The sequence below is a fragment of the Scophthalmus maximus genome, chromosome 2 (assembly GCF_022379125.1).
Source record: "Scophthalmus maximus strain ysfricsl-2021 chromosome 2, ASM2237912v1, whole genome shotgun sequence".
NCBI classification, from domain to species: Eukaryota; Metazoa; Chordata; class Actinopteri; order Pleuronectiformes; family Scophthalmidae; genus Scophthalmus; species Scophthalmus maximus.
Genome location: NC_061516.1, coordinates 30,524,844 through 30,669,022, shown reverse-complemented (window position 1 = coordinate 30,669,022; position 144,179 = coordinate 30,524,844). Strand labels below are relative to the sequence as shown.

The 144,179-nt window shown below is 41.6% G+C and overlaps 1 protein-coding gene across 4 annotated transcripts; it reads left to right on the top strand.

Annotated features, from left to right (window-relative positions):
- The first annotated feature begins 80,951 nt into the window (after positions 1–80,951).
- On the top strand, positions 80,952–141,049 carry arhgef39 (Rho guanine nucleotide exchange factor (GEF) 39). 4 transcript variants are annotated; one of them, XM_035626258.2, is made up of 12 exons: positions 80,952–81,050; positions 82,233–82,413; positions 84,681–84,775; positions 92,354–92,474; positions 94,118–94,236; positions 107,759–107,829; positions 115,407–115,535; positions 124,264–124,493; positions 131,738–131,826; positions 137,129–137,276; positions 138,342–138,436; positions 139,453–141,049. In XM_035626258.2, the coding sequence occupies exons 2-12, from the start codon at positions 82,279–82,281 to the stop codon at positions 139,487–139,489; spliced, it is 1,269 nt and encodes a 422-aa protein (XP_035482151.2). In that variant the 5' UTR covers positions 80,952–81,050; positions 82,233–82,278; the 3' UTR covers positions 139,490–141,049. The 4 variants fall into 4 exon arrangements, 3 of the variants coding, with proteins under 3 accessions (XP_035482151.2, XP_035482150.2, XP_035482152.2); XM_035626257.2 differs by having other exon boundaries at positions 139,450–141,049; XR_004790225.2 differs by lacking the exons at positions 138,342–138,436; positions 139,453–141,049 and adding an exon at positions 134,265–134,455 and having other exon boundaries at positions 137,129–137,267.
- The last annotated feature ends 3,130 nt before the right edge of the window (positions 141,050–144,179 follow it).

Sequence of the window (144,179 nt, the reverse complement as noted above, 5' to 3'; positions counted from 1 at the left end):
ATCTGACAGGCAGGACGAGGCAGTGATACTCCTCCATTTTAAGATGCTCCGGCAGGGATCTGAGTGTGGTGTGGAGTTCAGCATCAGCTCATATCACTGTAACATAGACAGTGTATTTTTTGGATGATTCTGTTCATTCTATTACAGCTTTGAAAGCTTGAATGACAAAATATCAGAAATGCATTTGTCTTTTAATTACACAGCATGTTAAAATGCACGTCAGAGCTGACAATGCTCATTAACTGTCATAGATTTGGCCCCTTTACACAAGGTTCCCAACAGGGATGGACTGAGACTAAAAAGCGGCCCTGCACTTTTCCCCCCAAAAGGCCCCACCACCTCTAACTGTGCAGATTGACAGGCAGCAGCATAAGAATTGGCAAATTACACTGTTGGTTTTGATGTTCGGTATGATATGAGTTTGTGACCAGTTCTTGAGCAATTTAAAAAGGGACAAATGGGTGTGAATTTGGATGTTGGCTGGGATAAATGACACAATGAAAATAATTGCAATACTTAATTTTGTCTTCATAGTGTTGTTCAGGGTGCGAGTTGTGAAAAAATCTAACAGGGAAGATGACTCCCATGTGTCAGGGTGTGGCACTGAACTCAAAACCTTCTGAACAAAAAACAGATGCGCTAGCAATGATGCTAAACACAAACGCTCTTGTTCTGGTTGCTATCACGGCTTCTAACGTGTCGGCGAGTGAGGTTTTCACTGCGCAGAACAGAACTCGACTGGTAGCCCACCGCATAAAGCAAACAAAACATGCAAAGAATTAAATTGCCCTTCCAAATACCAACCAGATGGCCACTTCGCCCCCTGGTTCCCAACCTGTGAACCCTCATAACAAATCAGGATCGAATCACATTCACCATTACAGGTTATGACCTTAGTGTGGAGAAGAGCTGCGAGCGGGTAAACCGGAGCGAAGAGTGATATTTTCATTCTCAGATCCATCCATTTATAGAATGTTCAGAAGCTTCAAGAAGTGAATTAGTAAACTCAACAAAGTCCGATAGAAGACAGATCATAAAAACTAGAAAAAAAGAATTGTCAGATATGTCTTATCCTGAATTATCTCTTCAACAATGTCATAACCATCAGATCATAGGGTTAGGGTTTAGAATTATGTAAAATACAGTACCACACTAAACTTTTCCAGGATTTCCACTACACTTTCTGATAACTGTGATTTGACCACAGACCACACAGTTCCACAGTTGCATCAACGTAACAAGCCAGTTGTATTGCATGTCACAACAGTGGGAGGTGTAACACAATAGCTTGTATGAATGTGGCTTCAGTCATTTCCAGACAGATGTGATGATATATTTAGAAATTGGCTAACTCCTATTGTTTCATGGCCGGTAGGTTGGTGTGTGATGAATGCTTCAGATAAGGGTACATTTCAACGTACGGTGATATGAGTATCTCACAGAAAGTATGGATGCTTGGATATTAACTGTGACTGTGAGTCCTTTGTTATGAGATTAAAATGAATCATGGAATGTAGAGTAGGTTGCATGTCATTGTTCTACGTACATCATGACCTATGTGACCTACAAATATAAGTGTGTGATAATTTGGCACCTGGGGTTCATATTTGGTTGAAAGAAGAGCTGTTTGAATAAGGTTATAGCAAAACAATGCACTAATGATTTGTGTTGGTATCAGATCATCGTGCCAGACGTGATCACGAGACGTGAGCCTCAATTCCAGAAACTCTGCACTGATGACCCTTTGCACAGCAGTTCCATCTATGGTCAGCATTGTGTGGTCAGCACTTGTCTCTCTGAAGTCAGTGACAACCGTCTTTGTTTTCCCTCCATTCATGGCAAGGTCTGCTTGTCTTAACACCACATTGCTAGTAGGTCCACCTCTTCTATGTAAGTTGTTTCATTGTTGCTGATGAGGCTCACCACTGTGTTATCTTGTGGTCTACCAGTGAGAAATGCCAGTTAAATGGACTGTATTTATGTAGCACTTTTCTTATTGACCACTTAAAGCACTTTACAGCAAAAGTCACATTCACCTATTCGCATATTTTCTCATTCATACACATTCATAAACTGCCATCATTTGCAATGACCGTGCTGAAGGCTGAGCTAAATTCAGTGAATAGCATGCCAAGCATATGATGATGATAAGTGCGAGAGCTATAGGGCAGTAGTCATTCAGACAGCACACATTCTTCTTCATAGGCACTGGGACGGTTGTTGACTTGAGGCATGTGGAGATGTTGAATATGACTGGAAGGACATTTCCTAGCTGCCCAGCACTAGCACTGATCTCACGACTCAGGATGCTGTCTGGTCCATCTGCTTTCGAATGGTTGACCCGAACTTCCGAATGCAGTCACATTCAGGTCCTGGTCCACGGGGGGATCGATATTCCTAGCATTGTTCACCCAGTCAAATCATGCATCTGTAGGTGAGGTGTCAATGTTGCAAGTCTCTGATGGGGCTTTATAGTCCATTATGCTCTGGAAGCCCTTCGATAAGCACACAAGTGTGTCCCTGCTGTCAGCAAAATAGCTGCAAATTCGGTTTTGCTTCTGTGATGCCTCCTGCCCAGATCTGAATGCAGCATCTCGGATCCTGAGCAACATCTGAACCTCCACTGTCCTTCCCTATGGTTTGCCCTGGAGGTGCTTGTTTTACCGACGGTAACATCATCAACACACTCAATGATATAGGCTGTCACAGTTTCTGCATATCGCTCCAGGTCAATTAGATGCTGCCTCTTTGAACAAGTCAGAGTAAGTGCTTTTAAAGCAGTTCTACAGGACTGAGTGGGCCCCTCTGGCCAGACTTTAATCTATTTCTGGAGTAGTTTATAACATTTTTGGAATGGTAAATGGACTGTATTTATATAGCACTTTTCTAGTCTTATCGACCACTCAAAGCGCTTTATTAGTGCACACGTTCATACAGCTATGCTGTATGCAGCACTTTTCAATATTCCACACCTTTCATTATCTGCTGCCACAGCCATCAGGGGCAATTTATGGTTAAGTGTCTTGTCTCAAGGGCACTTCGGCAAGCAGATTGTAGGACCTGGAGATCGAACTAGGGACCTTGCGGCTTGTGGACGACCCATCTTGTGTTTCATAGCATGAATTCCACCAATAGGCAGCATTGTTTGGACACAACCACAGAATGTATGCACATTTTCTTATTAATATAAATGCAGTCCCATGCCACAAGGCTTACTTACTTAATACTCTTACCTACGTATCTCATCAATGATATCCTTCCAGCTTGACCAGCTTGACACTGCACAGAATGTTGCTATAGTAGCCATGCGTCAATGAAAGTCAGCTAGGTAGTCTCTGTTAAGCCATAGTCAAGATCAAAGAGTCCTATTTGGATTAGCCTTTTTAAGTCTTGCCCGAATACCTCTGCGAGTTCCACTCTGCTAGGTCATCCCACACACCTTTCATTGCTTCCCCCTCCGGATCGGGGTAATGTAGCATACCCAGACTTCATTGATAACAGTTATGTGTTACTTTAATAATAATTAAGTCCCAACTATTCCTTCAATGCTAAGCTCTGCGGTTGAATCCAAAAGGTGAAGGGGCCATGATCAGTCATCAATAGATACCTCAGCTTAGAAACAAGAATATAAGCAAAATACAGCCTCTTTCCTAACAACCCAATCAAACGCCCTTGTGACAAGAGCCTGATTTATAATCAGTTCAAACGTCAGAATGTTTGAGTCCGTAGAAACACAGTCACGGTCAGTGAGCAGGGTTACTGCTGGTGCTGACCAACTCCCCCGACAACACAATTGTTTTCCCCTGTTCAGCTGCCTCTAAGTTCACCAATCACCCAGACTTACACACACACACACACACACCAATATTTCTCCCCATCCTGCACACCCCTCCCCCACTCACTGTGTTATTCCTGATTAACCGTAAACGAGCAAATATTTTCCCAGTGTTCGCCAGGTTAGATCCCCATTTAATTAAACTGGCTCATTATGTCGCTCTCTGATTAGTGGAGGAGAATCAATTATTCAATTCACAAACATGGGCCGCAGGAGCTGGAGGTGCACAACGAGCAGCTCATTTAATTCCAAGGACACTAATTAGCTACAAAGCAAGCAGTGACTTTCCTTCTGTTTTTTTCCCCTCCCCTGCCTTCTTTTCCAATTATCGCACATGCAGGACACTTAAAGTTCGCATAGCGGAAGAGGAGGAATCACGGGCCCGGACGGTGGGTGGTGTTTTAAGGAGGTGTTTTGGGAACGGGGATGGGAGAGGGGTGTGGTGGGTCAATCTTTACCTTATTTAGCCGGATTCTCGTCTAGTTAGTGAGGTCAAGAGGGGGAAGCTAGCATGGGGAGCTTATTTGCTGATATGTAGATCACAGAGCTCGAGCATTCAGGAAACGACCCTGGGGATTTGCAGATGTGTTGAGCCGGGGCCGCTTACTTTTGTTCTCTGCAATCAAACAGCGGGCAATTATCTGAATTATTGACAGCAGATTTCTCATTTCAACTGCAAATTAAGGCTATCAATAAAGCTTTCTGATGCAAAAGTGACTAATTAACCAACAGAGTGGAGCTCTGAAGCCTTGATATGAAGAAAAAAAACTCCAGTCGGCTGCATGTTGTGGAAACACAAGGGAGCTAATTAGTTTAATTATCAAAACAGCTAATTAAAATTACACAGTTGCCTAATTAGTTCTGTGCTTCTTGCTGTCTCCTCTCCCTCTCCTTTTTTCTTAGTTGCCCTCTCACTCTTTAATTGACAGGTTGAAGTTAAATATAAAATAGGAGGAAAGAGAGCAGAGTGTGCGTGTGTGTGTGTGTGTGTGTGTGTGTGTTTGTAAGTGTGTGTGAAGTGTGTCTTTCTGTAGTTGCTTGGACAAAAGGCGGTTCGTTGTGAGGACATTTTGGCCGGTTCTCACAACTTCAAAGGGGCTGTTTGATGGTTAAGACGCGGTTTGAAGGTTGAGGTTTGACTGAGGTTTAGGTACGGGTGAAGGTCGGGGTTAGGCATGTAGAGACGATGGTTGAATTAAGGGCAGGGGTCGAAGGAATACGTTATATCAATGAGCGTTCTTACAACCAACGGAAGACAAGTCGGCTGTGTGTGTGTGTGTGTGTGTGTTTTTGAAGGAAGGAAGCAGGAGCGCACAAACACCTCCTGCTGAATATGTCCTCCTGTGGCAGAATAACTAACAGCAGAATAGATGACAGTTGTCCCTTTGGTGAGATAGTCCAAATTCTCCCCTCATTAATCCGTCAACAGGATCGGGCGACCGGAGGGGCCGGGTGAAGAGGGGAGATCGGGGCTGACAAATGTGGGGTCAAAGCTAACAGTGGGCCCTCCGTCTCCAACAAGTTTGTTCTATGCTTCTTTCAAACTGCATATATAAAAACACGGCCTGCATGGCTTAGCAAACGGAATGAACTGTAAACGGGTGATGTTGGACTGATCCGTCACCATTTCTAAAGGATACGTCTTGTGCTATTCTATATTTGAAATCCCAAAAGAAGAAAACCAACACTAAACGGATCCTGTAAACAAATATTGTGTGTATTTCCAAAGCCTGGTTTACTGTATGTTATTCCTCTGTGCCAAAGCATCTGCTTCTGGGTGTTGGAATCAATATGGCAACGGAGCTGACTAATATATCTGTAACTTTAATCGTTTTTTGTGGAGTAAATCTGTGCTGTCATTGTTCCTCAACATTTAATTCTGTTAAGCCCACAACAATGTGATACTCTGTGAATCGCATTTACTTGAGTATATCCATTGTATACTGTTTTATAATTCCACTCCACTCAATGTATTTGACAGTTTTAATAACTAGATACTTTTCAGATTAAAATAGTAGAAAGTGAGATTTCCATATCTCTCCCTTTTTTAAACAGATTATAAAGCAGGTCTAGATTTTGTATTAACCCTGTGGAAGTATCAAAACACTCAATCCACGGAGAAATGGACACAGTCTGTGTTTAGAAACTGTCTTCAAAAGAGCTGTCACGACTTCAGAAAAACAAACCGAAGTGAAAATGAATCTGATTTCATTTGACTTTTTTATACTTTGCTCTCATTAATCATTTCACAACCCCTCAGATTCATCTTGTGACTCCCTGGAGGGGCCCTGACCCCTATGTTGGTAACCACTGGAGAAGTTGCTTTCATTTGTAATTGGCTGAATCTCTGCTCAACTGTATAGTTTGGAAAGCAAAAGAGAAGCAGCATGGCATTTATTTGGTTTCAAAACTCGCACACGTACAAACCACACCCAGGCGTGTAATACATGAGAGCAGATCAACACCATGAGCATAATACTGAAGCTGAGTTTTGAGACTTTGGAGGCGGGATCAGTGACTGACGCTCCCCTCCGTTGATTGGTCAGTTGTCTCCAAGTTGCTACACCCATCAAGCACAATTTGTCGTCTTGATTTAGCTCAAGCTTTTTAGTTATGGAATGCATTATGGGACAATACTATTGATCAACACCACACTAAATACTAATTTCAGAAGTGGCTTTTTTCTCTTTTTCTGTGTGATCCCACCTCATGCGCTTCAAAGGACTGTGTACAGTATGCAGTGAGAACAGGGAGAGGCTGTTGTTTAAGTCCAGCACTGCTAAAACAATTACAGCAACATCTGCCCAAGGCTGTACACTGGAGCAATGTCAGAGCCATTTATAAGTTGACAATATATTTCACTGGAACAAAACCAAACCCTCCCAACTCAAGTCCATTACGGCTGTTGCATGCCATGCGGGGAAATATGCCATATATTCTGTCTATAACAAAAAGCACAGACTAGGACAAATTATATCCTTTCACTATGTGAATAATACTACTATTTTTTATGACATTGGAACACGGGCAGCATGTACTGTTTATCCAGTCTGTAGTCTACGTTATGCATTTAAGCAAGTTCATATATAAAGAATAAGTAATCATTCTATGTTAATACAGGAGAAAATTACAAATTTCATGCTTAGCAGGTTGACGACAAATGTGCCAACTGTGCAGGGTCCTGCTCCCATACCTGACATGTAGCCCAATGTAAACATTGTGTGTAATCCTGAAAACATTACATTTTAATATCATTTTCATATGTTTTTATTAATTTATGGATACTGAAATTGGAAAAGGAGAACAAATACAATGAAAAAGAAATAAAGGCACAGCATCTAAACCAACATGATTTTTTTTCTACCCTAATTAGCCACCATGACATTTTTACTGTGAACGCCTCTCACCCCACAATTCATCATCATTCCAGAACTGACAATGCAACCGGACTGACAGAAATAGAGAGTCACGTTGGATGTGTGGACAGATTACCTCAACATTAGTTTAATATTTTTGTCAGTTTGCCTTGCATCAACAACAGCTGCGAGCAGGCTGAGCGAGTGCGTGGCACAACTGAACGGGACTGTACAATCACGCAAAACTTCAATCATCAGACCAGGCATCTTGCAAGTCCTGCGTAAATATAGGTTTTGAAGTGACTATGACTGTGGAAGTCGGGTCCAGATTGACTATTATTTTAGTAATTTAGTGGTAATTGTGTAACTTGTTGGTTCTAATATCAAAATAGACAGGTGTGGGTTTGCAAAATTGGACCCGTGCAGGATTCTGCCGACCATGTACGAAAACAAAGGGTAGTGCTACCCAGGACACCACTTGTTTGAGTCCTCGCAGCACCAAACTGGAGACAGACACAGTTAACAACAAGCCAGTGAACAAAGTGGAGCATTTAGCAACTAAAGGGACTGATATTTTCCTCAGGAGGTGGTGAAAACCAAAAACTGAGCTTAAAGTAGTGGACTCAAAATGTTTGTACCTAGATCTAATCAAATCTTAACACAGCACCAGTGGTTTTTCAATTTTGCACTTATCAAAACACCTTTTCGGAAGAAACATTCAATCTGAACAACCACATATAATTTGTACTAATGAGTCTGTCCTCAATGCATATATGGCAACATAGAATGTAGAAAAGAGAAAGAAGAGCAACGCACAGAAGGACAGAAGCAATTAGAGACCAGACATTAATGTGTGCACCATGGTCGTCTTTCACGATATGATGTTCCTCTATGAAAGACCTTTATATTCTGTCTTGAGTGCAGTAATTAGTGCACAGAAGCCCGTTCAAAGCTAACAAGCAGGGTTACACGTGTCCATGGTGATTATCACCGTAATAAGCTGGGTGATGATCTCAGCATGACAAACACCATTTCACCTTTGATTGTTTTTGTGCAAGCTCCTCATCTCGTTTCCGCTGATACTCACAGTTATTGTTGTGACAGTGTCCAACACAACAAGTTCAGCGATGCTTGTGACTCGTTATCCAGGTTACTTTCGACACTGGTGGTCAAAGGCTGACGGGTACATCATGACCGACTCGATCAGGATGCAAACGTTCAAGTCTGCGTCATCTTTCCCTCAAAGCTCTGCCTGTCAAGACTAAAACGCAACCCTCTAAATGTTCAAACCAAAATTGGGGCCGGCAGTGTTTCAAAAAGTCTCGGTCTTAGGGGCTAAAACAAGTCAGAGGTGGAGCTAATGCCAGACGTAAAGTGATGCATTTTAGAATTAAAACATATTAGTGTGGAAGTCGTCTGAGATGTTAAGTGGCTCAATCTGTGATTCAAGACTGAAATATTGTAAATGCCAGTAAACTTCAGGGCGTCTCAAGGTCTGCACCTTCTCGCTCTTGTCGTCGCGGCTGTCCAACGAGGTCTCCTAGCCCCTAAAGAGAACTGGACCGACCGGAACAACCCGCGAGTGAGGTCTGCGAGTGTTGCTTGATTGCGTGATCTGCCAACAGCAGCAGATTATCTGTCAGATGCGATGCGTTCATCCCCTCCAGCTAGAGGTGCTCAACAGCAGCCCCCCAGCATGCAAATGGTCCGTGGCCAAGCAGGGCCGACCTGGAGCCCTTTTTTGGGGAGGGGTATTTTTAGCCACACTAATCAGGGAGCTTATTATTTCTTGGGTTCACAGGAACTTTGAACTGCAGACTCTCCTGGCCTAAAAGATTCATGAAGGGGAGTCTGTCGGGGGACCTCCTCCGGGCTTGAGAGGTCAGAGATTGGTGTTATCCCTTCGGCAACCACAGAAAAAACAAATTGCATGCGTTAAGGGTGTACTGCTTGTACATTTATTGTATGTGTTTAATGTAGCGTGCTGTGGTTGTAACTGATTTATAACTGTTGGGAGGCCTATTGACATATACAGGCACGTGGGATACATAGCATTTCCAATCTGTTCCAAAGAAGTGTACGTAACCAGGCTAATAATGTTGCACAGGAAAAAAAAACAGTGCTTCCAGTGTAATTGGTCATGCTAACAAGCATCCAAAAGTAATCGTTTTAAATATTAACGCCAGAGCCCTGCTGTAATTCTCTCAGTTCGTTAAAATGTTTTCCTCTTTGGAACTGAGGAACCTACTTGGACACCGACTTTACTGTTATCAAACTCTCCCATTTTCAGCCGCCGTTCTCTGTGTGCGTTCCTATGGATGCACTTGTAAATCCCCGGACCTTATTAGATTGTGAGTGAATATGACGGCCCTCACAAAAGAGGGGCCTTTTGTATATAAAATGCAATCTAGCCGGGGCCTGCTGGTGAGGGAAGCATGTAGATTACAGGGTGAATTGCCTGCAAACGGCTGTTCGATTTGAATTGTCAATGTGGCTCCTCCATTTAACTCATTCAGAGACCATTTCGGTTCAGATAGAGCAAAGACAGATTCCATCAGGTCCTTATCTGTTACAAGTTGCATTGCTTGCAACTGGATTCAATGGGGCAGCGATAAAGGTGTTATTTTTTAAACATTAGGATACCTGTTTTTTTCTGCACTGGTCAGCAGTGGGTTATATGAGTATGAGAAAAGCATATAAAACATGCCCAGCTTCCTCCCTGTCCCCGCTGTCCAATACCATGAATGGTGTATTATTCCTATCATTTTTCTGACTTTCTGCAGGAAAAAGTAATTTTATCTTGTAAAGGGATGTATTTTCTTTCCCTGCCCCCCTCCCCTGTCCCCCGAGTGGTATATATTGTTCTGGGATAAAGAAGTCTTCCTGCTGCATTGATACATCATTGCAGCCAACCACAATCACTGTCTGCAGACCGTCAGCAAGAGACCAATTTGGGCCACATACACTTTGACCATGACATTTAAGAAAAATTAATCCCACTCTAAGCCGGGGAGAATTAACTCCGCCGCAAAAGACTATCATCAAACCTCTACAGAGGGCCAGCGGCGCGTGGGGTCTTATAATTCTACGATTCTCTTGTGTTGATCAATAGGAGGGGAAAAGTGTTTGACAGCTTTTGTGTGAGTCGGCCGATTCTTTTGTCGTGTAAACCGGATGACGCCAGCAGAAGCAGATATGCCTTCAAATTTGAATCGGATGACAGACTGTGTTCTGAGTGACCGAGAAGTTCTGAGTAACCACTAAGGGGAGTTGTCAATCACACACACTGACATGGCTGTTGATGAAGTGAGCTCCAGGTACTGTAGTGGAGAACCACGCGGCCCGCAAACGGCGTCGAAGGCTTCAGGAGCGAGCATCCCGACGGCTGAAGGGAAGCTTTCGTCAATGCGGTGAGGAACAAAAACCTTGTCTCTTGAAAAACAACTCACATGGAGCCAAAGTTTCCAGCATGATAAAGCGTCACTCGAACTATACATTAGTTATTAGCAGACAGAAGGAAATAAAGACGCTCAGAAACATCAGATTTTACTCACACACAAGCGCACAGACAACATCATCGGTCGTGTCTCAGCTTTAAAGCTCTCCAGTCAGGAGGAGACTCAGCATCACAGCCTCATGCACGTCTCACAAAACAAGAAAGACTTTCTGATGATTTTTCCCTCTCCCTCCCAAAATTGCATAGTACCGCTGCTATCAATGTTTTGCATTTGTTTCCAGACTCTGAATAAAACCGGTGCAACCTGCTTTGTGCTAAGTTCCTTTGATTCTGTGAGACGCCTTGCGTGCGCCGTTTTGCGGCGGAAACAGAATGAGCCGCGGACTCCATCTTATTTACATTTTCCCTTTTCTTTTTGCAACCCATTCCGCTCCAGCGAGGCAGCGCAGAGAAGGCGGCGAGAGGCAGACGGACGAGGGAAAGAAAGAGCGCGCTCCGATGCCAAGGTGCCCGGGCCTCCTCTTAAGCCCTAAATGCTCTGACGGCGGGGGGAGAAGAGAAGGTGATAATGAGAGCGGAGCTGCTTTCCAAGACGGCCTCATTGTCTTAATTGTTCAGACCGGCGAACGGAGGGAGGGAAAAAAAGAAATGGAGTCTGTTTTTTTCTCAGAAAGAAAAGAAAGGGAGGGGAGAAAAAAAAAACCTGGCTTTTCCCCCTGCAATGTGTTGGAGCAATTATATACAAACCCTGTAATTATGCATATCTTTTGGAAACATGGAAAAGCTGCATGGAAACGAGGCTGGCCCCCCCCCCCCCCCCCCCCACGGCTGCGCATTGTCTGATACTTGGGGGAGTTTTGGCAAAGCAATGTGCAGATTTAAGACACATTTTGCCGTACGCGTCTGTTCGTGAAATGTGTCCGCGTGCAGCCGCAGAAATGACGACAAACACCACCTTCTCCTGACTGTATCAGTGCAGCCCCCCTCCCCCCACCTCCACAGATCCAGTCCTCTCTCCTTCCTCACTCGCCTCTGCGTGTGCTGGGTCCCACCCTTAATTAAGTCTGCTGGGATTTAAAGTGTTGAATCTTGTTTAAGGGCCGTCTCAGCACATTTAAAAGGACGATGAGAGTGTGCATGGTAATCAGGACATCCACAGCCGTTTGGGTTGGAGTGTCGGCCACTGAGAGCACGGTTTCAGACGCGATTCCGGCACAGTTGCTTTTATTTTTCTGCATATATTCTGCGGCGGGGGGAGGGTGGGACTACTCCCGTCGCACTGCCGTGCGCGTGCATCCTTTCTACGAAACCGAAGGCTCCTACAGCTCGCAATTACCACAAGTTAATCTTATCACAGCAAAATTCAATTACTTTTATCACGGGCTCTGTCACAGGCTACAGATGCAGCCGGGGTACAGGCCCGACTCTGCGGGGGCCATTGTGCGCCTCCATGTGTGTTTCTGTGCCAATAATTGAACCGTGCTTTAACCCACGGAACGCTGGCGTCCCAGGCAGCAACAATGCGACGCGTCACAGCTCTATGAGGGACCGACGATGGCAGCATCACTGCGGTTCACCTCGAGCCGAGCACCTGTTACCGTGTCTCCGTTCTGGGCTCACGCTGACATTTGAAAATGGACATTTTTCCTGCATTGATAACAGGTCAGCGGCGCGGCAGCGAGCCAGGAGTGTGATGAAGGCTATTTAAATGCTTGCAAAGTGGAGAGATTAAAATCTAATAAGTGCAGCTTTTCCTCCTCCCTTTTTTTTCTGCCTGTCTTATCTGGATTTGTTTCCCAGGACCCTCGCTGCAGTGGATTCTGGGTAACCCCACCCCCCAACACACCAAGTACCCCTGGACGGATTTTTCTTTTTCTTTTGAAGGAAGCAGGATAATTGTGTAATTATCTGGGTGAAACGGGAAGTCTAATGTGTTAAAGTGGGATTTTTTTTTTAAGCCGCTGTACGCTGGTGAAAAGTGGAGGCGGCAGGGCAGGACTGTGCCGCGAGTGAGGCTTCACCTCCTGCTAACAGAATGTATAAATAAATAGACACAGCCTGGTACATCCTGCTTTGCTTTCCTTTCTTTTTTGTGTGTGTGCGTTTCCTGTTTGCAGCTCCAGCTCGATCAGCTGATTGACAAGCACCTGAGCTGGCCTGTTGGCTGAGTCCATACGGGCAGCTCCTTTGTTCAGCTCCTCTCCCCGCCCTGCTGCTGCTGCTGCAGCATCTTCCCTTTTCATTCATTTAGGCTACGTCCACACCGCTACTCTTTTAGGTTTAAATTGCATCACCGTCGCTACGGTTACGCCTGCCGTCCACACTTGGAGCGCCTTAAACGGAGGAGTTTGGAAACACTGCTGGCCCAGTTTTAGTTTGAACACGCCGGGGGAGCGCTGCAGTATGGACGGGCAGAAACAGAGACATTTGGAAACGATGGCGCAGTCACCCGCATTCGCTTCCTGGTTGGTTCTTATCGGTCATGACTCGACTACCAGCGGTGAAGGCAAAATTCTGTCAACAGTTAGTGTCAGCAACAGTTCCACCATGACACTGGTCCGAGAAAATAAATCCCTGCTTTTTCCTCTCTCTCTCTCTCTCTCTCTCTCTCTCTCACACACACACACACTTATCGATTCTTAACTTTACATGATGAAACACTAATGAATACCTCATCATGAATATTATATTATGTTATTCTTTAACCCCCCCCCCCCCCCCCGCGCAAAAAAAACAACAACAACAACAAAAACACTGGACCTTTAAAAAATGTACATTTAAATATTATTTACACTTTAAACTTGCATTTCACACTTGGGAGTTAATACAGTGTAGTCAAGTGACGTCCGTGTTCAGAGACCGCGGTCTCGCAGCTCATCTTTATATTCCTATGGACACTAATGCTTCAGCAACAGTTGACAAAGTTTAAGTACTTGAAGTATAAGCTGTAGTCCTAGAACTAATAGTTTGGAAATTATGCATTGTAGAATTATTACAATGGAGTATTAGTGTCATGAACTATTAAGTTAGAGTGGACTCTTTAGTTTATTTATTTTATTATTCCCCTTAGTTTCTTGATCCCTTGTTGTTGTTTCCTGTTTTATTCTGAAGTCCTTTTCCTTGTGTTGCTCACTTCCTGTCCCGTGTCTTGTTTCTGGTGTCTTTGTATTTCCTGTGTCTCCTGCCCCTGTGATTGTCTGCACCTGTTCCTAATGTGTCTCACCTGTGGTCAATAGGCCCCGCCCACCTTGTGTCTATTTAGTCTCTGTTCTTCCCTTGGTCCTGGTTGGTTCGTCTGTTATTCTCCCGGTCTGTTCCTGTGATTTCCCCCCTGGCTGTGTTTTAGGACTGACTACATTTTGCTACATGTTGTGGACACTCTGAGTTGGTTTTCGTTTTACGTTGAAAATTTGTAGATTTGTTTTGTTTTATTATTAAATATTCTCTCCACCACCTCTGCATCTGGGTCCAGTTCCTGCTCAACCTTGACCACATTGAGAGAAAAAAAAATGGAGACTTTGAGAATAAAGTCGTACATTTATGAGAATAAAGTCGTACATTTATGAGAATAAAGTCATACATTTGGTCTCTGTGTTATTTTCGTGGAGAAATGTCAGAAGAGCAGTCATGTGCGTTAAAATGAGGAACGTTTAGAAACTTTATGAAGCTGAACTTCAATCTAGGTCAACGAGCAGTTTAATAAACGCTCACTTTTATTTTTGTGTCCTTAAAACTCGTAAGTTATAGTGTAGGCTGGTCATTGAACATCAAAAAAAATCACTATAGTTTGTTTTTTCATTCCTTTTAGTGTAATAGCAGTAATATAAGTGTATCTATTGCTTTAGTAGAAGAACACAAGAAAAAGTATCATAGTAAAGGGGTGGTGTTTTTTAAGGACTCCTAGGTGGCGAGGTAAAAATACTGTAGTTTTGGCGACAACAAGACTCTTTCTGAAAAATCTGATTTTGAAATTCACAAAATCCACGGTGAAGTACCTTTTCCGTTGAGCGGAGCTGAATTGGTGTTCGGTTCCTCCCTGAAAAAATGTCCAACTGTTTCTGCACATGTGGCAAAAACACATGATGACAGCAGACCAGATGCAGAGTGTTGAATTTAAAATTGAGTGATTTAAAAAGAGTGATGACAGACCAGCGGGCGAGAGCGGCTGAGTTAAAGAGGTTAAATCAGACTGAATCTAATTACATAAAGGAAGCAGACTCGCTTACTGCACGTGTTCCATGTGGTCATAGATCAAAATGTATGATTCAATAACGGTCTCTTGTCTTAAAAAGTCTATTGTTTGCAGGGCCTCACCATGTACACAGAAGGTTATGGTACGACCATTTGTTAAAACTGGCGAGGCCACCTGCCTGCGCGCGGAGCAGTTCATCACTCCCCATTGGAGCAGTGGTTGATGGTGAAAGAATAAAATGAACCTGAAAAGTTGTGGTCTTTACTTGGACACTTGAATAAAGCTTTATCTTAGATTATTTTATCGTTGGTAGAAGCTGGGACATACTCCACAAAAACATAAAATACACTGATGAACAGGGGATTTAATGGTGATATGATAAGATTACTTAAAATATGACAAAATATGAAAACTAAAATGATGCCCTTCTAACCTGCATGTTCTGGCACTAACTTATTTGTTGATTACATATATATATATAAGTACATATATAATCTATATCAGTAATTACTTGTTAGGTGCTACAAACTGACGTGATGGATCAACACAGCTTGGAAAACAACAATATATTAGAACTAATGTCATTTATATATTTATATTCATAATATTATAAAATAAATAAATAAATATATATATATATATATATATATATATATATATACAAATAATTCTTTATTCGCTCGAGTGGAAATATTTGATCTCGAGCTAAATTTTTGCGTGATGAATTGGAAGCCGGTTAGCGTTGAGATCCTCCCGACGTCCTTACGTATAAGAAATGGAGGATGAAACTATTGTTACTGTGTGTGGGCACCCTTAGCTTTTTGACACGGGTTGATATTTAGCTGTTGATATTCAGCCCCAGTTAACACAACCACTTTATGTGGCTTTTTTTTACATTCGACAGTTCATGTTTTCCGTGTGTGTGTGTGTTTCTTGGAGAAAGTGGAAGAAACAACGGGTAAATATTCCGATAAATATACAAGCACAAATGATCATGCGACCAAACTCAAGTTACTCGCGCAACCAAACTTGAAAAAAACCTTTACATGTGATCATGACTATGTGATCAGATTACAAATTTAATGTAACACGATTAGCCCAGATTACATTTGAATGTATAATTAGATCATGGTGGCAATGTCAAGGATTACGTGATTAAATTTTTTGGAATTATCGTTAAACCTTTTTTACAGAGATATGAATAAATAAAAAGTGCATTTCACATACAAGGTCTCTAAGGTTCAGCTCTTCCCATCCCATAGATGTTCAGTCAGATTAAGGGGCATGCTCATCGCAGGCCACTTCAGGACGGCCCGATGTTTTCTTCATCCATTCTGCTTTAAGATGAATGCTATGGGTCATGCTCCTGTTGGGAGGAGCCGTGACCTGTGACTGAGACAGAGCTCCCTGTGCTCTCTGTGCACTATGTTTCCAGGATGGTTTGATAATGCACTGATTTCATCTCGCCCTGCACAGATTCCAGGCACCCTCGGCCAAACGAAGCAAAGCAACCCCATGAAATAACTGAGCCACGTTGCAGCATCAAGCTTCATTTTTCTTCTCGGACCATAGAGCTGATGTGACTTGGCAAAAAAGCTCAACCGCTGTTTCATCTGTCCACAGGACATTCTCCCAGAGGCAGTGTGGCTTGTAAACTTTTTTTTTGCTTCTCCTACAAAAGGATGGTTTTCCTGGGTCTTCTTCCACAGAACCCACTTTCATCCACGAAGCGAGACCAGACACTGTTGTGCCTTGATGCTGGAGGTCTAATTGTAACTCTTTTAAAGTTTCTTCCTGGTTCTTTTTTACAGCATTTAAAATATCATTCTTCTCAGTCAGCTGTCAATTTTCTCCAGCCCTATGCCTCAGGGTCGTTGGCTGATGTTAGCAAATGTGGGGCAGTATGGTGCAGTGGCTTACGGCAAGAAGGTTCAGGGTTCGAACATGCCAGCTGACCTTGCCATTTCCACGCCTGCGTGGGTTTTCTCTGGCAGCGCCAACTCTGTCGAAAGAGGAAGATGTCCGACGGTGAAATGCCCATTTGTGTGCCTGTGATAGGCTGGCAGCTTCTCACCCTGCCTCTGGCCCAATGTAAAGAAAGACTTGTTGCTTTACCTTGACCATGCTTGGCAGTGAATCTCCCCATACATCTTTTTTTTTTCTTACCCATGCTCATCACTATGTTGCGCACAACTATATCAAACAGTACAATGATGACTTTTCCCCTTTTAAAAAGGCTGGAAACACCTGTGATACCAATTCAAGACTGTAGACTGCTTCAATTATCAATCCTACTTATTGCCACTTCTAAGGGAGTACCGATTATTTGGTCCAGGCCATCTTTATGAGATCGTTGTTGAATAAAACAGAATTCTTGCTCTTTCGACAGCCTCTCTGTTTTATCCTATGGCAAACCAAAGGCGTGCAGATATGCACAACACAGGACCTTTTCATTTCAACACTTTAAAGGAAAAATGGAACATTGTTTCAGTGAGGTGTGAGGGTATCAACACTTGACACCGACCATGTCTGTCAAAATAGCCAAACGGTGGCAGCCTGGGGGCCAGTCTGTTTAAGACTGTATTCCAGCTAAGTAGTCTTAATCATTATGAGGAAAAGGGGGGTGGGCTGGTGGGGTGGGGATACGAAAATCAATGGAAAGCCGTGGAGGTATTCCCCCCCCCAAAAAATAACACATTGCATTGACCCTAATCCAAATCCACTCAGAAACCAGGCAATTTCTCACTGTCAGTCTCCAGACCCCAGCTCTTGTCGTGGCTGCAAGCAGGTGGTAAACACTCACATGTGAAGGGAGGGGGGTTGGGCAGCAGTAGGGGGGGAGAGAAAATGAAAATTCAAGGAAAGGGAACATAAGATATGTTGTCTGCTTTCAGCGGCTGTTAGAAAATAAATTGCTTTTGAAAGTAGAAATGTTTACCTCAATTGAGGACCGTTTTATGGCCTTGACAGGAAATTATTTCACAGCTTCTCCGGCAGTTGCTCTTTCCAGTGGTTATGTTTCCTTAACCCCACTGAATAACTTGGCCTTAACATCCAGCCACAGTATAAACAGCCTACTTTGCCCACGTTTTGGAGGCCTCTCTCAATATAGTCCCCCAACTAATTTCTCCCCTCTATTGAGCAGCTGGAAGAACAGAATAGAAGGGGCGGGGGGGGGGGCATGGTACATTATTGTTCCAGTAGCTCCGGGATAAGCTCCAGTATCTGACTGGCACTGGAGTGAATTTGTAGGAAAACAATGAGAAGATCAGATATGGAAGAACACAGCAAGTGGCACAGAGACAACATCAGTGAAACAGCTAATGGAAAACCAAAGGTGTTGCCTTCCGGACTATTTCTTGTATCTTTTTTTTTTATTACCACTGTATGTACAGATACAACAATTGATTGGAACATCGAACATGACAAATCATTTTCTTTGCACATTTTTAATTGCTGGATTATTGCTTCTATCATGATTGTGTGGTCTGGAGGTGGGAGGCGACGGAACATCCCAGAGTCAGAGCAGCTGAACAGAGAATGCCCCTAGCACAACAATTACAGCACTGGTCATTTGGTGGCTCATATTGGATTATATGTTTAGTTCTCGTGGTTGTGCAAATCTATCGTTGTATGTCAGCAGAAAAGAAATTAATATGATTCTCTTATAATGCTGCAGAACTTCTCAGAGAAGAGGTTGGTGTGGATTTTGTTGTGTTTTTGACTTTTACCGGAGGATTTACATCTCATACATACATCATCATACATAAACACACCTATCAATCTCCCTGCCTCATCCATGGTCTGCAATCTGGGTCATGAAAACTATAAACCTGAACAACTTGAAAGCTTTGACCACAGTTTTTTTCGGTAGCTAAACGACAGTGGGCACAACTGTAGCCACGTGCAAAACTCTGACCACAGTCTGTACAGCAGCAGTTCATGTGGACCGTACTCTAGTTCGTTTTCCATTGCTTGAACAAAGTTTTCAAAAGTCTACACAGTTCTCCCATGGCTTCAACCACAACCTGCACAACAATGTGGATTTACAGCACTTTCAACCACACATTCAAAACAGAATGAATTTCAGCCTGGTGCATTTCAAACACTGCTGATTGCAATTTTAGCTGAAAGTCTAAGGTGTCTTGACTTGTTAGTGAACACAATACAGCACCAGTCAAAACTTTTGACTGGTGCTGTATATATATATATAGGGAAACCTTTAGAAAGATTTTTTTGGAAATGGACCAATGAAGACAGGTTGGTGGAAGGAGGAGAGTGGCAGGGAGAGTGTAGATGTGTGGAGGAATACCTTGAAGAAGACAAAGAGCTGTAGTTTCTGATGAAATAAGGGCTACACTTATAGACCATGTTGTGGATCATGGTCTCTCATTGAGAGAGGCAGGGTTGAGGCTGCAACCCAATCTGCAAAGATCTACAGTTGCATCTGTAATGCCAATTTTCCACACAACAAACAGTACATCTGACATGATGTTGATGTTATTAAAAACTTTCAACTTCTCGTGTCTCTGATCTGCAATTGAGTCCTAAACCTGAGTGAAACGTAACAAGCAGAGGAGGTGCTCTCAGAGAAGACGTCAAGCGATTCTTGCCGATCTAGAGGGACGTCCTTACTTTGATGACATTTGGTCACTTGATCCACCGTCAGGAAGCACACATGATATTTTAAACTGATAAATCTCAATCTACAATCAATAATCCAAAAGGATGAACTGAAAACATGTTTTTAGAAATGTTTGCAGAGTTGTTAAAAAGCTTTTACACAAGTATTCAGACCCTTTGCTATGGTCAGGTACCTCCTCACCCGGGACAGGGACAACACCTTTTATACACAACAACCACCTGAATCATTCAACGGAGACAACACTGGGGCAGCTTTGGGACAAGTCTCTGTCCCTGAGTGGCTCAGCCAAAGCCCAGACCTAAAGCTGACCGAACATCTGCTGACAGAGCTGAAGATGACAGTTCATAGACACTTCCCATCCAAACTGACAGAGCTTGCCAGGATCTGACAGGAGGAACAGGATAAACTGCCCAAATCCAGGTGTGCAGAGCTTGTCGAGACTTTCCCGAGAAGACATGAGGCCTTAATTGCTGCCAACCAGAGCTTCTGCAAAGTACTGCGTTATAGGGTCTGAATACTTTTCTAAATGAGAGATTTTAGTTTCAGATTTTGATAAATTTATGAAAAAATGCTTTCACTCGTCATCGTGGGATTCATTGCCCAAGTTGTGAAATCTATCCATTTACAACTAAATCTAAAACACAATTCTGGCAAAAGTGAAAGATTCACCTGGAGTGTGCATTTAATCTGCATTGGGGTTTTTATTTGACATGTTATGTTTCTATTTTTATTTAACACAAACACACATATTACAGCACAGTGCATTTCCAGCAGTAGACTTTTTATTTTTTCTTTCCAAATATGCACAACACGTGGCAATATATGCCAGGCATCTGTCTTTTACTGGCACTTTGTGTACATCTGTGGTTGGGTTCATTTAGCGAGACATTTTCCAAGGAAGTACAAAGAAGGAATGGAATTATGACATCCAAAAGAGAGCACAGAATTTTTACATTTGCATGTTTTTCTGTATTCCTTGGCAAATAGGTTTTCTGTTGTGTTGTGAATCATTAGCTTACGAGGCGGGGAAAACTCCTTTCTCTTTTCATGGTGGCTTTAACAGCGAAGCTGGAACCTTTTCTCACAGCTTGATGTTTCGTACGAGTGAGGATGCTGAGAGTCTGGAGCACCTCTCCAGTCCCACACACAGACAAACAAAGGGGTAATGGCAGCTCCCAGAGAGCTTCAAGACTGCAAACCTCTTTCAGCCCTCACCAGTGGAATGGGAACAAAGGCAAATATGAAGGTGACACGGAGATGTTAGGGCCAATTAGGCTGAATGTTTTCACTGCAGCACTTACAGTGTATATAACAAAGAGGTGCCTGTAGCTAAAAGCCACGCACAGATACATAGGTGCCTTGCTCAGTTCGGATGAAGGCCTGCAAATCTTCAGTTGCACAGACTATCTGCAGTCTGGAACAACGCTACGACAAATGAGGTCAGAGCTTAATTTAATTGCTGGCTTGACGAGTTGAATCCTACAGTGCAGGTACAGAAGAGAGTGCTGAGCAGCTCCTTTGTTATGCCTCAGCGACTGCCAAAGCTGGAAGCATTATATACTCTGTGCCATACAAATAGCACAGCTAGATTTTGATCCAGAAATTGGATCCAATTTTCAAATTTCAACCAAAAATAGAAAGTGGACATGTCTGTATGTTTCATAGTTCTAGGGTTATTGGTCACAGTACAATTTACAGTCCATTGCGTGTGTCGTCTGATAGTTTGGCAACAGTGATATTGGTTGTCGTATGTGTGTATCTATGGAGCCTGCCAGCCCACAAACGATCACCATGTCATTTGTTTGTGAGATGAAGTAAAAGTATGAACTTGAATATGAAAAATAATATGTCTCCTTTAAATAGGCAAGGCCAAAAAGCAATAAATATGGACACAACCTGTAAATTGAAAGAAGCAGAAATATGAACATCATTTGTGGAGTGCTTACAGGGCATTATGGCATCCCTATGATCAGTTTATGGTTTTCAGTGCGTTCTAAAATGCATTTGACCATACAAAAAATCTTAATGCACGATTAATGTAATGTACGTTTACTGAGCAGAAATTAAAGATTAATGAAAGACTAAAGATTAAAAGAAATCTTCTCTGCGAGAGGATCCAAAAAAAGGGTCGAACTGTCAGATGCTTTATACACCTGTACGTCCTCCACAACCTCCTCCCTGTATGGATTTGTGGTTCTTTTGCTAAACTTTTGAGAAACAACACCCATCATTCCCACGGCCACACGAGGATGTGAAATTGGATTGTTCTCTATAGAAATGTATTGCATCTCACAATTTAGGATTATCTCAATGGCCCTTAGAAAAAGCAGTGCACTTACAGGGATGTCACCATTTTCCTGGAGTGCACTTGTCCATCAGTGTTCATCACTGCAGCAAGGTCAGAAGTAAAACCACAGGGGGTCATTAAAAACAAGATTCCCAGGGCTCCCTTGCGGCTCTTTGACGATCTCTTTTCATGTGAGCAGCCTTTTGAGTTAGATATGTTTCCCACCTCTGTTTGGTTGTACAGTTTTTTTCAACCACACTCAACCAAGTTAGTGCTTAAAGATCCCCTCCAGTCACGTTTTAAAGTTTATCAAAATAATCGTCCATGCCTAATATTTTGTTCAACATTGCTTACCCTAAAAAAAGTTGGAAACCATCCACTCTCTCTACCTCATTGAGGAATTTTGAGACTATGAATATTCATCCAAATAACAAAGGCCACGCCCACCACAGGTGCTCGCGCTAGGTTGACCGGAGGAGGAAGAATGTGCGCAACAAGATGGCTAGCGGCAACATTGGCGAGATTCAGCCATAAAACTTTCACAAACTGCTAATGCTAACACTAACTGTCTGCTGACACACCTGCCGTCCTCTCGTGGATGCGCTGCCTCTGCTGCACTGGAAGTTTCTGGTTTCTTCGCCGAACATTTGCATATTCGACAGCAATGGGTTTTCTGTATTTGTGACGTACCAAATCAAGCGTGCCAGGAAGCGTTTGAATTTCAAATTGCAGAGAAGTGCACAGAAATCTCTTCCTCCTTCACAGGAATGTGAAAACACCAGATACAAGTCGCTATAGTCAATGTCAGACATTTTAGAGGACAGAAACAGAAGAAAAACACTCTTTTGAGTGGAGGGGGACTTTAAACATGAACAAATGATTGTGATGTTCAGCTGAAACGTGATAATTGTCCCAATGTGTGGTTGCAAGTTATCTCCTTCTGTGCTTCCATTTTCCCGATGCGCTCTCATTCAACATCGCTCACCTCACACGGCTTCGGGGTTTGCGGCAAATTGAAGCAGTAGTAGTAAACCTGTTGGATGAAAGCCAGAACAACTCAGACTAGACAACCTGTACAAGCACAAGCTCAAAATTCCTTGGCGACTGCAAGGTCTTTTTCTCAGAATCTGAAAATATTTGCCTTAAGATGAAATAATATAAATCAATATGATTGCTGGAACCCTCAGTCGTTGATTTGATCCCACCAAGGTTTTAGAATAGATCCCTCCCTGGTAGTTATTGATACAGTAGCTGATGAGTCAGATGTGTCTTTTTTCAAGACTTTGAGTTATTCTTTCATTGTGAGTGGCTCTATAAACAAACCTGACAAGATTTTATATGATCACATTATACATTTTGATTCAAAACTTCACCACCAAGTTTTATCAGGCATACTATATCATGGTAATTTCAGCCGCTCAGGAAAAGCAGCAATAATCATGATTGAATAGTGACGATGACTGTCATAAAGCTATGGTTGTCTGATCAAGTTAGTTCACCAAGACTAACGACGGCAACAACACAGAAGAATTGACGATGACTAATTAGCAAATCCATAATGTTTCCCTCCTCTTAAGCATCTCCCTTGAGGCTGTTTTGAATCATTATGCAAATGATGTTGTCAAATGTCAATTAACGTGAGCAGAGATCCTGTGATTTATTATTTTGAAGAGTTGTGTTGCAGGAGGGAAACTTTCTTCTCCAAGTCATTAAAACTGTGTGGGAGACAAAAGGTGGCGGGAAGAATATGGAGAAGCAGTTAACTTGCGTTTATTGGGTGCAGACAGAAAAAAAAACAGCCAGAGAAGACAATACAATGCAATATAAGCCAGTTTCCATGTGATGATGGTTAAGTTACATGAATTGGGCTTAAAAAATGTGGGAGTAACTGTTTTTTAACAGAATGGGAAAGGGTATAAAAGAAACAACTACCAACAGGAGATATTAGGAAGTAGTTTGTTCATGAAAATGTAACCCAGGTTAGTTTGAGCAGTTTAGGATATTACTGATGTTCCTTGAACGCATCACCTGAAAAGTAGCGGGGTTGCACGCAGAGCACCCAGCTGTAAACTCCGATGAGAGTTTTTTCCTTCCAGATATTCTGGAATATTTATTTGTTTTAACTGTTTATTTTTATTTGCACTTTTTTTCCCTCCTGAAACCTCAGGTTATTTTCCTCTATGAACACATTGCTCATTTCATTTATATGTATTTTATTTAAGCTATACATCTGTCAAACTATTATGTTATTAGAATTTGCATTAGGGAAATGCAAAGATTTTCATATATTTAAACTATTTTTTTTATCTTTATAAGTCCGTGGTCGTGTGTGCTTTGTGTGGGCTGGAGGTCTTACTGCTCCTTATGGAGCCAGCTACAACCAATCTCCTTATCAAACTTAGTGAAGAGGGAAGACTAACCCATTCAACAGCTATTAGACGGTTCAAAAAGGTACAGAGGTAGGGAAGAGATAGGACTGTGAGTACCTTTAGGTTGAGTTCAAGACCAGTCCAGCTTCTTGACTTGTTGGCCGTACACCGGTGGCGGTGGCTGTGGCACTGTGCCAAGCGCTGATGCAGGTTGGTGGTGTTGCCCCATGAAGTACCAACGGTAGCACGGCATTTTCTGCACAACACCTGACGCTGCGCAGCATCCTCCTTTTTAAAACCAAAGAACTTCCACACAACCGACGTGCTGCTCCTCTCCGACACTAAAGTCTCCGCTGTATCATTTTCCGACTGTTCTGTCGAGCATGAGAACATAAGTTAGTGCAGCGTGACTGCTGTTTTTTCCTTACACCGGGTGCTCCGCTCGCTCGCGCATCACGTGACCCGTGTAATCGCGCCCCTTGCGATCAGAAAATTGTGTTTTATCATATTGCGATATTATCGCAAATGCGATTAATCGTTCAGCCCTACCAGCTGTATGGACAATACCAACTCCCTATCTATCTCTCTATCTCGGTTTCTATATCCACTGCTGTCTTTATTCAAAAGCACACCCTGTTTCCAGGAGACATTTACAGCTTGATCAATGGTACAGATAGATACAGTGTTTTACCCATGACGGTCTGTGTCCCAATTGATAAATTCCAATGCCCATCAATCCCAGTCATCCTGCCTCGCAATATGACATAAACAGATCTGGTTGGTTTGTCGACCAACCACAAAGAGGCCTCTTGAAAAACAAGGGTCTCCGTTTGTTGGATATGCAAATGCAAACTGGACCAGTAGCAAGACTCTGGTTAAGAGTAGTTTGAGTTTTCAACTTTCAGGCCCCCATGAATTCAGCGGAGACATGTAGGTATACAGTGGAGGTATAATAACACTGTTCATTACCCTGGGCTTCATTAAACAGAGTTTATCAAATCAGGGAAGTGTTTCTTCTGCTCTTGTTTGACTTATAAACAAAAATATACCAACGCATATGCATGTTGCATCATGACAGCAAGAGAAATAAAAAATATATTTGAGACAATAATGTGATAAAAATGCTAAATACTGAGAATCATAAACAGTTATTTCCAGGGTCCAATTTACCGGGGGGGGCGGGGATGCTTGGGATTTCCCCCTTCTGGTCTTCATATCACTTTGTGGGGGGTATCCCCTCAGTGATCAATGCTACTTCACCAATAGACCATGCAAAAGACCCTAAAATAGAAATGTTCAAACTAAGTAGAGCGCTGTAACGTGAACAGTCTATACTGCGATAAAACGTTAAAATCCGACATGGGCCACCCAGTCAGCGCTCGCGTTCGTGAGACAATAGTTGATTTACCTAACGAGGCCCCTGGTTCCATCAGCCTTGATAACTGCACGGCTTTTCAGAATGTCACCAAGCGCGGATATTTGAAAGGGGGATTTATTCCTTATATGTTTTGTTGTGTATGTGTAATGATGGCCCAGCCAGTCGAGTGCGTGCACCCTGATAATATCAACTATTAACTAAACTGCAGCAGCAAAATCCCCCATACTCTAAAGGCAGCCATGAACGGTATCCACAGGCTGACACGCTAACAAGCACTGGGTCTGCTGTCGGACTCTGGCGCGTGAAAGAATCATGTGAACTTTGAAGCTCCCAAGCAGTCTCTTCAGAATTCTTCAGTGTACAGGCAGCAGTTAGCAGCAGCCGAGTCCGCTCAATGGCATGGGTTTGTACAGATTTGAGTACTGAACAATCAGCCACATAAAAGCTTTGTCACAGTTTGGTAAAAAAGTTGAGTAGATGATAGACTTTGTCTAGTACCAGTTGCAAAACTTTGATCCTTCATCTTTGGCCAACCGGCAGAATTTAAAAAATATTTCAGAGATAGCCTTTCCCCTAACCAAACAGTGCTAGCTCCTTTGGAATTAGCCTTCTGTTAACTATCCAAAGTTGTGATGTGTTAACGGCTATGAAACAGATTCAAGTTCGGAACTTGCATACGTTGATTTGTTACCTCAACATTTCACGTGAAAAAATATAAAAACATTTAGTTTTGTGGCAGCACAATGTAATATTCACATCACCAATGTTCCCATCACACGAGACCTTGAGCTAATTTCGTGAAGAATTATAAAAACACCCATGTGTTGCAGTCTCCTATTGACCTTTCTACGGTGCTTCACAGGTTCAGGAATGACCAAACAACAGCTGAAGAGCTGGGGGAGAGAACCAAAGCACCCATTGTTCATGTTAAAAAACACTTACAACAAGCAACAGCTCCAATTAAAATACACGATGAAATCTTTGTTCTCTCCATTGTTGTGGACCTGAAAAGTACCCTGCGAACAAAACAAGTGCAGACTTTCAATAGCAAGGGTGAAGTGGCTTTTCAGAAGCAGCACAATTACCCAATAAATCAACCTATAACAGACAATACAGGGTGTCAATTAGCTTGTGTAATTGAATAATTACTGGCCAGGGAACTCGGGCACAGTCGCTGCAGAAGCCGTTCTCCAAATGTCAAAAAGCAATTGAAATAAATTACACATCTCTCAAATCACTCCAGCAATTAGGACGGCCATAACAGTTGTCCCTGTTTACCTGCTGTGGTTTCTGCATATAAGTACAACACACACATACACACACACACACAACCTAAAATGCGGTGTCCAGCATAGTTTCCAAAAGTTCTTGTTCAGGCACCCGCTTTTTCGAAACACGTAGGTGTAATGATTCTCCAAATCCCTGAGTCGGTTCTGACTAGAAAACAACTGTTTTTAACAATGTTCACTGCTAAATTGAATGTGCCAAGGGGCGTCTGCAATCTTAGGATTATTGTTCATCTTGAGCTAATTAAACATATTACTTATTTGACTTTATTTAAACATTTACTGCGGGTGTGATCACTCGATCGTGATTGGACCAAAGAAGTCACATGACACATGACTCCACCGTCAAACTGTGGCACTTGTATCGTGCTTCCGTGGCGATTTCAGAATCAGTACACCCCCTACAGCACATACATGTGTTAAAAGGCTTGTTACAGTAGGGGAATTGTTTCTTAAGATTCTTTACCAAACTTGGCAAAAGATCATATTAGGGTATGCCATTTTATTCTGTGAAGGACACCATGCAAAGAAAAGGCAGAGAGGTGATTGCTGTGATCACAGAAGGACCGTCTCTCACAAAGATGGCTGTCGCTTCTCCACACGGTTTTCATGGACTCCCATGCATCTCGTGCCTTCCGCCATTGTCCAGCCTGCACTGGAACCTCACCTTATTGGCCACGATCAACCTGATGGTTACCTAGAAAACATCTTGAATGGGTAATACTCACCGTCTCCTTAGCTAAAAAAACATAACTTTTCCTGATGTTAGACCAGTTCTGTCAGGACCACTATAGTCAAAATTATTTCATTTTAATAATTGCAATTGGTAACATTTGGTAGGATTGCTCTGTTCTGGGTCCTCCCTGCCCTTCCGGGTGCATCTGAGAAAAGCCTGAGGTAGGGAGAGCACACCTCCCTACCATTCCATGAGCCATCGATGACAACGCTTGGCACTGTTTAAGTCAGATACAGTATGAAAAAAGGAGATGCTGGGGTGGAGGCGGCTTGCAGTAAAAGCAATAAGAGAATAAGCAGCTTAAATAGTGTACGCAATATGAGCGTAGAAGAGGAACAGCTGAGCAGTCAGCTGATGTCGGCTGGCGTAGAGATCTCTACAGTCAGCTAATGTGCTGCACAGTGGCTGACCTTGACTTTGCGCCCTGCCTGAACTAACACTATACAAAATTTAGTTTACTACTTATGTCGTAAACTTGTTTTTCAGCGAAATTGAAATCTGCACTTTTTTGCCACAGCAGAGTGATCTAGAAACATAACGTTTGACATATCATCACCTTATAATGTTTATTCAGAGTAATGTTTGTGCCCCACTTATGAACCAAATCCCAGCATTCACTCACCTTTTATTGGTTTTCTGCTTTGGGAACTCCAAAAGCTCCCAGAGAAAACCGCCAACGCTTTACCTATGAAATGCTCCATTATGTTCAACACTTGTCTGACTCTTGTCCGTCTGCTGTTTTGTGCAGAGCTGGTAGTGAACAATAGGATGAGTTTATTAGAGCCTTTTATTAGTTAGAACAGCTGCCCGGGAAACATTAGTGATGCCTGTTGATTTTAAATGCAAGAAGAAACTTCAAAACTCTGTGAAAAGGTTTTATAAGTGTATCCAAATACATTATTCGGATAAACACCTGAATTCTTGTTCTAATAGTCCCCCCACCTCCCACTCTGACCGGTGAAAAATTTAAATAACTGTGAATCACCCCGGAGTCATAATTGAGACAAATTTCAACACAAACATCAACTTTTTACAAAATCTTCTTCATCTTTCACCCCGGAGTCATAATTGAGACAAATTTCAACACAAACATCAACTTTTTACAAAATCTTCTTCAATCTTTCTTCAGAAATCATATTAAAAATTTGCTTCTCATAACTTCATCAGATTCTCTTCTTTTTTTCTTCAGTATCACAGAAATCCCGGCGGTTGCTGTTAAAAAAAAAAGTGCAGGACCGCCAGAAGCTGGAGCAACATGACTTTTCATGTGTCCAGAGGTTAGAGGCCACCTCATTAAGGAAGCATAAAGGCTAAGGGAGCCTTTTCATTTTAGTCAATGGCTTTATCATTTTATTTAACAGACAACCAAAATGTATTTTCATCTGGACCAATTTCAATTGTATTTTGAATTTCCTTTCAACAGATAAATGTTACAGGGCCATTTTCATTTTTCATCTTTCAAAGTTCATCTTGAAGTATGTGTGACATACTTCAAGATGAACTTTACATTCATCTTAGCTCAATTGTACACACAACTTTCAAGAAAATCTTGAAATGCATGAAATGACCAATGCATTGACTTTAATTTTTTTGTTTTTTTCTAGAATGCAATTTATTGCAAAGCTTCTGTCGTAAGACCCACCCACTCCCCGTATAATCCAAATGTGACAGAAACCAATGCAGATGGCAGCTCCGCGGAGCAGATGGGACCTGCAGATCAATGGGCTTGTGAGCGATTTGATCCATTGATAACAGAAAAAATCTTGACTTTGCAGCTTTCATATTTGAGGGATTGTCATAAAATGTTTTTATCAAAAAAAAGAAACATACATTTGTATTTCACTTAAAAAAATTACTGGTGATTTCCTATAGAGCTTACAGTCTTTTCTAATGGACGTTTGCTCAGTTGTCATGGAGATGATTCAGTCTCATTTTGGCATCATTACCAGAACATGGAGTATCCCTAGTGTTGTGAAATACTCAACCCCAGTCACAAATACAGTGTACAGTTTAATTTTTTTAAGGATCAGTTTAAAAAAAACCTGTGAGAAAATGAAATACATTCACGAAAAAGACTAGTGTTGTTATACATTGATGGATTGTTCTACTCTTTAAATGAGTCTTTAACCATCACCAGACCTAACGTGCCGCGATCTCTGCTCAGATGCATTATCTACATAAACTGAGTTCAGTCTGTTTAGTGGCAGTGGCTCCTCTGCCTGCGTCGGGCCCTGAGGTATGTGGAATCGGACGCGGCTCTGTTAGATCCCGCCTGAGTTGATGAGTCTTTTCTCCTTTAATTTCCCATCAAAGTGTCGGTAAGATCACTCATTTCCCAAATTAAACATCATTCACCGCTAACTTATTCAAGAGATTCCAATTAGCCGAGGAGTGGTTCTTCATTATTGTGTTCCCTGCACCCCCCCCCCCCCCCCCCCCGCCCCCCAGTCCTATTCAAATACTTTTAAAAAAAAGGCTATAAAGGAGGAGAGCTTCCCCTCCCACCCTTCATCCTAACCCTTCTTTATCCGGTGCATGTGTGCTGCTGCTCTATCAAGTGGTATAAATCTTTAATTTTGGAGATCAGAATTAATGGCCGAAACCGCCTCAGATCTGGGCTCAGCTCCCTGCTTTCATCCTCTCGGCTGGAGGAACTCTGCGAGGAGTGGCTGGGGGGGGGGGGGGGGGGTTGCTACCGGATCGTTTGCTCCCATAAGTACACAAAATTAGCTGCTTATCAGTTGATCTCCATACATGATCCTAAGGCAATCTTCTCCGTGTGTCCAAGGCCAATGCCTTCGCCAGAGCTATCCCCTGCGTATCCTCGCCTGGCTCAGCCAGGAGGTGACGGGCGGAGGGGAGGTCTAATTAAATCGCCGCTTTCAAAAACAATAAGGCCTCGATTTCCTCCTCTTACTAAACTTCCCCTGTCGCCGGCAGACGCCGAGCGTCAGTCCTTTTTTTTTGCCTTGCGTCTCTGCGGCGTGGAGGAAATTGAATTGTCATTAATCTCTTTTAGCCTCCCGTGTTGCCCGATGCCCTGTTTTATCAAAATTCAGTGAGCTAAAATAAACAGGGAGGCTGACAGAGAAAGAACAGGGGGTGGAGGGGAGGAGAAGCGCCAGGCGGAGAGCGAATCGGTGAGCACTGCAAGGCTGCTTTTGTTCTGATGTATCCCCTCGTTTGATAACTCGGCTTTCTCCTAATCAATCAAGTGCCAGACACCATCATTTTGCTGCTCCGTTTTTTGACTTCTTGTTTTTTTTTGGGGGGGGGGGTTTGCCCAATATGAGCATCAGTTATTCTCCAGGCTGTTTCATAATGTTGCTGTTGCCCTGTATTTCTCCACATTAATGAGTGCAGGCTGTGGAATTAGGCCGGGCTCTGCCTGTTAATGGGGCCTGTGAAAGCTGGAGAGTGACTGCTGCTCTCGTTAGCCGAGCCGGCTGCTATTGATTGCGGCGGGCCACTGGGGGCTCCCTACCTGCGGTTGACTTTGTACTTCTGCAGGAGTTGTAAGGGTCTGCTGAACAACAGGGACCACGCTCATCTCAAACAAGGTCTATGAAAAGCCTATCAATTAGGCTTTGAAGGTCAAGCAAACCCACCAGCCCCCCCCTCCCAACCCCTCTCCTCCCGTGCTCTAGGTCTCAGTCTCCCCACTCTTGCCTGGTTCTTGAGCTGGCGGTATCTTCTCCGCTCGCTCTCCAAAATACATCTGAAGACTCCATTCAATTAAATATCTCTCAGCTCCAGCTGCTCCCTAAGTGAAAGGTCAACTAAGTCCAGGAGGCTAAAAGAGAAAGGCTTGGCTTCTTCACCCCCCCCCCCCCCCCCCCCAACAACCCACAACAAAGCTTCCCCCAAGCAAGCGCTCTCCTTCTTAATGATACCCACTGGTCAATCCCTAACTAGCAGTGACAGTTAGCCCCAGAAGCACCACTGTGGACCAGACCCAATCGATCAGGTAAAAAAAACCAAAAACATATAATGATAACCGGCAGACATAATGTCAAGCCCTTGCACTGTCCCAATTGGTTGACATTCAGGTAGATAGTGGGGAGAGAGCCGGCCAGACATCAAACGCGAGGTGCAGCAGTGAGCCGTCTCGCTCTCCTGTGCCCACCGAGGTGGGTTAACCCTCTCGCACCAACTCTAATTATCCACACTGCGGCCTTGGGGAGTCCCGGAGGGACAGGCCCGCGAGGCCGCCGCCGCGCACGCTCAATAACCATCAACACAAACACCACCTAATAGAGTCAAATTGGGCCTCATTACTTAAGCTTAAGTGCAGCCATGTAGAAAGTGGAGCTAATTGTGTCTGTGGAACCCAGGGATGCCACAACGGTCCAGTTTCCAGGGGCAGCTGATGCTAAAGTGGACAAAGAAAAGACTTCTTTTTTTTAAAATCCTGCAGCGGATGTTTTTGCCCTTTTATTCTCAAATTTTATTTTCATTAATTTTTTTAATCCGCCTACTGTTGTTTGGTTTTGTTTGGGACACGGAAACTACTTGGGCGAGGTTAGAGGATGAGTTTGAATCTGGGTTAAAGCTGCAATAACTGATTTCTGGCCACTCAGAGGCAGCAGAAACCAGTTGTGGATACAACATATGTCATATCACCAAGTTGATGTACATCCAGTAGTTTTGCAACACTAGGATTCACTTGCAGCAGTCCAATATCATCTCTCTTTTAGCTCTGTCTCTGGTCTTCACTTTGATCCCGACCGGCTCCTGAGGGTTCCAGGATCGGGCCCTCGACTGCTCGTGCGTAGCTGTCCATCAGCAGTTGCTGAGCAGGAAGTGGAAAGTGAGTAGTCGGAGCCTTTGTCTCTGAACACAGCTGCATTGTGCAGTTGAAAATGTCACTACGAAAGCGACTCCGGTGGGTCAGACAGCTGATCAGGCTGAAAGTCACTCAAGAGCTTTTTGAAGCGGAGTGGATCTCCACGTTCTGCAGGTTCGCCGATGTGAAATCATCTATTTAGCCCTCATTTGTTTGCCCCAAAAAGAGCTGAACAACACATCGGCGAGTCTCGGCATTGCAGTGGACGACATGTTCCGTCAGGTTCACACACACACACACACACACACACACTGCAGTTTCTTTAGACTCAATACCAAATTGTATTAAATCCGATTTAATCTTGATTTACAGTTTAAGCAACATGCAGCCTACTGATGAATTATGAACAATCAGTCAATGTGATGCTGTTTTTTCATTTTCTCTTGACTTTCAAGATGACTTTCAATACTTCAAGATGCGAAGAGGGGCATCTTCTGAATCACTTCTTAAAATGAACTTTCATCCGATACATTGTAACTCTGTCTGTATCCTTGGTGAAACTTCTCAATGTTTCATGTTGTTACATTATGAGCTGTTCATTTATTTCTTATTGTAATCTCAATCATTTAGCATTTTCACAGTTTACTGTTGGTTTTACTGTCACACGCGCCGTAACTCTGTTTAGAAAAGTGCGACATAAATCTAGTTATTATTATTGCCTTGCAATTTCTGTGACATAAAGATGAAATAGTTCCTACTGCGTTCACTTTTCAGAGTTGTAAAATCCAGTCTGTGTGTGTTACAAACCATTGAACAGACACATGAATCTGTTCCTCCAAGTGGACTTCCTGGATCACATTTTCTTTGTCTCACTGGTCCCATAAACAACACGACTCCACCATCTCAAGCCCTGCACTGGTTTCACTCAGGGCTGTCACGTGTAATCACTGGAGGGGACACAGCTCAAGAGTACATTTCTTACATACAAACTGCTTAAAAGAAAGTAGGCAGTAAGACAGAAATTAGATAAAATGCTTTTGCAATACATTTGCTCTAATGCCACTCAACATAACCACTAAGGATCTGTCTGGTTTAAATACTGGTGCCATGTTTTAGGGTTTTATCAAACATCTTAAGCAAATTCCCCTGGTTCCCTTCTCAGCTTCAAGTCGCGGCCGTCCATTTTGGGATATGAACCGGACAGACGGCCTGACTCCAGTGGCAGATTAGAAAGTGCTGGGCTTGGCCGCCCCCAAACCCCCATCAATAGGCTGTGGAGTGGCAGCCAAGCAGCGGTAAGACAGGATGGCTGTCGCTGCACCACTGATTAGAACAGCAGACTGCAGGAGGATACAGCGAGACACCAAGAGACTGGCAGGATCCCTTACACACTCCCCTTTGTCTTCCCCCTGATTTCTCCACCGCCCTCCCTTCCCCAAATGAAAAAGCGCAGACTAAAGGCGATCACATTTCCCATATTATCAATACTATCTGCTCTGTCGCCCTGCTGCGATCCTGTCGCCCCTGCTCTTGTAACCTTGTTCTACAGTCTCTGTCCTTCCCCACTACTGCCCTGCTCTTACCGGATACACTGGCGACACACTGCTAGGAGTCAACTTTTGATGAATCAGCACGAGAACTTCTCGTTATAATCAAAATTAACATTCATGGCCACAGTGGATACTCCACTCTGATTGGCTTGCGGATCTAGCGGATCAGATAATCATTTGATGTGGCATGTGTTTTAAACATAAGCCTCCTTCAGACACTACATTTGAAGGCCGATTGCTTCACAGCGGCACAACTCAGCTGTCCCCTTTGAAGTTATCCTTCCAACACGGCGGACAAATGTAGGATCCAACAGGTTGATCTTTCCAACCTGTCCCGGGATTCACTGCGCGCTGGTGACGAACCTTCAAACCATGGGCAGATGCAGCTCTGTTTTTATGCAACAGCTGTAAGGGCGGAGGACGCTGGTGACGGCAATTAGGAAATCCACCATAGACCAGACCGTTACATTTTGGTTCGGCAGTCGCAGTCCAGGAGATGGTCCCTGACTTTGGGCACAGCTACGGACTGTGTATAAAAATGGACGACAGTTCTCAACTTCCTGTTGTAGGAAAAATAATGGCAAAATATCTCAGATTCAAGCGTCATTTTCAGCCAGAGTCCATGCAGGAGTGATCATGGAGTGGAGCCACAGTATCGATGGTCTCACAGATACACGCTCTCGACCAATCACGATTCAGCCGCAGCTGTCAATCATGATGTTTCACCCTCTTTTTATAGCATCAAAGAACTAATTAAACCAAACTCATCAGAAACATGAACACTTGAACATAGATCAGTGTGAGAAGTACTAACTGACACTACCATGACAGAAATCATCTTAAAGAAAAAATTTGTGTGTACTTAAACATATTAGTTTAGTCCATGTCCCATCTGCTAACATGAAAGAGGTTACTTTAATTAGAGAATCCTCTAATTGAAGCTTTATATAAATGTTGTATTCTGCCCCTCCTCCAAAAAAAAACAGAATTCCAAAAAGTAGCTAACAACTCTGTATAACACAAGTCTCTGTTTTGCACAGAAAAAATGTTGGACTACACCGTCCCTATCAGATGAAATAAATTTCTAATTCAAAGTCTTTAAATGAGCAGCATAATCCACAATAACCTGTGTAAATGAGATAACTGCTCTATTTGTCATGGATTATCCCAGTGATTCTCAAGCTATTGGTCTGAAAATCACACAGTATTTATTCATTTCACATTGGAATGCAGTTCACTTTTCTTTTCTTTTTTTATCAACATTCAGAGTAGTTCTTTTTTAAACTAATTTCTCCCAATTCTAATTGTGTAAAATGTCATTTTTTTTCAAAGGATGAGTGGCATTTTTCTTCTCTGGAGGGAGATTACAACGGTTATGGAAAAGTACTCAGAAAGAAATTTTCATAACCTGGGAACTGAAACTTGGTTGTATTGATTTCTTTATAACTGATGAATAAAGTAAATGATTTGTCAATTGTTAAAACAAACATATACATAACAAATTCAAAGAAAAGCAATATTAGAGTGTGATGTAGGTGATACATTGAAATCTTAATCTGTTCTCCAACCCGTTCCTCCAGGATCCCTCAGGTGTTGGTTGTATTTGTAAAGAGCTTAGCTGAAATGAAAACAAATGCAATACAATTTGTGATCGATTTCTCTTTTTTATAATGTTTAAAAGTAGCCATTGAGCTGGAACAACTTGGGACTAACCCACCTTTCGATATAATGTGAAGCCGAGTAAGGAGCGTCACTGGAAAGAACAGTCACTGTCGATGAGCTTATTAACAACATTTAAGTGCAGCATTCAAATACAATATAATTAATACAATGTTCAATATATTATGCTTTCAATAATCAGTGTAGGAAAGAGTTAAATAGAGTTAGAGCAACCATTCCAAAGCTTTTTACATCACCCTCTAATAAGTTCTTTGGATTTGTATGGATTTGGGATCATTCTACCCGCCATGTCAAAGAAAACAAATGTAGTTGAACACTTGAACACTTTGATTTCTCATCATATTCATGTCTCCACAGTTCCATAAGCAGAGCCTTCACGTCAATATCACATGTTCTCAATGTATTGCCCTGGACAATGATTACCTATTGACCCCTCCCCTTATGGGAATGCTTTATATGATAGATGGTCTGGTCGCATATTCAAATATCCTGTAAGCATCTCATTTCAGTAAACACTAAATCCATAACTGGATTTGGATTTCTACAGCCCTGGGAAAAGCGGGAACATCATAATATGACTGTCTCATATGACACTTTACTGCTGTAGTAGTAGACTTGTTCTGGACAGACTTGGTAAATGCTGTTATTGAATGACAGCTGTGCAGACCAATTTTCTGGAAATACGAAAGCCATCTCATTGATATAATATTTCTACAGATTTCGGGACAGCAAATACAACATGCACTGGTTGTCATGTGATGTAGATTCTTTTGTAGATCAATTCCAATTCAGGAAAAGGCCTTATAAAGTAGTGGTTCCAGAAAATCTCGTAGTACATTTAAGCTAAACTGTTCTAGGACTAAAACTCTTCATTGACACTGGTCGATTCAGTTCCTTCCCCTCTGTGAGCAGTTCACCTAGGTTCAAATGTTTCCTGAGTGGCTGAAATGGTTCATTTGTTCAGGTAGTGCCCTGCATCCATTTCTACAGACACGGCACTCGGTCATTCATTTCCTTTGGCTCCTTAGTGATCCTTTTTTTTTGTTCAAAGTTCTACTTGCTTGCTTTGATTGAACTCAATGGGATTACAACACAGTTAATCACTCTTGGGTTTATCCACTTATTACCACGTGAACTCCCTCCTGGCTCCCATTGTTTGGAGGACTTCCATAAAGATTACCTGCTCTTGCTGCAGAATTGCACTATTGTCTCCTCTGAAGAGTATTCTCCCAATGAAATGTGAATGGGGCCAGAGGGATTGTGTAGTATACAATAAAACTAAGTGCACTCCTGAGCAATATTAAAAAAAGTGTTATATATTTCAAAATTGCCCCATTTTACAATCACTGTGGTATATTCAAGTTGAAGTGGAGTTAAGTTGATGTTAATTTAACAGGTTAGATTACACTGAAAACACTACAACAAAAGTTGGCATACTTGTGATAACTCAAACAAAATTAAATTCACTGCAAAAGTGAAGCGTAATGGTTGATCTGGGCCGCACATCTTTCTGTCAAATGAAATCAAGAAACTTTGAGAGGAATTTCCAACATGACAGAGACGTACAGAGGAGTTTGTAAAGAAGAAAAAAGCAAAACCTATGTCTTGACCTCATTTGTCTTCTAACCCAGATCCCATAGAATACCCTTGGAGTATTCTAAATGTGTGCAAGATTGTTATAATCCATTGACAGAAGGGTTGATTCTGCCATCCAAAATAAAGGTGAGCATGTACTGTGGAGAAAACATCTCTCAGCTTCTCAGCCTTGACATACAACTTACTCTCCAGGAGACATTAGATTACATGTATGTGTTGCTCATGTTCAGTGGGGGACAGGAATAATCACCAGGATGTCATTCAGATAGGTTGATCATGTCTCAGTGGAAGGTGTTGATCAGAGCCTGGAATGCAGTGAGAGTGTTAATCAAACCGAAGGGCATTGCCAAGTACTTGTGCCCCATGAAAATTTTTAAAACATGACTTCCACCAATGTGGTGTGCGATGCACAGATCCCGTTTGATGAAGACAGTGGCACCATGGAGAAGGAAAAAACACAAAGTTTTGGAAGACCTCTCCCTACGGCAGTCACAGAGACAGTTGTTCAAGGGGAGGGGAGATTTGCTGGTTGACGCTACTTTAAGGATGAAACTAAGTCATCCTTGTTATCATTCATGGAGCTCTGTAATACGCTGTGGAGTCTTGTTATTCCGCCTTCTTTCCACAGCAAGAGTCTGACACTCAATGGCTAACTAAGCAACAGTGCAGGAACCCTGGTGGAGAGGGAGAGGAGATGACTGGCTGGATCATTCCCTTGGATGGGGCGTGCAAACACTTTTGGATCTCCTGGGTGAAGTCAGCAAAGGTGAAGCAGATAGCCAATCGTCTCTCCCACACGGTGGAGCCCCAGGCAAGAGTGGCTCCTTTCAGCGAGCTGATCAGGACAACGACAAAAAGCTCACAGTGGGAAGAGGGGGAGCTAGAGGCTGGGCTAGGAGCTACTGGAGGAACTTTGAGATGTAAAAAGTCTCAAACAATACTGATGTTTGCAGAAAAATCTTTTAGACAACCCATGTTCTACTTGAGAGATTGGTCAAGTTGTCCAATAATGTCAACATGGAGTGTCTCTGTGCCTGCTGGTAGTGTCTGTGTTTCACTGGTCAGCTCGTTAGTCGTCCAGGGTGTACCCCACCTCTCGGCCATTACCCAGGTGCAAAGATAATGGATGGATGGATAAATCGTACTGTCTCCAACTTGTAATTACCTTGAACTTACTAGGTATAAGATTTAAATATAAGATTTAAATATTTGATGAAATAACCAGGGCAAATCCATTACATTTGGCACCTTTTTTTGAGTGTCATTACATTTGCAAATAAGCATTATGTGGTGGCTCGAATCCAATTCAAGGCACTGGTACTCGCCTGCCATGCTTCTAATGGTTCAGGCCCTTCCTTCATCCAGAAAATGGTCAAATTTTACACCCCAGCCCGTCCACTCCGCTCTGCTACCGCCAAATGGCTTGCTACTCCCTCATTGCGAGGGGCAGGCAACCACCGCTCATCTAAATCCCGTCTGTTTTATGTCCTAGTTCCTCATGGGGGAACAAGCTCCCCATTGTCATCAAGACAGCAGAATCTTTTCAATGCTTTTGTCGCAGACTGAAAACTCACCTGTTCAGACCCTTACTCCCTGAATTTTTTATATTAAGCACACAAAAAAATTGTACTTAATTACAAATAGCACTTGAAGTGTTTTTTGCCTATTTCATTAATGTTTATGTACTTGCTGCTGATCATCATCCTCCGACATCTGGACACCTACGGAGGAACCCTCTCCAAGATCCTGATTGTTGATTTCAGCCCCGCCTTCAACACAGTAATCTTGGTTCTTCTACATGACAAGCTCTCTCCCAGCTGCATGTGCCCGACCCCACCTGCAGATGGATCACCATCTTCCTGTCTGACAGGAAGCAGCACGTGAAGCTGGGGAAGCACCTCTCAAACTCTCTAACAGTCACCACTAGCTCCCCTCAAGGCTGCTTGCTTTCTCAACTTCTCTTCTCCCTGTATACCAACAGCTGCACCTCCAGTCATCAGTCCGTCAAGCTTGTGAAGTTTGCGGACGACACAACCCTCATTGGGCTCATCTCAGGTGGAGATAAGACCGCCTACAGGTGGGAGATTGACCATCTGGTGACTTGGTGCAGTCTGAACATCCTGGAGCTCTTAAGACAGTGGAGATGGTTGTAGATTTCAGAAGGAACGCAGCCCCACCCTCCCCCATCACCCTCTGTGACTCTCCAGTTGACACAGTGCAGTCCATCCACTTCCTGGGAATCATCACTTCCCAGGACCTCAAGTGGGAGCACAACATCAGCAGCCTCACCAAGAACGCACAGCAAAGGATGTACTTCCTCCGACAGCTGAAGAAATTCAACCTGCCAAAGGCGATGATGGTCAGCTTCTACACTGTCATCATCGAGTCCATCCTCACCTCCTCCATCACCATCTGGTACGCTGCTGCTACTGCAAAGGACAAAAGCAGACTGCAGCGTATCATCTGCTGTGCCGAGAAGGTGATTGGCTGCAACCTGCCGTCCCTCCAGGACCTGCATGCCTCAAGGACTCTCAAGCATGCAGGAAAAATCATAGCAGACCCCTCCCACCCCGGACACAAACTTTTTGAAATGCTTCCCTCTGGCAAGGGGTTGAGGTCTGTCAAGACCAAAACCTCCTGTCACACAGACAGTTTCTTCCCCTCTGCCGTCAGCCTCATCAACAAGACCCGGGACCTCCACTGACACCTCCCTTCCTTCCCCATGGACATTACACGTTATATTAACTTAATCCACCACACTCACAATTAACCATCTGTGACCCAGATATTTATTGTAAATTTATTGTAAATAGTGTGAATTTTTATTTCATTTCATTTTATCTTATTTTATTCTTTTCTATATTCTTTTCCTAATTCTGTGTATATATGTTGACTGCTACATGCACCTTAATAACACCCCCAAAAAATCCTTGTATGTAACCTGTTACCTACCTGGCAATAAAACTGATTCTGATTCGGACTTATTAATTCAGGCACTTCTGAGTAATATCGTCATGGTTGAATGCACTTATTGGAAGTCGCTTTGGACAAAAGCTACTGCTAAATTAATGTCAAGTAATGTAATGTTATATCAGATTTGAACGGACAGGCCCACCCCACCCCAATCCAAAAAAGTGAACGTTACATGCTAGCAATGTATTGTGTGAGAGGAGTGCCGGTGGTGCATAATGTCTCAGCTTTCTGAATCAAATTCTGGCTTCCAAAAATGAAGAGAGGAGAGAGATTAGGAGAGAGAAAAGAAAGAGTGTGTCACCAAATTTTTTCACAAAGAATTTAGACTGTTAGCTTTTTCCAAACTGAAATCAACTGCTTTTGCTCCTCTAAAATGAGTTACCTAAAATGAGGAGAAAACATTTTTCTACTCTTTAATCCCACATTTGATCAATGCAGTTGCCTGCAAATTAATCATACTAAATCAGTCAATTTCCCTGCCTGGTGCCAGACCCGACAGATGCAGCTTCAGGCTCGGCAGCAGTCTCCCCATCCCCTTACCGATGGACCAGCCCAACTCTCAACAACTGAAGGATTGTGTTGAACGACATGTCAGTGGGCATAATTTCAGGGGTCCATGGGAATTTCCAATTTTTTAAATTAAAAAAGGCTTATTGCAACCCTAAAATGATAAAGCCGTGTAGATAATGGATGCATGGATGGATGGATTATTTAGGAAAAAAGAAAAGCTATTAAGTCATTTTCAATGATGCAAATACTCTTTTTTTTTTTCTCCAAATAATGATTATTACATGAAAAAAAAACTGGTGGAACTAATACAGCCATTCATTTTATAGTTGTTGTGTAAATTTAGTTCAAATAATCTGCTTCTGACTGTATTCTTGTTTCTTTTATTACCCTATATAGACGATAATATTAATTAATTTTAAATTAAGAGATTTAGGTTTATAAGTTATTTATTAATGTTTAGATGTATTTACACTAACACATTAATACATGGCTGTTAGCACATTTCATATAGAGGCTATTCAATAAAAATATTGAATTACCACTGTATGAAGAATGTTGCATGTATGTGTTCAAAGTGTTATACTTTCAGGGTCAGCTTGGGCTGTCTTTGGGCACCAATCCGACACTGTATCTTTTAATGGGGCCAAAAACCCTGGCAGTGCCCCTGAGTAACAGTAAAGGATGGATTGGAATGGAATTAATTGGGTAGTATATAGCGTAGTAGTCATTTCCACTTTTTTTGATAGCAGCAACAGGTTCAATTGCAAGGGCACACAGATAAAGGTAAGGCACAGCAACGCTGTCTTGTTCCCTTAGTTAGAAAGAAAGCATCAGAATATCGATTATTTCTGTGGTCTGTGGTCATCTGAGATTTGTATAGCATTTCAATCCATAGTCCAAAACAAATGGGCGCAAAGTTATAACATTCCCAGACAGACATAAGATATCTCCACTCTACTCTGTCAAACTTTGCTTTGTCAGCGTCGAGAGGGACTATAACTGTACGAGACAGGCAGTCCTGGGTTTGAAACAAAATACGGAAATATCTTCTCCGATCATAAGAGGGTGAGTAAACCATGAGCAAAGCCTGATTGATCGTACTTTTTCAAATCTCACTGCCAAACGCTTTGCTCGGAATTTGTCAAAAAAACAACACAATCACTTAATAAATGGCATTTGCCCTTTTTTCAAGTCGCAAATGCATTGATAGCAGACATTAATACCTTCAAGGTAATATTCTCGTCTAATCCATGCATTTGTTTAAAGGTAGAACAGGTAAATAAACATCCTAAATAAGAATTGCAAAAAGATTGATCTGGTTGGAAAACTGGTCTATATATAAATCAGTGTAAAATGCCTCATAACATTAATCTGGATTGGGTCAACTGTATTTTGTTATTTTTATCCATTTTTATCCACAGTATGTATCTTCAACGGTTTGCTGGCATGTCCATAAAATGTTATGTGAAAACTAAATTGTAGGATGCTACCCATTAACATGGGTATTATTGGATAGAATACATGATTACATACAATATGTTAAAACATGTATCAAAGCAGCTCACATCACATATGTGCTGTTGTGCGATCATCTGATACCAGCCCTCCCACTCAGTAATTGAGCTTGTAATGTCATTATACAAACAAACCTTAAAGGTAATGAGATCAGGGTCTAATGAAATGGCACCACTGTCAAATCCGTCAACATAATTTGCTATGTTCTGCCAATTTTAGGATTCATGCATGAAAACAATATGTATAAAAGGCCTTGCCCCCCCCATGTTATCAGTAAATTCATCAATAAAATAGGGAAGGAGTGAAAAGCAGAGGGACAGCGAGAGGGAAGAGTAGAGTTCAAACTACTTCTTGTCAGTCACTTATTCAGTCTTCCCTACACAGAAGGAAGATGTCAACACTGAACAACTTTTCTTATGTATACTGTACCTGAAGGTCTTAGGGTTAGGAGTTGTTTTGTTTGGATGGTTTTAAATCTCCGCTCAAAAGCATAACCAAATGATCAAAGGCTGCTAATTAGCTTTTGCTAGAAACCCTGTATTACATCATCCGTCGCACCATTAATCTGGAGTCTCAGTCTCTTTTTCTGTCAGTAAGTCTACTTACCTGTGAAGCTGCATCCATGTCATCCATGCACGTCAGCTTTATTTTTCTGTCTTCCTGCATTTTTTTTTTTTTTTTTTAATGGATGTCGTTATTTTTTTGGCTCTGGCACAGGAATACAATATTCACCATTCTTAATCCTGCCTACAAAACCCTGATTGTCTCTCCAACTGGGGGTGAAACAGCTTTTGCTAATTACTGAGCCTATTTAAATGACTCTACGACTCCTAGTAGATGTGGGCTGTGATCCAAAGGTCTGGCACTCTGTCTCAGAAAACAAATTTACAGACTACAGCAATTACATTTTTCTCTGAAACTGTGCTTTTATGAGCCCTGATCATGTGACTGGGGGAATCATGGTCTACTCATATGACACATACCTGAAATATCCTGCAGGTTCAATCCAAGCCAGACAAACCTTGTTGTGTGCAATTTCCCCTCAAAAGGTAATGTCAAAAATATATCAAAAAGGAATCATTAACATCTCTTGAATATGGCGCAAACCCCGCTGCTGACTGGTTGTAGGTGATGCGACTTGGATCCAACACCCACAGCCCTGCTGGGTGCTTTGCACCCATCCGCAGCATTTCACACGTAGACTTGTGAGAAGGTCAAGCAGCTATTGTTGGTAATTAACCCCAGTGTCGACACAAGGAAACATTGCCCACAGAGCTGCACCTCAGAGGGCCATTCACCCTTAAACTTGTACTCATGACCCACAGCCAACAATCAACATCACCGCCACACTCATACACACATATACCTTGGCGGACGGGGAAAAGGTCAGACGTAGCACTCCCCCAAACCTTTGGTGGAAGGTTTGCTTCGCCACTGGGAGAGCGGCGTGTTGAGGGACTGTCAGAACTATGAGGGCTCTGCCAGCGAAGAGGTGTGCAACCTTTAGTGTCCTGGCATTGAGGAGCAGCGCCGCTCTCACCTTAACATTACTTTAAAGGCCATGTGTACTATTTACACTTTACATTTACCCTTTAGTTTGCTGTCTCCCCAGCTGGAGGTGTGACCACCATATTTATGAGCACACAAGTCCATATATAACAGATGAGGGCACCTACAGCTACTGAGGCGTGAGGCATCCTCAAGTACAAAAACACTTCACCTTAATCATTCCCTTATGTTTTAATGTTACCGTACACTGCCACTGCGGGAGGCAACATTTCACTCACTCACGTGATCGGGGTCTGATCGGTCGACATCTCTGTGACGATCGCATTTTGAGACGTGGCTTTGGTTGAAAGGCATCCTGGGAAACACTGTCAATCTGAACTGAAAGACAAAGTATGTAGTACATAAACGGAGGAAATGATATTTACATTTAATGTCAAAATGTACTGACTGTCTCAGACAGATGATCTTTTAAAGTATGACTTAAGACTGTGACTGTTGTATATGAAAGTTGACTATAAATTATGATCATAAAAAGATATATAAATGAGGGTTGAGGCCCTCGCACTGAAATTGGTCGCAATATATAATAATATAATTCTACTATAGCGGGCGCTTGAATATCAAGAAAGCAGTCAAGAAAGTTGTGAAGTTGTGAGAACACAGACGCTTGGCAACAGCAACATGGACACTATTATTAACGTTACCATCAGCGTCTAGAAGACTCGGATGCTAACAGGTTAGAAAAGCCAGCAGTCCGGTAACATAATGCAGGAAATGCAAATGCAACTTGAGATAATTAGGGGAAAAGAGGAGACCATTGGGAGTATCAGCATTTTCCTCAGACGTATCATACAATAAGAAAGAAAAAATGTAAATCTAAAATAACAATATATTAATATGTTATCCAATGAAAAATCAACGTTTCATAACCCTCGCCATTTCTGAAAACATCAGCAAGCATGTCATAACTTGTGAACTTGTAGCTTTCTGACAATTGTGTGTGTGAGGTCATGAATGCCACAAACGGGAAATATAAGGAGCCTTCTGGTGAACCCCATTTAAAGGCAGCAAAGGACTTGGCAGGTATCTGGGAGCAGCGTTCCAGTTGCAATTTCGGAGGTCGTAATGCAGAGTTCCGAGATTATAACGGAACGATACACCCGCCTTCTGAGTTCTGACTTCCGAGGTGTTATGGAATGCAGGGAGAGCTTTATGCAGGAGCAGACAGGCGAACAGGTACCTGCAGAACAAACCAGGGTGTGGGCGTAGCATTGGCAACACTAATGGGAGTAGAGTAGAGGGGATGATGGTAGATAAATCATAGGTGAGCAGGAGAGTTGATGGGAGCGCGTATCCAGAACCAAAGGCCAACAGAACATACGTACAGGGGACAAACAAGAGGGAAAGGGGAACACAGGAGCATGAACAGGGAGGAGAGGAAGGTGGAAAAGCTTCTTCCTGACAAGCACATGCATCTTGAACAGTCACCTGCCAACAGCCTACATTGATTTCTTTTAACCCTAAAACTGAACCTCGTGCTTTTACTGGCCTAAATCTGTCCAAACCTTTACCAAGGTGGTCATTTTGCAAGGCACTGGAAAAGAATACATGTTCTGTTGTTGTTCAAGTTAGAGGACGTAGTAGCTTCTGGCAACCTTGTCTCCTATGACGTTTATATACTACTGATATGGTTTTGCCACGGTGTTTTTCAGGAAAGACAAGGAAAGTCTCTTCCTGAACTGTGTTCACTGGTATCAGTTCCTCGTCCTCCAGAAGTGTGTGTGTGTGTGTGGTTGTAGGTGCGGCAGTCGGTGCGCGATCGGCTTTCCCTGGGTTTCTTGCCAGTTGCCTCGAATCAGCTCGTTACCTGCTGTTCAAAAGCTGAGACTCTTTGCTCGTCGCCAGATTGTTGGTATTACACCAGGCCAGATTTTGGGCTTTTGTGATTTTTGCCTCGACGCTCGTTCCGTTTTCTTTGTCTTTGCCGACCAGGTCTTCCTGGAACCTTGCCTTATAGCTTTTGACTGTCGCCAGCTGTGGAACCTGCCTCGCCCCTGCTCACCTGCCACCAGTTGAACTCCTTTTGTGGAAGATTTATTAAAAACTCTAAAACTATTCTGATGGTCCGTGGTCTGCATACTGTGTCTCAAATGAACAAACCACTACAGTGTCGCTGGAAATTCAACACGAATGCGACTTATTCTGGACCGTTTTCTACAAACGTATTTAATGCTGCGTTCCATTAAACCTCAGAACTCGGACCCCGGAAGTCAGGGTGGTGATTTTTTCCGACCTCCCAAAGTCGCAGTTGAACTGGAACGCAGCACTACATGTCATAGCAAACTTGGCATCTTACACAGAGGTCTGGTCCCCCTAATGTTACTATATTTAACTCATTCATAGTTGACATAAAAACATCGGTTCTTCGTTGGAGGTGATTATACATATATGACCACACAGTTATGCACAATATATCCAATTTCTGTGAATAAGTTCTTCTAAATATTACACACTGTAGCTTTAAAGGGGCATTAAGCAATTTTGGAGATAGACTGTTTGTTGTTGATGTTTTAGCTGCACTGGCCGGGGGTTGATCCCGCAGCCTAGGGTATTGGGGAGCCAGACGCACGAACCATGAGGCCAAAACCCCTGAATTGTAGCATCTGTTGCTAGCACGTGTCCTAAGGTGTCAGGGAGTGATGTTTACAAAGTGCACACACAGTGTTGTGGGGTGTGATCCGCAGCATTTTTTTATTGTTTTATTTATTTCATAGTTTAGTTAATTTAGTTGATTTTACAGTATATTGGATTAGAATCGCTTACGGCCCCTTTAGTTAAGGATGTTTGCTTTCTTGATAAAAAATGTTATCCAGGTTGCATTCTTTCAACTATAAACATAATTGCTTTCATTTCATTGAAATAGTGATAACTCCATTTCATCCCCAAATTATTCTGCCCGCTCACCGTTTATGTTTGATCCTGAACGAATAGTGAAGCATGTTTCACTGCAGCTTCCACAGACTGACACCTCTGAAGCTGCCGCGTGAAGTCGTGTCCCATCCCAGTGGGCCACACTGCCCGGCCACTACACGGGTTTTGGTTGAGGGCCAATATCAGCGCAGTGATAAATGGCTCCGGCGCTGGTTTGCAAATGCCCGGCTGGTGGCTCATTTGGAAGAGGAGATGCATACAAAGTTCATTCCCATCTGCCTCCAGCAGCGTTGAGAGTCAACGCTGGTGCCACGAACACTCATCCGTGATATTTTTCAGTCATCTCTGAGACACATCATCCTGTGGGGAGTCTCATAATTAGGAGTGTTTTGCATGATTTAATCAATCAACAGAGGGGAAAAAAGGAAAGAAATATCCACAAGGTATTAATTAATGTTCTCCACCATTTTCTGTTGCCACATCCACAATTCGCTCAAGTGGGACACATTTACAGGCATAGTCTCTCCCTCCACAATGAAACATGAATGAGCATCCAGGGTGGTCTTGGCTTCTAACTATGCCCTGAGCCAATGCCATAGGCAAGGCGTTCCTCTGGCTCCTTTCTATACAACATCCCTCCAGCCAAGAACCAGAGCCTTTTCAAGTATGTTTCACAAAGTGGAAATGTTGAATATGAGGTGGAAGGAGGACTGCAAAAACACAGATACATGAATCAAAGGCCTGTCAGCGTCAGGGGAGGGGAATACACACACCTTAATCAAGACAAGCTTGTATATTTTATTTATCACCTATTTATTATTGAGTACATATCACTGCTAAATAATTCACCAACTTCTTCTTTCTTACCCGTAAGTTAGGTCTCGGTACACAATACCTAGAGGGTACATTTTCACATTCTTTTTTTTCCTTTTTTTTTTCAAAGTATCACTGCTAACATTAGATCGCAACTTTCTTTCACTCCCCTCGGGGGACTTTTGATTCATAATTCAATCACTAACTTGTCCAAGGTGACGGAGGACTTCCACCAGTCAGGGTTTTGCTTTGGTAATGTAATAAGCCATTAAACAGACACTGAGACATTTTAAAGGTGACATGATCCGTCTATGTCAAACTCCATCACGTCCACCCTTAAGGCTCACAATCAAATGGGGATATGTCGAAGTCAAATTATACAGATTACCAGTGTAATCACAGGTGGTGCGGCGGCGGCGGCGGTGCTGTCAATCAGTCGGCTGTGGTGAAGGGTGTCATCAGGTGGTCATCTCAGTCCTGAGTTGCTCCTGAAGCATGCGAGGAGTGAATAAACAGTGCGGCTGGCCAAGCAGGCTGCCAGAGATGGTTTAATTAAAACTGTGACATTGTATCGTAAAAACCAGAAAGCTAATCGTGATGGAATAAGTATAATGTAATTATCAGCCAGGTTATAAATAGCTTTAATTTCATGCTTTGCGGAAAATGAAATGGAAATGGCGTGGAGGGGAGGTGCATGTGTGTGTGTGCCCGCCCGCGCGCGCAAGAGAGAGGGGGGTAGTTTACCGAGCTTGTCGCCACCCGCTGCCAGTGCCAAGAGACAGGAGCCAAATCCAATTTCTCCTCGCAGGTCAAACGTCTGTCCACTCAGCCATCCTTCAAACTTCTTGCTATCTGTCACCCTCCTCATCATCACCCTAACTGGAACATTATACAGTGTGACGCCGAGGGGATCTGGCACGGCCAGGAAGCCACCCGGCAGCGCCACAGAGTCCTGACAGCTTGTCGCCTCCCCTTCTGGCTGTTTGGAGAACCTCCAATAAAAGTTAATAATGAAAGGTGAACCATACCATAAAAAAATAGCACTTTGAATGGAGCCGACAGGAATTTAACAAATTGCACAATAGCATTTAACCACAATTCAGTTGACTGCATGTCGAATCTGCTGTAATGTGAGTAACGAGTGTGTAATCCTAAAGTGTATGTCAGCCTTGTAGCATGAGACACCACTTAAAGTGATGAAATAAGAAATCTTGGAAGACATTCAGATGCAGGACTGCGAGAGATAACAATAAAAAGAGGAGAGATAATTAATTACACCAATCTGACCCAGACTGATTGACCTTTGACCTGCCAAGGCTCTCCAATGTTAAGCCAGTGTGAGAGAAGGGGTGGGGCCAAGTGGCAAACCACCATGACGTTTGAAGGCATGAGAGTTTGGCGTTTTGGCCAGCTCCATCTTGTTTTTTTTGGAACAAGACGTAGAACTGGGGGTGGGGCCAGAGCTCGTCCACTGCACGCGCCCAACTGCACCTGCAACCATGCACAGATTAGACGGCCCTACTGTCAATCATGCTGTTTCCACGCCATAATGTATTGGGTGCGTTTTTGACTCTAAATGAGAACACAATTTAGAAAATGACAATCATGCTGTATTGAAGATGACTTGAAACTAGAGATTAAACAATAAAGTCCTCAGAAAAATGTGTGAAGTAGAGTCATTTTCACATCGACCTCTATAGAAAATGACTTCTCTTTGAAACCACTGAGTCGCCCCTTTGCTGGTGATTCCAGAAAATACAGGCTTTAGACACTTCTGCATTGGCTTAGTTTCCGGACCTGGTGACAACAAGCCTGGTGTAGCCAGACTAATACTCAAATACGTATTGGTCTGGGAGCTCTCAGTTCATTTTTGATTTCCAAGAGGTGTAACCAACGGACGCAGACTGTATTCTGGCAGAGCAAATTCAAATGAGCTCCTAGAATTTGTCTGGATCCCAGCCTAGGTGACAACATCCATTTTTATATACATTCCATGGGTGGGACTCACTTCTCAATCATTAGTATTTATTTTAAAGGACTGCTGATGTTAGCATGATAGCCATGATATCTCCAGGAGCCCATGCATGCCCATTTCTGTCGCACCAACTTTAAATTTTCCACTGCACGGAGGAAAAAAATCAGATTTTCCAACTCCCCCTTGGCTGCATGGCTTGGCTGGTCTTTCTGCAACTGGTCACGCTCCTGCACTGCAGGAGAAAAGATAATAAAAGCATCAGAAATCCTCAGAAAGTTTAAACATTTTCAAACAACTCACATTTTCTCTGCCATAGGACATTGACTGTGTGATATCTTATTGCTATGAACTGGGAGGTATCCTTGCAGACTATTATAAACTGGAAGCAAATCTCACTTTGTTTGTCAGGCATTTTCGTTAGGTATTCTGAGGACTGAATCAATTAGACGTAAAAAAAAAAAAAGAAAACATCAAAAGGAAATGGAGAAATAAATTCAAATGAACGTTCATTAGCTCTTTAATTCTTTTAAAGATTTCTCATTATACAGAATTAGTATGTTTTCAACTGAGAATCATGGTCTCTTCCACACTGGACTGAGAAGAACCTTCTCCTTAAAGAACTCATGAAAGAAGACCATCACTCAACCTCTCCTTAATTTACCAAAACCCTTGGAAAATCTGTTGCAAACCAATCATGTGATTATTTGCACAGGAAAAAATAGCACAGGAAGCACACTAGTAAAAGTTACCGACGACCTTCTCATGGCCTCAGTGGAGTCTTCTCTGTACCGGTCCAGCTGGTCAGCAGGTTTACATAAATACTACTGATCAGATTTCCATGAAACTAAGTGAAAGGGTGGGACTTGAGCCAAGAAAGAACCAATTACATTTTGCAATGGATCCAGACCATGGGGTGGATCCATGATTAATGATTTAATGACGTTCTTTACCATTGATTTTTTTCGACATTTTCACCAAATTTCCCGGGGAATAGTTCAAAGATCCTGATCAGAGAAAAAAAGTCAGGCATATTTAGGGGACAGATGATGAGTGTGTTCAATTTGCTGCAGCTTGATTGGATTTAAGGAGGCTGTTAGGCCCAGGCAGATGTATGCGCTTGACTGAGTGCCATTCTAGATATTACAGAGACAGGAACATGTCATTGGGATTAAAGGAACTGCATTAAGCTGGTTTAAATCATATTTTTCTCATGTTGTAAGGTCTTGACCTCACTCTGTAAAGTGCCTTGAGTTAATGTTATAATTTGATGCTATACTGTAGGAATGAAATTGAATTTTAAAATCTGCATCACGCTGTATTGAAATTTTGATTAAAAAGTATGAATTTATCTCCTCAACGTAAGAATGAGACACATATAAAGACTTGAGTAAAGAGTTTTACACCAAGATTAAACATGTAATACTTTTTTTAAAACAGCCTCTTCTTACTGGATGGTGAAGACCTTGGAAGGACGTATTTTTTTCCCCACGGGCCAAATTGTGTCAAGAATGCCAAGGGCCAAAATGTTCGCCCGCACACCTTAATCTATCTGGCTCCACACAAAAACATTTTCATTTACTGTGCATCATATCAAAATACAGCATTACACATACACACACACACACACACAGACACAGTGAGAGAGAATCAGTTTCAATTCGTCACTTTTAAAATCTGAGGTTAAATACCCTAATATCACACCAGCACATTATTATTAGTTTGAAACTTTTTTGGGGGGGAATATTTACCAAATATCAGATTATAATAATTAGCTTTTCTTTTGGCGAAGGTCATTTAATTAAATTTTTTTTTATTCTTCTAATTCAAATTTATATTATTGAATTGTTGTACTTAATTTAACCTATTTGTTTGCTGTATCATCATTTACATTGTTCTTTATATTATCCGCTCTAGGGGGCAGGCCATGTTCTTTGTTGTTTGGACAGTGTTGGACTTTTCCTCCCCGGCCTCCAGAGTCCAGACTGTGGTCGGGACTAAGAGAGTACTATCGCTTGGGACCATTCCTACGTCGCCCAACAGCGTGACGAAAGACACATCAATACTTTTCATTAAACTTGAGGCGCTGTTGCATTCATCATTATTATAAAACACCTGGCAATCTGCGCACACACACACACACTGACACAGCTCCATTCAGGAGCTACGTCACTCATACAACAACAGTTATTGACTTTCTGAGAATCACCGGTCATGATGCAGGCCGTTTTACCTAGCGGAGGACTATAGAGAGCGCGCATGTCTTCTGATAGCGGAGATCAAGTGTATGGTGTGGGATGACGAAGTAGGGGAGCGTGCACTTTATTAACGTGTTATGACAGATGCATTAGTTGGTCGGCGCAGGCCAGATATTTGGCTCTTGCGGGCCAGATCTGGCCCTAACCCTAACCCTATCCGGCAGTTGGGAATCGTTGGGAATAGAACCCAACACGTCCTGCAGACATCCTCCTCTGTTTCACTTTATGGAACCCTCAAGATACAAACACAGATGGGTATAGAAATCGTGATAACCCTCAGTAGACACACCAAACAAACTAAAACATACACACATGGACACACATGCCTAAAAATACACACAAACATGAACAAACACCATCGTGCACGTACTCACTCATGGAGTATCTCTTAGACTCTTCTTCTGAGCAGCTCAGCAAACCAACAGCAGGAGAAAGAGGCCGAGATGAAAGCGGCACAAACAGCATTGCTGATTTGCTTGTGGGAGGATGGAATTCATGAAGAAGGTTCACAGGTGTGAGAGGTGAAAACCCAACCACCTGAGCCTGATCTGAGGGGGCCTTGAAGTACTCCTCGGGGAGCGCCGATGGAGGTAAGCAGTGGAGGACCACACCAAGAAAAAGACAAGGTGGCCACATCGAGCCGAGAGAAGAGTTTTCCTTTCAATAATGCAGGAGCTGATGAGGTTTGATCGTCGGGGAGGAAGCTGCAGGGAGACACACTCCGTGTTATAAGTCTGATAGTGTCTTTTCTCAGTTTGCTATAATCACCACTGTGAATTTGCGTGGATGCTTTGAGTGTAAGTGCTTTGCTAAATGTGTGATTGGCCTTGTGGCATCAAAATGTTCATGAAAATGTGGGGAAATATTGTGTTTTAGTGTAAAAAGAAAAAAGGTTCTTCCATGGATGCTTTTAGGAAAGGTATTTGAAATAGCACTTGGTTAAGTGAAGGTCTCAAATCATCAGTATCAGGGTTTAATAAAAGTGCTTCCAGTGATAGGCAGAAGACACAGTTATGCTTAGGGGGTGATAAACAGTACCAGGGAATAACACTGGGCTTTTATTTTCAACCTTCCACTATAAAAGACCAAATGAAAGGTGAGTCTTAATTATACCTTCAGTAATAGTCTGCATACTGTATAGTGAGGACTGAATGAGCTCAGACCATACATAATGGCGAAGGACAAAGTCTTTTTCTTGAGCGGGGTAATCATAAAATGAAATTCCCAGTGTCCATTAAGAAGAACAGCTTATTATGTCCCAGTTGCCGAAAACTTGCTGATGATTGGAAGGCCTGTAAAAATGGCTATTCCCCCCTTTATGTTTATTTCAGCACAAACCCTTAAGTCTTATTTACACTTTTATTTTCTGTTTTTGCCAGCCTGCAATTTGCGCTTTTAATGTGTCATATTAATTTCCCCCGAAGTGACATTCTGATGGGAGCAGAACAGATGGAAATCCAGGATTGTCCTGGCAAAATTTATCATGAAAAATGCATCCGACACCTGTGTAATTTGCCTAATCATCTTTTCCTAATAAGCTCCCCCCATTAATTATTCACAACTTCCACAATGCGATCAAGATAAAAGTAAATCTGATGACTTAATACCTTTCAAAATCTGCCCCTTTTTTGTTTCGTGCACCTTATTAATCAACATTAACATATTCATTATCTTACTGCCTTATTGTGATAACGTTCTGTTGGTAGGTGTGGTGGTTTTTGGTTCTTTTTTTTTCATTTAGCTGCAAGGAGCATGGCGTTGCAAAGATATGAACAAGATAAAATAATAGTATGAAACAGCTTATTGGAAGACAGAGAGAAAAAAATGAAGTTTCCCATTGTTTGTTTATCGTTATTGTTACAATAGAGGTCAACCATACAAATACTACTACACATACATATCCATATTTTACACACATTTATACATATATCATTTACATATCCATATATGTACACTCCCATACATAGCTGTTGGTTAATTTATACTAAGACAAAAAACCTAATTAGTAAATTATATATTTATATCCTTTTAATTGACTTCAACAACGTCCAATGTCAAATCTAATTCCAGCCTTCTTCTTCTAAGTATCCCATCCATGTTTAAAAATTTAATTATCTTCTTCATTTCTGTTAACATCCTTTTCGAGGGCCCTCTGAACACCTCAAAAACAATTAAATTTTAGTCTTTGTTTAATTGCGGCTCCAGTCCCCCCCGCCCCCAAAGACCCGCAAAGGATCAGCGGTCTACCTAATGGATGAATTAATTAACATGTTTCATTTTTTTTTAATTTGTAGCTTTATATATGTACGTCATCCATTCAACAACACCCCTTAATTCGCCAAACGTCATGGTCAGAGGACAACTGTAAAAATCTGATTTGTATCCTTTCGACATCAACTACATTGTCGAATACCCCGTTTATTGAGCATATTCATGATAATTTTAGTTGCAAAATTCTAATAGAGACATAAAATATAGTTGTGCAAATGCGTGTAAAACCCTTTTCCAATGGCACACATACGTCCAATAGACCCTCCCATTTTGACTGAATAGCTAGCTAGCTAGTGCAACAGCTTTTTTATTAACCTGAATTCTGTGTTTTTTTAATAATAATCCATTTTGTATCCTCAGGCAGCATGTCATTTGTTTTGTGCATAATGATAACGTCTTCCTCCAAGTCTGTGACACAGCAGCGCAGAGTTGATTATATGTAAAAAGGTCACTGACTTTCCAATACATTTCTCTAAGACCATCATAAAAAGGGTAGGTGTATTTTTAATGACTCTACCTTTGTCAGATTTTCTCAGTGTATATTTTAAATGAGCTTCTTTAACCTTTTAATCTAACCTTTATGTACTTTTAATTGAATTTAAAAATATATATGAATAATTCTGTATATTCGAGTGGGTCAGAAATGTTTGGCTTTGATCCCAGTGAAATACTCACGTAGTTGGATGATAGTTTCATGAGTGACCAACAGAATTGGGTAGTAATTCAATACTCCGTTACACATTACAACACAATGTATATTAATAAAAGTCGTGTTAGGGGTTACGTTTTGAAATTCAACATTGACGTTACGGTAGCTAACACAAGCTCACATCAATATCAATATTTTGGAGCTCAGCTTGGTTGTTGTCACAACTGTTAAGGAATTTCTGCCCTGTCCTCTCCTGAGAAACTGCAAAGAAGAAGAGTGTTCTCATGCACTATGCAAGGTCATTTTATCTGTGGCAGGCCGAGAAGTCTCTGAGCTGAAGGCTGCCTCAGGTTGTCATGGTCATGGAGTTTGTGCAAGACACATAGTATGGAGATAGCCATTTTGTTCCTGAGATGACAACGATACTCTGAAAGAGCTAAAAACACCTACAGAGACCGGAGATAGGCAGACTGTCCTGGGACGCCATACACTGTGAACCTGTTGATCTGTGTAGTGAACCAGAAGTCTCTTCAATATTGAGCACCTATAATAAATACTTCTGCTTAAGACCCCCACTGTCTCTGTCTTCCTAATTCAGTGTCAATTCCATCCACTGTTCAATCACAACAGCCATGTCATTTGTTCCAAAACAAAGTGCGAGTACATTATTTTTGAGAAAGGACCTCTAGTGTCCATATGAATTATGCCTCCTATGTGTTAGCACTAAATAAGAAAGTAGGTGGAGTGGGTTGACAAAGTGACTGCATGATAAAATGCAATTAGTCTTCCACTTCCTAACATATTTTCAGCATTTATTCATGTGCAGTAGTTTAGGACAATTTCATACCTACACTTGAGTGTTTTCAATTTATATAACTTCATGGCCTCCTTCCTCTCTAGGACAATTTATCTGTCAGCTATATACTGTTTGTTGCTGCTCACATCAAATTCACGTCACTAATCCTTGCTTACAGAGCACAGCACCTGACTTCTTTACTACAATCTACAAATGAATTCAAGAACTCCCAATCCAAACTCTTCTCCTGTTCGAGTCCTTGACAGTGGAACAAGCTACCAAAACTCAATTTGGTCACCTGAATCCCTTTCGGTCAGTCAGACCCTACATTCCCTCCAATAGGTTTGCAATTATGGTGGCAGACCTGTTCAGGTGGGGTTCCATCTAAAAACACTGGGGGACCCCATGGCCAATCCAATTAGGGATCAGATAAACACTACAAGAGCACACTGCACCTCCTGGAGCTGCTTTTCTACCAGTTGCCCAGTGTAATTTAAGCAAAACTTTGGGTGCTGTTATCACAGGGAACACTCCATGGAGTGCCCATTTTCACAGAGCACGTGCCTGATGCAGCCAAAGCTGGGGGAGAGTAAGGATTACATATGTATCTTGGAGAGGCAGATGCTTTAACACGTTTTTATTTATGCTCGGCTTTTTTGAGATTGGGTAGCTATCCAATCCACACACAGTAAGCAGGGTCTTAGAGAGTTGTCAATCAAGCCCAGTCTGTGCCTGCCCATATATCTATCCATCCATACATACATTATCTATACTATATTATATTATTTTATACTACCAATCCCAACTGACATATAGCAAAAGGCGGGGTACATCCCGGAATGTTCTGTGGACTGTGGGAGGAAGCAGGAAAAAGGCTGCAACTGGCCGTGAGGTTCAACCTCAGAACGTTCTTGTTCTGAGCGACAGTGCTAACCACTGCCCCACCTTTTCCACTTTTTAATTAGCTTTTTTGAATAAATACCAGATTGGCCATCGTGCATCCGCCATATGCTTTCTTGCTTACTGATACTACCTGCCCTGCTTCCCCTATGACACATATGAGCCGATGCTTTGGGTCGAACCAGGTTTCATACTGAAGAGTGACAGCACCACCACGCAGATGAAGATAGATATGTAGTATATAGTATGTACTTTGGCCAACTCTGGCATTTTGTTGCTGTCTGTTCAGTAAAAGAATGGGGTTACCAGTGGTGGGTCAAGCTCGAGACCCAGAGATGCCCTCCCAACTTAAGCTTTGCACGCTAATATTTCTGCTCAGCCAGACTCTTGTCTCTATTCATAGACTCCTGTCCCAATGTCAATGTTGTAGACCAACAGTTTGCTGTTCACCTGGGTATCAACCAGGAACTATTGGCAAGGACCATGGAAAGCAGTGCCCTTGATAGACGTTTTCTCAGCTCTACCTACTGTAGTGGTCGAGTTAATTTGGGAATGGCAGGTAATTAATATGAAACACGCAGAGCAGCCATTTGGGATGTGGATAGATCATAAAATGCTAGAATATATGCACATGGTCACATGTCTGAATCCAGATGCCCCTCTCCCCTCAGATTGAACCCATCAACTCTTCTGCCGAGCCTGCGGAGGTCATCGCTGCTTTTGTCATCATTGGAAGAGTCTTTCGGAAAATCGTTCAATCATTGGCCATATATTCATGTTCATCAGGTTTTCTACAGATGTAGCAGATTTGATTCTTTCACTTCCATTCAAACGTACTCATATGAAATCTTTGAGAGACGTGATTACTTTGTTAAGATATAAGACGCGTGTTTTTAAGGCTGACAGTGGCACTCTGCAGAACTAATGAGTCAACCTTTGCTGGCTTGCTGTCTTGCAACGCAACCTACCTCACAGGCTCCATGTGTCTTGACTTAGCTTTAATAAATGGGCTGTTAAGTATTTGCATCTTCCGGCATCACTGCTCGTACAGCAGCAGACCTGGAGTTTGCGGACAAAACCAAACAATTAGTCAGATGTGTATAGAGGCTTAAATTCATAATGACTTTATTGTGACTGATTCACTGTCTTTATGGCAGTGGTATGAAAAGCAATATATCAGGGCTGGAGTGAGTACAACGTTAGCATAGCTTGGGCATAAAATACAGCCACCAACACACAGTGGCGTTTTGTTTTTTTTTGCTCTGTACAGCCATTTTCTTATGCTGCTTGCTTGAAATTTGGTTTACTAGATTCATACGTTCCATAAAACATTGTGATTTTCATTGTGATTTTGCAAATGGTTACATATAAAATACAGACCATTTAAAGCCGAAGCTCAAATAATCACAACGTACCACTGTAAATGAACACCTCGTGCTGGGCTGTCTTTTAAACATCTGGAGAGAAAAACCAAAGAAAGCTGAGGTTCACTGGAAATCTGCTTGAAATTATGGTTGACAGAATCAGTATCCAGTAACAGTAACCAGCACCGACTAAGGGTGAGTAAAGGGAATTGGTGAGTTAGAAACAGCTCCTTCTTTCTCAAATGTCCTTTACCAGCTGCCTGATAATTCCTGTGAATGACAAAAGGTGTCATGCCTTAAGCAGTACCACAACTTACAGTTATGCACCCCTACTTCTTGCACACACTGGCCTGGGTCAAATTAGGCGATCGGCAGTGATTAACAACTTTCAGCAGGTTGCAGCATGATTTTTCTGTATTTGGTGCAGATAACTAGAAATATCCATTTATTCACATTTATACACCTCAGTTTAGACTCTCAAACCCATTTGATATATTTTATTCATATCCTGTTTAAGTTACCTAAAAATGTATGATCATTTCACAGCCAATTCACGTTTGATCTTTTTTACTAAAGTCACTTGTGCCAACTCTACTGCCACATGCTTATAAAATGCTAATTCTATGTATGCGTAGGATGAAAAATGTTGCAGAGGTGAACAGAACGCGTAGAAGTTGTATGTTAAAAATAAAAAATCTATACGAAGTTTTAATGGCTTTTATGCGGGTAATGATAGGGGAGGTTAAGAGGCTAGGGCATGGGTTAATGGCACTATCAGGACATAGACCGAGTTAAGTGCAAAGGAAAGGTCTTCCACCAGAGGTTAATTAACCTTTCTAAACCCAAGGTGTCTGAACGCACATACATATTGAATGGAAGCTGCCACAAAGAGCCTGTAGGTCACAGCTAATACATTCTGGACATTACAATTAAAACATCATCAGACCAATGCCTGTTCTCCATTTAAGAGCCATTTATGAAGCGGCAATTCAGGAGGCAATTTATTACAGTCAAAAGCCATCTGACCAGGAAGGGGGATAGTTGGGTTAGCAGATATGTAATATCAGTCAATGGAAACGCAATGTTTAGGGAGGGAAGACCAGTGATGCAAGTAGTGAGGCATTTACGGCTTCTGTGACTACCTCCTTTATGTGAGTGACTTCCGAGATGTATCCCCCCACCGGAGCTCAGCAAAGAAACAGAAACTGTATGGGTTGTTTTTTTCACTTCACAAAACCAACATTGACTCCCACTGTTTAAGCTTCATATTAGCTTCAGCTGATATTGTGTTTGTAAGGACATTGATGCATGTCCCACACTGAATCGGACCATTGCATTGGTGAAATGGTGAAATTGTAATGAGATATTTAAATTGCCATACTGTTAAGTGTGTACACACAGCGGTTTTGCAATGTTTCTGTATGAGCTGACTGGGATTTGTCATTGTGGGCCACATTTCCTCTGGAATCACCAGCAGAAAAAAAATTCCTGAGGTGTTTATGTTCTCAATCGCTAGTTTAAATTCTTCTTCAATACAGCAAATCAGAGATTTCAGGCTACAAGTGTCTCCAAAATCATGGCGATATCCTTCTCACAGAAATGTCCAGGCTTAAAAGTGAACTAAGGACCATGACGACGCAGGGAAGACTGAACATGCTGTCCCTAGTCATCGCCATTGAATCGGAACTCTTCTGGGAGTTGGACCTTGAACAATGCTTGAGGAAAGCTGCAGTTTTGTGTGGTCCTATGTGGCTCTGTACCACATTCAATGTTCATTTATGTTAACTCTTAAAGATGTACATACTTGGCTGTACATGGCAATCAGGAAAGACCTAAAATGCAGTGTGCATGTACTATTTGCTAGAGCGCCCAGCCCTTGATCCACCACCTGTGCTGTGCATATCACTAAAGGCACTATACTAAATAAATGGTACTGACGCGAGAGCACAATTAAATAAAGCCCCTGTTTCTCCAAACCATGCCCTCAACTATTTTTTTTTCCAAAAGGATCTCCCCGACCACTCATAATCCGTGAGGCACGACAACTGGAAATCCCTCCAGAACTCATTATGTTGATGTCTAGACTGTCCAGGTGCACACGCACACACACACGTACCTCAACAACAACATCCTTGTACCAGTCCAGGCCTCTTGATCAAGTCTGTGCATCATGGATGGATCACCTCATTCTAATGAGGAATTACTCAGTAACAACTCTGTACGATGTGTCACTTTACTCAGTGGGGCACTGAGTGAGGTGCAATGAAAGATACTAGTGAAGTAATAAGGGACTACTCTGCAACTATTGTTTATTGCATTACCCTTTAATGCCCCAATCTGTAATTTTTGTACTTTTCTGGCGGCATCTGATGGTAAAGTTGCAAGCTGCTAATTCCATTTCGCTGGAAAATCAACGCGAATACGACGTATTCTGGACCGTTTTCTGCAATTTAATGCTGCGTTCCATTATATCTCGGAACTCCAACTCGAGTCGCAGTAGAACTGGAACAGCACAACACGACGTAGCAAACATGGCAACGTACACGGAGGGCGGGTCCACCTCATGTAACTATATTTAACTCATTCATAGTTGATGAAAAAAGATCGGTTCTTTGTTGCGGGTGATCATACATATATGAAGACATAGTTATGGACAATATATTCAATTTGTGTGAATAAGTTCTTCTAAATAATGCATACTGTAGCTTTAACTGTTAAAGGGTGAAGGAGCAGGACCCAAATGCAGAGTGCAACAGAATTTTAACTAAACAAAAAGACCGGCTTACAGTCTTTGCAAATCAGGCAGGCAAAAGAAAAGCTGTAATCCAATCTAAAAAAAATAAACACAATGTCCCATGATGTCCAACAAAACCCAAACAGTCTTTCAATGAGCTTTAAGTTCATTACATTAACTTGGTGTCACAAAAATGCTATGGACTGGTGAAGTCATTATGAAGCACTGAGGGAGTACTTGGTAAGTAATCCATAGGATGTATCACTTTTAAGTGCACAAAAAGAGTCATATTTGAGGTAATACAACAGTAGTTTTGTGTATCCTCATCAGTGGGTCCAGGATACAAATGTTAAAAAATTCTACCCCTTCACCTATAGATCCCTACCATGACCTTGCCCCCTCTGTCTGACCTCCTCCACCCCTATTATATACCTCATCCCGGAACCTACCATCACTGTGTGTGAACCCTGACCAGATTGGCTACTAAAACTTGTTCAAGACAGACTCAGAAGCCGTGTACAGACCTGTGTCACAAGAGTGATTATTGTATGTTCCAGGTGTAACAAAAATATGTGAAAAGCATTTGAAAAACAAAATAGCAGTTAACTAACAGTTAACCCACTTTAACTGAACAAAACTCAACTCACAATTAAGCACAATTGACCCCCTTTGTCGCACATTCGATTTCTGTCTGCGCTGCATCCCCCGCACCTCAGCCCACCAGCAAAAATTAATTGAAAACATATTGAAAGATGTCTTTGCCTACATCTAAACCACATCTAGATTTTGTTTGAAATGGGAGCGGTGGAAATAACGTAATGCTCTGGTCATTGAAAAGACTTCTCTACAAAGTCTCTACCCTACACACCGACCGAATCAGACGGATTAAAACACAGTACAATTTTCAAATGACTATTTTTGAGGCTAAATTAAGGCTATGATGGGTCGACACAGATATAGCTCAAAAAACAACATCCTGATGACGTCTGATGTTTGGTGACAGGACATTCAGTGTGGCAGCCCCCACCCTCTGGAGTTCCTTCTCAGCAATGATCCGCAATGCCCCATCTCTGGACACTTTAAAAAAGCTCCTTAAAACCCTCCAGTTCACCGGAGTACGTTATCAAGCAAGCATTGCAATTATTGTTTTCTGTACTTGGTTTGTTTTATTTTGATTATTTTTCACCTTTTCCCATTCTCTGTAAAGCAGCCTTGGCTACCTTGAAAGGTGCTATATAAACCCCAGTTATTATCATCATTGTGTGTATGACCTCATGATTCCCTGAGTGTCTCCCAGTCTGTTCTCTAGTAACCCATCGTTATCTACTTCATAGTCCTGGCCTCAGAATCATACTCAATGACGACTCACCAACTATCAGATCATTCCCTGAATTATTAATCTCTAGTTTCTCAGTAACCGCACACAATTTTGTGGACTGCATCGTAAAGTGCTTACGAGCAAACGGCATAGCGAGATTCTGACACAAGAGGTTGTCCCTTATCAGCGCGCCTGAACCAGAAGAACCAAAGCTACTGAGGGGTCAAACGAGCATCTGCCACAGCTAACGGATTTAATTACTCTACATGTAGCAGTAAGCATACTGCAGGTACTTACAGATAGCTAATCACAACCAGGCTCCACATCGCCTCGCTCACTCAGTAGCTAATACGGCCCTCGAGCGACGGAGGAAGTCTAAATGAGATGCAAGCACACACCTAAAGTAACATTATCAAACACATCTCCGTCTTTCAGCCCGCCAGTATACAGCAGGTTCTGCCATTCCCTCAGCGACTGGTATCCCCGTCAATGCCTCCATGTTGGTGAGCTCCCCACGGGCAAACACTTCCAAGGGGAAGGCACATTGGGAGCAGTTTTCAGCATCCCATCTCTGGGAAGCTTCCTTGAAAAAGGTGCCACATGGAATTCAGGCTAGGTGGTGTAGGGGGTTTGGGACTGGAATAAAAAGCCAGAAACACCCAATCAAAGTCCCGTCTCCTTCCCCTGAGCCTGTCGATCTACACATTAATCAGAGACAACAAAGCGATTCCCACTGGAAAGCAGCCACTTCTGACTGCCTGCATGCATGCACAGTATCTCCAGCCTCCACTCACTTTCACTCACTCAGTCAAACACGAACACATCCTCCATCCTCTATGATGTAATGAACCTGCAAGATTTCTCCCTTTTTCTCTCCTGACTCTAAGATCTTCCTTTTTTTCATCTGCACTTTTCACTCATTTTCAGAGAGAATGTTTTTCTAGAGTGTGCCCCACCCCTGTCCCTGGAATCCCATTCGTCCTTAAACACAAAGTTTTGACTAAATGCCACACCCACTCTCAAGATGAGGCTTCTTCCCTCCGCCCCGCACTCTCCAAGTAATTGCCCCTTTTACTTCCAGCAAGTACTGATTTCTGCGCTACCCCAATCCGGTGCTTTCATTTGCGGGTAAATAGGTTTTCTGCTGAGTTTTAAGGCTCCCGTTCCCGTTGGGGATCCAGCTTCGGGGAGCTACTCGAAGCCTGAGAGAAATCATTAGGCGAGGGATGGGAGGAGGCAGCGCGGCATGATGCAAACAAGCAGTCAGCACTGACCTCACACGCTTTTTCTGACAACCACACACACAATTTATTTTTAGTTGATGTGGCTTTTTCAGTGAGTGTACAGACTGAGGTTAAAGGTTGGATGTACCACATCTATCAATCTATCCATTAGCTACGCCAGTTATCATTTTGAGGGTTAGTGGGGGAGCCGATGCCAGCTGACATTTGTTACAAAGATTACTAAAACATTTTGTATTCATTTTTGTTTTTTAGGGACCATTTCTTCAATATGAAGTTGTTTCAATGTAAACTTTTTTTTATATACAGAAAGGGCCTATTTCTGTTGATGGTTCTGTGGTGATTCATTTGAATCCAATTCCCAAAAGCATAATTAGTTCAGAAAACGAAATTCAACACGTCATTGCGGGGGAGCTGTTTCAAGCAAAGACTGGACTTTACACGTGGAGGGTTTCTTTCATTTATCTTTTTGAACATGTTCTCCACATTCTTCATATAAGCTAAGTAAGAAAACAAATGTAATGTAACAACTTTGAATGTCTTTTTCCCCCTACAGCTACAGCACCCATGGATTGGAGGTGATTGTCAGATTCTCATACAGTTTCTGAAATCCCCTCCCTCCGCACCCGTCTGATGTCGGAACTGTTCAGCTTTGTGCGACAATTTTTGTAAGTGTCTAAACAACGTCCCAACATTCTCGCTCGCTTTACACGGTGAGTGGCCAGGTGTGTGGAGCTGAGAAAGTAGGAAGAATTTTAATTTCTGTTTCAAAACTTTTTGTTTTATTCATCACACAATGTGTCAGTCTCTTTGGGGAATTAAAGTGTTTCCTCTCACCATGATTGAAGGGTTTTGCCTTTAAGCGTGGTCATTCAGAAGAGATTTACTTAATGAATTCAGAAACATGATATCATCCACTGAAACGGGGTCAACCCCACCCTTTCTCTTAGCTTGAGAGTTTTCTAATTTCCTTAGTAGATGTTGCTCTCAGCAGCTGTGTGAGCGGCTCTTCAGAGGAAAATCTTGGCTAGGAGCTTTAATGCCATTCATGAGGACTCCTAATGGTACAATAAGACACTTTATGGATATGGACCCCTTAAGTCTGAAAACTATTTTGGAGATAGTCCTTATATAGTTATTTTTTTAGGTGTGTTATGAAGGTTTTTGGGTACATAAAAGGTCTTCAAAGTTAAACGGCCCAAAGTCTGTGGGAAAGGGAGCTCCTGTCCCCGGGAGAAAAGAAACTCCTCGCCAGCAGTCCGGCCAATGCCATACCAGCGCATTTATGAGGCTGGCCAATCAGAGCAAACTGGGCTTCATTGGGATGGTGGCCTTGAAGAGACAGGAGCTGAAACCAAGTGTTTCAGAGAGAGGCTGGAAAGAGGAGCTGCATGGTTGAAGACTATGAGGTAGCTGATGCTTTTTTCTGAACATTACAGCATGTAAAACGTTTTGAGTAACAACCCAAATTAAATTATGGACATGAATATGAGCATAAATCTCCTTTAAAAGCATAAACAATCTGTTTGTGTGCCAGGAGCAGCACAATCTCTGCTTCACATTGCACCAGTCACAGGTGTGTCTTTTGAGATTGTGTGTGTGTATGTGTGTGCGTGCGTGTGTCTTTGTTGGTGTTGGCTTTGAAATATCTACATATGTAATGTATCACTCATATCTGGCAACAACCCCATCATAGATTGTTATAAAAAAAATGAACGTAGACATCATAGTGAGCTGCATATTCGTCCCCGCTTAAAAACTGCTGTGGTTAAACCGTTACTTAAGAAACTACATCCTTGATCCAGGTTTCTCCCGATAATTATCGATCAGTCATAAAAGAGTCATAATATGTTCTTGAGATTACACAACCAACATTTAATTAAAAAACTGATTTTATCAGTACTATGAATGTTGTCTAGATTCTACTGAGAAAAACGCAGGTTATGTTTTCTTCCCAAGTGTCAACCGACCGTGGACACACCCGTTGGTTTGTGACTTGCTGTTTTGAAGCCTCAAGTTTTCCAATTTGGCCAGCGCCATGTTTAAAAAAAAACAAAAACTGATGTAGAATTGGGGGTGGAGAGCCATCCTCTGCTGGTGATTCCAGGGAATACAGGTTATCTTTTAGAGAAATACCTTAATAATAAATGGTAGTCAGTTGCAAACCCTAATAAACTTAAAACCCTTCTTTTCATTTCTTTATATTTCAGATCTTTGGACAGAAGAAAGAAAAAAAATTGTATGATCTGCCAATGACAAATCACATCTATCACAGATATCAGCTGTGCCTGGAAACAGCCTGCTAAGACTAGCTTTCGTAAAATAAATCTGATGTAGGCGACATGACTGAAGCGATCACAGGAGCAGGAAGATGTAGAGTTGACCCTGATTATTGCCTCTTTCCAACTTTTCTGCCTGACCCCCATGGGAGAGACGGTAACTCAAGAAGATATAAGGTCATATAATATTGAGATTAGGAGCCTACCACATGCCTTACGGTGAGGAAGCACCTTAGTGACAAGAGATCCTGTTGGAAGCTGAGGAGGGAAAAAGTGTGCTAGCATTAATAACAAGCTTGAAAAAAGCAGAACATATAAGATTGGGGTGAATTGCACTTAATGTGGAGTTCATTAAAGGTGGCAAATAAGCCTTCTAAGTGTAAATCTAAGAAGTGAGCTGGGCCTCTCTCTCTCTCTCTCTCTCTCTCCACAAAGCCAGAGCTGTATCTTAATTAAATGGAGGAAACAAGTGGATGTTGCAATTTTCAAAAAAAGAAAAACAAAATTACAACTGGGTTTTAAATTTAATCATGACATGAAAAAACCAGAGAGGGAACAAACCAATGCTGCCAGATATGAAGGATTGTATTAATAATGATATTATAATTATAATGAAGAGAGGAAGAGACAACAGGCATGTCATTTTTAAAAGAATAGCTGCCCTATGATTAAAAAAGAAAGAAATAGTAAGACAACGCAAGGTCCCATCCGATTTTGCTTCTCTGCATTAGTATTCTGTGTGTTCTTGGCTTCTTGTCAGCCCTTATGAACTATCAAATGGTTTCATTTGAACAAATCATTTGGTAGAAACATTGGGAGACACTCGAAAAGAAACAAAAGTCTTTGCAAAATTTTGATCGAAATGATTCTGCTTCAGATCAGATTTAATTTCCATGACCAACTTTGCATAATTCTTTTTATGGAGAGAGGGGAAGGAGAGGGCAATGTTCAGAGGTGATTCTAAAGTATTTTGGGGCCCAAGGCAAAAAAATCAAACGGGGCCCCTTGAACCAGCGTTCATCACCATTATGTTATAAATAATCTATCTATTTAAAAACTATTCATTGTTTAATATTTACATTTCAGGGACAATGTAATTTAACATAGTTCCAATACAGATGCTTAGACTTGTGTGCTGGAGCCTGCACTATGGCTTTACATTTACAGCATAATGAAGATTTCAGTTTCCTAAAACCACAGGCCTAGTCCACAGACATGAAAAATACATTTTAATGCATTTACCAAACATCAAAGTATACAAAAGAAATAATGTGATGCTAGTGGAAGTTACGTCATTCAAGTGTCTCTCCTCCACAGTTAAGGCTAGACTAGCAGCATTTAGTTGCGTAGTATTATATTTAATTATTATTATCTGTTCAATTTACCACTGTCTTGCTTTTTGCTCTCCTCTTCCTCTTTTTTCTTCTTTCTTTTTTTCGCTTCCAGAAATGAGTGGCATTTCGTTGCCGTTGTCATTAAGTTTGATTACACTGAATCATGCACATCACTTGCTACAGGAGTGAAGAAAAAAACTTGCAATGGGAGTCGGTAGAGTCAGGTGGGGCCCCCTCAGAGGGGGTCTCCTACTGTCATTGCAACTTTGCGCATTGTCACTGCTGTAGTAATCAAGTTTGTCAGCCCATGGGGGCCCCCTACTGACCTGGGGGCCCCAAGCAGTTGCCTGCTTTGCCTGCTGGCAAGCGGGGCCTCTGGCAATGTTGACACCTAAATAACTGAAACTAGTGTGGGGAAGTTGGAATGGTAGAGTAACTGATGGAAGCTGCTTAGCAGGGAAAACACTCCTCATTAACAAGAAAACACTTGCTTTTACTGATGTTTACCTTATCCCCCGAGAATGATCCAAAGGGCTTCAAGATTTGTAAAATATCATCTTCACAATTACCTGGGTCTGTGACATATAGCAAAAGGTCATCAGCATAGAGAGACACTCAATGTTCGTGTCCAGCTCTATAAATACCAGCGAAGAACATTTGAGAGCATTGGAAAGAGGCTCTGTTGCTATAGCAAATATATGGGTGTATACTGGCGAAAATGGAAGGGTGCCTCTTGTTAGACGGAAGAAGTCCGACCTTTGAGAGTTAGATGTCACACAAGCGGTTGAGTATGAAAAAGTTGTATCCAAGACACAAATTTAGACCCAATGCCACATTTCCCCAGAACTGAAGCTTCTAATCCATTTCAGCAGCTTGGGAGGTCTCAGGGGAAACACTATATTTAAAAGTCCTCTAATTGTTATGATCTGCTCCTGAACTTTACATGCTGTGCACTTATGGAAAACATTTGATTTTTCTTTTGTATATCAGTTTTGAAACCTTTTGTTTGGACTCTTCGCCTCGTTTCGCTGTCCTGTGATTGTCTGCCCCACACGTCTTAAAGCATTTTGACCAGCGCCATGTTGGTTTGTTTGCAACCCAACGTAGAATTGGGGGTGGGTCTGACTGAGAGCTCGCCCACTGCGCGACCACCCACACCTGCAACCATGCACAGATTGGACGGACTAGCTGTCAATCACGCATCTTCGCTCCAATGTATATTGTGCTTCATTATCTATTTTATATGTGAACATTTATTGGAAGGATAAGCCCCTTGAGATGGACCATCTCATTTTCCAGGGGGTCCTTTTTATTCTAAATGAGACCATAGTTTACAAAATGAACATCGTGCTGTATTGAAACTAGAGATTGACCCATAAACTCCTCAGGAAGATGTACTGACGTTATAAATCAAGTGAGAAGTAGGTCTGCAGAAAATTGACTTCTTTTTGCAACCAGTGAGTCGCCCTCTGCTGGTGATTCCAGAGAATGAGAGACTTCCAGAGGCATTCGGGCACTTCCACATTGGCTTCATTACCCAGGGAGCTAACCGACACCTCTTCTCCTATCATTCTTACCAGTGTTGTCCATTGTCTTTAATTTTGGTCCCACTAACTACAAACCCTAACACATGTTAGATGATGCAGTGACTTTCTCACTCACCAGCCTAATTGAGCACCCATCCATTGCTCTCTGGGATATTTGGATTAACCATTGAATACAAATGCCTCAACTGTCAGTCAGTGGCTTATTCTCTGTTTACTTAAGGCCTGGTACTGGTATCAGGGCCGAACCGGCCATCGGGAGGTTCAGGAGATTTCCCGAAGGGCCGGTCCATACTTCCCGGCGGTCATATTTCAATTTCTGATGTCAGTTACAGTCATGGATGAATTAAAACAGGTGACAGTACGGCCCTCAGCCCCGACATTGGCTTGCCTAGCTTTCGCATCTGCAGACAGTGCAAAACGAAGCTCATATTAAACTCTCAATATAGAGAGGGGATGCGAGACTCATTCCTGTATAGTCCTTTATACCTTAGCGTTGGGTTGTTTCGGTCTCTATTTGTACTATTATAAGGGGTCCAAGCCAGAGGGGGCTGGGATCCCGCGTTTGCAAGGCAACGCGGATCCCAGTACCAGCGTTTATTACTATTAAAAGTACTTCCCAAAAAAAAGTTCTACGTGCGCCCTTCACGCGCTCTCATAAAAAGCCGCTCCATCATAAAGTCCCGGGAGGAATTTTTGGCCCAGTACAGTCCTGACCGGTATTCTGCTGGTGAGTCAAACCTACAATATACAGTTCCGTTCACGTTGTCTTGCTGACGAAAATTGCTGTAAGCTTTCTGATAAGCATTGCATCCCTTTGTTTGTTTACTCCCGCAAGCACATGACACTGTGTGCCTATCCTTCACTCTTCCTATATCTCTGCCTATCCCCCTGTTGTCTTCCCCTCCGTCCACTCTTTTGACTTTGACTCTTTAACACAGTGCTGGCAATTGGCCGCCCTGGGACCTCTCTCCCTCTCCTGTCATTGCTCCAATCCAGATGTTTTGGAACTTCATCCTCCCCTGTTTCTCTCCCTCTCCCTCTGTGTGTTTGTTTTCTTCATCCCTGACATGGGAATGATTTGCTTGGTAGTGTAGTTGGACCTCTCTCCAGGTCCTCGTGATGGCGAGGAGGCTGTGTGGCTCTGGTTCTGTGTTTTGGCTCTACCTGGAAGTTCAATGTCCATGTCATAAATCAGGATTTCCAAGCTATTTTCTAAATGGTTCTAATGACACAGTGGATAATTTAAAAAGCATTGTTGAGGATTTCAATGACTATTTTGTGGGTGTTGGCTCCACTTTGGCTAGCAAAATTGTTGTCAGATGACAAAAAAGACTTGTTTAATAATTTGATAGATAGTAATACCAGTTCAATGTTCCTCTGTGGGATAAATGAAACTGATGTAATTGAAATCGTGAAAGGATTCAAAAACAAAAGATCAACTGATATAAACTCCATTAACATGGTAACTATTAAAGAAGTCATTGATTGTATTGTTAAACCTCTAACCTATATATGTAACCAGTCTTTTCAAAGGGGTGTTTTTCCTATTAACATGAAATTAGCAAAGGTAATTCCAATATTCAAAAATGGTAATAAGCACCTCATGGAAAATTATAGACCAGTATCCCTACTACCTCAATTTTCAAAAATATTAGAGAAACTATGTGTGAAACAATTGGACCTCTTAATTTATAACTATAGATTATTGAGTGAACACCAGTATGGATTTAGAAAAAATAGAACTACTACACATGCAGTAATAGGGATGGTAGAAGAAATATCAGAGGCAGTGGAAAATGATGAATTGTCTGTTGGTATTTATATTGATCTACAGAAGGCGTTTGATACCATAGATCACAATAAATTATTGGGAAAATTGGGGAAGTATGGGATAAGAGGTAAAACTCACTCTTGGCTGAAAAGCTACTTAGAAAATAGACAGCAGAGTGTGCAAATTAATAATACCTCGTCAGGATATAGAAAGGTCACCTGTGGAGTACCCCAGGGATCAGTGATTGGTCCAAAACTTTTTATACTTTCTATTAATGACATATGCAATGTTACTGATTTTTTTTTAAATGTGTACACACACAAATGTATTTGTTCTGGGAGAAATTTAAAGGATCTTCTGAATAATATTGAAGCAGAGCTGAAAATCCTCAAGAGCTGGTTTGATGTAAATAAATTGTCACTGAATGTCAAGAAAACTAAATTTATGGTCTTTGGAAACAAGAAAGTAATTAGTGAGGAGATTAAATTAAAATTATGTAATGTTGAAATTGAAAGAGTCTTTGAGACAACATTTTTAGGGGTTGTGATTGATCATGAACTAAGTTGGAAAAGGCATATTGACTACATCAAAGGAAAACTATCAAAGACAATAGCAATCCTGTATAAATCAATGGATGTATTGAATTCTACAGCTTTGCATACTATTTATTGTTCACTATTTCTTCCTTATATATCTTACTGTGTGGAACTATGGGGAGCAACTTATAAAACAACTTTAAATTCAATAATCTTACTACAAAAACATACCATATGTATTATTAATAAAGCTGGTTACTATGATCACACAAATCCACTATTTATGAATTCTAGAGTTATGACATTAAAGGATTTGATTTATTATAATATAATGCAGATAATGTTCAGGGCAAATTCTAAGTCACTTCCAGACTGTGTCCAAAAGTTTTTTTCAAAACAGGAAAGTAAATATGATTTGAGTGGTATTTTTAAGTTTACTTGTCAAAAAGCAAACAAAGACATTAAAAGGAGATGTATTTATTTTGTGGGGGTTAAATTATGGAACAATGCCAATTTAAATTTAAAAATGTGCAACTCTCTTCTGGTTTTCAAGAAATGGTTTGTAATGCTAGTTTTGAGGGGTACAAATGTGAGTTATTTCCTTGTTTTTTTCTTTACTTATATCTTGGTTGCTTTGTTATTCTTATTATTTATTATTTTTTGACTTTCAAGAAAAATGGTTGGTAACGCTATTTTTAAGGGTAAAAAATATGAATAATTTATTTCCTTGTTTCTTTACTTATATCTTGGTTGCTTTATTATTATTTTTGAATTAGCTTTTTTCTTTGAGGTGGGTGGATTTAATCGATAAGAAAATAGGAAAGGCATATATAAGCTTTTGCTTCCGCCTAAGCCTTTTTAGTCACTATTTACTGTTTGAGTTTAAACTGTGATATGTTTAAAATTATTGTTTTTTATGATGACTGAATAAACGACAAACAAACAAATGTCCTAACAGATGATGATATCCTTTATTACATGAAACTTTCCTTTAAAATTAAAATTTTTCATTGTAGTTCTCATTTTCCACTTTGTACTCCCCAGGCCAACTCTACTTTTCCAGTCACATAGTTTAGCAGTTCCCCTCTTCTCAGTAATCACTTCAATAGCAACGGTCGTCTATAATAACCAGCATGTGCAAAACAGCTGTGAGGAGATAACATCTGCCAGGTTTCATCTAACGTCTGCATGAAAAGTGAAGAAATTCTACTTAGTAATAAGAAGTCAATCCATTCTTATTATCTATGGCACCCCTGATACCAATATTAGGCCTTCATCCACACTGTTACTCAAAGAAATGTGTAATTATTAGCATTGGTGGCAAACACAAAGAGTCATTACATTGTTTGAACTGGAGCTTTTGTCAGCTGCGAAATGAGTCCAACTGAGCCAATTCCCCAATGAATGAAATGAACCCAATAAACTGCTAATTACTAATGGCAGTGTTCAGTGATTGTTCCCTTAACTATTTCTTTTGAAACAGAGAAGCTTCATGTAAAATGAAACAGAAATAAAGATTTGTTGCACGGCCTAAACTAGGGTAAAATTAAACGCATCATCCCCGGGGAATGAAATCAGTCTCCCGAGTTTGTCTTTACGGTTTATTACATGGCCAGAAAAAAGAAATTCTGACTGGCCGGGAGGTGACCACTTGACCTGTTTATCAGGACACTCCGAACAATGGGCCCTAATGCGAGAACATTTTCATGTTCTTATCCTAAATTTCTCTTACGTTTGTTCGTAGCTTGATTTTGTACCAACAGGCCATTTCGGATTAGCCAAACGCTTCCAACTTCAGAAATCATGTCATCCTCGAATCATGGAATCTTCATGGAATCATGGAATCTTCAATATATCAGAAGTGGGAATAATATGTTATGAGAATTTTTATCATTAACAACACACTCCGAAAGGACAAATATTAATCATCTCTGGAGAATAAACCAATAATAATAATGGGATAAAAGAGAGTTGCTACTCTTGCTGCTTCATCCTCCGTGTTGGTAGTAGATTTTCAAGGTTCATGTCAAATGTCTGTTCCTCCACAGACCAAATCAGGATTTTAGTTTTAATCACTTTTTAGTAATTTCCTTATTGTGCTGTGATAAGTTGGTGGTCATTTGAGTGACTTATTATTATTCAGTGAAATGGACAGGGCATTAAAGTGACAGCCACATTTACCACCTCACCTTGTTGCCCCGAGGGAGTCAGAATCTAGTTTGAATGTTTTATCTAGTAAAGAAAAAAATCTTATTTTGATATTAATTTGTCCCATGTCAATTAATATGGTGACATGCGTCGCTCCCCCAGAGCCACTGAAGATGTTTTATGATCACCGGTTCTCGGAGGCTTTCAGTAGCACTAAGGTAAGCAAAGGACATTTATCTGTGGCATAACCCTTTGAGTAAACTGTGATCAATTAGTTAACAATATTAGTTTTATTACATCAGTTATCTCTGCTCCCCAGTACAACCATGAATATTGCCAGGCCCCTGCTGTGTCCAGAGTCGGAAACCCTCATTAACTTGCTTGCCTTTGGTGGGAGAGGAATTCTGATGTTTTATCTACGTAAGAATACAGATACAAAAAAATTGAAAATTCTTCATAACAAGTAAAATTCTGACATTCATTTATTTATTTATTTATTTATTATTATTATTATTATTATTAGCTAAAGTTAATAAAGTATTTAATGTATTTGTTTGGTAGAAATACAGACCTTGTGATTCATAGGGTAAATTACATTATTAGTACTGATGCATCATGGGATTATAAATGTCAGTAAACACAGACACAAATTTTTTACCCCAAATGAGGTCCTTTCCTATATAATGACACATTTCATTACTTTTCTCATACAGTATAATTTGGGGCCAGTTCTTTGCAGTAGTTCACTAGTTCATATGGTACTGTTGATCCACTCTGTCTGTATTTGATACACCCTGACATTTATTTGTGGGGACAACGTCCTCTATGCACTATTAGACGAATCCCGTTACTGCTTCCACGTACTCGTCGATGTCCTAATTTGATGCATTATGGGACATCTCCCAGTCTCCGTGAGCAAAACGATCCTGTAGAAAACCTGTGAGGTTGGTGAAAAGCACAAAACAAAGTAATCTTGTACCATCTCTGACCCTCACGCTATCCCTGGCAAGGGGCCCAAACAGGCACTGCTCTTTTTTAAGAAGGTACACCGGTAGAAAATATATATATACATTTTTTCAAGTTATTGAATCCATGTTACCAGGAAAACTAAGAGAAAGGTGAAATAAACGTTGGAGAAATTCTGGATATATTTTGCAGAATTAGATTTAGGGTTGTGACTTCATATTATGTGCTGACTGACAGTCTACAGTCGAGTTGATCATATAGCAACTGCTTGAATTTTTTCTGCCTGCCTCCCTCCACGTTTGTCTTGGACAAAGTACGAGGCACCTCTGTCGGGTTATTTGGTGCCGATTTTTAAAAGAGGCAGAGTACAAAGAGGGTCTTAAGCAGCGTATGATTATATCCTGGAGCTTTTCTCCAGCCCCCCCCCAGACCTTGGCTGTCTGATGCTTGAGCGACAGCTTGTGAGTGAGTTAGTGTCCCTGACCATCAATTAGCAGCAGACCTCACTGTCGCACATAAAAAAAACCCTGCCATTCAGTACTTTCAGTTATTGAGGGCATGTCAGTTTATCATTGTCCATGAAAACCGCTGGGTTTTGCAAACTCATGGCTGTTTCGATGGCCCTCCACCACTTGAGTGTCACTTAATTTTGTGGGGCCGTTTGTTACCATGTGATTATTATTTTTCTCCCGAGGCCAAATGGTAATTTTGCATAAATGAGCTCACTCTTCTATAAAACACAAAGCAGCAAAGGGGTGTGAAGTGCAAGGTTCTAAATGCTGATTGAGAGTTTTAATATTTCACCAAGGCTACTAAAGGTAGACAATGAGCAATTACAGCTAAATGCATTTGAACATCGCTACAAAACACTCTTCTTTTTCATTTGCACTTGTTACATGTTTTTGGATTTTCTTTCTTCCTTTTTTTGGGTCTGGAATCTAATGACCCTGCCAAATGCCTTATGAACACTTCTTCAACCCCAGATTTACAACTCAATACATGTGTTAAAGGTTTGCGTTGGATAATACAAAGGTTTACTTTAAAAAAAAAAATCTTTACACATTTAAAGGGTTCAGCTTTCTCAAGACAACAAAGACTTTACTCTGAGGCATTCTCACACAATTGCAGAAAAGCCCTCAAACAACATTACAGCTTCTGCTCCTTAAGTCTAACTGATGTACTGATGTACTCGTGAATGGCCCAGAAACACGTCTGAAGTGTCAACACTTGATGCCACAATTACCATTTGACAAAAACATTGTTAATTACAACTCCAAAGTTAAGTGAAGAGCTGGCGGTGAAGCATCAATACATAAATGAAGCCTTTGCCCCCCTTCAGCAAAGGTAGATAATGGGATTCCACATCAATAAACACTTAAAGAAGTTTTGTTCACATCACGTGCTGGCATCCTGCAGAAAAAAGTGCTATTTGAGAGTATTATTTCCCTGTAGTCACTTAGGAGATTTCTGTCCAACAGTGCTCCTATTTATTTTGATGTGACTTTTATTTGTTGTGGGGGTTTTTTTCTTTTAGAGTCGAATCATTTGAGATCTCTTGGTCTTGAAACCTTGTTTCGTATAACATCTTTGAGTTAAGATAGCCTTGCCGCCTGTGTCTTGAATAATTCATGGCTTACAATCCAATACTGTGGGATTGGGGAGAGTTGAATTCAAAAGTTGAATTACAAAACATCACATTCTTTCATCTCATGAAGGTTTTTTTTTTTTTTTTTAACATAGTGCAGAGGTCAATTATGAGTCCTCTGGCAATAGCTGATATGAATAATACACCGGAGGGCTCCAGAACCTTGGGAGAGTTCCCCTACTTGTGTAGATTATTGACACTTTTACGTTTTTTCTTCCTATCCTCAGGTAAAAAAAAAAAAGGAAAAAAAAAAAGGACCCTTTGTCTGTGGTCTCCTGCACTGTTCATGGCTCCATTGCCTCAGGGCAAAAGAAGACTAATTTGCACCGATCTGTTTTGGGGCCAATTATTATAATACCAAATGTTCTGGAAACACAATAAAATTGAAAACAATAAAGAGTGAGCCTACCAATGTTGTGCATTTTAATAATCCTCTCATTAAAGATGCATTTCATCTGTTCAGCAATTTGTAGGGTTTTGCTTCACTCTCTTTAGACTGAATCTTTCCCATTACCTATGGACATCCTGCTCCTGGTCTGCAGAGAGCAACTAGGAGGTGATCACTTCTGCCTAGTCCACTCACAGAAAACTCACATATGGAAAAAAAACTAATGGGTAAGACCTTTGAAAATATAGCACATGGACATGAATTGCTTTTCATATCATATGAAAGTGAAAAAGCAAACTTTAATTACATTTATTTTAAATACATCTTGAACCAGTGACATAATCATCACCTCACTCTTCCCTACACTTTAGGTGGTGAGTAGGAAATCATTTTGCATTGTCACATATAAAATTATTGTCACATGTAATGGCTTCCTATTGTTATTCTTTATTCTATTCGTGAAGTTTCATTAAAGTGAAAGGTACATCTTTATGTGATTTGTTTGTAGACTGGGTAAGTTTGACATCACACGTTGGACTGCAATGTTTACCAATGTTACATTTACATTATGGCTTCAAAAACATGCAGCTACAGGATTTATAACTAGTGTTGTAACAGTGAAGCACAGGCAGGGAGGATCTGGATGCAGGAAACCAGGAACAGGAACAAAAACAGGTAATACCATCCACCCATCTCTTTGAGCAACGGCTTCCAGAGGAAAGAGAGATACTGAGACTTGGCTGAGTCAACAAGAGGACCTCAGGGCTGGAGAGAGGCAGACCAGGAGACATCAGTTGGGCACACTCTGGAAAAGAGAGGCTTGGACGGATTGAACAAATGGGGTGAGCCAATCATGTGGGAATTGAGATTATAGGGTAGATGGGCAAGACCTCTTTGGAGGGCTGCAATGAACACTGGGGGAAGGCCATGAATAAGCCTTTAGGGGGATGAATAAGACGTCATCGAAGAAGGAACAACAAGACATGCAGTAGTCCACGGGTCGGCAGGACAGGCAGAAAACTGGTGATCGGAGGAACCAGCCATCTGCTGAAGTGTATAGTAAATGGACAGTAGCTAGAACTCTCAATCTCCTCTCCGAATCCTCAGCTTTAATTAATGGACCCTGAGCATGGATACGCAGGTCTTAGAGCTGCGAAAGAGAAAAAAATATATATTGTGAAGGAGTTGAAATAGTCTGTAGCTTTTTATCTTTGATCCAAATCACCAAAGAGCAGCCCCACATCACATTCAATTGAGATTATAACCTGCACTTACTCCCATATTGACTGATGGGTATTAATACACAGACAAGCCGACAAGACATCTAAATAACACCCTCAACCTCAGTATGTGTGTGAATGACATTGTAGGTTATAGATTAACCCTGATTGGTCCTTAATCGCTCCAAGGATAAGATAACATCTTTTGCGTTATTACCTTTCAAACCTCTGTCCAGATATATATTCGATAACGTTGACTGCAAAAGAAAATGATCAAAAATTAAAGAGCGATAACTATAGGAACAATTGTAAACCACTGAGATATCCAGCAGTCCACCTCAGACAGCAGGTCTTGGCCTTTATCTACACTAGATGTCAGTGTTCTCGCCGCTCTGCTGAACTGCAGGCAACATGAACTGCAGCCTGGGATACGCAGCAGGATAAAAAATTTAAAAAAGCATCCTATTTTTTTTTTTTTCACTTGAAAGTCCTCAGTCCTCGTGGATTTCATTCTATAGCCTCCTGCGTCACAGCCTGATTACTGAGGGCATCACTTTTATCTTTAATGAGCTACAAAGTGCTGAGCTGCACTTCCTTCTGGAGCCATTCTCACACCAGCCAGTGCACCAGCTCACCAAGTAACGAAGATACAACTTTACACGTCCAGAAAAAATCTGAGCACTTAACTGTTTGGATTTCCAGTAGATAAAAAACAAACATGTCTTTTACTCATAGGTTACGTTTAGAGGATAGAGTGAAAAGCAACTCTGGATCAGCAGAACTCCTGGGGGATCCAAAAAGCTCCAGGGAGCCTGTGTGTCAACTGGTTTTGTGCTTCTTTAATTGAATATTTGTTCAGGCATATGCACCACTAAAGAATGATATCAAGTTAAGTTATCAGGGCCTCAAAGAGAATGCTGCTTTGAGGGCTGATGTTGAAGAACTGTCTTGTTGGCTTATTCTTCTGTTAATATTCCCAATTGAATTAGCAAACAGCAAACCTTGACCATCTCTAGCACCGAAAAAGTGGAAACAGTGTGCAAAAGGGGGGTTGAAATGGACCTCATCTTTGTCCTGATGCTGAAACATATTTCAAACATCTACAGAGGATTATTAGCGCAGACGTATTATGAATAAAATTATATATAACTCACAAAGTAGGCAACTGTTAGAATTTATGTATGTCTTTGGGACTGGATTTGAAGGAGAAATAATGCTCCACTCTTCTATTTCACACAATGAATGCTTTTGCATTAATATATTTTCACAGTTTATAATTAGGAGAATAAATGTTACCATGACAACTTTTGGTTGGAGACTAGAGTGCATGACAAGGAACTCATGACGAGGGTCTATTCAATCCAGTCTATTCAAGTTGAAATTAAATCTAATTTAAAATTCCTTAAAGTACCCTTAGCTCTATTCATCCATTACGAAGTTGCTGACTGACAACAAGTAACGGTGGATTGGTCGGTTTAGAATCGACTGAATCATGAGACATATTCACTCTGACTTAAGTGACCACAAGACAATTAATGTTCTATGTATATAGTTATGTCAATTATGAACTGTATTTTACTGTAAATATGTAACTAAGGGTGACAAGTGTCAAGCTCTATATTGTATTTATTTATTGTGAATAATGATTTAATTACTAAGGGTTAGGATTAAATAAGTTTATACTTTTTCCGACTCCTTTTCCTGCATGTAAATTAAAGGAAAAATCTCTGTGTTTTCAACAACTGCTGTTGTCTTTTTTTCTTTTTGTTGAATTTTACATGCTCGAAATAAATAAATAAATAAGTAAAATAAATAAAAGATACAACATCATATCAAATCTGCACACAATTATGCAGCTTCCTCGTGACAAAACACTCAAATCAACCCAGAATAAATAAGTGTTTCCCCTGATTGAAGCAGAGTTGCTTAACAGGGTAAAATGTTTAATGGTATAATTCTTCAAATTATTATATTGAATTCCCAATAAACTGTTTCCAGCGTATACAGAGCATTTGCTGACAATGATAAAACACCGAGGTGTTGTTCTCAGGGAAGAGGATGTTTTTGGAGTCCACAGTATACACGTACGACATGTGGCGTGTGTGGTTTTAGGAGTAACTCCATGATTTTTGACTAAATGCCTTACTAACAGGGGAAACAAAGGAAGGAGGAAGATTTTCTTTTTTCATTTTGCATTTTATGAATAATGTTGAAATGTTGAGATTAGAGTAAACTCCTGTGGTCCATGACATCCAGTTAGAGGAGTGACTGACAGCTTCGCGAGCTGCCAGATTGCTACAACCTTGGAGTCTTTGCTATTTCAGTTTGCGTGAATGCGACCACCTCCTCCAAGCTTGAGTGGTTTCACACTTTGTTTATTTGTTATTATACTATTTCCTAGTTTTCCTTTAAAACCGATTCTCATTTTGAAGAGGCAGTCATACGCACTACCATTAGAAGTTTGACATATTCTCCCAATGTATTTGTGAAATTTCAACTTTATTCTCCACCTGTTAAGTTAAAAAAAAATTCTCCTTTGATTTGGTTTGACTTTATTCTCAAGATTTTAACATTTTCCTCGAAATGCAAAAGGAAAAAGAAAGGAATTCCTCTTCTTATTTCTTATGCCTGACCCTAATACTCTGTAGTTACTGTATGGTTTATTCCCCACATCAAGATAAGATATATATATGTATATTTCACGTTAACGAGTGGACTCGTGTGTTAGTATCGCCATGAAAATCGATGTCAACAACAGGTAAAATAAACCGCATTCATGTGGGCACAGGCTCGCTGTGAATAATCTCCAGCTGCACTGCATAATCAACATCACTAACGATTTACTGATCAATAGAAATGTGTATTGTATTCGTAACACAAAGTACAGACGGGATCTGGACTGTCTTGCCATTTGGGCCGGACTTTGACGAGCCATGAATTAGATTATTCCATTAAGTTTAGTAGCTTCATTATAAGACATTAAAACACCTAAATTGATAATTAGAAGTTTTTATTAGACTGATTTGATAGCCCCGTTGCACCCCCCAAAACTTAGTGGTCTTGTTAGCGCTGCCTAGTCCATATAGATTAGAACATTTCTAAAATAGTGTTCAAATGTACGATGCAGAATGTAATGTACGACTGTGTCCCCCAATCACTTGTAGCCGCATCCATGGAAAGCAGATCATCACTTTTGTTAGTCGTGTATTCCGCAGACATTTGATCCCAGACCTGAATAGAGCAGCTTCTAGCACAGAATACTAGCACATAATTATTTTATTTTAAAAGATTCATAAAAAAAGCACCAAAAATAATAAAAATGAAGCAGTTTTTTCCTGATTTGCTTGGAGCAAGAGTTTGGTGGTGTGTGTGTGTCACAAGGAAAAATGAGTCTGTATATATATATATATATATATATATATATGTGTGTATATTTCACACACAAAAACTTCTCTACACAAAACATCTCTACAGTGTAATCCATTTTCTATGGAGTGGTCTGCTGGAACAGCAGCATGTCAACAGCTGTCTAGGAGGAGACTAGACAGACTGATCAGGAAGGCCAGCTCTCTCCTAGGATGCTCCTTGGACACAGTGCAGGTGGTGGGAGAGAGGAGGATGGTAGCAAAGCTGTCATCATTGATGGACAACAACTCCCACCCCATGCAGGACACTGTCTCTGCACTGAACAACTCCTTCAGCGACCGGCTCCTTCACCCTAAGTGTGTGAAGGAGCGGTATCGCAGGTCCTTCCTTCCTGCTGCTGTGAGACTGTACAACCAGCACTGCTCCCAATAGAACACACACAAACACACGAACACACACACACACACACACACGAACACACACACACACACACACACACACACACACACACACACACAGAGGACTCAACCACTGTGCAATAACCAACTGTGCAATATTTATATTTATTCCCCATGTGCAACTATTGCTACTGCTCTGTACATAACATTTATATTTTTATATTTTGTTATATTTTGTAAATACATACTGGTTTTCTTTTTGTTTAATTCCTGTAAATGTCTTTCTATTCTGCAATTTCCTCTATATTCTGTCCACTGTGCTGCTGTAACGACCAAATTTCGTCATTGTGGGTCGAATAAAGGAATATCTTATCTTATCTTAATCATTTTGAAACGGTTCAGTTGATCTCAGCTGCGCGCGCAGAGGGGGGCGGTCTTTCCTGCGGAGCAGCCAATCAGCGTGTCCGTCGTACGCCGCTGGCCGGAAGAAGGAAGCTGAATGTAAAAAAGGGCGCCTTGATTAAAAGCGGAGACGTTACCTGAAGGTAAGACCATGAACCACGAAGACACACTTCATGTTACAGTCACATGTCGTTTATTCTCCCACTCACACGCCACGGCGTTGCTGAAACACAAGTCGCTAATTTGTTGACATGTCTCTTTATCGACGGCTCCTCGCGTCGCCCCTCTTCATAATGACAGACCGGCGAGACGGGCGCGGTGGCACGAGTAGTGCCCCCAGCTTCTGTGGAACAATAACACTAAAGCAGGCAGACCGAACCGTACTGTGTCGCGTCAGGTGCTGGCCAGGTTGACATGAACTGTGTCGGGACATTGTCACTTCTGCTCAGCTAGTTAGCTTAGCCCTGTGCGTTTGGGTTTCAGTGATTTGTATTCTGGGATTCACGAAAAACGTCATATCACGACGTGTGAGAATACTGCGATGTGCACAAGACTAGAGCTGCATCAGTTAATCCATTGATCTAAAATCGAAATGGAAAAAAGGCAAATATCCTGAATGTGAATATGTCCTGGTTTCTTTGCTCCTCTGTGACAGTGAACTGAATATATCTGTGGTGTGTGGACAAAACAGAAACATCATCTTGGTGACCGGGCAAACTCGATCGACATTCTTCATCATTTTATGAACTGATCGAGTCATCGAGAAATTAATCGACAGATTGATCAGCAATGGAAATAATTGTTAGTTGAAGCCCTACACAAGACAACAGAATGCCTGAAGGATACAACATGACAGACCCTCAGGGTTCTCACTTGAATGTCAAAGTGAATGTAAATCTATGTAGCGTTGGTTCTCTAGCTATACCTGCTGCTTCGCCCTCAACACACAGATGGATGTTCATATAATAATAAAAAAGACTGGAGGTCTGGAAGAACCCTCTCTTGATTTGTTTCCATCAAGCACTTGAAACTGTACATTGGCTTCAGCTGATCTTTAGAATATACATTTATGCATTTTGCACAAAACGGACAACTGATGAGTCTGTCTTCATTTTAGTGAGGGATCTCTTAGTTTGTCAACAGTATACCCACGTTGCCTGATGATAAAATAGTTACAAGTGCCCTATGTTGCATTGTTAAGAAAGAGAGAGAGAGAGAAATCCTGGATCTGCCCTGGATCTGTTTGGTGTCAATCGTTTTTTGTATTTTTTGCCAACAAACAAACAGACAGCTGAAAACATAACCTCCTTGGTGTGTCTCCGCAGCGCCCTCCTCCTCCTCCTCTTCCTCCTCCTCCACATCACCGTGACCATGAGTCTCCTCCCTGGTCCAAGCGGCACCATCCAGGAGCAGAGGGACCGCTGGGAGAGGAAACGCAGCCGAACGGCCAAAGAGTTGGTGAAGACGGAGCAGCTCTACTGCCAGCAGCTGAGGCTGGTCACCACTGTACGTACTGTAGCTGGTTCAATCAACAGAGAGTTTGCACACGGTCTGAACTGAAGGCCTCAAAAATATCGGTGTCAGGAAGCTGATGCTGACAGACTTTCATTTTATTCACTTGACAATGATGGGTCCTTTTTTTTATTTATGCACTGTAAAGTGTTAAAAGTATACTTTTAATAGTGTACTTTTAATACTCGTGGTTACCGCAGATGACCCTCACACCTAGGGGAACTGCTGAAAGTATCATAAATTTTTATTGTAGCGTTAAAAAAAGTTTTTTTATGACTTTTAATTTAGGCTTTTCTTTTCAATTTCTATCAGGATTTATTTTCTGTGTCCCTCAACTTCCTGGCACTGACTCATTTGTCCTTTGTGACACACACCCACCACCAAACTCTTGCTCCAAGCAAATCAGGAAAACTGCTTCATTTTATTATTTTTGGTGCTTTTTTATGTTTCTTTTAAAATAAAATAACTATGTGCTAGTATTCTACATGAAGCGGCGTTATTCAGGTCTGGGATCAAATATCTGCGGAATACACGACTAACAAAAGTGATGATCTGCTTTCCATGGATGCGGCTACAAGTGATTGGGGGACACAGTCGTACATTACATTCTGCATCGTACATTTGAACACTATTTTAGAAATGTTCTAATCTATATGGACTAGGCAGCGCTAACAAGACCACTAAGTTTTGGAGGGTGCAACGGGGTTATCAAATCAGTCTCATAAAAACTTCTAATTATCAATTTGGGTGTTTTAATGTCTTATAATGAAGCTACTAAACTTAATGGAATAATCTAATTCATGGCTCGTCAAAGTCCGGCCCAAATGGCAAGACAGTCCAGGTCCCGTCTGTACTTTGTGTTACGAATACAATACACATTTCTATTGATCAGTAAATCGTTAGTGATGTTGATTATGCAGTGCAGCTGGAGATTATTCACAGCGAGCCTGTGCCCATGAATGCAGTTTATTTTACCTGTTGTTGACATCGATTTTTGAGTCCACTCGTTAACGTTACACCAGAGAATTAGCTGTTAGCTGCTAATTCGCAGAATTTGTATAGTTTTCTCTAGTACACCATTTCTACAACTAGGGTATGTATTATACTTTGTCTAAATGACACTAAAAGAAAGAAAATATTGTTATTTAAGCTGCATTTAGGGAAGAACTTTCCCCAGGAACTGTTCCTGCTTTGGAGGTAGTACTTCAGGGAAGTACATGAACCTTTTGGGGTGGGGCTTGCGTCACTGAAGATGCCTGATTGGTCGAGTTCTCTGGCTTTCTATTTCAGCTTGTACAATCTATTTCTTTACTTAAAGTCAAGCTTTTTGGGTACGGATGCACCGAAATTAAAATTATTGGCCCGAAATCAAAACCAAAAAAAATGAAACACTTGGCTGAACGCGTTTTCTTTTTTTCTTTTTTTACACAGTTTTTCATTTATTTTGACAAATTTTTCACCATTGCATAAATTAAATAGCCTCTATGTTTTTACTTTACAATTTATAAATATTTATGTATCACTGAACATTTTTTTTATATTCCAGCAGACAGTATACCAACAAAGCACAATATATCTTAAAATAAATGAATTGGAACAGTCCCCCCCCGCCCCCCTCGGACACATCTAACAGCAAGGGTGTGTGCGTCTCATCACCAAGCGGCTTTACCAGATCCAACTCAGCCTGGATCATTTCTTCAAGTACAGTCGCGGTGCAGTACAAAATCTCCAGGCTAAACGTTCTCAGAGGCCAAAGATTCATCCTCCAGGCAATACTTTCATGAAGTGCACTCTTACTGTTCAGTACATATTAACAGACTCAAGGTAGAATTCATGGTAATCTGCCTCCCCGTGGAGAGACTCGTCGCTATACAATTACTCACACTTCACCCGTTCACTCCAGTTGGGAGTCATTTCAGGCCTAATGCACATTCAATTTGCTGATCCCATTTTCACTTCAACTGGCGTGAGACTAGCGCAGCTGTCGGTTTTATTGTGAGTGTTGTGTTTTTTCTTTATTTGCACAATGAAGTCATAGAGTGTCACCAAACGAGCCCCGTTGTAAGAAGTTAAGTGTCTTATATGTTTTTGTGCAGTCTGGTCTTGGTATTACATTTGCTCTCTGTTTTTTTGGGAGAGTGAAAGCACCTCCTTATCCCAAATCAATTCCACTCATCATAATGGCCCCGTTCCAGATTATTAATACAGAGACTGAGGAAATTTGTCATCTCCTCTCCCTCTGCTCTCTTGTTTTCTCACAGTACTTTGTGGAGATCCTGAAGGCCAAAGGAACCCTGAAACAGGACATTAGAGAAAACATCTTCAGTTCAATTCAAGCAATTCATTCCGTAAACCAGTAAGTACCCCCTGAATAATTTCAAGAATATCTATGCTTTGGAGATGGTGGCGAGAGGCTGTGTGAAGGGATGAGTATTAGCGGGTTGTCTCTCGCGTTAGAATGCAGTCCAGATACACTCTTATTTTGCAGAAGTATTGTCCTTATCTTCCGCATTAGCACAAGTCAATAATGCTGTGTTCCACCATAAAGGTGCTCTCCCCTCTGGTGGATACATCACCGCATATCAGGTGGAATTACCCCAGGTGATATCACAAGAGCATCACTGTTGCCATAGAAAATTCATGAACTGCTGTTACCTACCCGACCTGCTGTCGAAGATGGGTGGCCAATTGGAAGAAGCTGATCTCACCGCATGTCTAGACGTGGAATTGATCTTGCACCGTAAAAGTAAACTCTCCAAATGCACTCGAAAGACTTCGGAAAGTTTGGTTACATAAAAACAAGGTTGACGTTTGAAGTTGGTACACTTGTACAGGCCGAGGCATCGATATCCATAAATCAATTAAGAAGAAAAACAGAGCTTGTTGGAATAGGGCTGGGTGTTTTGAAAGGTAATAGCAAAACTGATGGGTTTTTTTTCAAAGTGGTAGTTTTTAAACTTTGATCATTTCTTTGTCAAAGATAACCATATTTAGAATAGTCGTCTGATTACAGTCTCGCTGTAAAAAAAAAATCACCACTAAACTGACTTTTTCTGAGTCAGTAAGTTATTTGTACAATACTTTAATTGTTCTATCAATTGATTCCGGTTCCAATTTGTAATGTTGATTGCGACAGATTTCAGTCTTCGAGACCAAAAAATATTTGGGATGAAAGTTTATGTTCTTGCCGGGTAAACTTCGACCCCAGACAACACGTCACGTACGGTTCTGCAAGTTTATGAATTAAAGTGAGTTACCTGTGTAACTATGGTTCTGTGACGCCTGGTTGAAGATGTCAGAGTGCGTGGCTGCTCGTTTATGAATGGGATGTTCGTCTGTGGTTACCTTGAACCAATGACTTCCTCTGTGTCCTTCCAATACACTGACAATCAAATATTTGTCAATATTTGTGTATAGAAGCACCTTCGAACTATCACATCCCTTTCCACCTGTCGGATCCTCTCAAGCTCTGTCAGATTCGATGGGAAGTGTCTGGGTCATTCCCGCGTTGTATATGTGCACACCAGCGAGAAGATCTGTAATCCTGTCACCTTTGAACTACCAGGACAAGCGATACTAATTCAATCCATACAGTTTAAAGTGTATAGTCTTTTTCTCCACTTGATCTATGCCTCACAACAGTTTTCTCATAGGGGTCTAGAGAGAGTTCCTTGGACTCTCTGTTGTATTTGTAGTTGTAGAACGTGAACGGGTCAGAACACTTTCTGCTTCCACTGTATTGATTCATAATTTACCTCAGATACAACCACACTCAGATAATAACGTGAACCCACCAGATTTGCAGTAGGCATACAGTCTAATACACATATCATACACAAGTTCAGTATCAGACAGCGCTGACAAACTGTGGTACGAGCGCTTGGAATGCCTTTGATTGGGAATTCCATTTCCAGACAGATAATGAATTGTGTGGGTTCCCACAATCCCCCATCTTCTGCAGACTGACGGGCTCTCTCGTTGAGAGTTCCACAATGAAGATTGAAGTATGAATTACACAGTCCCGTGTATTGGATAAATGGTTCTGCACATCTCATACATCTTCATTATGAGCCCCTCAGTGAATCAATGGTTGAAACATAATGGCAAGCACTCCATTTAAAAAATGGTCCTTGGAGACAGTGCGTTCGCGCCAGACTTATTTACCACTGTTCAGTGATTGATTATAGATTTTCCCATTTTCTTTTCACTTTCTCTCACTTTGACATTTGTCTTTCATTGAATGTCTGTGTGACAGTGCCAAGAGTAATTGATAGTAAGTGGTGATAATTAGCTCTCGAGGATGGATATGTGTTTGACTCTGTCATCTATCCGTTGTAAGTGAAACATCAAGTACTATATAGTGTTAGTCTTAATGTATTAAACAGGGTGACGATGATAACATGACATGTTGCCAACCAGCTTTCTTATTGAGAAAAACAACGCTCGGCACCAGGTAAGAATGAGAAGCTGCAGTTGAGTGTTCCCTAGTAAACCTGTACATTCACGGTCACAATGTTTCACTGTACACATCATCATATCCCACTTGATCATGCATCGTCCAACCCTAGTGCGCTGCCACCAGGGCTAACGTGGAGCTATCTAGTCAGTAAATAATACCTCTAAACTGTAGAGTGACTTCTTGTTAAACACATGTTTAACAGACAATGTGATGTGTGGTTGTCGAGTTGTTGAAAGACTCATTTGATCAAGAATGGCTGGAGTAACAAAAGTAATGTCACAAATTACTTTACTATTGTGCAGTTCATGAAGAAATACAATCACTTTTTTTCTTTAAATACATTACATTTTCTAAGTGACCAGTCCAACATTGACAACAAGTGTGTTAAGTTCCTGCAAAGGTCCAAGACTTTGGATGGTTCCAGGTCATAGATTGTTATTCAGTTGACAAGCAGAGGACCTAATTCCTTCAAGCAAAAATTATAGAACCCCTTACTTTTTGGAAGCCAAAATTTAGCTTCTTCTGATTCTCTCTCATATCCCATATATATATATATATGTATATATACAAATGTGAAACGTATAAGAACTGCAAAACTATACAAGAACAAGGAATATAAATACAAAGAATGCACATATACTTGCACTATTTTATGTTCTTTCTTCATATTTATATTCCTTATCCTTGTGTAGTTTTGTGGTTCTTACATATTTACATTTGCATTTTTTTTATATTTTGTAAGGTGTGTTTGTGCCTGATACCTGCTGCTGTAATGCCAGAATTTCCCAGTTTGGAATCAATAAAGTAAATCTACCCATCTATCTATCCATCTATCCATCCGTCTGTCTGTCAGTTTCTGACGTTTGGCTAATTTTGCTGAAAAATCTGCTAATTTTCCAGTTTCTATCAGCTGCTTGCTCTTACAAATGTTAAGTTAAGAACAGCTTTTTGGAAATTAATAAAACAAATGAAATCAGTGGGAAACAGGCATATGAGAAAAGTTCAACAAGCAGGTAATATATGATTGAGCTCCAGCTTGACGTTGAGTGTTGTGCGGGCCTGAAGAATCAGATACTTGAGAGGGAATCTGCCAAGAGATATATTTTTGTTGGATGATGATTTCTGCTGCAGGTCACTGATACCTGAGATGAGTTGTTGGCCTACAGAGCAGCAAGAAACCACTTTTCAGCTTGACACTGGCCGGTTCTCTCGGCATAAGTGAAGTGATATTAATCTGATCTGATCTTTCTGTCTTTATTTGCTGAACTTCAGACTACAGTGGGGAAATTGCTAATGAACACTGCCTTCATACTCCATACATTTATTCTCATTCCGACTGTTTATGTAGAGCAGACGCAGCAAGCCAATTATTCCCAGCTACTAACATGACGAACAGGAAGCAGCTGTCGGTGGATCCAGTTAGCAGCAACAATCGGTAATGGACGTGATGTAATGTGATGTGATGGGGATGAGAATGGTCACCACTGCCGAATATCTTTCATCAATAAATCCAACAATTACTTTTCGGATAAATCTATCAATTATTTTCTGAATAGTCGATGAATAACAACCTAACCTCTACCTTTAATTTTTCAACCTTGTTACTCAGCATTTTCTCAAGTTCTACACATGAAAAAAAATTGACACGGTAGTGTTGTGGAGTGATGGCGTAGTATCGTCCTGCCGATTCGTGCACTCTACCAATCGTGAGTCTCAGCTCTCAATCATGACTTTTCACCCTGTTTTTAAAGCACCAAATAACTATTAAACCCAAACTTATCATAAACATTAACACCTGAACACACATCAGTGCTATAGGAAACTACCTAAAATGACCAAAAAACGTCTTTCAGAAAAATGACTTTGACTTTTTAGTTTGGTCCATGTCCCATGCACTAACATTGAGGAGGCAGGGTTTATGACCCATACTCCAGCCAGCCACCAGGGGGCGATACAGATGTTTTGGCCTGTATTATCTGTGATGACCAGCAGAGGCAGACTCAACTGGTTGTAAAAAGAAGACTATTGAATCTATGAGAAAATGACTAAGTCTGACTTGATTTATGACATCAGTAAAAGTTTTCTTGATGAGTTTATGATCTCAATCGCTAGTTTCAAGTCTTCTTTAATACGGCATGCTGTTTGTTTTGTTAATTATGTTTGTATTAACAGCAAGGGTGTTCAAATGAATTCTTTCTACGATGCATCGCGATGCGGACGTGGATGATGCTGCATCGATGCAGTGACGAACCATAATCAATAATAGCCTACTGCTGTAACTTGTTGATTTTCCGACCACGGCTGGACAATAAAGTTTTAAAAGTTCAAGAGTTCAAAATTACTTCCTGGTACTAGTAATGCCTGCCATGGAAATAGAGGACCCAGCTGAGCCAAGAATTGATGCTGTAACCGAGCGTTTATTGTTATGCCTGTACTGCATCGTTTATATGAAATAACAACACCGTAGTTTGAAACAGCGGGCTCCTAGACGGAACAACAACAACTTTATTTGTCACCGTCAAACACATTACAGCGCATCCTCTCCCTTAAAATCACTGTAATTTGCTGAGGCAACCCAAAAACAGACTCCAAAAGAAATGGAATGAAACGTGAATAAAATAGCTTACACTACGTTGCTGTTTGCTACGTGCCCTTTTTTAGAGTATTTAAAATATTAAAACAAAAAAGGGAGTTCCTATATATCTGACTGCTTTGATTCATTGATGAAAATGTAGCCATGATGTGCAGTAATATCGAAAATAGAGGATGCATCGTGATATTGAATCGAATCGTTGACAGGATAATGGTAATCGAATCAAATTGTGAGACCATTGAAGATTCACACCCCTTATTAAGAGCTGAATAGTTGATAAATCACTGTTTTCATTTGGGGAGTGGATGCTGTGTGATTTACCGCTTGTACTGTCCGATGGGTGCAGTTCACAGCTGTAGTTGGGCGGGCCGTGTCGTTGAGCTCTCAGTCAGGCCAACCCCCTGCTCCTTCAAATAGGGTTTCTTCAGGTTTCAAAAAACCAAGTTGGCGCTGGCCAGAAATACCAAACTAGAGGCGAAAAAGCACAGTCGTTTGTTCTGGCTGAACTTTTGGGAGCTGTCCTGTCGTCCATCTTTAACACAGTCTGTGTCTGAAACACAACAGATAAGGATGCAACGATGACTCAACAATCAGACATAACTCGTTTAATAAATACTTGTTTTTCATGCATAACACTTGTGCTCCTATTGTAGCCATCTCAGTTTTACAAAGAGTGCAGAGCACCATTTTATTAGGTTTGTACTTTGCACGTTCGTGTACTGGCTTTTAGGGATACATTCTTATTCTCAGCATGTGAGCGGGAGCCACCATCGTTGGACATGAATGTAAACTGTGCCCTAGTCCTCTTCATCATGAGAATATGTGTGGTCTGAGAGGTAGACGAGCTATAGTGACAGGAGTGACAGGAGATGTGTGAACACAGCGTGAAGCGCATCCGACAGTTCAATGAGAGCAACAAAATGCTGCTTCATTACTCTGTTTCCTCTTAGCGATTCCTGATTATGTTTATTTATTTCAATAATTAGTCATTTATGTATAGCGTGTGCCCACGCTGTGCGATTACAATTAGTATTCTTCTGTTCAAACCTTCACCAAATGAAGGCGTCTCACCCTGAATTGTTTGGTCAAGGTTGTATCCACCCCAGATGTCGCAACTGCTCGGAATTAATGTGGATTAATGTGACACGTGCAGAATGCTAATGTTATCTCCTTCCTTGCTGCTGATGGCCAGACAATTTAATTGCTGTGTTGGAAAAAAAAAGTATAAAAATGTAATCCATAATTTCATATTTATCATAATAGCCTCTGGCAGTGAGAGAGAGGGAGTGGGGGGGGGGACGGAAACACAGCTTTTCCCGCCCTTTACCCTCGTTAGAACTCTCCCGGCTGCTCCTGCATCTCCTGATTATGAACAGAGGCTACCTTGGCACGCAACTTCATTAAAATCTATTTAAATCAACTTCAGTGGCAAAGTGCTCCTTTTTTCTTTTCTTTTTTACAGCATGTACGAACAGAAGTCTCTGGGAGCATCATTAGAGAGTAGGAGTGTGTGTGTGTGTGTGTGTGTGTGTGTGTGTGTGTGTGTGTGTGTGTGTGTGTGTGTGTGTGTGTGTGTGTGTGTGTGTGTGTGTGTGTGTGTGTGTGTGTGTGTGTGTGTGTGTGTGTGTGTGTGTGTGTGTGTGTGTGTGTGTGTGTGTGTGGTACTTCCTCTAAGTTTGGATAACAAGCTCCTTCACAAGTGTCAACACCCCCAACCAATTGCGTCCATGTTACTGTAATGTGCCTGACAGGCTGAACGATTGCTTTGCCTCCGCCTTGATCTAGTTGTTTTGTTCCTGAGTTCAGCGGGCATGTTCTCACTACAAAGTGGCCCTGGGTGCCCTGAAGACAGACCCACCATCTGGGTCCCGGTGAAATACGTCCCCCCCACAGGGAGAGGGCCTTCAAGTGACACGACAGAGCTCCGCCTGCTAAACCTCCCATTATAAGGGAGGCAATGCTCTGAACTCTGTTCAACCCCCCGCACTTTCTCCAAACACATGTGCCCTTTTCAGAAAAATATATTCTTGAGAATTGATCTTGCTGTATTTTGTCAGTGCCTTTCCCACTGATGCAAAACAGCAGCTCATTCTCAGGCGGTCCTGTACACTTACTTGTCTGGTGTGGTTCAACCATAGGCAAAATGGTGGACAGTGACCAAGCGAATCATGTCTGCTAGCGAGTCCTTCGGATGTTTGAATGTGTTTGATTTAGTGGCATCTAGTGGTGAGGTTGCTAATTGCACCAGCTCACCCTCTCCTTTCAAGCTTGTGTGTGGAATGTATGGTGGTCTGCAGGTAACAAAAAGACAACACAAAAGGTATTCTGTAGAGCCGGTGTTTGGTTGTCCATGGAACTCCAGAAAGCAACAATTCTTAGGGTCAGCGGAAGAGTGCAGGGCACCATTTTATTAGGTCTGTAAAACGCTAGTACTTTGCACAATCGTGCACTGGCTTTTCCAGGGATAAATGCTCATTCTCGCCATGTGAATGGGAGCCACCATCATTGGAGATCAACATAAACAGTGCCCTAGTCTTCTTCACTATGAGCGTAGGTTTGGTCTGAGGGGTGGTTCTATGGCCTTTTCATTCTTTGATGAAAACTGAAATTTGACTAAGGTAAAATAGTGTCATCCAAAATATTTACCAGACAACCGCCAAGAGTTTACTTTTTGTTCCCACAGAATTAACTACAGCTGAGTGGCCAGTTGCCATTATAACCAGCCTAATAATGTTCTTCTCCTGCAACGTGTCAAGACACGTATGACATGTACATATAAATGTCAGCTTTTTAGATTTACAAATCACACTTTTTCATTGAAAATGATAAGTTGTTCAATCCTGGTATAGTGTTTTTGTGTTTATTTATTTCCCCCCCCCCAGATCTTTGTTGGTCCATTTGGAGAACGGCTACTTTGGCCGAGGATTCGACCAGTTCTGTCCACATCTGCAACACTACGACGCGTATGCGGACAACATCTATAACGCCAACAAAGTGCTCGGGGTGAGAACTCACCGTCTCTCCGCGTGACCATCACGCTTTATGTCAGACCATTCCTGATGCGCTCATTGGCATTTGACAAGCTGTTAATACAACAGGTTTGATTCGATTTTGATAAACCCTGTGGGGAAAATGGTCAATGTGTTTCTCAGGCAGTGGACTGAATACACACGCAGATGTGTAAGTGTTTATTTGATTGTTTGTTGCAGAGACAGGCATCGCTGAAAGGCGGTGCCCTGACATTAACAGTGGCTTCAATTCTTCTTTGGTAAAGCCATCATAACTTTGCACATTGGCTTTAGAGGTGTCACTAATGAGAGCTAGGCCAGCTTTGTGGATAACCGCGTCCTGACCCCAGCACAATACTTAACACAGAAATGAGACATAAAAAAAAAATTTTGCGTCTCAGTCTTGGAAGAAAGCAAACAAACTTTTTTTTTTTTACCAAAATAGGCATTTGATTTGTCAAAATCCTGACCGACACGGTGGGAGCAACCAGCAGAGATGCCCTGTTGCTACAGTAGCATTGCATCAAAGTTCATGATAATAGTTTTAATAATGTTGTGATTTTGTTATGTAACATTTAGAGCCCGTCCGATATATCGTTTTACCGATAATATTGGCAGATGTGAGCCTTTCACAGGCATATCACTATCAGCGTTCATGCTTGCTAAAATGTGCCGATATAAGATCTTTTATTTTATAGAATAAACAATGCAGTTATGAATTAGGACAATTATTTTCCAAATTCAAACTCTGTATATTTGGTTGTATTCATTTTTATTAATAGTTATTTATTACTATACTATTAAATATCAAATTACAGTTTTTGTCATAAAGGTTTGGTAACAACATATCAGGAATATCCGCAAAAACTTTTTTTCAACCTTGAAGATATTAGAAGAGCATAGTGGACGGGCTACTTAGTTTTACAGTTTTGCTTTCAGAATTTTCACACCAGTCAAAGTATGATGCGGTGCTCACAATCGCTGGGTCGGGCCAATCAGGTCAACCCATCACAGAAAGTGGGGTTTTAAGGTGCTCAACTGAGGGTCTGTGTGACAGGCAGTTTGAAATCGAGTTCTCTAACCATGAATCATGTAAAGCTGCTGTAGTGGAGTCACAGAATAAAAATAATTTATCTCCTTGAAGTTCTGAGACTTTTTCCCTAATGTTTTTTTTAGGTTTTTTTTAACCTAAATGAATAAAGTGTAACAGTGTGTTAACATTTAGACACAGGCTAATTTCTAATGCCTGTTTGGTCTAGGGGCTGTGTTTACTGCTTTTCACTTCAAAAATTACCAAAATATGTAATTTGCCATGGGAAGAAGACACGCAGTTTATTGGCATGTCATGTTTTTGTTGATTAGTTGCTAGTCAGGGGGCGTCCTACTGCCACTAAATAAGATGTAGTCAAGACTGAGCCCACTGTGTACAGGAAATTTACTTTGACTGTTTTCATGGCCATGAGGAGCATTCAGTTTGGGAGCTAATCAGCGATTATGTCCCCATTTGAATCCCAAAATTCTGAACAGCCCTTGTTGCACCTCACAAAATATCACTTGGGAAAGCACAAAGCTGTGTCTTGTAAAATGCACCCGAAAGGCTCCAAGAATATTTTCACAATGTCTTGTTTGTTGCCTCAGACCCAGCTGAAAAAAAACAAGGCCTTCAGACGTTTCAAGAAACTACAGGAAACCCGACCGGAGTTCGACAACCACGAGCTGGAGGATTTACTGCAGCTTCCCCTTCAGCGGATTGATCAGTAAGTGTGTGAATGAAGGACGTCTAGATGTCCCTTTTCTTTCTCTCAGGCCTTGTAAGCTCAGTGATACAACACAGGTTGGTTTACTATGAGTAAAGTCCACTATGAAATTAGGGATGCCACGGTGTGGACATTTTTCCACAACCTGTGACAACACCATTTTTACTACGGCTGGGCGATAAAACGATAAAGATAAATATTCCAGAATAAGTTTTCCTCAATAGAAATACAAGACACGGTTGATATAACTTTGATAGAACTAATTCCATCAGACAACACACACAGATAATAATATGTGAATAGCACCGTGCCGAACCAATCGTGTGGCTGGTATAGCGTTACAGCCACGTCAGGTTAGGTTGATGCACCTTGGTTTAAATTTGGAAATGATATCTTTACCTCTCACAACCTTTAAGCATGACAGAAATAGTGATTTGACTTATTTCTTGATATATATCGATGTCATTTAAGATTTTTTTCCCCATATTGCCCAGGCCTAATTGTTACCAATTAAAACATTTTACAAGAAAAGACGTGTTTGCTGAGTTTTCCGTGGTGCGCTGAAATCTTTGATGTTAGAAATCACCCCTCCAACAGGAGCCCCCGCCTCCTTCCTGGAAAGTCTAATTCATTTTAATAAATCTCTTTTTTTTGTATTTTACATATAATGCCAAGCAGAAGTAATTTAAGGTCACTTTCCTTATACACCTTATTCCTGAGATTGTGGATGAAACTTAACCTGATTTGTGAAACCTAACCCTAACCCTAATGAGCCCTAACCCTAACCCCCCCCCCCTAAAAAACAGTAAACCTAGGGGAATCACTGGATACAATGACAGGACGTCTGACGACAGTGGCTTATATGATAAATTCAGGGTAATGTAAATTTCCACAGCACAATTATACCAAGTATAATACTGTTAACTTCTCATTAATACTTATACATACATACTTATATACTAGTTAAATGCTTGTATTTTGCCTTTTTTTTTTTGGTTAGCCGTTAGTTTGCTATCAACGCTACTTGTTCAGATGCTTGACGTGTTACCGTCATCTTTGTTTTTATTAATAAATTCACAGACATGTCACTGCTCACTCTGTCACCTTCATCTCAACATTAATATTGTTGTGTCCTCCATATACAAACCTCTCACAGAAACCACAAAGGTATGTCCCCAAATCACAGGGAAGCAACGGAACATTTGACAACCAGAAAATGTGTCACGTGTATCTTTCGATCGACCAAGTTGTGTCAAATATTTCTCACTCCCACTTTAGAGAAATCAACAAAATGGTTGTTTAGGGAGGTTCTGCTATGCCGCAATCAAAAACACTGTTACAGATGGGTCACAGATTTCACGCTTGAGTTTCTGTGTTTGCTGTTTGGTTGTTTTCCTTTCACCAGTCACCCGCTACGTTGCACAATGTACAGTCTCTGTGACAGATGTAATAATTATTATTTGATGTAGCACCCATGTAGCACTCAGACTGTCCAGAAACTGTCAAAGTCGCTTCTGTTAAACACCAGTATTTGTTAGTGGTAATTTCACGCGGTCTTGATCTTACTCGTTAATTAGTGGAACAAGGAGAAGAATTGGGCTGAAACGTGCTTCCCAATGCAGCGGATATTGTGAGACCGGTTCATCAAGCCGCCCGCCTCGTGTCTTAATTAGGGCCTCCTCGTCTTCTCATCTCCGCAGATGTACAGTCGGGGCGCTCATGATGTTACATCCGTCCATCATGCGAGGGAGGAGTTGTCTGTGAGATGGGCTGATTCTTTGCCTTTCAATCCGAGGCACTTTGCTATATATCTCGTTTATGTTCACTTTTCTTCTTCCCTCTGTAACAAAGGATCAGTTTCCCTTTCATTTCCTCACAGTTCCCACGCATCAGGGATGATGCAGACCTCTCCAACGCAGCTTTCCACGCCAAGATACACTAATCCAACCTTTTTTTTCCTGATACCTCAACACAGGGTATCTTCACCAATAAGCATGAATCCAATACCAGTATTCTCTTTTTCACAAATTCAAAATTTGTGCAGCTCGTTATGTGAATCTCATGGGAATCATATTTACGTTAGGCACACTTGCATAAATGTTGTCATATCATTTGGAGCTCTATTTTCCTGAAAGCAGACAGGAGACACGAGCAAACACAAATGGCTGTTACTAGAATTCTTCTATTTATTTATTTATTTATTAATTTACTTTATTTTATGGTTTTCATATTTGGTGACCACAGGCACTGGTGCAAACCAGCGCGCAAACCAGGCTCAGCTGGGTGCAACGTGGAGGAGAGGCTGAAGACATTGTTGGCGGGAGGAATGGGGGGTCAGCTGGTGGAGCCGGGGCGGGCTTCAGTCCAGGGCAGACACTAAAACAATAGACTCGCGCCCGAGGAAAATCGCATTCAAATTGTGTTCGCATGAGTAACTGGCATTGCGTCGGCAGGAAAACACAGCCCCTGGGTTACTTCAAAACTGCTGGCTGGTATTTATTTATTTTGTGAACTTCATGGGTCACTCGTGGGTCATTCACTCGCAACGCTGTGGTGATTTGAAGGGGCTGTAACGGAATGGTCGGTGTAGGTTCTTTTTGGGCTGCTGGCGCACCAGAGGCAAACACGCAGGATTGAAAATGGATTGGGCTTTTGTAGAGCTGATACAATCAAATGAGGCCCGGGTCAGACCCCATCGTGTGTGTTGCCGTGGGTCATCGACACACACTCGCAGCTGCGACGTGCCAATCTGGGAAACGAATGTAGTTGCACATCAACACAGGGTACGTAACAGTGGTGTATCCTGACATGCTAAAAGTGCGCCTACACTGTCAGTCTATAAATTATTCACCACCAGTGTCTGTTAGCGTCAGTGCCAAGTTCTCATTATTTTGTTTGACTATGAGCAATAGTAACTACTAGGTGTAATTTCGAGTTGTAGATTTTTGAGAGCTGCCATGTCTCCCAGTTGGTAAAAGGAGCCCGACCGATATATCAGTTGGCCGATAATATCGGCTGATACCGATATGTCTGTGAAAGGCTAATATCGGCCGATATGTTTAGAGCCCGACTGATATTATCGGCCTTATCAGCCAACAGATATGAGCCTTTAAATGTGAATTTATGTTTCACATTATACGTAAAATAAATGTTTATTTTCTTAATTCCACTTCTACGTATTTTGGTTGTATTTGGGATTGTTTTTTTACGACATCTTAGGAATCATTGACGGATGTAAAGAATATACGTACACACACACACACACATATATATTTATATCTACCAATGTATCGGTATCGTGAATTTTGTACTCCCTAATATCATTATCGGCATCGGCCGCAAAGAAATTCCAAATCAGTCGAGCTCTACTAAACACTGTCACTGGTGGTTGGCATCTGTCACGATGTTGAAGGCATTTCGGGTTAGGGCTGCCCCCTATCCCAATAGAGGTGATTTCATTTAACAACAGATAACAATACATATTGTTTCAACCATGTAAATTAGGTCCGTGTCTTTGCAGAGTCAAGTTGTAACAGCAGCCGTTATATCTCCTCCCATTCTTCATGATCCTTTGCCGTAGTTTGTACCGTGTGGCAAAAGGAGACACACTTTACTGTCTGACACGACTCTTGTGTAGGTGATAAAAGAGGCAAGTGGAGTTTGAGTCTGTGATGGGGACTTTTGTGTTGGCTTCATGCTAATTTTCTCCCTGCATCCCTGTTGTGTGCAACAAAGCAAAGCATCACCCCAAGAACAACTCGCCTCTAGTTTAGTTTTTTTTTGTTTTGTTTTCCCCCCAGTTATTGCTAATGTCGTGATTTACTGTATGCAACCTTTAGTGGATTGGCATGGGAAAAAAAAGAAAGCAGTATAGATATACTGCTGTTTGTTAAATAACACATTTTTTTCTCAGCCCATATGCTCCCATATCGGGGCTGATTGCGGCTGTTATCCTCTGGTGTGGCTGACAGCCAGGAAGATTTTCAAAAAAAACAACATATCTACCTAATACTCAAGATAAATCTGCCTTTTTATTTCATGGGATTGTTAGCCCTAGTTGGAGTTTGTTGCACTTTTTCCCTTTTATTTCATGTATTCAACAGTGTATGAATGCATTGTGTATTACTTTACTATTTCTTGCGTTGTTCAGAAATTTGGGTCGTGACTAAGGAAAAATGTGACAATTTTTATGGTTATCGGTATCAGACACGTTTGAAGCTGTTTTGGGTGGTTTACAGTTGGCTATGGCCCCCGAGGCAGAGAGGGTCATCAACTTATCACACGGTTGAATATTCGATCCCCACTTCTTTAAGTCCGCATGCCAAAGGACAATTCGGCATGCGGACTTAGCTCTAGATTGCCTCTGATAGCTGTGACCACTGTGCATGAATGATGTGATAGAAATAGCGGTGTCTACAGAAGCGCTGCATGATTGTGTGACTGTGACTTCTACCGTCATTAAGACTTGAAAAACGGTCTACAAATACATTCCATTTCCCATTTCCGTTAAAGTCTCTCTGTTTTGTGTGTGCGTCACCCCTCCCCACACACGCGCAGAGCGGAGCCAAAGCAACAACTCGTTGCGTTGTGCAGACGTCAAGCCCAAACGTCATAAAGTGAGGACAAAATATCAGCTTTTGATGAACATGGGCGATTTGGCGACAGTGGAAGCTTGTAGTTGCTGGTCACAGCCTGAACACCAGCAGCTCTCCTGCTCTCACTGCCTGCCACTACCTCCGCCGTGTTATTTAGTATGCATAATCCACGACGCTTGCTGCTGTGACGGTATCAACCAAATCACCACGGTAATCATGGTGATAAAAAATTCAGACACTACATCTAACAGGCTGGAAATTTTCCATGGTTTACTCTGATACTGGTAACTGTTTCATCCCTACCACACAGTGATGCTGGTTACGATGCTCCCAATAGTTCCTAATGCCTTGGGCACACTACACGATTTTCATAGTCGTCAGATCTCTGTACCGTTCATACAACACAACTTGCTGTCTTGTAATCAGGAGGCAGGAATTCAGTCGTTGTGCTGTTCACACTACATGATTCATCTGCAACAGGGGGCTCACACACTACACAATCCTTCACCAGGAGAGTGTTGTGTGGAGAGAGAAATAACTTGACACGTTAATATGTGGCTTGAGATTACGCTCATCATCTGTTGCAGTGAAAACGCACAACTTGACAGAAACAAGCGTGATGATTTGTCCAGGAACACGGAAAAGGGAGAGAGTATGGGCTAAGATTGTTGCTGTGGTTTCCTGGTTGACGCACGCACTCACTGTCTGTCTGTCACATCACAGCTCACGCTGCAGGTCATGGGTACCCCGACATGTCCAGATATTTAACCTGCTAGATATCTGTCAGACGTCTGCAAAGCCTTGGTGAGTCACTTTGATCGCGTCGTTGCTAGTTCACACATAGTGAGTGTGGATTTGCATCCTCCGATTTGCTGCAACTGCATGATTTGTCGCTGAGCTGAAAATTGAGCTTAAAATATTGTGAACTCGGCATAAGTAGGACTGGTGAAGACAGGTGGAAGGTGGCTCTCGTTCAGTCGACACAGGAAGTGGAGACGCTGCTTTGCTTCATCAGAAAGCGTTGTCACGTGAAGTCTGGCGAGATGTGACCTGTGAACTCTCTTTGCAGCTAGTATGGAGGGAACTTCCCAGTATGTGAGCATTAATTGTATGTGGTTCCAATGTCTGAGACCACTTTTCCATTCTTTTGATTGGGAGACAGCCCCCCTCTGGCCTGACGTGCACCTACACATCCACAAAAACAGGAGTAAAAAAAAAACAATACCTTGCCTCCGGCTCTGACGTTGTGCAGAGTAGTAATAATAATAATAATAATGATGATGATGATGTCATCCCTAAAAATGTACTGTACTCTGACATTATGTAAAAATGTGCCTACGGTCTCACAGTATGAGGAAATAAGTGAAATGTTCTTTTCAACCCTCTCTCAGACTGCCTTTTCCTCTGCATTTCCCATCATCGATTCATCTGTTCAACAGGCGACTGCAGGGATGTGTCGTAATTGTATGATGATTTTAAGTAGCCTGGCCAGACAGTCATCCACGGCGGGCGTTTTTTTTGTACTTTGCTCCGGCTCCGTGGCTGGGAATAGCAGGAAATTGTTGTCACTTATCACCATTCAAGGATGATGGATGGCGAGCGGTGTGTGCAGAGTGCGAATACTTATGTCGCTGCCAGGGGAGGGAAAAAAATCATTGCCTTTATTAAGTGGCATTCACCAGAGCCGGCCGGATTGGTGTCCTCCCCACTGAGCCTGCCATTATGACAGTGATGGGGCCTCAAGTTGATTGTGGCAGTGAGTAGCAACCTTCTCCGCCTGTATTGGGCCGTGTTTATGTCGATAATAGAGATGCAGCTCTCACGGAGATGGCAGCGATCTGAGGCCTTGGGGATGAATCCGCTCTCGGCTGAGCACCATTGAGTCTAACAAGGGAACGGCCCAGTGGTTGGCTCACCGCAGAGAGGGTTAGCACTCTGTACTGTATGTAAAGGCTGCACATCTCCGGAGGTTGTGGGGTCATTTTCACACTCGCTAAGCAGTAAGAAGTGTGTAGCCGTGTGCTGTACCGGCCATGCCACGATTGAGTCTTTGAATTTTTCATTGTGGGGGGTCCACATTGACTGCTTTGTGTGCTCGGGTAGTTCCATCATCTCCTGAGCTGAGGTTCCCCAACACAGGGTTGGAGTTTTGATGAGTTTCTATTGAAAGAATTCATGAAGAATTTTAAGTGGTTCCTTTCTGTGGTCTACAGGTACTGAGTTGTATTTCAGTGAAAAAAAAAATTGTATTACATTATTGTATCGCACAAGGTTTGAAGGGAGGACAGTGAAACAAAGTGTCTCGGGGGTTGTGCACAACAGTGTTTTGTCATGAATAGTTAGGTCATGACCCCGACTGTCAATTTATCGGACATTGGAGCATATCACCCTGCCACAATTTCTTTCATCCTTTTCTAATTTGGTTACATTTAGTTTTGCAGTTACCTGATTTTTATTTCAGACTAGAGATGTAACGGAATGAAAATTTAACATCACGGTTATAGTGACCAAAATTATCGCGGTTATCAGTATTGTCACAGTTTTTTTTAAATGATGAAATTGTTCACAAATTACTGATACCTAAAACTTTCAAAAGCACAGCTCATCGGGGTTTTTTTTCTTGAAAAAGATCCATTCTGTGCAGTGATGTGCCTGTTTGTTTCTGTTTTACATCTTAACCACAATGAAACAATCATATTTAAAATAAAACAAAACGCTCTGATTCAATTATTTGTCCTAACTAATGCCGCTCCCTCTCTGCATTCACTCTGTAGCTCGCTCGACCACCGTCTCTCTCTCTCTCGGCGTCCAGGAGGGGAAACTGAAACTGAAAGTGTGTGTTCTACGCTGAACCTCGACAACACTTTTGTAAACGCCAAAGTATGCCCATACTTCTGACTTAGTTGTCTTTGACGACTGAAAATATCTGGTGCGCTGGATAATATTTACAGCTGTAATCAACCAAGCTTTTAATGATAATAAAAATTTGAAACGGTAGAACTAACCGTCTGGAATTTCACCGTGGTTTGCCACACTATTGTCCTGTTTTGCTCTGCGTTCGACAGGTGTAATTACTTCCCTGCAATATATTCACCTAAAAACTCTCCAGTTGCTATTCTCACGCTGGTTCAAAGGCCCATCCATGGTGTCCCATTGTCCTTGGAGAGATTTTCTATTCATACTCCAATTGTGGGGTTTGCTTACTTAGGCACGTTCCACACGTACACAGTAGAAAACATGCAAGAGGAGCTCCTTTTTTTGTAGTGTTTTGACTGAAAAACATGTAAAAACTAAAAGTTGTTTAACCACTTAACAAGTTAAAGTGGCAATCAGCAGAGCGCATACCTCCGCCACGGCCCAACAGTCCCCTTGAATTTAATCAAGCCTCATAAGTAAGCCAACAAAACGATGCAGATCATGAAATCATTATGTCCATTGGAGTGGAATGACGGGATGATAAAGACACGAACCAAATAACTATCGGTAAACCCTAGTACGGTTGTTTTTTTCATCAAGATCTATAGATGTATTGTTCCCTGGCAAATCAGTTAAAATGTAAATGTTAAAGGTGACATGCAAAAATCCCTTTTTCAATGTTTGTGTACATAAATGTGTGTATCCGTGGAGCCTGCAGCTCACACTGTGAAAAAAGACCACCCTGTCGTTTTTTTTGCGAGCTGGCTAAACCCTACAGCCTGGCTCTGAACAACTGGTTCAGATTTCTCTCCCACTCTGATGTCACAGTTGGACTCTTTTGGGGTAGCCTCGCCTGCATCTGAGAATCTCCACTTCTCCGGTGATGGGGTGTGACATTTCCTACATATTTTAAAATCGGTTGACCAATCACAACAGACTGGGCCAGCTAGCCAATCACAACAAACTTGAGGGGTTTATTAGGAGGCGGGGCTAAAATAAATCCAGACAGGGGTGAAAAGAGGAGCTGCAGAAATGGGCAGTATGAGAACACTGATGCCTTTTCTGAACATTAGAGCATGTAAACCTTTCCAAGTGGTAACACAAATTAAAAATATCAACATGAATTTGAGCACAATATGTCAACTTTAAGGTTAGATTTTTTCAAACCATGCTGTTTTAATGTCTTTGCTTGTTATCTTTGATAATATCAGATTTACACACTGTACTATCCAGCCTGTGCCAGCGGCTTGTCCAAATGCTTTTGCAGAATTCAGCACCAAAATTTTTTTTAAAAATTCCAGATCTGCACCAACATTTAGTGGGTTCTTTCTTGGCCCATTTGTGGAAATTTGTTATATTATAGATTATAGTATAATCCCACTAACAGAAAACCAACCAACAAACAAACACATAACCTTCTTGGCAGAGGTAAAATAATATGAGCAAGGTTTACAAATAAACAGTACGTAGATATGGTGCACGAAACAGGGACATCAGGCGGACCCATGCAGGTCGTTTGGTGACAGGCAGATGTAGAAGGCGTAAAACTGGCCTTAATTTGCAGCACTAAGTAATAAAAGCTTCAGACATTCTGGAGTTTGAATTGTTTCCTAATGTCCATAGTTACAGAGTTCCTTTAGTCAAACTTTCAAAGAGAGAGAGAGAGATAAGATGCTCTCTGCAGTCACTTCATATTAATTGCTTAAGTTTGGACAGTGCAGTGTCTATCACTGTATTTGCCACGAATGTGCATTCCTTTCGCTTTTAAGCTATTTAAGTCGAGTAATTACCCACAAGCCCATGCCATGTTCGCTAACCCATGCAGAAGCCTGTCAGTGCCTCTTGTCTCTTAATTACAAATTTGAATCCTTAATGCATGTACGGGAAGCAAAAATAATTAGACAGATATTTTCCTCCTCCTCTTTTTTTTCTTTTACCGACTTGTGTGCAAATGCCCAAATGACCTGGCGTGTCTGCCAGGAGGGAGAGAGAGAGAAAAAAAGCCTGCATATCATCTGCATATTACAAAGGAATTAGCAGCTCTTGCTGCAGCGGTGTCAGGCGCATCCCTTCATTGGCGTGTGCTTTCCAAAGCTGCATTCTTCATTAGAACATCTGAACTGTTATAAATATGCTTCAGATTATGTTATTGTCTCATTATCTTTGCTTTGCCTTGCCGCTAATGAGCGGGACAGGACGGCTAAACGAGAGAGTCGGCTTTTACATTATTTGAAATGTGCCGTGATAATGCTCATCGGAGTGTTTCTCTTTTTTGCGGTTGTTTTAATTAGCTTTTCATCTCTATTCCTTAATGAGAAGAAAGCGGGTCCATTGCTAATAATACCTGTAATGCATTTGTTATTACATGATGAGACAAGAGGAGGAAGAAGTGAAATTATTTTCCCCTGCTAAATGTCTTGTAATTGAAGGAGGCATAATTGGAGCTTGTTTGGCTTTCGTTTCATTTCCTCTACAAGCTCTCCCTCCCACGGACCCACCACTGTGCTAAGCTGCAGCTCCTGTTAAATCGTGGTAGTGCAACACACACACACACACACACACACACACACACGGACCAGATTTTCCTGTCAAACAAAAAAAGAGTCCACTAAAGCTAATTGTAATGTAAACAGAGAAGGGTGTTGAAAACAGTGGGTGAGTGCGACTCATTTTAGCGGCACTGACGTTTTCAGCTCTGGTGCTGAATGCTGCAAAAGCATTTGAACCAGACGCTGGTACAGACTCGGTAGTACAGTGTGTAAATCTGATACTATCACAGATAACAAGCAAAGACATTAAAACAGCACATTTAAAAAAAAATCTAACCTTAAAGGAGACTTATTATGCTCATATCTCATAATCAGGGTCATACCTTTAATTTGTGTTACCACTTGAAAAGGTTTACATGCTCTAATGTTCAGAAAAGGCATCAGTGTTCTCACACTATCCATTCCTGCAGCTCCTCTTTTCACCCTCTGTCTGAAACGCCTGGATTTTTGTTAGCCCTGCCTCCCGATAAACCCTCCAGTCTGTTGTGATTGGCCAGCTGGGCCCAGTCCGTTGTAATTGGTCAAGCGATTTCAAAATGTGTAGGAAATGTCACGCCCCTTCACCAGAGAAGTGGAGATTCTCAGATTCCAGCCATCATCTTCCAGCAGGATGACACAGAAGAGCAGGAGGATCATTTGAACTCCTTAAATGGTCACCTTTGTATAAATATTATTTGAGCGTATGGAGAGTTGTGTGAATGCATCTCAATCCATGTGTGCGCGATCAGATTTGTAAAGGTGTCCAATAATTGCAAATGCATACTGAGATCTGCGAACGTGTACAGGAATCTACAAATTGGTTGCAAGAGGAATGAAGTGTTGGCGAGAGCTAAAAGAGTAAAGCAAGACAGTGACGTCAATCACAACAGATTGTACAGTTCCCATGGTTCTTTGGCTTCTGAGCTTGCTGGTTCATTTTCCTTTAGTTTGCTACCGTCCATGGGGAGGCTCAAAGCGCCACTTGCATTTATGACGGTGATAAATTACATCTCTCACCTGTAGGGGGACCCCGAGTGTACCCGAGAGCAATTATCAAGTTGTGTTGCAGTAAAACAAGGGCAGAAGTAATAAATAATATATAGATTACTGAAGAAATAAACATGAATAATAATGAGTGTTTTCAGCATTTTAAGTAATTTTAGGTATTCATAAAAAGTTTCCAAACATTTTCTGGTTAAAGCTTCTCAAAAGTGGGGTTTGATGCTGATCTAGTGTTGGTCAAAAAAAAGAAAAATCTGAATAAGCTATCTTTGGGAGGCTACCTTTCGTTATTTTCTGACACTTTAAGATAAAGCTTCTAACCGATTCATTGGGAACGACCATAATCGTTAGTTTAATCGCTCTCACACCGTACTTTTGACTCGATTAGATCATCATAAAATCAGACAGCCATATCATCCCACCACTGAACCACACTGTACAGACACAGATACTACCCCACTACACAGTTGTCACTCTCCAACACCCATCTCGTCCCGCTCATGCCACAGAATGGTCGTCTAGCAGCGGTGTACAGCCTGCCGGCACCGCTAATGGCCTCATTCGTTGGCACCGCTGTGTCTCTGGAACAAGCTCAGACGGCACAAACACAGGGCTGCACACGCAGAGACAGACACTGGAAATCGATGTCAATCGTCAATGCACTTCAAGGTAACATCATCCCAGTGAAGAGGGTGAGCGAGCCGATGCCTCACAACTATTACTTTAGAGGGGGACTGGAATTGGGAGAATATGTTACTTAACTGCATCACAAATAGATGAAGTGTTCTTACGTTTGTCAGTACAGGAAGTTTTTTGGTCTTAAGTTCAAGTCTATCCATGTTTAAAGGGGCAGTAAGAGATTCTGAAGCAACACACGTTTTGTAAAAAGCTGCAACGTTTTCCTCACCATCAGTTAGCTGTCGCTTTTGTGTGTGCACTGGAAAAAAATCTGAGCCTCAGCCCAGGCTCCTTAAATCGAAAACAGAAACATGGCGCCAGCGCAGTTTGTAAACGCCACTCGTTGACACCTTCAGTGACGTTCTAGTGGGTGGTGATGCAACTCCACGGTTTTGGCCTCATGGTTAGTGCGTCAGAGTCCCATACCAGAGGACCCGACTTCTAGTCCCAGCCAGAGCAGTAAAATCAGAATACCAACAAAGAGAGAAACAAGCTTTCTTCAGAATCACTTACTGCCCCTTAAGCCTCATAATCAGAGTGTATATTTAGGTTTTACCTAAATGTAGTATAGAGCTGTTCCTCCTATCATTTGAGAAGACACTCGTAGGACTTTTTGTAAACCCGATGCCTTCACATCACAGATGTTCAACAGAGACATTAAAATGTCTTATAGGTAAAACAATGAGACTGATTTAAGTGGGGCAGCAGTGCTGCAAGTGAGTTCAACTGCCAGACTGGGCAGGTGAGCAAATAATCTGTTTCTTACATTAGGCCCAGTGGAATCTCGGTAAAACTCGGTGGTTCAAAGTCCTCTGTTAAGATGGAACATTAAAGTGAACTGTGTGGAAAGAGCGCGTCATAGCAGTCAGGGAAAAGTTGCACTGTACCGTGGAGTTAACCAAGATAAAACAAGCTCTTTATTACACAATGTATAAAGTATCTTATGCTGCCTTCACACTAAAAGCCAATATTCGCTTCACGTTTCTCGCACTAGTTTGGCTGGCGTTACTCTAGAGGGTAATGCCAGTAAACACAACCCACGAATATTCATCCTTTCTGTAACGGACGCGGTTTTCCCGACATCGCGCCACGCGTTCCCATCTTCACATTATTCGTGTTGCGTCATTTGGATCGCGAGTGGCGCAAATTTGTGTCTATTTGCGTCTTTGCATTGGCTTTGAATGTAACCTCGTCGCGCCAATAATTCGCTCCGCGTTTTGGTGTGAACGCAGCAATGCATGCTTACATCACGGCACCTCATCGTCAAAGAGCTAAAATCCAAAATCCTGCAAAACACAAACAGAGGATCTTATCTTCAGGTACTTTGTAAAGAATGAGATTGTAAAAATACCTGTTCGCAAAGAGTCATTTATAAGAGGTATTTTTTTCAGATAATATCTACGGTTATTATTGTTGTGGAAATTTCATTTCAGATTATTTGCTTCTTATTTGTATATGCCTACGCTTTCAATCTGCTTCGAACTCACCACCTTGAGTACAATCTATTTTCAGCCAGGTTTTTAGTTTGATTCATTTCAGCAGATTTTCCCCTTTTCATAAGGTGATGATGTTCTCTGCAAAGAATTGTGTCGGAGGCGGACTCAAAGGAAAACCAGAGGAGATCTCCATCTCGTGGTGTTACAGCTGTATCTGCGTTTAGTCTGCAGTGACAAGACAATCAGTGGATGTTGCTCTGGCCGTGGTTGGGCGACATTACAAAAAAACAAACTGTTTTGCTTGTTTGGGTTCAAACTGATATATTTTCTAGACAGTGACCTTGTTTGTTTTGCTCTTTTCTCCCAGGTACATGCATTTCTTACAAGACCTGACTGCCAACACGAGTCCAGACAATCCAGAGTTTGAGCAGCTGTCTAGTAGGTGTCTTTTCCTTTTTTTGTTTCTCAACATAATATGATTCATTTTAGAACAAATAATGTTGCATAGCAAAGCAGTCATAACATTTAATACATTCTGATTACCCGAGGACGTTTGACTTGAAATAACATGCTGGATGCAGTGTTTCCCATAGGATTTTGAGAGACTATGGGGGGTGGACCTCAGACCCTCAAAGGGGGTTTAGGGGTATGCTACCACTGGAAGAAAATTTTGTACATTTTAAAGTTAAATCCATCAATCTGGTGAACTTTGACAGCAATTTAGGAGGCTAGATCTATAAAAGACTTTATGCTCTTGTAAACAATTGTGTGCTGTGGCTTTACAACCTATATATGTGTTGCATGGACACTGACCCTGCCCACATGCAACTACAAAAAGGGGGGAAAGTAGCTTCTTTTGAAATGTCTTTCCTTGCATAAAAATAATGACAGAGCAGAACAATTAACTACAGTTAGGAATTAATTAATATTGAACTTGGTACCTGCAGGAATTTTGAGGAAAGTAGCAATTTGTATAAAGTTATGAACAGATTATTTCCTGAGGATATTGCAATTTTTCCTCAGGAAATATATTGTCTGAATTAGGATTTTCATTTCATTTCCACTATCAAACATATGTTTTGTGTTCTTCAATGAAATGAAGTACATTTTCATATATTTGTATATAAGAGCAGCAGAGATGCTACTCTCCTCTGCTGGACACATCTTCTTTATCCTGCTAATTATTCAAGAAATCAGTCTGTCAGTCATATCTGAACTGAGAAATGTTCATATTATCAGTCTCACACTTGGCATGTGTGTCGTTTAGGGACCAAGAATGTAGTGTCGAATTTGGACATGCGTTACATTCAGTATCGATACATTTTGAATAAACAGCTGATCAGCGCTCTGGAGCTGCGACTCAACTTCAAGGGTCAACTTAAGGTACGTTGTCAATACAACAGTGGGGTGTTTGTGGCCGCAGCTCAATTAGGCTGCTGCTGGTCACTTTGCAGTTCCAAAAAGAAAACTGCAACCAGCAACATACATGTTGAGAATGGGCTCTACAATAGTAACGTTAACGACAACACAGCGGGGGAACTCCGCCTCCCCCAACGTGAGCATACTTACAACGTGATCAGAGAAGTGAGCTGCTCTGCTGAAGTAACGCTGATATTAATATTAAATATCTTGGTTTGATGAGTCTATGGCGCAACAAATTAGACCATGGCGGTCCGCCACTGTCTCGGGAAACACAGCTGGATGCAATTCATGAGCAAGGAGCAGACGTTTGTCCAGCGACTTGTAGTGATAATGGGAAGGGGAAACTTCTTTAGAGGGCAAATCTAGTAAGAATGACCCTGAATCGTTTCTTATTGTGCAAGTCTCTTATCTGATGATGCTGCTCCCTCAATAGACGTTGTTGCTGCATATCAAGGAAAATACCTGCAGATTGACCCCGGTGATATATCTGGAGCTGCACACATTGGCGCCTCTCCCGCTCTGTCGGGATCGTCGGGGCTCGCGAGCGGCAGCAGCCTAACAACAAGTGATGTGTTTGCGTGATGATGTGCTTTGCATCACCAGTCACAAAGACGCCTGGGCTCGCTCACAGTGGGACTCTCCCTACCTGTAACGAGCGGTTTGCAGAGCGGTTTGCAGAGCACCGCGGAGTTAAGCAAAAGATGTACAATTATAGAAGGAGGCTAGCCCTCCAACAGCAGGCAAACAAACAACAAAAAGGAGGGGGGGAAAAGCAACCTTCCAAGACTTTCATAGCACCAGTCAGACTCCTAGTGAAAGACAGCCCTCGTTATCTTCATTTTAGGAACAAAGGAAAGTGCTTCTTCCCTCTCATTCCTCATTTGTTGTTATTGTCGCAGCGGCGCTCGGCTCGTGGAGGAGTGAAAGCGATGCGTGCAGCGTGCTTGTACGTTCTGGTTTGATGTGGATTTTGACATAATTAATTGGGAGCGGATCAGAGCATATTAAGCGGGCGGCATATTAATAAATAAAATCTCCAACATCAACACGAATCCCGATAATGACAAATTTTCGGTCGTCAAATAAACAGCAAATCTGACTCAAGTATGGCTGTACACAAGGAATTATTTATGTGTATCAATTAAAATCTCATTGCTGGTGTGCTGCCTTTGCTTACAAATTAAAACAGCCCCTGACTCTAAGATGAAGGTACATATTCTAAATGTGCTCCACCATCGCCGCTTCCTCTTCTCATTAGAGATCCCTTTTTTTAAACTCCTCTGCTTTTTATGTGGGGTGGGAGGGGGGGGGGGCTGGTCGAGAAAGACTTCATACAGTCAGCCTGGTTGTATTGTAAAGGGAATAATTTAAAAAAGAAATTCCAGACAAATCGCATTGTATCTGATTAAGCAAACGTAGCAAATGGAGTCACAAGAGGCTTTGCTGTTGTTGTTGTTGTTGTTATTGTTTTATTGTTGAGCCTCTGCTGCTTTTCCTCTTCCTCCTTTTTGTTTCTCCCCCCAAGCTTCCCCTCTTTCGCTCGCAGTGCTCTCAGGTTGGAATTAATTGTGGTAATTGCACCACTTCAGCAGTTTTCATCAGGCAGCTTTAATATCACAATTAGCTGAAGTTACATTACCAATTCTGACCAGACTACAGGCAACTGTACAACTCGGTGAGAGGTTTATCAGTAAAAGTTAACAGGCCTCATCCCACGGTCAAACACTTTTTAAATAGTGAATAAAAGGAATTAAGAGCTGTAAGAAGAAGAAGTCGTCCTCAGAATGTATAATGGGCCAGATGTATTATTAATGCCTATAAAGCAGGAACTCAGTCCAAGAATACTGTAATTAGGAGCTGTTGTTTTTCCTAAGCAGGCAATGGAAAAATATTCCTAACACACACAACAAAGGGAGAGAGAGAGAGAAAGAAAGACTACACGGATGCCTTGTTTGGTTTACATTGTAATTGTTGTGAAGTTAAGCGAGCCAATTAGGCCGTGATTATTTTAGTGTAGACGAGTCGCCCCGAGGATCAAGTTCATCTGCCGAGTTTCAGCGCTCGGAAACAAAAGCGGGAAAGTTGAGCTTGGAAATTAGAATCCGTCTGTTTATTGTTATTTTGGACGCGTTAATGATGTAGCTCTAAATGTTTACAGCAGTTATTATGGCTGACACAGTAATTGGATGCTCCTCTTCTATTTTGATGATTTGCCTATTTGTTCTGGGGCAAAGATTTTTAAAGCTTTGTACAAAAAAGAAGTAAGGAAAGCAGTTTGTGAGAGTTATTTACGCAGGAGATAGTTTTGGAAGAATACAGTTCATCCATTCATCAGTTTGATGGAGTTTCATTTGACGTTGATCAGTTTTGGTATTTTGTCGATTGATTGAGTAGAGCTGCGTATTGTTCAGCAGTCCTTCACTGTGTTCATTGTTTAATTTGTTGAAATTAGTGATAGTTGGCACTGACTTGGTCAGATCTGTAGAGCCCGACCAATATAGATTTTTGGGGGCCGGTGCCAATATCTATTATTAGGGTGTACAAGATTTCAGATACAGATGCATTGTGAATGTGAAAACACCGCTATAGTGAAAACATTTGCTCAGATACAAGTCCCTACAGTCAATGTCAAACATTTTAGAGGACAGAAACAGAAGAAAAACCCTTTTTTGAGTGGAGGGGGACTTTGAGTAACTTTCTCAATGCAACAGAGTGTTTCTAGTGTAGGATTACTATGCAAACGTGCACGTGAAGCACCTGCAGCCAGAGACTCAAAACATATGAAAAGAAAAGAACACAGCAGAGTTTTCCCCTCTTCTTCCCCTCTCTCATCCCTGCATCTCTCACCCATCCTCAGTCTCACCCTCTTCTGCCTCCGGGCCTCCGCGCTCTCCTCCTTGTGTGTGTCTACCACTGTGCCGACTTATCCTGGGGCCCATTTTGCCTATTGTTAGACACTTTGATTAAACTATTAGAAATTCAAGAAACTGTAGTTGTTTATCAAAACAAGATGTTGTTCTCTCATTGTAATCTACTCTCCAAAAGCTCCAAAAGACTTAATTTGCATATTATACTGCGGACTCCGTTTTCACAACTTCAACCATGTGAACCACACACTGTACAGCGCCTTCAAGAGTCCTCTTCTCTGTTTGCACTCACACTGCCAATAGGAATGCTGAAGTGAGGTTTTGCTTGTTTGCGCTTGGTACACTATAGTAGCGTCACTTCTGTGCGATGTACAACAGCAACCATTTCTGACAACATCAGGATAGATAACACCATAGTCTGCGCCATGTGTTTACTGTGTATGGTGGGTTTCATGATAATCAAACTCTGTGTCCAACTGTTCTAATGGTGCGTTCACACTGAACGTGAAGAGAATTTTCTCGGTGAGTTCGGCTGTGGGCTCATTAACTGCTTCTCTGCGCTTATTCTCGTCATTTGCTTGAATAACAGGCATAAACACAACCCGTGAATAATCTTCTAAACTTTTTCCTTCCACTTTCTCCGACAAACCTCCTCCTGGACACATACACACACACCCACACGTAAACATGAACAATTGAATGTAAAAGTATTGGCAGACAGAAATGCCAATGGAAAATCCACTCAAAGCGGTTTTGTTCAACTTCCTCTCTCACTTTTTACCAAGCCCTCTCCTTCTTCCTCTGTTCACGATGTAAAATAACGCCAGGACGTCGTCTGATGACAGCGACATAGGGAGGTAGACAATGCCAATTGGCTTGCATGTGTGAACACCATCATGGTGCCATCAGACCTGACGCGACGGCCTTAGTCTCTGAAATATTTGAACTCGAGCGACATATTTGCGTGACGCGATAGCCAATGAGCTTCGAGATCCTCCCTCCGTCACTGCCGTCATTGTATAAGGAATGGAGAATCCCCACTGTGTGTGTGCAGCCCGACCAGGTTGCTATTTGTATCGTGACCGGGTGAAAAAGGCGAGGGCTGGGCAGAAAGTGATCGAGGAAGTTTGACGCTAGCTTACTAGTTAGCCCCAGTTAGCACAACCCCATCCAGATGAGCATTTAAACTCCATATCTTAGTTAGTTGCTTGACTGCAGTTAACACTACAAACAATAAACTGCAATGGTGATAAATGGGACCAAGGATTTTTTTTCCTTTAACCAATGATGAGGTGGACCTTACTGTATATACTGTAATTTTGAGTTATAAACGCTTAACATTATACATGTTGGATAACTCCTGGTAGGCAAGTCATGATAGGACCAAGTCAGGAAGTGAACGTGGGTGACTGTGTCTTCGTCTTCCAAAGTCTCAGTTTCTGCTCATCCAAACCCCGGAGTTTTCAAACATTGCCCACAACGTTTCTAAAAGTTTCAGCTTTAGATACTGAAGTCAAATGTATAAGTGTGAATTAGGTGTGTCTGCTCCTCCCAGCAGTCGTAAAATATGTAATTGTAAATAATAAAAATTCTGTTGCTACCACCAGTTACCACCTGCACCACCCGAACTGAAATTTGTAGGTATAGGTTTGAAGTATTTATACTAAATATTAGCTTGTATCATTTGTATATGATCAATTCCTTAACCAGCATGGGTGTTGTACAGCAGCGAGGGTGGGAAGGGGACTCGTCCTGGTCTGATGTTGTAGTAAACACTTTGGAGGAATTAGGTTTATTTAACCAAATGAGCTGTGCTTATTCGGGGCTGCCGTTGTTTGCATACAATTACAGACTGACAGCTTAGCTGATTTGCAGGAGGGCAATGCATTATAAGCTACGAGGGCCCCTGTGGTGGAGACTAGCATCCCTCTAATTAATACCACCATGCTTAGGTGCCCCAACACTCACATTCCAACACAACACCCAACCCCCGCCTGAGCCGCGCTGCACAACAACAGGCCCAATCAAGACTGTCTGGATATTTCGATTTGCACAGCTCGGTTAAGTTCTCTGCAAGTGCTCGCTGATGAAATCAAGCACAATCAGGCCTCGAGGCTGAGTGAGCCTCCAAAACAAGGGTTCCCACCTCTTAGTCCTCACATACCTGCTTCTGTTTAGCTGCGTCGTATTTGCTGCTGTAGGCTGCAATGTGCTCTGGTGTGTTGCCACAAGAAGACCACGTTATTATTACAGTTGCTTTAACTGGTGACAATGCACAAGTAGATGGATGAGTTGTTGAGTTGATCCACGGAATGTATCGATGAAGTTCCGACCCAATAAGTCGTACTTATCAGAGAAATCAAACCGATGAATTCTTAACAGCACCCACCACTATAGCCGGGCATACACTGTGGGAGTTAACGCCGTTTTTGCCCCAAGAGTCGTAAGATTTTCTTTTCCAGTCTGACAATTTTCAGCTACGCTATGCGTCGTTTGCCGTGCAGTGTAGAGGGGGGAGTGAGCAGAGATTAATTGCTCCCGACCGGCCGTCGGACGTCCTGATAAATTTCTGACATGTCAGACATGTCAGAAATTTGGGTCGGCCGACTTCAGCCTTTTGCACAGTTGAAGCAGAGCCACGGGTCGATTCTTCTCCTACTCTTGCGGGAAGTGGCAACATGGTCAATTGGGCTTTGAGTATAACAAATAAATAGTTATTAAATATGCTAAATAGTCAGTGTGTTGGACCGTATGACTAGGACTGGTGAACGCTGCTGAAAGCTTATTGTTTTTAATATGATAAAGTAAAATGTTTATTGGACATATAGTGTGTGTGTGTGTGTGTGTGTGTGAGAGAGTTTTTTTGCCTCTTTTTTGAGGTTTCGGCACACATATTACGCACGTTTCTGTCCTGTCAGCTTTCTTCTTCTTTGGTAAACACAAACTTCCCTGCCTCAGAGAAGCTTTCCGCAGGAGCCGACGGGCGTTTCACATGCACAGCGTGAGCAGTCGAGTCGTGGCCGACGGTCGGACCGTACAGTGTGAGCACATAAATCCTGAGATCTGGCTTCACATGGCAGACGATTTAAAAAACGCCCAACATCACAATGTTAAAGACCAAATTTCGTGGGAATCCGTTCAGTAGATACCTCTAAACAAATGGAGCTCAACAAAAAATGCAATATCAGTAGGAGCTCAAACAAAGATGTGAAATCAGCTTTATATACATTCATACTGTATATTTACATTATATGTACTGTATGTAGATAGGATGCTGCTCTGCTCTTCAATACGCTTTATATTCAGGATAACCCTAAAATTCCAGATAAAAGACTGAAATCTTAGCTGGGGGGCGAGGCCAGCGCGAACAAACTGGGGTTGATTCCTCTGAGTGTGTGGCCAAGATGAAATCCTTTATCATGTATGTAATGTATTATGTATTAGAGATACATAATGCAACATATTTATCACAGTATCGATATTGTGATTCAGTCAATTCTCTGGAACGTCAAGTCTTTTTAAAGATCATGTGATCAGTTAAGAATATCTTCTTTTTTTTCACAAATGAAAGTTAAATTAACTGAAAAATAACAACAACAAAAAAAGATCATATTGCTATTAAGCATTCCTGCTTGGTGATTTATATTATTCCTCAAAAAATATTTCATCAGTGAGTGTCCTCACGTGTACGCTAATACAAATGTTTGTGCATGTGTTGTGCTGCAGGGGCGGTGACTGCGGTGGGCAAAGTGTCCCAGCGCATCCAGAACAATACCAGGCGCCATGAGAACCACCTGCAGCTCTGCCGGGTGCAGAAACTGCTGAAGGGACGGAGTACAAAGGTGCTGGCTGCAGGTTAGAGCCTCTGATCATATATTCCTTTCATCTCATCCAAGATCCACCTCCCATCTACACCCCCTGCATCTATTGCTCTATGTCCTTTGGGAGGCTAGTATAGAAGTATAGATAAACTGAAGTGGAATTAGCAAAGTGTGGAGACTTCCTGAATACGTTCACCTGGATAGTTTTTAATCGATGGAAATCTATTAATAACTGCTAACTTTCCCTCTCGCGAAGGGGAATATGCTTTTCCTCTTCATGCTGCCTTTCCCCTTCAGCTCGTTTATTTCCCCTTGTCCTTGGCAGTTGCCTCTCTTCTTGTGGTGCTGTGGCCCTTTCCCTTTCCTGCCACTCCCTCTCCTGTTGTTTGTCTCCAGAGGACCCCGGCCTCCTTGTTGATCCGCTCGTCCCGCCAACCTCCCCCTGGACCAATTAGAGCCCAGTCTCATCTCACGGTCCAGCAGATAAAAAGGAAGCCAAAAGTGTGTTTGCTGGATACGAGTGAATGCGTGTGCGTGAAGTGTGTGTTTGCTCGGATACGCAGGCTGGCTTTGTGTGTGTGTGTGTGTGTGTGTGTGTGTGTGTGTGTGTGTGTGTGTGTGTGTGTGTGTGTGTGTGTGTGTGTGTGTGTGTGTGTGTGTGTGTGTGTGTGTGTGTGTGTGTGTGTGTGTGTGTGTGTGTGTGTGTGTGTGTGTGTGTGTGTGTGTGTGTATTTACGGATATATTGGTGTGTAGGCTGGGAGCGAGTGCTGAATAGCAGCTCATCTCTCTAATGCCGATGTGGGAAGTTTCAAAAGCTTCCTCTCATCCAAGCTCTCAGGCCCTTGCAACTCCGCCGGCTTCCTTTCCAGCCAATAAAGCTTCGGTCCCACCAGACAGACTTCAGAGCAGCAGCAGCACCACCCCACCCTGTAACCCCATGCAGACCCGTTCTACTTCCTTCCCACCAACACCACCTCTAATGTGGGTAAAAGAAAAGCTCTGCCTTTTACAGATGAGAGGCGTAGGAGCCCCTCCAACATATTAAGTAGCTCTGTAGGAGACGAGGGGGTGGGTGAGGGGGGATTGTGAGACACAAAGCCTGAATCAATGGGACAATGATACAGCAGACAGTCTGCCTGTTTCCTGAGAGGCTGCATATTTGCGTCTGCCAGCCTGTTCCTTCAATTTAAAACAAAGATGTTTCACATTCTCTATCATGTCTCACACTGATTTTTCTCAAATGTATGTCCCGTTATGCCCCCTGACTATTGCACATATTTGTGTTTTTGCATTTTCCTTCATTTATGCGTATGCGTTTTCTTTTCTCTTGTCTCAGGTGTCTAGGGCTCAGACTAGCTCATTCAATTAAGCATAATTGTAGGTCTTAACAAAACTCGGAGAGAAGCAGCAATGATAAAATGTTTCCTCAATTTCCCTTGAAAATTCTCCTCCTACACAGACCTATCAAAATGTTGTCTTCGTCTAAGTGCTGAAACATTAAAATGAACTATCTATCAGTCCACATAAAATAAATTGACAGCACTCTGTGTTAGTTTTATGTATGATTTTATATCAATGTTTTATATCATTGTAAATTGAAAGTCTTTGGGGTTTCAGACTGTTGATCATCTTGGGGTTGGTCGTGGACGGTGGGTTGTGTTTCCGTTGTGTTCCTGAGGGTGGCATCCGGTTGTGATTGGGTTTCTTAGGACAGATTTTAATACCAGGTCTGAACAGGGCCTAATTACTGAATTGCACCTGTACATGTTAACATGTAAATCGAGCATGAGCAACATCAGAAAGAAACAAAAGAAAATAACCATCTTATGCATTGAGTCTAAACATCTCGGATCATATTTACCACTGCCGTCCACACAGTAAGCCTATGATTCATGTTGTTTATACTCTACTTACATGTGTTTGGGCAATAGAGAAGTGGATGAATCAATGCACCTCTCTTTTCTCCAACTCTGATATTTCCCCGACACATCCCTGCTGACACTGCCCCAAAAGGGAGGTTAAGAGATCGGTGATGATAGGCTGGGGGCTGGAGAGAAGTGACCAATCAACTGAGGGGAGCCTCAGTCACTGATCACGCCTCCGAAGTCTCAAAACTCAACTTGACCGCACGTGTTGTGGAGTGGAGCGAGCGGGAATGGTCTGACGCTCGCGGATACTGTTCTGTGTGCCTGCAGTTGCCTGAGTATAATGCTCCATCGCAAGTAGGGCTGCAGCTATCGATTATTTTAGTAATCGATAGTATTCTACAGTTGATCTTTTATTCTGCCCGTCGCCCGGACCGTAGTCGGGGAGCAGGGAGATAGTTTCTCCAGGCTGAAGCAGTCGGCTCTGGGACAAACCCCTTATTTTCCCTCCAACAGCGCGATGAACAGACACACATAGACTTTCGCGTGGAACCGAGGCGTTGCTGCATTTATGTAACATTTACAGCACATCTGCTGCTAGCATGCACACCGGACTTCTAGCTCCTCCGCTCCTTTGTTTTCTCTGTCTCAAGTCACTCTCTCGCTGCACGCACATACACACACACACACTACGCACATAATCCACGTGCTGCCCCATTCACAACAGGAGTTACACCACTCGGGAGCAATAGTCACCTCCCCTCAAAGCGTCGCACCTCCCGCCGGCCTGCACCGAGGGCAACGACGGACAGAGTTTTTGTTTTTTATCAACTTAAAATGATCCCAAACTTTGGACACTTTCTGTCGTTTTCTTCCGCCTGTTTCACTGTTTCCGTTCTCTTCGATCATTTTATAATCCGCGCCGGCTCGTAAACCTTCACTACAGCGTCGACAGCAGAAGCCCATTGTGATACTGAGTTCCAAAAATGCAGTAGCATTGAAAACGTATCCAATGATGTGTTTGTTTGTTTGTTTTATTGATAAAGGGATACAAGAAGATATTGACAAAGCTAAATGATTTCATTTGATTTAAACAGTAAAGATATCTGTAATCCAGCTTTTGTAAGCAGGTCGCCTGGCAGGACTGGGGTCGACATACTCCAAGCTGATCCACCTCACAAGTCACATCACTGTTCTCTACCTGCAAAACTATCTAAATGGCCAACTCCGTCCAGCTCATGTTTGTTCAAAAGTTGTTAACAGGGTTCTGGTAAGTGGTTTGTGTTGTTGTCATTGTTGTTGCTTTTCAACCTTTTTGTTGAAAGAAAAAACAGACACAGCTTGGGCTATTTACAATCGCACACATATAACAATTTCCATTTCCTGTTTATGTTATTTCCTTCATCGTGGAAGAGTTTGTTACTCTCGTCAACCATCAAATGTGCACATCGCAACGTCTGATGTTTCTGGAGAAAACTAATACATTGTAAGAGGATATTTTAGTGTGAATTGCCAAATACATCAATGGAAAACATTTCCTGACTTTGCAATTATATCTCCTTCTAAACCTATTTGCTGTTGCTAATTAGTCAACCGAACGGAAAGGGTGGCATACAGAGTGTTGAGTTGAACATTCTGGTAGATCTCTGAACCCCTACATTGGACAGATTAATAAATAATAAAATAGTTTTGGCAACCATAGGCTGATTTATTCACCTGCCCTCATTTGATCACCAAAGTTTCCGCTTGACCTTGTCTCTGACCTACAGCACCATGCCTCTGATATTGTGCATAATAACAAGGTGAAAGAAGCATTTTGACTTTCCAAACTCAACACTACCGAGCCTGACTTGCCCTCATTCTGCCATACTGGCATCCCTGTGCTCATGTTATTCCTCTGGCCTTGGACACGTACTGTAGGGAGGAACAGGACCCTTTGTAGATCAACCTTTATTTCCTGCCCCAGTTTCCCCGGCCCCCTACTTGGTCAAGCCCAAAAGACTTTGTAGTAGAGCAGAGGTGCTCTTTGACAAGGGGAGCTGAAAGGCCTGAACATTGAGAGGAGTGCTTGGCACCTACTGCTCTTTGAACCTGCCGCTACCTCAAAGCACCGTGGATGGTCAGATGTAGACAGGGGGTCTGAAGAGAACCTGGTCCACAAGGAGACTCCTCCTCACCTCGAGCACATCCAACCCTGTCTCACCCTGTCAACTTAATTAGGCAGGGGGTCTGATAGGGAGTATCAGATAATGCCTGAAAGGTTTGGAAAACCATATTTTTTTCAGTATAGGGCCATATGACATGACCAAAGTCTTATATCCTGTCCTGTTGGTCATTTCATACCCAGATATTGCTACATATCACATTATTGCACAATATATTTTCTCTAAAAAAAATGTGAATTAGTCTGATTATGTCTTCACCATTTTAAACTCCTACCATCATTTTATATCAAATATTGTGTTGCGGGAAGATGCTTCTTGCAACGTCTGATGCTAATTCAACATTACTATGTTTTAGTTTAAAAACATTGGGATTGTGTTGTACTATGGATGGGCAAAAATGGGATGGGACATTTAGATACAAAGACTATACCGCGTGGAAGAACGCAAAGCATTGTCCAAACATACAGAGCATATTATCTAACCATAGACATTGTTCTATAATCATTTTTCAATGCCCTACCTTCCTAAGTAGCACTGAATTCAGTTTTCAATTAATAAAAAAAACTTGGGCTGGAAAAGTTATACTTGGCAAGAACTTAAAATGTCCTTATAACTGTACAACTATGTAATTAACATTTGCTAGAGTTAATATACAGTTTAAAAATACTAAATAGGGAGACTTTAAATGTTACTAGTACAAGAATGAATCTACATTTATTGTTCCAACAGATAGTAGCTGTCAGGCATTATGACCATTGATTATTGTCCATGATATTTCTGCCACTATGAATGTTAGCACCTCACCTCCTGAGCTGCAACCACTGGACAGATGGAGACCTTTAACACACATCTCCAGGTCAGATGCACAGTATACGTTGAATAGTTACAGGAGCAAAAGATGGTATACAAGCACATCTGGGTAATCAGCAGACTTGATGTCTACTGAAATGTGTCAGTTTCAGCACACTGGACACTGGCAGCATCCTGATGCTTGAGCAAACATGTAACGCATACCTACCCATGCATGAATCTAAAGCGACGACACACTGTTATCACAGAATGCCGCTACGTTATGCTTTTTTTAAGACCGTGCACCCAACAAATCAAACTAAACAGAACATAATTTCCATTGCAACATTCAACATTCGGGTCAGAACATTCTTCAATCTTGCAATTTTGTATGTCCACAAGTAAAGATAGATAGGTAATGAGTAAAGTAGTTAAACTGAATTTGACCCAAAATCCATAAGTGAATGTATTTCATTTAATGCACCTTGGTGATTTCACCTCGGACCTTTTTCCAAAGAAGCAGATATTGTCTGATTCAACTGTTCCCCTTTGGATTTAGCTGGGGGGATTTGTTCCTACTGTGAGTCATGTAACAGTGTCTATGGGACAAAATAATAGTGCTTCAACTTCCAGAAACTGGGGCACCTGAAATGGTTCTTTTGACTTTGCAACTCTATCACCACAAGTAACTAAAAGTTGAGATACCTCCCACCTCTGCTCCTTCAATCGTGATCATTCCTCGCGCTGCAAATCACATTATTTTCATTAATTACCTTGCTGAATATTTTCTTGAGTGAGCATTTTTTAATCATCTGTACAAGAAAAATAGTGAAAAATGTCTATCACAATTTCCCAGAGCCTCAGTATTGACATAATTAAGTTGCTCGTCTTGACCAAACAGCAGCCAAAACAGAACGATATCATGGGTATCGGATGAAGACAACAGCTGCAATGGTTTTGGACTGCAATCTTAACACACATCCTCCGGCTGTAGGAAATTACAAAAGCTATTATTCTTCATTTCAATCAATAGTGCATTAGAATAAAATAATCACCTACAAATAAGCTTGAACCAGTTAATTTTTGGCATTTTTTCCCTAAAATAATAATAAATGATTAATTGATGATCAAAATGATAGTCTAATGATTTGATATCATTCAGGCAATTGACTTATTGTTGCAGTCCCCCAACTTTATGGGAAACTTTTTCATTTCTGTCATGCAGCCTTCAGAACTCACAGCAACTTTTTTTAGACACACAGGATGCACACACCAACACGTGTCCCATTGGAATCCTGTTCCTTGAACTTGTGCCTCTTAAAATCAACTTAACATGACCATGTCAGAAAACGTCATTGCAAACAGAGAATAGCTCTGTCTGTTAACATACTGCATGTCAGTTACAATATGTGTAACAGTCCCGGGTCTGTCACTTAATTTTGTAAAAGCTGAGGGTGCGAGGCGTCTGTTTCATAAGAACATTCCCCTTTTACTGTCTTTAACTTCAAAAATTTTAATTTTCCCTAACTGAGCATTACTGAGTGGTAATTGTCAACGTACTCGGAAAACGTGTCTTTAAAGACGTGTATAAGGCTCAACAGGGTTTTATTCATATCATATTTAATAGAACGATTACAACCACTGCTCCAATCTCCACACAGCACCTTAGGAGTCGTGGCATGTCTCTCGACTGTTTTTCCGTTTGAGACCCATGGCATTTTAAAAGCAATTTGACCCCCGCCTGGCCGTGCCACTTAATCTCAGTCGACTTGTCTGTAGCTGAAAATGTCCTCTCTAAGCCCCAGAGGCACCGCTCCAGCCACTCAGGCTAGCTGCAATCACAGGCTACTGGCTGGGGCAATTACAAAAACATCCTGGGAACTCGAGCTGAATTTTCATTTTATCTATCCAAATGTCAGCCTCTTGCTTATTAGCTATCATCAGGCTGCTGCCAATCACGGTCAAAGAGATGAGAGCTCTCCTCCGCAGCCACACCCTGATATGCCGACCTCCCACTGAGTCTGTCTTAGATTCTCTCTTGTCTTTTTTGGTTGCCTTTGAAAGGCCGTCATTTATCTTTTCAAGTCAGCATGGCTAAGTCTCATTATTTTTTTTTTCCTCCCTGCAATTTCATGCTGAGGAGACGATGATTATTGTCACTTTACTTCTGACATGGTGAAATGAGTTAAACCTGTGTTAGTTTGCGATTCATCAGCATCAAATCTGAATTCAGTATTGAGATGCTTTAACTGAATCTGAATTCTTTTGAAATCGTTATCGAACTTAAATCAAGTTCAGGTTTCAACATTTGCGAATGCCTGCAGTTAAAAAACTCAAAAGATTTATATTCCCGTCTGCTGGCTTATTAGGCAAAAGGAGTTTTCAACGTCAGCCTAATTAATGTGGACAAACTATAGTAAAAACACGAAAATGAGCGAAGCAGCATAAGACATCAAATGTTGATTCATAAATTGCATTAACTGGTCTAGACTAGATACTTATAGAACTTTTTCTTTTTCTGTTTTTCTTTTTCCCCCCACAAATTAGTTGGTTCAGTATTTTTTTTGCAAATATTGACGCACAGACTCACAGTAAGAAATTAGAGCAATGACAGGTAAAATCATTTGGTGTAATTTTTTGGGAAAAAACAATGGCCAGCGCTAAAATGATTAGCCTCATTAGAGGGTCTTTTACATACACTGGACTTCTTGAAAACCAAATCTAAAATGAAACTAGCACCGGACCCAACTCAAGCATCACCTGACCTGACTTTTTGACCCCGATCGGGGTCTGGCATCAGCACCAGAGAGGTTTCTGTTTGACATGGTATTTTATTTTATGTCATTGATATGACATACTACTCAAAAAGACACCATACAAGAGAACTGAAAGTGTAAAGTCTCTATTTGGTAACTAATACAATGTGGTTCTCACACTTCTTTGCAATTCTGTGGGTTTAAACGGTGTGTGAGAGGTAATAGGCAGGGATCAAATGTGGCTGTTCAGCGTGTTCGGTGGAGTGTGGAGGTTTCCTGTTAGAAGCTGCTGTAGCATGACCTTTGACTGTATCATCATGCACTTTGAACTGTGCAAAGGGTAAATGGTTCCAATCTTGAGGCAAAAAACTGGGTTGCACCATTGATTCCTTAATCAATCACTTCCTTTGTAAAGGAATTCCTAATTAGTTTCATAAAATTAAGTTACTAAATCAAGTCTTTTCTCATAATGCTTTATACAATGCTGCATATATATTTGTATTCACTTTATTGTCATTTCACTGAGTACTTGCGTACACAGAAGAAACAAAACGTTTTTTCTCAGCAGTTTTGTCATCAGTGCAATTAATAAAATGAAATAAATATATTCACGTATTAAATGTCTGAAAAGTGTAAGTGACCCATTAACCTGTGCTTTTTAAGAGCTATCAAAATAACCAATGGACCAAACAACTTACAGCATAACATCTACCAATATTTGAGGGGGGGGAATAAGAATCTTGCTTTGATTTATTTAGATAGCACATATATTGTTGGGACATAACCCACGTGGATGTAGGGTGCACAAAACAATGAACTTTTCACTCTTCACTGGGATTACAATGGTTTCAAAGGTCCAGTGTGTAGGAATAAGTGACATTTAGTGTTGATGTCATTGTTGACTTCTGCCGATTGAGCTCCCTAAATCCTACACACTGGTCCTTTTAGGTTACAAAACTGTTATGTTTAATGTCATTGCCTATACATCTCAAAAGTGAGTGCGGGCTAGATATATGAGCCTTAAACAAAATGTTATAAAGCACTATTCATAGATGTGCTTACTTATTTTTGTTGTCGTGCAATACATACTGGGAAAACCATCAGCTTCTCCATAACCCTGACACAGACTGAGCTGCGAACGACAATGACTGATAAGGCTTTTGTCTGTTCCTCCCTCCTTTCACAGGGAGGTGGTACATCCGCGAGGGCTGGCTGAATATGGTTCCTCCGAAAGGTGCAGAGGCAAAGCCCAAGATGTTCTTCCTGTTCTCTGACATGCTGCTGCAGGCCAAGCGCTGCAGCCCACTGCATCCCACCAATGGGGACAAATTCACCGGCCAGCACATCTACCCGCTGCAGGATTGCACTGTGGAGAAGGTGTTTGGGCACACCAAGAGCAAAGGAGGCCTGCTCAGTGTGAGTATCAGCCAGCCAGGCCCTCAACCGACTTACCTGAGTTGTTCATATGAGTTTCTTATCAAAGCATTAGAGGGATTTCTGGGAAATTGTGGAATATAGTATTAGATCGTGTTCATGTAGTGGAAAACAGGCTGAAAAACAACATTAACAAACCAACCAATTTATTTATGAACAGCAGCTGAAAACTCATATTAGAAGTAAGAAAACTGCAGGAAATTAGTTAAATTAATTAAATTTTTGCAGTCGAAGACAGAGCAACATTCGTATCTTAAATTTATTTCATTCAAATTGTGTGTTCAAATTCATAATGTTGCCAGTCTTGCATATGTCTAATTGCATGTTTTCGGCACCTATGATATCCCCCTCTAGTCAAGCCTTTCAGAAAACAACAACACATACAAGTTGAAATGGAATAATTGATGGAGTGGATGCTGATTCAGGAAGACTGAAATCGTGGATGTCTTAAGCAGAAGCATTTATTATAAGAGCTCAATATTGAGGAGACTTCCGGTTCACTGCACAGATCAAGAGGTTCACAGTGTTTGGTGTCCCAAGATAGTCTGCCCATCTCCGGTCTCTGTACTGTATTCAGCTATGAGTAATGTCGTCATCTCCCCGCGACTATGACACCTCGAGAGAGAAACTTGAGCTGCTCACTAATTGTTTTGGCTTGCCATTGATAAGATGGCGTTGCTTGGTGTCTGAGAACCAAGAGTTTCTCAGGGAGGATAGGCAAAATTCCACAACACAAGTGATTTTCATCTCTCGGTGTAATCCACAAACCTAGTGCTTACAGACTGTGTTCTGATTGGCCAAATTATATCACATGGTATCACAGAGCCACTTAAGTTTGGGGCTTAATGCCCCGGGTGCTCCGATCACCACTGGCCACACCGTTGCCTTCACTTTCCACACCTTCTTCTATACTACGTCTATCACTACTTCCTTATTCTGTTGTTTGTTGACCACCACGATGTCCAGTTGGTTCACCGCCACCATTTCATCAGTCTGAATCTTGGAAGTCCCACAGGATCTTAGCTCAAAGACATGCAAGTCTCTTGGTTATGGAATTCCAAGTACACGGTACCTGCCTGCATCTTACACCTTATGTGCTGGATGGTTTCAGGGGCGTCTTTGCACAGCCTGCACTTGGGGTCCTGTCTGGTGTGGTAGACCCCGGCCTCTATTGGTCTTGTGCTTAGCACCTGCTCTTGTGCTGCCACAAGGGCTTTGAGACCAGCCTTTTCCAGCCACTGGTAGCATTTCTAGATATCAGCCACTTCTTCTATCTGCTGGTGGTACATGCAATGCAGTACCAAGGCATGTACCATCATGATGGTTCCTCTTCCTCCTCATCGGGTCTCTGCTGCCTGAGGTATTCACTTAGTAGGTCATCACTTGGGGAGATCTTCCTGATCAATCTCAAGTTGCGATAGCAGTTTGCGATTGCGAACGCTTAGCTTGTACTTGTTTCTTTGTTAACCTAGATGTTTCAAAGTCTCTATTGGTCCCACATCCTCTGCATATATCCCTTCTCACTGGGATTGCGTAGCATTCCATCAATTCCATATTCTCCATCCTGGTCCATGAATGTCTTGTTCCAGTAGCCCACTTCTCTGCCCCGGTATCCTAACACCTGGCGCTGCACTTGTTAGGGAAGAAGAACTTGTGATATTTTTGATGCTGTGTTTCTAATGTGCTTCCCAACATCTGCGTGGAGGTTTGCTTATCCTACTGTCTGCTCAGCCCACTGGTGTGTTCTGTGACCCATCACACCTAAAGCAATGCAACAACAAGTTGGCCTTCAGGGACTGTTAAGCCTACTGTGAATGCATACATACAGCAAGTTATTCAATTAATATTCTCAATAATAACTTAGAATTAATTTGTGTTTTCACCATGCTCCTCAGGCAGTCACCCAGTGAGTCGCACTGACCATTTTCCATGCAGCGAAAGAAAAACTGAGTCAAAGTTAGGCTGATGAATGTCACAGAGCAGTGATGGTGAAAGCCCTCCTACCCCTCAGCAAAGCAGAGTGTCTGTGGTTTCAGTTTGATGACAAATTCCTGTAGTTTACATTAGTGCCAGTCTCATTCTCATCTTGTAATTGGTTCCTGAAACACAATTGAACGTACAAATTGTGTCAAAGAAGCTAGTTTCTTAAGTTTCTTTTTGTTACCGAGCTCAACATCTTCATTTCCCACCTAACAAACAAGCTAAATAGTGCACATTATATAAAGTGTATCCCTATCAGGCAATGCTAACTTTTTTTACTTTGTAATAATGCACTTTCATAGTGACATCATGATGACATCATTCCTACTATATGATCATAAATGATATTTCAATCTACAGTATATAAGCTTTAGGTACTGTCTATAGACTTTACCGGGAACAATTTTGAACTATGCATGAAGTAATTTTCTGACTTCTTTGTGATTTCTTCATGACATCTCTTATAATTTGACGCCTTATTCTGGGAAAGAATTTTGGGACCAATATTAGCTTTAGATTTTTTTTCCTTCCCAATTCCTGGACTTTGCGTATCGGCCGATACCAGTGCATTAAAAAAAATAACAACTCATACCGTAAACGTCTTCATTATACTTGTGGCACTTTCCTGCATAAAATATTGCCAAGCACTTCTTCTTTGCTGCTCTATAAACAGTACCTGCCGGTGACAGTACAACCATAGACTATATACACAAATGGACATAGACTGCGGGTCTGGAAAGTGAACTCAATGGGGAAGTGCCAAACACCTGTCTTCTCTTGAAATGACCAGCAGAGGGCGACTCCTCTAGTTGCGAAAAAAGGAGTTAAGTCTATGAGAAACTTACTCTACTCCTCATTTGATTTATAGCGCCAGTAAACATTTCCTGAGGAGTGCCATTCATAACAGCGTGATGTTCATTTTGTTAATTACGTGCGGTGGAGCCCCACCCATCGCAACTCCAAAAAACCAAGATGGCGCTTGACAAAATGCCAAACTAGAGGCTTCAAAGCGGCTGTTCATGCCAGTGCTTGCCAAAATGTCAGCATTTGGCAATATTTCATGCTAGAAAGTGCAGTTTTTATCGGGAAAAACTACTTAACTACATAAAAGACTTGTATCGGATCTGATTTACTTAATCCCTGATGCCCGATATGGCATTTTCAGCCGTTTCAGAGTCATTTCCGAAACTGTAACTTTTTTGTGTGCAGAAAAATTAGGAAAAGTTTGTTAAGGTAAAAAAATAAACTGCTCTGAGTGTTTTTTGGGCAGCAGGTGGAGCGGCATCTGTTCATTGATTTGAGTATACACATGAGTGAGTCCTTAGTTGAGGTATTATTTAATTTCCACTCTTGATGTATGCTGCTTTGATTTGTCTTAGTTATGGCCTTGATGGCTTCTGTTGTTTAATCTTCTAGTGATTTCCTGAAGGTTTCCTGCCTCCCTGAATGAAATGTCATTTAGTTCCGCTTGTCAGAGGAGACTTGCAGTTACCTCTCCTCTTCTTCTCCCTAATCCCTTCAAAACCTTGTCGATGGCGCCCAAAATTTGAACTTTTTCCCCCCACTTAATGCGTCCTTCCTCTCAGTCTGATCCGTCTTCCAGGTCTCGGTGCAGCTGCTGGCTGACAAACAGTGTCTAAATGATGTAGTTGCTGTCGTGAAACATTCAAAGGGAACGAGTTGCGCATCATTGAGCAAGTAACCAAAGCGTTTATGCAGCAAGTGTTCAGTGCCAATGCTGGGCGATATCAATATTCATTTCAGTTGATGCGCTCTTCCTCAAAGAGCTCTTTATGTTGTGTTTCTAATGTGCCTCCCTGTGATGCACAGCGGCTATCCAGAGCTCTGATTCCTCTACTGTCTGCTCGCACAGCTGGCTCAGACAGTTTGTGACTTAATAAAACTAGACAGAAAATTAGGCACTTATAATTAGCACTTGGGTTTTTTTTCATAATGAATTTGTGTATTAGTTACCTCTGCCAAGGGTGTTATGTTATTGGTTGGGGGTTTTTATGTCTGTTTGTCACCAGGTTTTCTCAAAATGTCATGAACGGATTTGGCTAAAAATGTTGTCAAATTTGATGAAAGATGGATCTCAGCCAACAGTTGGTTAGCTACAGTCTGTAATATTAAGAAGAACGTATTCACAGAAATTGCATATATTGTCCATAACAATGGGTTCATATATGTTTAATCACCTGCAACAAAGAACCAATGTTTTTTCGTCTACTTTGAATGAGTTAAATATAGTAACATTAGGGGGACCCGTAAAGTGTCCCCTGTCGGATGCTCAGTTGGCTGCAGTTTGCAACTTTACCACCAGATTCTGCCAGAAAAGTACAAACATTAGACAGTGGCACTTTAAATTTTGGGAGGAATCCAGATCTGGGTCTCTGAGGATATTTTACCAGGTATTCCTCCCCGCTGCAAGGGGGATTGCTCAGTTTTGGTGGTGGTCTGCGATCTCTGAGTGCACTTCGGTTTTTTCTTGGTTGTAAACCGGATTACGCAAAAACAACCGAACAGATTGCCAAAAAACTAAGTGGAAGGATGAAACATGGGCCAAGGCAGAAAATATTACATTTTACGGGTGAATTTGGACAAAGGGGCGGATACAGGATTTTTTTTTTTATAACTTTCTTTAACATTGTGAGATAGGGCATTTTCGACATTTTCACAGATGTCTTAGGAAATAATACACGGATCTAGATTAAACAATTCAGGCTTAATATGGGGACAGTTTTTAATGTGTTGGGCCTTGGCAGAGTGACAATCTAGTTTGTTTGTGAAACCTATTTCCATGAAGATTGGTGAAGAGGACATGAGCCAATAAAGAACCGTTTTAAATTTGGTGTGAATCTGGACAAAGGGGATCCATTAAATTTTTATCACTTCCTTTAACATTACTTTTTTGGCAACTTCATGGATTTCCCAGGGAATAATTAATGGATCTACAGTATATATATATTTTTCAAATCAGGCATATTATGGGGACTGATTTGAGTGTGTGCAATTGTGTGTGGGATGATGGAATTTAAGGGGACTGTTGGGCCTTTACGAAGGTCTAGCTAGTATTTACAATTGATAATTCATTTTCTACTCTATAGTTTTAATAATTTGCTTTTGCAAATTAGCTAAGCCATTGTGATTCACTACCAGTAGGGTCGACAGATTTTGTACATGTATAGTATGTGAGTGCAAATGCATAGTTTGTTTATTTTGTGATGATCCGCAGCACAGAACACAGATGGGAGGGTAGATTCGGATGGTTCAGTGTCTAAGGCTACAGTGTCCAGCATGTGCGATCGTCTCAGCATGACCTGGCCTGTGTGACTTCATCTTTAAAGGCAGGGAGAATTAAAAGCATCCTTCAAGTGACTAATGAAAAGTCTGCTGATGGGGAGATTAGTCAGAGCTATATTATTTGGGGGTGTGGGTGTGTGCACGCGCTGAGCGGTGTAGTGTTGGCTGCCAGCTGCAACAGAATCTCTCAGCTGCTGGATCAGATTAGGCTGCAGATCCATCTCTTCCGGCCCCTCCAGTAAATACATCTTCCTCAGGCCTGTCGCCGCTCTCCACCGGCCCCCTGCTGCACATTATCTAATGGCAGAAATGGCATTTCATTAGCCTCTTATCCCGCCGGGGGCCCAGATGCATACTCAATAGCATTACATGTAATTTCTCATAAGGACACATTATTGATCCTGGGCCCCTACCTAAACTCAAAGAAAAGGGCTGTCAGCACTCCGGGGCCCTCGTCATCCAGGCCCATGAAGAATTAAAGCCAAATTAAATTTGACAGCTGTAAATGCCATGGCAATCTATATGCAAAGTTTAGGAAAAAAAATGCTTTTATTAAAATTCCCGTTATTTTTCTCTCTCTCCTTCGCTCTCTCTCTGGTAACATGTTAATAGAGAGCTGGCTTTTACACGTGGCTTGTTTTTCCTCTTTTTGTCTTCTCTCCTTTTGTCTGCCTCGACCGCTTCCTCCTTCTCTCCCCTCTCTTACTCTCCGTCTGCCTTCTTCCCCGTGCTAATATTCCCTCGCTACTTGAATATTTTCCCACATCCCTGACAGATTCTCTTTGATGTATAAATAATCAAGCTAAATTATGTGCGGCGATGAGGCTCTGCCGTTCTTATTATACAAAGTAATTTCTACCTAAGAGGGTCAGATTTCCTGACAAATCCCTAATTACTGCATTCCAACAGAAGTGGAATGTATTTGTGCATAAATCAGCCGCTGTCCCCCCAAGTCGCGAGTGCCTTATATCATGCGCCACTCAGTGCGGGCCCCACTCAATGAACTCTGTAATTAGATAATACTTTTGATGATGGTACATTTGAAATCTTAATCTATTTAATGCATAATGAGAGACACTCCCCTCCCTCTGTGTAAAAAACATCATTAGGTTTGATGAGCTATATGCTCGTCCGTTCTGGAAGTGATCGATACTGTGTGTCGCAGGTTGCCTGCGAAGAGGCTGCTGCCACAGGTAAATGAGAAAGGCCATTTAAATGTGGTGAAAGGCTAATTTGATCCCCTGTAATAGCCTCGCCAGTGTAATTACGCTGCTCTAAAAGCCCCCTTTGTTTGGGCCCAGACGTCTCCCATTGGCTTGTTTGACAAGCACAATCACGGTCTGGTTTTAGCCGCGTGAGCGAGAGAGTTGATAATTACTGTTGACTCAAAGGAAGAGGACTCTGTCACCGTGCAGAGCCCACAAGAGAGAACGCCTCGAGTTTCCCACTAAATGTGACCCGACTGCATCAGATTCTGAACTCGACTCCTCTCGCCCCCTCCGTCGTCTTCACCTTCAGATGTCAGAGTTGCAGGGGCGATGGATACCCCGTGAGGAGCAGCAGCAGGTTTTTTGCTCGTATGATGAGTTGACAGAGAGGAGGAGGGTTTCTTAATTCGGCCTACCCTCTGCTGTTTACCTTGTGTTACTGCAGCTTCAGCCTCGGATGACTGACAGACAATGAGGCCTCAAAAATACAAGCCAAAGCAGATGTTCATGGTTCCCCTTGCGTCTGTTAATAGTTCAAGTCGTGGATCTGTCCTGACTCGTGCCATACCAACACATTAGTCTCAATAAAACTAAAGAGGGAACCTACATTTTTAGCCCGTGCTGTTGATGCCATCGTGTCAGGGCCAATATTACCCACCACAGCACCTCATACACACACACCAACACTGCCAGCATGCATCCTAACTACCCTCCTCTTACCTTGTCTTCTTCCAGCTAACCTTCCCCAAAGCCAAGCTCCTGCTCATGTCCAGCAACCAGAAGGATCTGAACGACTGGCACCAAAGTCTGAGCTCAGCAATCAGGTATGTGCATGCTGTTTACACACACACACAGATTTAATCCACAGTAAGAGGTAAATACTTTTCGGTGGAATCTGCTTTTCTGTTTTCACTGCTTTCATATGTAACGGCAACAATGCTGCTTATTGATCCTGTACTTAACTGTACTGTAAAAATCAGCGAATATTTCCTCACCGTCCGTTAGCCTTCGCTTTTGTGTGTGTGGCGAAAAAAAATCCAGGTTTTCGGCACAGACTAGGCTCTGTAAATGGTGGGAAAAAATGGTGCAGGCCGCACCAACAACACTGTGCGCAGTTTGTAAACGTCACTCGTCGACACGTCAAGAGACTTGCTGGTGGGTGGCGCTGCAACTCCGCGGTTTGGGCCTAGTGGTCAGTGCGTCACACTCCTGGCCAGAGCAGTAAAATCTTAACAACAACGAAGAGAGAAGCAAGCTTTCTCCAGAATTGTTTACTCCCCCTCTAATTTCATCTGGTTTCATAGATAAGTATAACTGAGTATAGTCACCTAATAATTAAAATTTACAGTGTTTCCTAATAATGTTTCCTAATGGATGTTACATTGAATTGGGCCGAGCACAGAGCCCTGAGGAACTCTTTCGCTGCATGATTAACTTCGGTCCGCACACATGACTCATGGTTAATTTGTACCAACTGGAAACCATCTGATAATGCCAATTATATGAATAATTATGAATACTATCATCCATTTCTGTTCATAGATCCCACTAAATTCTAAATACTGCACCTTTGAGTAAAATTAAAAAATGAATGCAGGCCTTAACTTTGACTTTTTACAGTGTGGTCACTAAAATCCACTCCTGCTCCGAGCGACCTAAAACTCAAAGTGTGAATTTCTGAGCGACAACTTAAGACGAGACTCTGACGGTTTCAGATTTAGCTCATGGAAACGCACCCATAACAATCAACTGTTGAATGATTACGTTTAATCATCAACCCGTGTTCGTATAATTTGGTTAACTCCGCGTGTGGGCTCCGGGCTGCTCGCACACATAACAGCGTTTCCCATTAATTACCTCGACTGCGGCGGGCCGCCGTATTCTAATTTGTCCCGCCGCTGTGTCATAATGATCCGACACATTTTCTTTTTAAACACTTCTCATCATAACCTAAAAGATCTGTGTGCGTGTTCAATGGGTTATCACAACCGTCATCCACCCTCACCACCCCCCAACCCCCAGATATAATCTAATGGTGTGGAAACGCTGCATAACGTACCTGAGGCAACCTGACCGATAAATACAAGCTGGACTACGTTGAAAGCTGTATGTGATGGATTTGAGTTGATGATTCCACAGGTTGCTTGTGTTTCCTCCCGAACATACAAAAGAACATTGTCACCATCGACTCTAGTGAAGCGTAAGCACACGTTTAAACGTGGCTCAGAGAAAGAGAGAGATCTCTTCTGGTGAACGCATCATAGAGGAATGTCTTAATCACAAACAGGATTAAGACAATAAATTGTGCACAATAACTTTTATGTAGCATAACAAACAATGGAAATCCTTTTTTTTCTCAATCTCTGCTGAACCAATAATGTCAGAGCTTATCAACGCTAAGGGTCTTTAATAATTTTGCCTCGGGCTCTTGTTTTAACACCAGGATTCAGCGGGCAGGTCCTCCGCTCAGGAACAGCCGATGCATTTCAAAATATGAATATATTAAGAAGAATACAAATAGTTTCCTCTCTTTATGGCAGCCGCACGTGGCAACACGTTGTATTGTGTGTTGTTGTCTTTGTGGAGTGTAATATTTAAAGTATGTGTATTCAATATCTGGGACTATTGTTGATCCCTTTGCATTACTTTAGATACATTCTGTCTACATCTGTTCTTTTAAGCAAATTTTCATTCATTCATTTTTTTTTCATAAAATTATTTCAAAAAATATTTAAAATGCCTTCAACCCTCCAAATAATTGTCTTTTATACTGTTCCAAGGAATGTGTCCAGTGTGTCTGCATGAAACTCCCGTCAGTCACTTTCATTCAGCGTTGGTTCGTGATTTTATTTGACAAGAAGAAGAAAAATGTAAAATATCACCAGTCTCCTTTACAATTCATTTTAGTGGCTGTCAGCTGCTCAGAGCTTTATTCATTTATAATGTTGGATTTTGAAAACCATGTTGTATATGTATTGTTTTATATTGAGAGATAATTTGATATCGGATGTGTCTTCTTCCTGTCGCTCATTATCTGATGAGAACAAAACGTGCACACACTCTGGAGCTGTACCTCAGGCCTGTCTGTCTCTCAGCATTGATCAGCCAGACCTCAGTAACTCCACTCCCAGCCCGCCTGGCCCCGCCTCCCCCGAGCACGGTCCGAGTCAGCCCGGCTATGTGTTCTGCTGAGGGGCAACCCCACCCCTTCCCCTCGACCCCAGTGTGTCCAGCCAGGCTTATTAGTTTATCACTTTGTCAGAGAGGAGAGAGAGAGGGGAGGCTGTCAGAGAGCTCAGACGGCGCGGCAGATGGGGGCCGAGGCTGCAGGCCGATGGCTCCGAACTCCAGGGAGCGTAATTAGCTGGTGATGGAGGACCGAGGAGGGGACGGGCGGAGAGGACCAGGGGTCAGCAGCGCTCACACCACCAGGGAGAACTGCAGTGCTGAGGGGTGCGAGTATGTCGACACACACAGCTGAATTATTGATTTAACAAAGACTACATACACACACACACTCTGGACTGACATCTCTGAATCTATTGGATGCCGTTCTCAGTGATTATCAAACATTTATTATTTTTTTTATGGATGAGTCATATTGGACCGGTAGGCTCCGTGTCAATGTTTTTCACCTGCTCATTCACATTACTACGCTTCGACTCCTGATTTTGTTCTTTTCATTTTCCGTTGCAGTGTTTCCTTTGGTTCAGCAGATATTTGTATTAATACAATACAATACACACATGCAGACACGCATGCATGTCCAAGCCGAGGGACTTAATTAGTTTGCAGATCAATGCTCGGTGACACTTAGTGAACGGTGAGTCAGGCTGAGGCCCGACCACCAGGGATGTAATGAAGGCTAAAGACAGTTTAACTCTGACTCACTTCTCCTCTGCAGGAGGTGGAGAAGGTCTTCAGACCGACCTTATGAGATAAATTCATAATAATGCAGCGGGGCACGATTTCCTTATTATCATTCATTAACTCCAAGATGAACCGTGCTGTGGAAATGGAAATCATCATGTTATTTTGTAAAAATTCTGCGGCCCGATATTAAAGCTTGTAACGTTATGATCCTGATGAAAGATTAGCAGAACTCAGACACCTCTGAGTGGTGGTGAATCACAATGTCTGCAAAGGCAGAGAAGTTCTTTTTTCACATATGAAGACTTTGTTTTGAATGATTTGACACTCGAAAATGTTCTTGCAATATGAAGAGCAAGTGGCAATCTCAATGATTTTCATTTACATAAACGTCTTTTAGGTCTGTCATCGACTGGTACTGCAATCTATTTTACTGAGTATGTGTGGCGAACATTCCTGGACAAAAATTGCTGTGTTAAAGCGCCAGTAAGCGATTCTAAAGCAATACACGTTTGGTAAAAAAATGGGCCAATGTTTGCTCGCCGTCCGTTAGCTGTTGCTTTTGTGTGTGAGGCAAAAAAAACCTGGGTTCGTTGCCCGGCCAGAGCGGTAAAATCACAACAACAACAACAAAGAGAGAAACTAACATTATCCAAAATCGCTTACTGCTCCTTTAAGTAGAGTCCGGCCAATACAGGATCTGAAATGATTCTCATTTCGTGGAGTAAAAAACAAACCCTGATATCAATTTATCATTCATTATATTATACATACTGTCAGTTGGTAGGTTGTTGGTCCATTTGAAGGGGAGATGAAAGGTTTTTTCTGTTTTATTGTTTTCTCTTCATCTGTCCAAATGCAGGGGACTAACGCATGATAATTAGCAAGGAGCTAAATTTGGTACAAAGCCTCTTTGTTTTCAGATGAATCTATTCATGTATTTTTTCACTATTTCTAAATTACCCTGAGGATTTTTTTTCCTGCTTTATGCATCTTTTTCCAAGATCAGACACCTGCTCAATGTGTATGACACAGACAAAGTTATACATGTTAATATATCATCACACGTCTTTTTACCTGCCTGTAATTCACACGCTGTCTCTCAATATCCTGAACTCAGCAGCCAGATTATTAACTATATCCAGGGGGTTGTGTCATATTGCCCGAATTTATGATACGTAAACCTGGCCCCCGAATATATCACAGAGCTTTTACTGTAACTACAGTACTCACAGCAACACCAGGCCCCTGACATCAGCTCATCCAAGACCGTCCTGTTTCAGTGACGGCCCCTGGTCTCCCGCTCAGTATGAGACCCTCAGACTCCACTCACCCATACAACATAGAAATGTCTTGTCTTTATTATTAGACATTTCCATTATTACATATTAATATGGTGTTTTTAATTAATTTCTATTCTATTCTATTTTTCTGTATTTATGAGATTTTATATATATATATTTATAGAATTACAGTACACATTCACTTCATATTAGATAATCTCTCGAAGTTGGAATTTATCCTGTTAATTACTTTATTTAAATTCCACCTGCCTTAATGGAGCATATTTTCCTTGTAACCACATTTGATCCTATTTTATTTTCTTAATTAAACTGTTTGAATTTAATATATTTTAATTTTAACAATATTATACTGTACGTTTTTTTTTCAATATGGGCTCAGTGCTGCTTATACAGAATACTCTATGTTACATACTGCTGTTCCATAATATGTATGGGTTTCTCATTTTAGTTTCTAATCTCTTTTTTCTTTTGGAAAATTTTCTATATAAATAAAAAAAAGTGTTATTATAATGTTAAGTAATAAAATAACAGCAGCACATAGCATTTATTCTTTTATTACAAAAAGTGCTCTATGAATAAAGTTCTTATTAGTATTATTATGCCATCAGCCATTTATGTGAACATACACGCTCTACTATAAAAGGATTTAAGTTTTATTTTGTTTATTTATCTATTTTTGAGATGTGTGTTCACCTCAGCCAACATGCTATCTAAATATCTGTATTGAAAACAAGGAGGATTGTGCCTTTGTCTTCTTTCTGTCTCAAGAACTGAATTGTGTGGTGATTCAGAGACAGTAAGGCCATCACCCCGTCTGTCCACCAGAGGGCTCCGTTGTCACATTGTAAACTTATACAGGTGTTTGTGTTTATCATTTTACCAGTGAGCAAGTTTTTCTCATTATACGCTTTGTAAAGTGAGGTGTGTGTGTGTGTGTGTGTGTTCTTTACAGTAAGCTGCACTCGAAACAGACAGTGATCCATCAAAGAGGTGAGTGTGGCCAGAGACCCCTCCACTCAGCCGCTGACAGCCACAACACACCGAGCAGCAGCAGCAGCAGCAGCAGCAGCAACAACAACCCCGGAAGGAAGAGAAACATGGTGAGTAACACACGTGGACACACACACACACACACACTTGGCCTTAACCAGCAGCTCAACATGGAGCTCATCATGACAACAGCCTTCGCCATATAGATGTAAAAAGACTCTGATGTTGGTTTTATAATGAGAGATAAAAGAACATTTCACAGGATTCAAACTGGGAACATGTATTTGTCATTTCACCTGTATACAGTCCTGACTCCTGACAAAGCAAAAGATGTAACTGTGACGGTTGCTTGTTTAGTCATTGATATATTTTTTTCTTTTCAGAGAAATACTTTTGGTTTTTTTTAACATTTGTTTAGTCATTGATATTTGAGAAATGAAAAGTAAAAAAATGAAAAGACAATAAAATAAATAAATAAGAGCAAATGGAACCCAGCAAAAAAATGACATTTGACAAGATATGACTCGCTGAGTTTGAATATCCCAGTACAAATAATAGTCACAATAATAACAAAATCAACAAATGACAAAGCAATTCAATCGATCACATCAGGTATATTGTCCTCCAACTCATGACAATGGTGAAGAGGGAAGTTGATTCAAAGAATTTTGATTCCATAGTTTTGAATCCATGTTTTTCAAAAGCTGTCATACTCATATCCTAATCACGTGTGTGTGCGTGCGTGTGTGTGGATGTGTGCGTGTGTGTGTCTGTGTGTGTGCGTGTGTGTGTGCGTGTGTGTGCGTGTGTGTGTGCGTGTGTGCGTGTGTGTGCGTGCGCGTGTGTGTGTGTGTGTGCGTGTGTGCGTGCGTGTGTGCGTGTGTGTCTGTGTGTGTGCGTGTGTGTGCGCGTGTGTGTGCGTGTGTGTGCGTGCGTGTGTGTGTGCGTGCGTGTGTGTGTGTGTGTGTGTGCGCGTGTGTGTCTGTGTGTGCGTGTGTGCGTGTGTGTGCGTGCGTGTGTGTGTGTGTGTGTGTGTGCGCGCGTGTGTGTCTGTGTGTGTGTGTGTGTGTGTGTGCGTGCGTGTGTGTGTGTGTGTGTGCGCGTGTGTGTCTGTGTGTGTGTGTGTGTGCGTGTGTGTGTGTGCGTGTGTGTGCGTGCCCCTCTCTCCTCCTCAGGGAAACACTGAGGCCACTGAGCCTCCCCGGGATCATCCAGTGTGGGAGGGCAGCGCCCCCAAAAGGATGAAGCAGTGTGACGCTCCAGAGCAGAGGTGGGCGTCATATTTTAGTTGGTGGTCTTGACTCCCTGCTCTGCCAAGTTTTTACAAAAAAAAAAAATTTCACTTTAATATTAGAGCTTCACTGGCTTCAGGAAGTACTCCGACCTATTTGTCACTGTTAATAATCCATCCATGATGATATACTGCTTCATCCTTTAAGGGCTGGATCACTGGGCCAGAAGCAGGGTTCACCCTGGACAGGTCGCCAGTCCTGTGTTAGAGACATTTTTTTTCAAATGTATCTGAAATAGAGAAGCATAGAAGTATTCAGTTCCTTTGCTGTGACTCTTAAGATGAGTCTAGAACTTGGCTGGTGTCCATTTTTGGCAAATTGAATGAACTGGACATTGTGTAGTTTAGGAAGGTCCCACGATTCCTTCTGCATGTCAAGACTACTATGAAGACATGAGGTCCAGGGACTGTCTGTAGACTTCTTGGATAAAACTGTGGTGAGGTGCAGATCAGGGTAAAAGTATAAAAGTATTTTTAAAGACACGCTTCGGTCGCAGAGGTGACCAAGAACCCACTGACAGCACATCAGCAGTTCTCTGCAGCAGATCCTCTGCTCTAATGAGAGCAAATCTTTAACCCTATGGGCAGAACTCGAAACATGACCTGTGTCAAACACCCTCTGTACAGTGAAGCTGGTGGTGGCAGTAGCAGGGACAGGGACACTGGTCAGGATTGCAAAGAGGATGAATGCAGCCAGATACAGAGAGGTCCTTAAAGAAAACCTGCTGGGTCATCCGTTCATTTTTGTAATTCTCCATATCCTATGTTGTTCAATACTTCAAATGAACGATACTTCAATAGTATCAATACATTTTGTGTAAAACTCGTATCCCACTAGGACTAGTAAGGACTTGATGAAGAGTCTTCAAGAACATGTTTGGAGACTTTCTGACAGCAGAACATATTGAGAGAGTGATGGCTGCTGACTGTCTTGGACTAACGTTTGTATTTTTCTGATTGAATATGATTTGAAACCTTCCGTGTGTGTCCAGCAGTGCGGAGGCGTCCACCTCTGGCTGCGTGATCCTCTGAGGGACCTCCCGCTCCTCAGCCTCTCTGGACGCAAATCAGTTTTGCGATGACGGTGGATCCTGGCCGGTTTCCTCTCAGACTCACCTCACCTCAGCGACTGTACGTCCGTGATGCCGACAGCCATTTTCATTATGCCTTAACTGTTTTAACATGTCAGCACGTTTTACTAACAGCAGCTTCTGCTCATTCCTGTGCAATATAAACTATTTTGATGTGCTGCTTCAAAGACCAAATATCTGATGATTGTTTTAACTGTGTGTCTGCTGCTGGCCCCCCAGCAGAGATTCATCTACACACAATGTTGTCACACCAACACTCCTTTTCCCCAGACTGTGCCTTAATGCACCACCTCCACTAGATGTTTCAGTATAGTCTACATTCTACTTTACATTTACAGGAAGGAAAGGGAAAAAATAGTACAAGGTAGATCTGAATAGTCAGTAAATGAAACCATAAAAACATCGGCAGGCTCGGTCCTCGGAAGAGTGGCATTTAGTGCAACATGTAAGTGGTGATTATGTATGAAAATGTACTTCAAACATTATGAAATGAATAAACATACAAATAAAGAGTAAAGTACAAAATCTTTATACCGACAATTGGCGAAATAAAAATGAAAATGCAGCGATTAATGATTTTAATAATATATATTTTTTCCATTTTGACTGTCATAAGAGAGAGACTGCCAGAATGTCCTCACGATATTTTTTCAACCAAAATTTGTCCTGATAACTCTAGAAAGACAACAAGTGACCACTTGTGTGTCAGTGGATGAAATGCTTTTTTGAAATAGACATTCAAAAGCTTTTTGTCTTTAAAGAAACAATAAAAATTACTATATATATATATATTTATACACAGTAATTAGTTTAGTTAAGCAGTTGAATCATTTCACAATTAATTGATTCATCGATCCATTTTGCTTAATTCATTGCTATGATTATTTCTTTCATAATGTCTCATTATTGTGTTCCATTATTATGACATCATTTAATCTAACTGAAGGCTCATGTATAAATTATCAGATTATTGATCATAACCACAAAACCAGCCCTGCTCTCATATCGTTGCAGCACACTGTTGATGAAGTGTTCAATAGGACACTACTTATGGAATGTCTCAATGTCTAATCATCGATCGTTTGCCACATGTACATGAGACATGGGAGACGTGCATATGTTCACACGCACGGTTGTGTTTTTAAAATGACAGCCGGCGTTTGTGTGGATTTCAGTGACGCGTGAACAAACCAGACATGAAAACCTGGTCACGATCCTGATTATGTTTTCATTTCTTTTTCATCATAACCATAATATCCTCTATCCTACATTATATCCTTTATCGACCAATCAACATTTATTTATGTTTCTCTTCTGTTTGACGCTTTGATAGACTTTTTACTAACTCTTGTTTTTGCATTGATAAGCTGGGTGGGTATTTTTACACTTTATTTTTATGATCCTATTTTTTACACCTTTCAAAAAGAAAAGATTCTCTCTAAAGTTGTTGAACGAGGTGGAAGTAACGGGGCAACTTGACAATAAAACTCTATAAGAAGTCTCCGTGCGTTGGTGTTTCTCAGCACTCCAGTGTCTAACTCCAGGACTCCACACTACTGGTCATGATCAGTGAGATGAGGACAGTTTGGTCCGGGGACCTTTGTCTTAAAGACTCGCTCATCTGAACACTCATCCCCCAGGTCACACCGGCCAATAGGCCAATACAATGTCGTTGGAAATGGAAGTGAAGGGAACAAAAATGAAATGGGGTCATGAAAAGGGTCGTGAGGTGGATAGATTTCTCAGCATGGGTTCACACACTTGACGGTGATTGATATTAACCCCCGGATCTTAATCGGGACCGTGTCTCGGGCCGGTGTGACGCTGATGAGGACGTTTTAAATATTCAACACTTCTATATGTGGACCGCAGAGCAGAAGCATTCTATTCCAGAAGACAGATGACGGCCGCTGGTCACTTCCTCAGCACAGTCCTCGAGCCTGCGTCACTGCTCGCTCCAGAACTGCACTACTGCGTTATTAACACAAGATGGAGACAAATACTGTGAACCGGCGACTCCTGACACTTCTACACTCCTCATCCCCTCAGCAATTGGTTTTGTTCTTCAAGAGTTAAGACTAAAGGAGCCCCGTCTGTACGACAGAGGTTTAGGGCCACATTGACGGGAAAAAATAAAAGAGACTTAAAGAATGAAGTCGTAATATATATTGAGGTATTTTGACTAAAGAATTAAAGACATTTCATAAAAACGCCTCTGTTAACTTGTGGAAAGGGGGTTTAATATGTCCTGCCATCCAAATTATGACTATTCTCATAACATTTTGACTTGTTTCAGGTAAATGTACTACTTTATTCTCAAAGTGTGTCGATTATCAAAATAGTTGCCGATTAATTTAGTAGTCGGTTATTAATCGAACTATTGCAGCTCTAATATAGACGGACTGTATCAATCTGTGTGTGTGAATGTGACTGTAAAGCTCTTTGAGTGGTCGATAAGTGCTAAATACAGTCCATTTAGCATTTACAGTTTTTCTCAATCGCTTTGGCACAATCGTTGACTGACTATTAAACTTTGTCACAACTATATGACTACGTATAAGAACATAAGGTCAGTTGTTCACATGACTACAGTCATTTATGGTTGGTTTGGCACAAAAGTTCATTGCTATTGAATCATATTATTCTCAAATCCAATTGTACACATGTTCATTGTGTAAAGCCCCACAGCAGCACTCCTGTCTACATTACATACGACAATTATTAAGCCTTAACATAAGGGATGTGGAAGCAGCTTGTTTATTCTCAACATAAATCATCTGTTATGTCATTTCTCACAGGTATTAAAAAGTCTTCAATGAGTCCAACTGACAGCTGTAGGGAGGGCGAAAGGTCTCAAACACACGTCTGTACGATTCTGCAGAACTTTGCGTAACCTCCGTGATATATATATATATATATATATACAGTATATGTATATATATACATATACTGTATATATATATGTATATATATATAGTATATGTATATATATACTGTATATATATATGTATATATATACAGTATATGTATATATATATACATATACTGTATATATACAGTATATGTATATATATACATATACTGTATATATATGTATATATATACAGTATATGTATATATATATATTACGGAAGCGCTGAACTGACACTGTAATTTAAAATATCTTATCTGTTTCTCTTTTAAACGTGATAACGTTCTCGTTAAAATGAGATCATGTTCTCACTCAAACATAATCATTTTCTTGTTGAAACAAGTTGTGTATCACAATGTTTCCGTCTCATCTGGGAGAACTGGAGGCTGAGGATGGAGAGACACATCTCCAAATCTACTGGAAGAATGTAATGCCGAACATTTTAGGAAACAACTTGATTTTGACTTCTCACGAACGTGCAGTCCCTCCATGTGTCTCCATCCTCAGCCTCCAATTCTCCCACATGAGACGTAAACAATGTGGTACAAATTAGAAAATGATCTAATTTTGATGAGAATGTTATCACGTTTTTGACGAGAAAATGATCTTGGTAATTAAAAAAATGTTCTTGTTATAGAGAAAGATATGTCGTAATAACGAGAAACATAAATATGTCTATGCATGCAAATGTTTAATAATCCTAAGCATGATTTTGCAGAGAACTAAAGGTCTGTTGTGTCATCAACACCACACACACTGTGATGTTTCCTTTCAAGGATTTGCAGAAGCCCTCACATCTTCATGCTCATTAAATCACAGTGGAGGTTAATGATAAAACATAAACACGTGGTCGGGGGGCAGGAGAAGAAGTCATCCGTGTGCCGTGTGCCACCGGTGGTCTCCACTGACCAGCAGAGTAATGTGAGAGAGAAAGTTGGAGGGATTTGCAATGGTTGGAATGGATTAGGAGCCAGCGTGGTGCAGGGTTGGTTTTAAATCCACTGTCATAACACTGCAGGTGGTGGGGGGGGGGGGGGGGCAGACTGTCAGCTGGCGGACCCTCAACAAGCCCTATAACCAGAGCCATGTGGTCTCCATCGTTCCTGCTCGCCACATCGAATGGATTCCGAGTCCCTCTGACTCCAGTCTGGACTGCCCCCGATCCAGGTGATTTGGCGTCACTTTTGAGAAGCTGTCATATCCCCCATCTTTTTTATACAATCTATAATTCAAATTGAAGATTTGCCACAGTCTCGGGCTGTGGGACTGCGTCACATTGTCCTCCGTCTGTGTATCAGCACCTGCCGTGAGCTAATGTATATTCTGATTTGGCACTAAACTAGATTAAATAAATAAATTCAATGGAATTGAACATTAGTCATTAGCTACAGAAGCTTAGTTGTAGATTTGTGGTTGTTTTTGACTCTGCATCATATCCTACCTCCTGCACACACACACTTTCTCTCTCTGGTTTGTTTCATGACTAGATTTCAAGACACAAAGCGAGCCGATGACATTTTAAGGGCAGGAATGTGAAACTGGAGCCAGAAGGCGATTCCAGCTCCTGATAGATAAGCCCTCAGAGGGACAGAACATGGCTCCAGCCTGCTGAGGCCCCGAGTGTCCGGTTCAACAGTCTCTCCGTGGAGGCTCTTACCTCCTCACCAAGTAGGAAATGTGAAATAGTGACTGTTGCTTTAGTCGTTGGCCGTGTTATTTA

Bases quoted from the DNA above. Each gene is read 5' to 3' on its own strand.
- arhgef39 (XM_035626257.2), top strand. From the start codon at position 82,279: ATGAGTCTCCTCCCTGGTCCAAGCGGCACCATCCAGGAGCAGAGGGAC. The intron at 115,536-124,263 runs GTTAGAGCCTCT...CTCCTTTCACAG, and splicing joins TACAAAGGTGCTGGCTGCAG to GGAGGTGGTACATCCGCGAG. The intron at 137,277-138,341 runs GTGAGTAACACA...TCTCCTCCTCAG, and splicing joins CCGGAAGGAAGAGAAACATG to GGAAACACTGAGGCCACTGA.